The sequence below is a fragment of the Silene latifolia genome, chromosome 1 (assembly GCF_048544455.1).
Source record: "Silene latifolia isolate original U9 population chromosome 1, ASM4854445v1, whole genome shotgun sequence".
Lineage (NCBI taxonomy): Eukaryota > Viridiplantae > Streptophyta > Magnoliopsida > Caryophyllales > Caryophyllaceae > Silene > Silene latifolia.
This window is the reverse complement of record NC_133526.1, coordinates 41848819-41992997: the sequence shown is the minus strand read 5'-3', so window position 1 is coordinate 41992997 and position 144179 is coordinate 41848819. Positions and strand designations below refer to the sequence as shown.

General features: G+C 37.3%; 5 protein-coding genes and 2 long non-coding RNA genes across 7 annotated transcripts; 3 read left to right on the top strand and 4 right to left on the bottom strand.

The window, feature by feature from the left end:
- Positions 1-69147: 69147 nt before the first annotated feature.
- Positions 69148-70965, top strand: LOC141588020 (uncharacterized). Its single transcript, XR_012519778.1, has 3 exons — positions 69148-69237; positions 69498-70557; positions 70660-70965. It is a non-coding gene; the product is annotated as an uncharacterized LOC141588020 (long non-coding RNA).
- Positions 70966-78891: 7926 nt separating this feature from the next.
- Positions 78892-79398, bottom strand: LOC141644907 (protein FAR1-RELATED SEQUENCE 5-like). Its single transcript, XM_074453972.1, has one exon. It carries the CDS (start codon positions 79396-79398, stop codon positions 78892-78894), a length of 507 nt encoding a protein of 168 aa, XP_074310073.1.
- Positions 79399-89006: 9608 nt separating this feature from the next.
- LOC141587976 (uncharacterized) lies at positions 89007-102803 on the bottom strand. The gene is made up of 3 exons (XM_074409449.1): positions 102618-102803; positions 100382-100640; positions 89007-89392 (listed from the first exon to the last, which is right to left on the bottom strand). The coding sequence occupies exons 1-3, from the start codon at positions 102706-102708 to the stop codon at positions 89266-89268; spliced, it is 477 nt and encodes a 158-aa protein (XP_074265550.1). The 5' UTR covers positions 102709-102803; the 3' UTR covers positions 89007-89265.
- Positions 102804-105609: 2806 nt separating this feature from the next.
- On the top strand, positions 105610-113310 carry LOC141604637 (NADPH-dependent diflavin oxidoreductase 1-like). Its single transcript, XM_074423070.1, has 14 exons — positions 105610-105766; positions 106890-106995; positions 107111-107260; positions 108118-108195; positions 108294-108398; positions 108940-109031; positions 109244-109422; positions 109683-109780; positions 110834-110908; positions 111006-111116; positions 111656-111775; positions 111986-112105; positions 112197-112413; positions 112549-113310. The coding sequence occupies exons 3-14, from the start codon at positions 107123-107125 to the stop codon at positions 113076-113078; spliced, it is 1863 nt and encodes a 620-aa protein (XP_074279171.1). The 5' UTR covers positions 105610-105766; positions 106890-106995; positions 107111-107122; the 3' UTR covers positions 113079-113310.
- Positions 113311-118854: 5544 nt separating this feature from the next.
- LOC141587937 (uncharacterized) lies at positions 118855-119202 on the bottom strand. The gene is made up of 2 exons (XR_012519777.1): positions 119157-119202; positions 118855-119010 (listed from the first exon to the last, which is right to left on the bottom strand). It is a non-coding gene; the product is annotated as an uncharacterized LOC141587937 (long non-coding RNA).
- A 6610-nt stretch (positions 119203-125812) lies between these two features.
- Positions 125813-127485, top strand: LOC141604628 (small ribosomal subunit protein cS23-like). The gene is made up of 2 exons (XM_074423059.1): positions 125813-126157; positions 127024-127485. Exons 1-2 carry the CDS (start codon positions 125921-125923, stop codon positions 127306-127308), a joined length of 522 nt encoding a protein of 173 aa, XP_074279160.1. The 5' UTR covers positions 125813-125920; the 3' UTR covers positions 127309-127485.
- Positions 127486-127561: 76 nt separating this feature from the next.
- Positions 127562-128913, bottom strand: LOC141604619 (uncharacterized). Its single transcript, XM_074423050.1, has 5 exons — positions 128733-128913; positions 128538-128641; positions 128110-128281; positions 127909-128023; positions 127562-127824 (listed from the first exon to the last, which is right to left on the bottom strand). Exons 1-5 carry the CDS (start codon positions 128907-128909, stop codon positions 127748-127750), a joined length of 645 nt encoding a protein of 214 aa, XP_074279151.1. The 5' UTR covers positions 128910-128913; the 3' UTR covers positions 127562-127747.
- Between the last annotated feature and the right edge of the window lie 15266 nt (positions 128914-144179).

The following is a 144179-nucleotide window of genomic DNA, read 5'->3' as shown; positions in this document are numbered from 1 at the left end:
TGTTCTGAGAACTATTAGTTCAGGAAGTCGTGTAACAGTTTCGGCTAATGTGAGTGATTCTATCGAGCATGAAATACTTAAAATTTTTAGTCCACTTTGATATGAGATCAATTTTAGATGTTTTTTTTAGCATACTCATACTTTGAGATTGATTCAGGTTACAATTGAGTCAATATTAAATTAGTTAGTTCTATCGACTACAATATATTTGTATCTTCCCCTTCGTGTAAATGAAAGTTGTATGAGGTCATGGCTCAATTTGTATTTTTCGCTTTATGTGCCTTTACCGAGTAATATTTTACAAACTTATAGTAGTTTGTCAACTCTTTTTTATTTTTTGCAGTTTCAAATCTTTTGAGGTACATAAACTGACATTATCTCACATGTAACGGCAAAACTAAATGGAGACGGAACGATTACATTTATACGATAAAAGAATCATTTCTTGAGCAATGAGAGAGAGTTCAAGTTTTTCATATTATAGACGTTTGAGACTTCTTTTTAAGATGGAGTTTTGCTAATATTATTGGTTAATAAGACCCCTTAAATTTATTTATGTCCTAAATTCACATTAAGTCGATCAATATATATAGCCATATACAAATTCTCACTTTAGACGGACACTACCCGTTTAAAGCTGTAGACGGATAGTGTCCCTCTCACAAAATGAAAGTGGATAGTGCAAGTGGATGGGAAATGGATACCCCACTTGCCCTCTCAATTGCATTTTGCGAGAGGGCCACTATCCATCTAGACTTTTAAACGAATAATGTCCGTTTACAATGAGACGGATTGATAGCCATATGAGCCAACAAACACGCAACTTAGGCTCTGTTTGGTAGCGCATTTCAGGTACCTTTTTTCATCGAAGTAGCTTTTTTGACATAAATTTCAGGTAGCTTATTTTCTTGAAGGCGTTTGGCAAGTAGCATTTTATGGCAAAAAAGGTACCTGAAATGAAATGCTACCTAGGATAGCATTTGGGATTTCAGGTACCTGATTATATTTTGCTTACTTTTTTACCCTTCAACTTTTTATATTTTACTCCAATATTATTATTTTTTATATTATGATCCCAAATAAACCCAATTAAAGAGTTTCTACGGAAATGAAAAGCGTCCGTGATAATATCAATACTTTAATTCAGGGTGCAATTTAATTAATTATTTTTATGTATGGTTTAATAGAAAACTTACTTCGTATCCATAAAATACATTTTTTGATGATATACTATTTGATTTTTTGTTTTTACGTTATCATGATATTTTAATTATTGTTTCCGTCATTTTGAAACATGTTGAAGACTTGTGCAATTATAGTGAAAAAAATTACATTTTCTTCTAATTACTAACAATGCCAACGACAATAACACAACAATAATAATAAAAACATAAATGATAACAATAATAAGCCATGTCCTTTTACGTCATTTGACCAAATATCAGCTACCTTTTCAGCTAGTCTTCCAAACAGTTTTAATAAAAATCAGGTACCTTTTCAGGTCGTAATTTTCAGCTACCTTTCCAGTTACCTTTTCAGGTTTCAGGTAGCTTTTCAGCTAGTTTTACCAAACGGAGCCTTAATCATTGTGAATTAGTGGTTTTATTTGTGTTTTATTATTAGTTTCATTAGTTTGTACATGAAGAGGTTGTTAATAGACTATTTTATTTTGATATTGATGTTGATATTTGATGATATTTATCATCGTAAAAAAAAGTAACTTATTTATATTTTTTTATAAAAAGAAAATAATAGATAAATAATTATACTCCTACCATTCCTAAAGTTGCTAACACATACCAATATCTACCGGAATTTAAGATCTGCATGAGAAATAAGATAAGTAGACGTTAGGATTAGCAAATTTCAATGTGAGGCAACTTCTAAATGCACTGAACCATATAATTTCAATTTCAATAGGAGTCTACTTAAATAATTTATAAAGCTATATAAATAATGAGCACAGAATGATTTAAACCATCTCATTTTTCATCACTTTATATAGCCCAATTTTGATCACTACAAGAATAATAGCATCCGTTAATTAACGAACGACAACAAATTGATCGAATAAGAATAAAAATGAAAAATAAGTAATAAAATAGTAACTATCCATCATATATTCATATAAAAAGTCTCGCATTAGCATTACATCTCACATTAGCATTACTCTAAGTCTCCCATATAAAAATTAGGGTAATATCAAAACACTTTTTTTCCTAGTATCATATGCTTTCTTTAAACTCCACTTATATTCAAAGAGGCACTCCGTCCGATCCGTGACAAAGTGTTTTCTTCATTAAAATTTTATAAGATTTTTCCCAGATATCGGCCTTCTTTTGTTGGATTATTGAATTGTATACGAGTATACTTTTGTGATTAGAGAAACGACAGACATTAAATTATAGGGGCTTATGTTTCTTATTGTGATGTACGGAGTAAAATATTACAGGTGTATGTATGCATCATTCCGTCTCATTTATTTGTTTACCTTTTCTATTTTTTGTGAGGGCTATTTTAGTTAAAGGTATACAAACGGGGAATTATATATTATCAATATCTTTTAGCCATATTTTATAGAAGACATAACCTAATTTATATATGGTATGACAAATGTAAAAGAATTGGAATTCAACTCAATCTCTAGGCAAGTTAACTAAAGTATTGTTTTTGAAAGTACGGAGCACGTTGTTAGCTAAAATAATTTTGGGTAGAGTTTTGCTCATATGTTATCCTTCTACAATTATGATAATCTTAAGAATATGTTAGATTATCATTAACATAAGGCTAATACTTCTTAACTTTTATTTAATTAATTACTCCACTCCTTTTTTGAGTTAGAACACGTGGCGTTCGCCATGGTGATTGATAGATAGGTAAGATGAAATGTTCATAAAAATTAAGATACTTAGCTAATTTTATATAGTAGTTTTGTCAAATCCAAATTTGCCCTCCATTATTAGTAATTTTGTCAAGTCCAAATTTGCCCTCCATTGGTGAATTACTAGAAATAGAATTCTAGTGTTAAACAATAACTATCGTCTAAGTTTCATATATTTTGCTTTTATCTAATTTTATTATTAAAATATATTTTAATAATTTAAAATCATTATACATTTTAATAGTTATCTTCAGAGTAATTTAAAAATTAATTTAAATTTCAAGGGTTAGTGGGAATAATTAATTTGGGTTAGAAAAGGACAAGAGTGCAATAAAGATAGAACGCGGGGTGTAATAATGTTAGAAAAGACTAACTGAATTTATTAAATTAAATTTGTCACAAAAACAATTACATTTATTTTTAAAGCCACTATAAACATTTATAATACCCATTTTCACCTGATCAACTAAAAGTAGAAAACAATTTAATAACCCGTGCAACGCACGGGCATGAAATCTAGTAGACAATATAAAGGACATATAACCTCACTTAAATGGTGAAAAAAATTATCGGTAAAAAAATCTCAAATGAAGTCACTCATAATCTAGAGTACTAAACCACCACTTATAAGAGCAACTCCAATGGTTGCATTTAGGGACTTGCTTGCAATTATTAAAAATTGTCAAGCGGTATGCTCATCATTGGAGACGGAAAATATGATCCTACTTGTAAGCCAATGTAGCTCTACCAAGCTACATGGCTTGACATTTAAATGGAAAAAAAATTAATTAAAAAATAAGAAAATAATTTAAATATAATATTTATTGTCATGTGGGTCATTTTAAACTACATGCATTGTAGTTTATCATTGGAGGACGGTGTAGCTCAAAAACTATGTTGCTTAGAAATTTGATGTGGAAAGGCAAGTTACAAGTTCTTGTAGCTTGCCATTGGAGTTGCTCCAATGGTTTATGTATAGAGATTTGCTTGCAATATTTGCAAAATTATAAGCATGTAGCTTACCATTGGAGTTGGAAATTTAAGAGTGGCTTTCAAGCATTGTAGCTTTGTCAAGCTATATGGCTTGGTTTAAAAAAAATAAAAAATAAATTATCTCATTGGATGAAAATTATGAATGTGGACCCATACAAGCTACGAGAGGTTATAGTTTACCATTGAAGCGGTATGTAGCTGGAAAGTAGCGTAGCTTGAAAAGTTGATGTGGCAAATCAAACTACACCCTATTATATTTGTCCATTGGAGTTGCTATGTGTAGATACCCGTATCTGTCGATATTGGAATTTATAGAGAACCCGACAAACACCCGATGATGATAGGACACATGTATTCTTTAGTTGTCATTGTCATTATTTGGAGCTCGTTTTACGAGGTAGAATGGGCGTCGTCGATGAAGTATTTTATTAATTTAAATGATATTTAAATTAATGTTTTTTTTAGTGAGTTCATTTTATTAATTTAAATGATATTTAAATTAAAGTCTTTTTTAAGGTGATTTCAATTTAATTTATTTTATTTTGAATTTATTTTCCCAAGTTTATTTTATTGAAAATAAAATAAACATTTGATTTGAAAAATCATTTTATGAGTATATTTGATTTGAAAAGTCATTTATTTTAAGGTGTTAATTGATTTGAAAAATCGATTTGAAAATCGAAAAGAACTCGTTTCAACCATGTGTTTTTGAGCTCGATTTTAGTTCGGTTTTTGAGCCCGTTTCCTTTACGAATTGGCACGAATCTCGAGTACACTAACCAACCTAGACCAATACCCATCCACCCTTGTTCGAACCCCCCATACCACAGCCCAAATCCTCGTCCCAAACCCCTCACAAACAGCCCGCAACCAATGCAGCCCCCCTGTTTTTGCGAGCCAATTCCCGAGCCCAAACCCGCTCCAAACACTACCAAAACCCGTACCCATTAACCCTAACCCATATCCTAGTATCCTACCCATATTATCCTAGCTTAATCACCAAGAAAACCCCTCTCAAACCCTCACAAAAACCGATGGACAGCAGCCATCCGTGAGCAAGCCCGATTGCTCCTTCCTCTCTTTTAACCTACTTTAACTCCTTATAAATACCACCCCTTCACCATAAATTCATTCCTCTAAGTTCTACATACATCCAACCATCACCCACAAGCTTTAAACCTCAGAAACAAACCCTAAACATCCTTCAAAAACCCTAAACAAAACCGACACACAAACTGAACTGTTTGTGTGTCCTCTTCGAAAACCCTTTCGTTCCTCCATCAAACCTTCATCAAAACTCGAGTTTCTTGTTCCTAATTAACCACATAACATCCATCTACACATTAGATAAAGATTTACGAGCCAAATTGCCCTTGAGAGTACACGAAATCCCTCGAAAAACAGAGTGAAATAACACTGTTTTGCGGTTTATTCTTGTCTGTCAGATTCTGTTTGTGCTCGTTTTTCGTGCCCAATAACCCAAAACGAGCAGGGGTTGCTTTAAGATTCCTGTTCTCCTCTCTTTCTAGTTTTCAAAACATCTTTCAAATCGAATTTTCGTCGTGAAACGAGGGAGATATCATTGTTTGAAAATCGCTGTCCAGAAAGTTTCCAAAACGCGTGTTTGCTTTATTCTTCGTCGACGACGGCCTCTCGAGATAAGATCTACCATCGATTACGACCCAAGACGGTGTCAACGATACATGTAGGTTGAGGGTGCATCAAATCCTCCTCTTCTCCCTTTTATTTCGTTTGTTTTATGCTCGTTTTTTATTGTCTTTTTTTGTTTGTTTTTTCGTTTGTTTATCGTTTGTTTTAAATTAACTATGAAACTAGTTAGTCCGAGTATGAGTTAAAGTACCTGTAACACCCCCATACTCCGAGTGCCTTACCAGGACCACTCAGGTATGAAGACATCACCATCTCGGTTGCCCGAGGCATGATAATCAAATAGACAAAACAGAAACAACATTTATTATAAATACTTTAATGAATGAATACAATCCTCGAAACCAAACTGATAGATACGATACATTATTCAAACTAACTGTTCTCAACTGAAATAGAAATAAAAGCTAAACTACAGCGGAAGACTCTATCGTCATGTCGTGGCCATCCCAGCTATCCCCGTATCATCTCTATACCTGCTCAATATCTGCTCACCATCCCCGAATGGATCACCGCAGGTTTTACAAAACAACACCGGGGTCAGTACTAATCACACAATCAAAATAAATAACAACAATAAGACAAATAGACAGCTGAACTGTCACACACACACAACCACATCCAACCAACCGTCTCAATCACCGATCGTCCACTTTGGACCAGCCGCGATGGGGGACGCAGCCGTTCCCACCTAAGCCCCGCTCATCGTACGAGCGATAACCCTGCTCATTAATGTGCACATCCCTTCTGTGGCGGGTTCCACAGAAGGCGAAACTAGGGCGTGAGATCACTCCCGCAAGTGACCCCACTCAGCCGAGAACGCATCTCGAGAGCCATCAACGAACACAACCACAATCACAATCACAAATACAATTATCATATCAATCAACTAACTACAGCACATCACCAATATCCCATTATGGGACTAATATCGAGTAGGAAATCCTACCCGGAAAGCACAACACGCAGACGGTATCTACAAATTGTCTCAAAACGCCTCTTCTACGAATTCTCCTCCTAACATATAACACATAAAGACTACTATTCAAATACTACTCATAACAATCCCCAAATCCCAAATTAGGGTTTCATCAATCTTAACAAAACGGTATATAAATTATATTAAAAGCTTACCCTCGACGCAAGGAATCCAACGACACAAACTACGATGCAATCCGACCGTCTGAACTCCGGGGATTGTCAAGAACGCGATTAGGAAGAAGACAAGTTGCTTTCTCTCTTAAACAGGTTTTAGGTTTTGTAAAAAGTGATTTAGAACAAAGACGAATTGATTTAAATACCTTAATCGCGTAATTAACAAAACCCGAGAAAACTCCCCCGATAAACCGGACACTCGATCGAGTACCCAAGGTACTCGATCGAGTACCCCCCTACTCGATCGAGTGCCCCAGCTACTCGATCGAGTGCCCCAGCTACTCGATCGAGTGCCCAACAGGTCAGAAACTATTTTATTCTGCAACATACCCTTACTCGACAGAGTAAGGGCTACTCGATAGAGTACCCCCAAGACCATAAATACGGAGTATTACAGTCTTCCCTCCTTAAAAGGAACTTCGTCCCCGAAGTTCAAACCACTACCAAACAAAGGTACCCCCATAAGCTTCCCGACTCGAAGGTCCAAAAAAAAAAAAAAAAAATAAACACAACGTAAAACATGCTACTAACCCACTTATCCCGACAAACATACCGACACAACATAAACAAGAGGGTGTGAAAAACTCTTAAAAAAAACTCTCGCGATCACCTCCTACCCCCCTAAAAGAAACAAGGTTACGTCCTCGTAACCATACATACCTGATCAAAAAGGAAAGGGTAACGCTCTTTCATGATATCCTCCGCCTCCCATGTAGCTTCCTCAGTCTCATGGTTAGACCAAAGGATCTTAAGCAAAACTGTCTCACCACTCCTGGTCTTTCTAACTTTTCGGTCTAGGATCTGCTTAGGCACCTCAAGGTACGATAAAGACTCATCCAGCTCTAAGCTCTCTGCCTCCAACACATGCGACGGGTCACTCACATACTTCCGCAGCTGCGATACATGAAACACATTATGCACTCTCTCCAAAGCAGCCGGTAAAGCCAAACGATAAGCCACTTCCCCAACTCGCTCTAAGATCTCATAAGGCCCTATAAACTTCTGACTTAGCTTGCCTTTCTTCCCAAATCTCATAACTCCACGCATAGGGGACACTTTCAGAAGAACCTTGTCCCCAACCTGAAACTCTATGTCCCGACGATGTAGATCGCATAACTCTTCGTCGATCCCGAGCCGCTCTCATCCGTTCCCCGATCATCTTAACTGTTCCACCATCTCTGTACCATCTCTGGTCCTAAAACCATTGCCTCAAAGACTATCGTCCCAACAGATTGGACTCCTACATCTCCTCCCATACAAAGCCTCAAACGGTGCCATACCTATACTAGTGTGATAGCTGTTGTTGTAAGAAAACTCTATTAAATCCAACCTCTGCTCCCAGCTACCACCAAAATCCATCACACAAGCTCGCAACATATCCTCAAGAGTCTTGATTGTTCTCTCGATCTGCCCATCGTCGCGAGGATGAAATCTTTGTACTCATCTTCAAAGTCTGTTCCCAACGATTCTGCAACTCCTTCCAAAACCTTGAGATAAACCTCGCATCTCTGTCAGACACTATGTCCTTAGGGACTCCATGTAACTTAAGCACGTTCTTTCGATAGGCCATAGCCAGTTGTGCCTTAGTCCATGTATCTTTCATTGGAACAAAGTGAGCTGACTTGGTCAAGCGATCCACTATCACCCAAATCATATTGTTACCTTGTTGACTCTTAGGTAAACCCACAATAAAATCCATGGAAATGGATTCCCACTTCCATTCAGGCACCTCCAAGGACTGAACCTTACCTTGTGGTCTTCTCTGTTCCCCTTTAACTCTCGACATGTCAAACAACGGGACACAAACTCATTTGTCTCTTTCTTCATTCCAGGCCACCAAAACGTTTTCTTCAGATCTTTGTAAAGCTTGTCTCCACTGGATGAATGAATATGGTGTGCAATGCGCTTGTCATGATTGTCTTTTTCAACTCCTCATCATTAGGAACACACCACCTACCATCAAACCTCAAGCTACCATCTGTATGAATGGAAAACCGGGACACTGTCCCTTTCTCTACTCCAGCTCTCCACTCCACTATCTTAGGATCCAAAGCTTGCTTATCCCGAATGTCATCATAAAACTCAAGTCAGTCTTTGTCATATCACTCATGGTATCTCCTTTCTGCATCATATGAATCCCAAAGCTCGCTACCTCATCCCTCAACCTCATCAAAGATAGAGCTGTACACAAGGAATGTACACTCTTCCTACTCAAAGCATCAGCAACAACATTGGCCTTTCCTTCATGGTAGATGATTTCCATGTCGTAGTCGCCAATCAGCTCCATCCACCTCCTCTGTCTCATGTTCAACTCCTTCTGCGTGTAGATGTACTTGAGACTCTTGTGATCCGAAAATACCTTAAAGATTGCCCCATAAAGGTAGTGCCTCCAAATCTTGAGAGCAAACACCACTGCACCCAACTCCAGGTCATGAGTAGGGTAGTTCTCCTCATAAGGCTTCAACTGCCTAGAAGCATAGGCAATCACCTTACCATTCTGCATCAACACACATCCCAACCCATTCTTCGAAGCATCGGTATAAACCTCAAAATTCTCGCTCCCTTCAGGTAATGCCAAGACAGGAGCTGTGGTCAAACGCTCCTTTAAGGTTTGGAACGCCTTCTCACAACTCTCATCCCAACGAAACCTGTTCTCTTTCCTCATCAACGCTGTCATCGGTCTAGCTATCTTGGAGAAATCCTTCACAAACCGCCTGTAGTACCCAGCTAAACCCAAGAAACTCCTCACCTCAGCAACATTCTTCGGTGCTTCCCACTTCGTTACCGCCTCAATCTTCGCCGGATCCACAGCTACCCCATCTTTAGAGATTACATGCCCCAGAAAGGCCACTTTCTCCAACCAGAACTCACACTTGGACAGCTTAGCATACAACTCATGATCTCTCAACGTCTGCAACACGATCCTCAGATGCTCCTCATGCTCCTCCCTAGTCTTAGAGTAGACTAAGATATCATCGATAAACACCACCACGAACTGGTCCAAGAACTGTCTGAAGATCCTATTCATCAAATCCATAAACACTGCCGGCGCATTGGACAACCCAAATGGCATCACCACATACTCATAATGGCCATACCTCGACGTGAAAGCTGTCTTCGGTATGTCCACATCTCTAATCTTCACCTGATGGTATCCCGATCTCAAATCGATCTTAGAAAAGACCGTTGCACCACTCAACCGATCAAACAGGTCATCTATCCTTGGCAAAGGATACTTGTTCTTTATCGTCACACGGTTCGACCTCTCCGGTAATCTATGCACGACCTCAAACTCCCATCTTTCTTCTTCACGAAACGTAATCGGTGCTCCCCAAGGCGATACACTTGGCCTAATGTATCCCTTCTCTATCAAATCATCCAACCGCTTCCTAAGTTCCTCCATCTCCTTAGGACCCATACGGTACGGTGCCTTAGAGATTGGCCCCGTCCCCGGCTTCAACTCAACGGTGAAATCTATCTCCCTCTTCGGTGGCAACCCGGAATCTCTTCGGAAAGACATCGCATACTCTCCCACCACTGGTATCTCCTCAATCGTAGGGCTCTCTATCCGGTCATCTCTCACGTGGCACAAAATCAGAGGACATCCCTTCCTCAGATACGACTTCAAAGTGACAGCTGCAATCAACTTAACTTTGGGTTTGACTAGAAACCCACGATAAGACACACTTACACCCTTAGGACCTCTTAGGGACACTCTCTTTTGATGACAGTCTATCTTAGCCTTATACTTCCCTAACCAATCCATCCCAACTATCATCTCAAAACCATTAAAAGGAAATTCTAGCAAGTCTACAGGGAAATCGACTTGCCCCACTATCAAAGATACATCTCTAAACAACCTCCCACACGATACAGACTCACCTGAAGGTATGAAAACTTGCTCCCTAACAGACTCATATACTCTCAAACCCAACTGTTTTACATGACTCGAAGACACAAACGACTGAGAAGCCCCCGAATCAAACAAAACAAACGTAGGAATACCATTAACAAGGAATGTACCGGTGATAACGTGCGCATCCTCCTCAGCTGCCTTCTTGTCCATCATGAACAACTTGCCATCGGTCTTCGCCCACCTCCCGGACAAGATTAGCGATGCGGTCGGCTTAGCACCCGACCCTTGGTTGTTGTTGTTGTTGTTCATCGGTGTCTTCTGATAAGAATTACCGCCGTTGCGGTTGCCTCCACTCGATAGCTCGACCTCCCGGTTTGGCCATGATCCCCGGGTCCGTTGCTCGCAGCTCTGTGCGAGGTCTCGAAAAGATCTCGGTGCGCTCGTGCACTCATGTCTCTTGTGGCCTACGCCACCACAACCAAAGCAGTCACTCCCGGTGTTGCTCACACTCCCACGACCTCGCCCAAAGGAAGTTCCAAAGATCGAACCCGGAACCAGAAGAAAATCCCTTAGATTGATTGTGGTTGCCTTTCTTGTAATTAGATTGGCCACCACCCTCGCTCTCCGACTTCCTCTTCTCTCCACGGACCTCTCCCGAGCCATCTCCACTAGTCTCTCGGCTCTCCCACCCTCTCATATGCTTCCTTCACATCGGTGAGGACTCCCACGGGTAACTTATCCATAATCTTCGTGGTTAGACCACTCTCAAACCTCAAAGCCAAATTCTCATCACTCAAACCCATGTCCTCAAGATATCTGGATTTCTCATTGAACTGTCTCGTAGTACTCGGCCACGACATCTCAAAGCGATCATCTTAAACTTATCAAACTCCTCCCTTAACTTACTCCTCACATGTTCTGGTACGAACTCCTTCCTCACAGCCCTACGAAACTCCTCCCAAGGTATAGCAGGTAACCCCTGGTTGGTATATATCTCCTTGGCACTCACTTTCACTGAATCCCACCACTTGCCAGCTGCCTCCCTCAGATAGAATGCAGCCTGATCCACTCTCATCTCATCAGGACAGCGAACTAAATCCAGTATGTTCTCCATCTCCCTCAGCCAACTATCAAGGTGGTTAGGCTCCTCAACTCCCTTGTACTCCTTCGGGTTAAACCTCGCGATATAGAGGCTGACTTTAGCATGGTCAACCTCCTTCTCCTTACTCTTGTCCTTGTCCTCATTCACTCTCTTCGTGGTCTCGTAAGAGCGTCTTGGTGTTCCAACATTTTAACGATGTCATCCGTAGTCATAACCTCAGCTCTTGCGTACAAAGCGTTTCTCTTGGGCGGCATCTTGAAGCTATAGAAGAAAGGGATAAACATAAACACGCGTACTAAACCTCAAAACACGAACACGCGTTGCCCAGAACCCACTCGATCGAGTATCCAAACCCACTCGATCGAGTAACGGGCTACTCGATCGAGTGCCCCCATGTACTCGATCGAGTACCCAAACTCCAGAACCAAACAGACCTTCTGATCTCTAACCCACTCGATCGAGTATCTAGGCTACTCGATCGAGTGACCCCCTACTCGATCGAGTACCCCGAGTTACTCGATCGAGTGCCCCAAAACTCGATTCTGGTCCAAAATCGTCAAAAACCTATCCGATCGAGTTAGTCTCACTCGATCAAGTATCACTATTACGTAAAAGCTACCCGCATATTACGTCACATACTAACATGTTAAATTTTATATAAATCGCATGATACCATAATCAATATGCTACGCATCCATTCTACTTATCAATAAAATCAAATCATCATGCTATAAAAGCCACATCGTAAACACCTCAACATGCTATCATCTAATTAACATGTTCCACATATCATTTTCTTTCACATGCTCAACTTCTTATTTCAACACCAAACAACCCTCACACTTCATCACATTGTTGCATAAGTTAAACAATCACATAGACGACTCAACAAACACGTTCCCATGTGACCGGTTCAAAGTTGTAGGGCGACCCCTTGCGACTTTAGGACGTCTCCCAAGCCTTTGCACTAGCTCCTACAACATTTACCCCGGGTTCATTTTAATTGACTCCCTATGTTCATTAAGTTCATTGGTTACAGGTTTCAGGATCGTCGCTCTGATACCATTTGTAACACCCCCATACTCCGAGTGCCTTACCAGGACCACTCAGGTATGAAGACATCACCATCTCGGTTGCCCGAGGCATGATAATCAAATAGACAAAACAGAAACAACATTTATTATAAATACTTTAATGAATGAATACAATCCTCGAAACCAAACTGATAGATACGATACATTATTCAAACTAACTGTTCTCAACTGAAATAGAAATAAAAGCTAAACTACAGCGGAAGACTCTATCGTCATGTCGTGGCCATCCCAGCTATCCCCGTATCATCTCTATACTGCTCAATATCTCGCTCACCATCCCCGAATGGATCACCGCAGGTTTTACAAAACAACACCGGGTCGGTACTAATCACACAATCAATATAAATAACAACAATAAGACAAATAGACAATTTGAAATCACACACACACAACCACATCCAACCAACCGTCTCAATCACCGATCGTCCTTTGGACCCGACCCGCCGATGGGGGACCGCAGCCGTTCCCACCTAAGCCCCGCTCATCGTACGAGCGATAACCCTGCTCATTAATGTGCACATCCCTTCTGTGGCGGGTTCCACAGAAGGCGAAACTAGGGCGTGAGATCACTCCCGCAAGTGACCCCACTCAGCCGAGAACGCATCTCGAGAGCCATCAACGAACACAACCACAATCACAATCACAAATACAATTATCATATCAATCAACTAACTACAGCACATCACCAATATCCCATTATGGGACTAATACTGAGTAGGAAATCCTACCTGGAAAGCACAACACGCAGACGGTATCTACAGCTGTCTCAAAACGCCTCTTCTACGAATTCTCCTCCTAACATATAACACATAAAGACTACTATTCAAATACTACTCATAACAATCCCCAAATCCCAAATTAGGGTTTCATCAATCTTAACAAAACGGTATATAAATTATATTAAAAGCTTACCCTCGACGCAAGGAATCCAACGACACAAACTACGATGCAATCCGACCGTCTGAACTCCGGGGATTGTCAAGAACGCGATTAGGAAGAAGACAAGTTGCTTTCTCTCTTAAACAGGTTTTAGGTTTTGTAAAAAGTGATTTAGAACAAAGACGAATTGATTTAAATACCTTAATCGCGTAATTAACAAAACCCGAGAAAACTCCCCCGATAAACCGGACACTCGATCGAGTACCCAAGGTACTCGATCGAGTACCCCCTACTCGATCGAGTGCCCTGACTACTCGATCGAGTGCCCAACAGGTCAGAAACTATTTTATTCTGCAACATACCCTTACTCGACAGAGTAAGGGCTACTCGATAGAGTACCCCCAAGACCATAAATACGGAGTATTACAGTACCACCATGAACACCCGCGTTGACTTAAGATGGGAAAAGAAACCGCTACTTCTGTCGGTCGTACACCCCCGTCTCATTTACATATCCTCGTGTTCAAGGTAGGGCATAAATAAAACAAGTTTCTAACTTCGCTCTTCGCTTTCGACCCCCTTTTTGTTTCGGCCAAATCGACATACCCTAGGACCCGTTGTATGTTAGTTTAACCTCTGATTGTTAACCTATGACGTATTTAGATGACATTAAATTAATTTAATAACCTAATTAGACACACTAGGGTACATCGACATAGCTTTAAAAATCAACTAACAATTCTGTAAATAATTGAACGCATCTTTCCTATCACTTGATTTCTCGCTAGCATAGGAGTGCGTGATTAGCACCTTCCTATTAACACTCGACGAGTAAGCGTTAATCTTATGATATCTGACCTAATTGGACCCTTAGGCCGTGTAGAATAACACACTTTGCGCGACGATCAATCAACTTTGTTTCTAACTCGTTTTCTAACTTGTTTCCTATCCCTTTTCGCAAACATTCGATCTAACCAATGAACTTAACTTAGGAACTAGGTTGACCTTATCTTGGCCGTTGGTTTGGGCCATGGCTTTAGGCCGTGGGGTTGGCCACGTCTTTCTTTGTCTCGCTTGTTTTATACCTTTTGTTCTTTGTCGTTCGTTAGCTTGTAATTTATCGTTTGTTTATCGAGTTGTAATTTTCGAGTTTGTTTTACTTCTTTTTGAGTCAAAACCTCTTCAAAAACCTTGGTCTTGTTTGGTTAGACGGTTGTTCCCAATGCTTGTAGAAGCGTAGTAAACCGCATGTTGTCTAAAGCAACATGGCCCGGTTTATGCTAATGCATGCTTTGGTGCGTAGCCCTATGTCTAATTCGATGAGATTAAGCGCGAGCACGCATTACGAGGAGTGACCCAAGGCCGTGGGTCATGTGAGCCATGGGCCACCCCTCATGTGCACGGTTTTCTAGGCCAAACGGCCGTGTGTGTTGTCGCGTATCGTTTTGTATGTAACACTTGTATTTAGATCGAGTTGTATCTTTAATTTGTTGTTGTGTCGGCATGAAATGCCTGGTTTGTAATAGGTAGATCCCAACGGCTCCCCCATTCCCATCAAGCCTTGTTTGTTTCGTTTGAATGTTGTTAGATTAATCAACCCATATGCTAAATTACAACTTTGACAAAGTTAGTTTAGTTGCATCTAAAACGACATAGAAATTGTTGTCACATGTTAGGGTTAAAACGATGTTTGCATTTTATATATCGTAGTAGCTATGACCTTGTTTGAACTCCGACACTTGACTTAGTAGAGGCCGTTATCGACGGGCGGGGTTGGGTGTCCTTATGGGCTTCCCAACACGTACCCTCACCCCTTACTCAAGATCTATGGTTTGTGGATCCGTCTAAATACCATTGGATTACGAGAGTCATTCAAATCGAGTGATATAGGGTACAAGTCTTTATCTTTAATCACTCGTAGTCGATTGGCTTTATGCTTTTCGATGAAAGGTGTAAAGTTGACTTGAACGGTTCCAAGTTCCCATAAAACTTGGTGGCGACTCTAATATGACTTAATTCGATTCGAAAGAACCTCGAGTCGATTATGCCTGGTGTGGATCCCGCGGACGCAGTTCCCGAGGGCCTTGTCCACGATTTGGCGACTCATTTGGGAAAAGAGGACTAGTTACACTTTGTTTCTAGGGTCTTTTCCTCCGAGGTGAAACTTGAAAAGAAAGTGTTGGAAAGTAAAACATTACTCATAGTGCTACGATTCATGCATAAACCCTTAAGGACTTGCCGGGCCGTCCCAAAGCGTTTCTTCGTGATGCGTGGGGGCGACGTCCCACTATGCTAGGAAGCTGCACATTGCTCGCTTCCACTTCACCTCGCGTGGTTCTTGATGGTGGGGACGATCTTCTAGGTACTCTACCTTAAGACACCTTACTCTATAAGACCGCAAAAGGATGGAGGGCATAGACCTTCTTGTAGAAGACTTGCCGAGACTTAGAGATGTCTAGGAGCATACATCCTTGTAACATGAGAATGACAATGTGCAAATTGTTTTCCCGAGTCTTTTCGAAATTTCCCATGTCTTTTTCAAAACCGAACTTTTGAACAACTTACTTTCAAAATAGCATGGTTTTAAAAAACCCAGAATGCTGCCCAAATAGGACTAGAATTTTCGGCCCAAAATGAGCTTTTATAGCCGGCATGCTGCCCATTTCAAATCTCATTTTCGAATCAATCTTTCGTTTTTTTTCAAAACCAATCCAAAATGCCTCTCGAACCTCAACCAAGCATGAAATGCGTCAAGTCGTGTCCAGTTCATGGCCGTGTTAGGCCGGGTGTGTTTCGTTCTAAGAGTCTAGAACACGACCTTGTTGGGTCACCCAAGCTCACCTCTTGGGCCTTGAGTCATGTTGGTCGACCTTTTGGTCTAGGATAGTCCACAAAAACGCCCAAGCTAGGCCATTTAGGGCGTTTCACCCGAACCTATGGGCTATGTTAGTCCAATCACGGGTTTGGCCACACCGAGTCCGGTTTATAACCGATTTATGTGATTTGAGTCATGTCGTTTTGTCGAGTCTAAAATGAACCAAGGTCTAGATCCAACCGTGAGTCGAACCTTTTGGTTAGTCAGTCTCGAGTCGAGTCTTTGCTTGAGTCGAGTTGGTGTCGTGTCCTTAAGTGTGCAGGGGCTCTTACTTTAAATATTGACTCGGTTCGGGGTTTTCTTGTAGAAAGGCCGCCCAAAACCCGATGTCAAGCAATGGAAGATCTTTGTCAACAAGCTCACCGAGGCCGTGAACCTCATGATGACCCGAATGGATGCAATCGAATCTAAGCTGGGTGAAGATTCCCCTCTATCTACCCCACCTCGATCGATCCGGAGAAACGGTTCAAGTTCATTGAAGACCGTCGAAACTCTCCAGGGGAAGAACATCCACTATGAGAATGCTAGGGCCTATGCCCCGATTCGGGATAAGTTGCCCACGAACATGGTACTCACGATATCCCAAAGTTTAAGGGCACTGAAGATCCGGTCCACCATGTTAAGGCCTATAAGGGGTACTTAGCATTGAAGGGAGTACCTGCCGACATGCTCTCGAAATTTTCGCTCAATCTGCGGATGAACACCGAAGGCGTGGTTCTACAATCTAGACCTTAAGAACTTCCCTACTTTCGAAGATATCACGGTGGAGTTTTGTAAGCACTATGCTGATAATGTTGAGATTCAAACCAACATAAGAACATTGGAGGTGATGACACAGAAAGACAAAGAAGGCTTTACTGAATTCTTTGCATGATGGCGCGCTGAAAGCGTGAAATTAGCCAAGAAGCCTGATGAATTTGAAATGGTAGATAAGTTCGTAAAGAATCTACGACCTATTTACCGCAATGCTCTGAAATACCAGAATTTTGGCTCTTTCAAAGAATTGATAAGAATCGGGATAAAGGTAGAAGATGATGTCATAAGGGCAGAGGCTGAAAGGCCGAAAGGGTACCAAGGGGCCTCATCGTCTAAGGGTAAGACCCCAGCAACGTCCCATATTGATGAAGCCATCAATCTCTTAGAAGGGCAATCGAAGAAGTCGCAACGCCAAACACCTAGGGCATTCACCGATATCGGATGCACTTATACAAACGCTCTCCAATGGCTCATAGCCCAAGGAAAGCTGAAGCCTATTGTTCCAACTCCGAACCCTCCCGCTGATCAACAAGATAAATGGTATAAACCAAATGCCTACTGTGCCTTTCATCAAGGGAAAGGCCATGATACGGAAAGGTGCTATCGACTGAAGCACGAAATTCAAGACATGATTGAGAACGGAACGCTCCCGATCCCAGCTGTTAAACCCAATAACATCACCAATCCATTTGCCGATCACGCCAACTTTGTTTCTGTCGAAGACAATGTCGATTATTCCCATCTTATCCACCCATGTCACTTAAAAGGGGTGTTTATCGGGAAAATATTTGTGGATTGCTTTGAATTCTTGCCAAACCCGAAGAATGAAATTCAAGTCGGGAGTCTTGCTCTAGAATGTACTCCTCTCGTTAACGAAGTTAATAAAAGACAATTCGATTCACCAACCTTCATCACTGGCGTAGATCCTCAGAGGACTACCTCAGGATGGAGGCAGACCATCAAAGGGATCAAGGACTAGAACCGAGCATTTAAGTCGACAAATTTGAACAAGGGAAAGCTCATGACCAGATTTGAAATTATGAGTCGGGATCTGTTTTCTTATCTTAGTCGAGTCGAGTCTAGGACTTTCTTTTTTTGAAGTTGAGTCGTTTGTTCCGCGATGACCTAGGGTGTGTCCTAGGAATCGTTCCTTCGAGTCTGTTAAGCTTTTTTCATTCCAATAAAAAGTTGCAGTTTCGTTTCCAAATATGTCTTGTTTCCAATCCTCAATCATTCCGAAACATGATAAAATGCACAACACACTCAAAGGCATCCCTGGGGTAGAAATATGTCCCGTTTCAAAATGTAAGGTACAATAGGATTCCGTGTTTGATTCCTTTACCTATTCCATGTCTGGCGGTAGAAAACCTCCATCAGAACCAGTGCTTATGACAAGCCTTTAGATGATTCTAGGACGAACCCGGACTAGCTCCTTGTTTTCCATATTGATGATGGAAGGCAAGCCTTTTCCCCAACAAAATCATCCCATCTCGAAGAGAGAAGATATCAACCCGTTCTAACAAGGAATTGTTAGTTCCTATCCAAATTAGTTGGCGAAGCCCAGTTTTCAAGGTGTATCCATTTATGACTAAGAGAATGAATAGAAGATCATTTTCCAAGAAAGAAAAAAGATGAAAAAGAATGAAAAAAGGAGAAAAATTGGAAAAATGAAAAAAAAAAATAAAAAAATAAAAAAAAAGAAAATTGAAAAAAGTTGAAAGAAAAAGAAAAAAAGAAAAAAGATGTTGAAGTTGTTGCAGAACGCTTTTGGTTGAATGTCGAAGTTACAGAAGCCAGAAGTCAAGTCAAGCACCCATAGTTGAAGTTCAATGGGCGAAGCCCAAAAGCTTAAGTAGTAACCTCTTTACCCTCTAAGTCCTTCCGGAGACAGTTACAAAGAGATAGTCGGGAATTTTGAGAATCATTCCGCTTGTGTTGTTACACCCAGCCTTTAGGGTCCAGACATGGAAATTTGAACCCACATCATTTTTCAACCCATTTGCACTCGTGGTTCATCAAACCCGAGACACCCATTCCAACCACATCAGCAGCCATAGCCCTTGGCCTTAGCACCACAAAACGAACCTTCAGAATGATGGTTTACCTTGCGAACCTATTTTTACCAAGCTCCACATCCCAAAGAACCACAACCTTTTGTACCAACCCTAGACACGGGATTTAACGGTACTTTACAGGCTAGAATGGGATACGACATGATACCATAGGTGAAACCTTCGAGTGTGTACACACAATTAAAATGCCAAGTTTATGCACCTTGATCGAACTACGTCGGATTTGATTTCGCTCCACGCGAATACGTAGGCAGTCCTTCAGAATAAGGGATTCAATCCACTCATCAACAAAGTTGTCACCTTGTCGGTTTTTTACGGGTCCTAACCAAGTCCAAATGAAGCCACCTTTGTTTGAGTCGGTCTTAGCACTCGATGTAGGCTAGGATAAGGATATAGGTTCAAATGAATAGTATCAAGTCTCGGAATGAGCTTTATCTAATGGTTTAGGCAAAGATGCTGAGTCACATAGATGTGAGTTTGTGTTGGGAACAGAAAATATGAAAAAACCCGCTGAAAAGAAAGAAGGCGTGGAAGAAAAAATAGTAAAAGCCCGCTGAAAAGAAGGAAGGCGGTAGCAAGAAATGATGAAACTCGCTGAAAAGAAAGGAGGCGAGGAGAAGAGTGACAGAATGTTCCCAACAAAAGTCATGTGTGATGTCTAAGTGTTCTCATAAAATCAGTCTGTGTTTAGTGTCTGGGCGAAGCCAACATTGTTGCTCCGTGAGTTTAATCCACCTTGTCAATGCCAAGTGATCTTGATTCCCATGTGCCCTCGGGAGCACGCCCATGCCATACGATATCTCTGTCCCAAGTCCGACGACCTTGTGATTCCCATTTGCCATCTTTTGGCGCCGGAACGGCCAATTTACCTTTCTACCCCCAACAAGTCAATAATTGAATTAAAACCCGTGCACACTTACGGTTTTATTTTCCTTTTTTGTTTTACGGTAGCGGGCTACGCCCACGTTGTTTACGAGTCTTACAGAGTGTCTGTGTCATGTTTCATGCTCACCCGTCAAGGTTCGATTTCAAAATGCCAAATATTTCAGAATTCCGAAATTTCAAAAACTTTTTGCGAATTATGGATAGATGATCCAAGTAGTGGTACATTTCAAGTCAAGGTTCAAATCTCAAAGTTCAAAATCAACATGATTCGTTTCAAATTCAAATTTCGGGTCGATGGCCCAACATCCAAGGGATTCGTTTCAAATTCAAAATTCGGGTCGATGGCCCATTTATTCAAAATTTTCAACTTGTTCAAATTTGGGTCGATGATTGATCATTCAAAATTTAATTTTAGGTCGACGACCCAGCATTCCAACACTTCAACTTCAAACCTCGGGTCGATGGCCCAATATTCTAAGTGATTCAAAATTCGGGTCGATGGCCCATTTATTCAAAATTTTCAAATTCAATTTTCGGGTCGATGACCCAGTTTTTCAAATGATCCAATTTCAAGATCGATGATCCAAATGTGCTTATGTGATGATTATTGCTAGTACATTTTCTATGTTTCAAATATAGCAGGATATGCTTCAACTGGGGGCTCTAAAGTCTTCGACTTTAGAGCCATTACAAATCGGGGCTCGAAGCCGTTGGCTTCAGAGACCATTATCAAGATGAAAAGGATGACATCCACTCAGAATTCAATTCAATACAAGAGTATGAAATGGAAGAATTCCGTAGCTGAAAGCAAATGACGAAAGCGGCGGCAACCTCCCTGGAAAGTCCCGTCCCATTCGGACAAGCGCCAGCAGATGATAAATTTTGGGCAAATGTCAGCAGATGATGAATTTTGGACATACGCCAGCAGATGATAAACTTTGGGCATGTGTCAGCAGAGGCCGAACTACGACGCGGGTTTGATTCCCTCAGAAACGGATACGTAGGCGCCTAAGGATAAGGCTCAACTCACCATATATGCAATTTTAGGGGTCGACGACCAACGACGATAATTTGACACAACAGAAGCGAGAGTCAATCCCCAACGAAGTTTCAGGTATGGTCTCTTCTTATGGCTGGCGAGCTTATATACGCAAGTCTAATGGACTATAAACGACCGAAGAATCCTCGGTCGAGAGGGACTGGGGTATACTTTGACTTTCGCCTTGTCCAAGCCTCAGTCAAAGTGGGGGCTCTGTAGATACCCGTATCTGTCAATATTGGAATTTATAGAGAACCCGACAAACACCCGATGATGATAGGACACATGTATTCTTTAGTTGTCATTGTCATTATTTGGAGCTCGTTTTACGAGGTAGAATGGGCGTCGTCGATGAAGTATTTTATTAATTTAAATGATATTTAAATTAATGTTTTTTTTAGTGAGTTCATTTTATTAATTTAAATGATATTTAAATTAAGAGAAAATTGTTGATTACAACCTTTTAAAAATCACTTTTTGAAAATTACAGCCTTATATAATTTTTTTTGAAAATTACATCCAAAATATTACTTTTCTTCTAAAATTGCACCAACTTGAGGTTTTTGGTGATTTTTGATGATGTTTTTATGATGTATCCTTTATTATTTGAGAGCCTACTTACCCAGATTTCTTACCTCTCCTTGACACAAACCAATTAATCACCCCAAACATCATAAAAACATCATCAAAATTCACCGAAAACCTCAAGTTGGTGCAATTTTAGAAGAAAAGTAATATTTTGGATGTAATTTTCAAAAAAAATTATATAAGGCTGTAATTTTCAAAAAGTGATTTTTAAAAGGCTGTAATCAACAATTTTCTCATTTATTAAAGTCTTTTTTAAGGTGATTTCAATTTAATTTATTTTATTTTGAATTTATTTTCCCAAGTTTATTTTATTGAAAATAAAATAAACATTTGATTTGAAAAATCATTTTATGAGTATATTTGATTTGAAAAGTCATTTATTTTAAGGTGTTAATTGATTTGAAAAATCGATTTGAAAATCGAAAAGAACTCGTTTCAACCATGTGTTTTTGAGCTCGATTTTAGTTCGGTTTTTGAGCCCGTTTCCTTTACGAATTGGCACGAATCTCGAGTACACTAACCAACCTAGACCAATACCCATCCACCCTTGTTCGAACCCCCCATACCACAGCCCAAATCCTCGTCCCAAACCCCTCACAAAAACATGCAACCAATGCAGCCCCCCTGTTTTTGCGAGCCAATTCCCGAGCCCAAACCCGCTCCAAACACTACCAAAACCCGTACCCATTAACCCTAACCCATACCCTAGTATCCTACCCATATTATCCTAGCTTAATCACCAAGAAAACCCCTCTCAAACCCTCACAAAAACCGATGGACAGCAGCCATCCGTGAGCAAGCCCGATTGCTCCTTCCTCTCTTTTAACCTACTTTAACTCCTTATAAATACCACCCCTTCACCATACATTCATTCCTCTAAGTTCTACATACATCCAACCATCACCCACAAGCTTTAAACCTCAGAAACAAACCCTAAACATCCTTCAAAAACCCTAAACAAAACCGACACACAAACTGAACTGTTTGTGTGTCCTCTTCGAAAACCCTTTCGTTCCTCCATCAAACCTTCATCAAAACTCGAGTTTCTTGTTCCTAATTAACCACATAACATCCATCTACACATTAGACAAAGATTTACGAGCCAAATTGCCCTTGAGAGTACACGAAATCCCTCGAAAAAAAGAGTGAAATAACACTGTTTTTCGCATTTTTATTCTTGTCTGTCCAGTTCTGTTTGTGCTCGTTTTTCGTGCCCTTTAACCCAAAACGAGCAGGGGTTGCTTTAAGATTCCTGTTCTCCTCTCTTTCTAGTTTTCAAAACATCTTTCAAATCGAATTTTCGTCGTGAAACGAGGGAGATATCATTGTTTGAAAATCGCTGTCCAGAAAGTTTCCAAAACGCGTGTTTGCTTTATTCTTCGTCGACGACGGCCTCTCGAGATAAGATCTACCATCGATTACGACCCAAGACGGTGTCAACGATACATGTAGGTTGAGGGTGCATCAAATCCTCCTCTTCTCCCTTTTATTTCGTTTGTTTTATGCTCATTTTTTATTGTCTTTTTTTGTTTGTTTTTTCGTTTGTTTATCGTTTGTTTTAAATTAACTATGAAACTAGTTAGTCCGAGTATGAGTTAAAGTACCACCATGAACACCCGCGTTGACTTGAGATGGGAAAAGAAACCGCTACTTCTGTCGGTCGTACACCCCCGTCTCATTTACATATCCTCGTGTTCAAGGTAGGGCATAAATAAAACAAGTTTCTAACTTCGCTCTTCGCTTTCGACCCCCTTTTTGTTTCGGCCAAATCGACATACCCTAGGACCCGTTGTATGTTAGTTTAACCTCTGATTGTTAACCTATGACGTATTTAGATGACATTAAATTAATTTAATAACCTAATTAGACACACTAGGGTACATCGACATAGCTTTAAAAATCAACTAACAATTCTGTAAATAATTGAACGCATCTTTCCTATCACTTGATTTCTCGCTAGCATAGGAGTGCGTGATTAGCACCTTCCTATTAACACTCGACGAGTAAGCGTTAATCTTATGATATCTGACCTAATTGGACCCTTAGGCCGTGTAGAATAACACACTTTGCGCGACGATCAATCAACTTTGTTTCTAACTCGTTTTCTAACTTGTTTCCTATCCCTTTTCGCAAACATTCGATCTAACCAATGAACTTAACTTAGGAACTAGGTTGACCTTATCTTGGCCGTTGGTTTGGGCCATGGCTTTAGGCCGTGGGGTTGGCCACGTCTTTCTTTGTCTCGCTTGTTTTATACCTTTTGTTCTTTGTCGTTCATTAGCTTGTAATTTATCGTTTGTTTATCGAGTTGTAATTTTCGAGTTTGTTTTACTTCTTTTTGAGTCAAAACCTCTTCAAAAACCTTGGTCTTGTTTGGTTAGACGGTTGTTCCCAATGCTTGTAGAAGCGTAGTAAACCGCATGTTGTCTAAAGCAACATGGCCCGATTTATGCTAATGCATGCTTTGGTGCGTAGCCCTATGTCTAATTCGATGAGATTAAGCGCGAGCACGCATTACGAGGAGTGACCCAAGGCCGTGGGTCATGTGAGCCGTGGGCCACCCCTCATGTGCACGGTTTTCTAGGCCAAACGGCCGTGTGTGTTGTCGCGTATCGTTTTGTATGTAACACTTGTATTTAGATCGAGTTGTATCTTTAATTTGTTGTTGTGTCGGCATGAAATGCCTGGTTTGTAATAGGTAGATCCCAACGGCTCCCCCATTCCCATCAAGCCTTGTTTGTTTCGTTTGAATGTTGTTAGATTAATCAACCCATATGCTAAATTACAACTTTGACAAAGTTAGTTTAGTTGCATCTAAAACGACATAGAAATTGTTGTCACATGTTAGGGTTAAAACGATGTTTGCATTTTATATATCGTAGTAGCTATGACCTTGTTTGAACTCCGACACTTGACTTAGTAGAGGCCGTTATCGACGGGCGGGGTTGGGTGTCTTTATGGGCTTCCCAACACGTACCCTCACCCCTTACTCAAGATCTATGGTTTGTGGATCCGTCTAAATACCATTGGATTACGAGAGTCATTCAAATCGAGTGATATAGGGTACAAGTCTTTATCTTTAATCACTCGTAGTCGATTGGCTTTATGCTTTTCGATGAAAGGTGTAAAGTTGACTTGAACGGTTCCAAGTTCCCATAAAACTTGGTGGCGACTCTAATATGACTTAATTCGATTCGAAAGAACCTCGAGTCGATTATGCCTAGTGTGGATCCCGCGGACGCAGTTCCCGAGGGCCTTGTCCACACTATGGTACGGAGTGTAACATTCCGTTTGATGTTAGGGGTATTTTGATATTAGATTGGCTCTGGATGATGTATTACGGAGCTAGTTGGTAGTGTATGGAGTTAGTGTTGAGAGAGATATAATGGAGTCGATACGATATCGTGAGCCATGTTGTGGAGGTAGGAATAGTTAGTGGAGTTGGTGTTACGAGTTCATGTTTGGGTTGGAGTTTTGTTTTGAGTTCTTAGTCACGTTGTTGTGTCTTGATCGAGTTAGTATGTTTGTTTTTGAGTATGGGTTGAACTTCGGGGACGAAGTTCTTTTTAAGGAGGGAAGACTGTAATACTCCGTATTTATGAGTCTTTGGGTACTCTATCGAGTAGGCCTTACTCTGTCGAGTAAGGGTAAGTTGCGTTTTAAAATAGTTTCTGACCTGTTGGGTACTCGATCGAGTAACTAGGATACTCGATCGAGTAAGGGGGTACTCGATCGAGTACCTTAGATACTCGATCGAGTAGCCGGTTTACGGGGAGTTTTTCTCGGGTTTTGTTAATTATGCGATTAAGATATATAACCTTTTCCGTCATCATGCTAAACACCTTTGTGAAACCTAATTTACTGTCAAAGAGAGAAAACAAGTACGTTCATCACCTTAATCGCATTGTTAGCAAATCCCGGAGTTTGGAAGGTCGGTTTTCATCGTTTGTTATACCGTTGAGATCCTTGCGTCAAGGGTAAGATCTATGTACCCTTTTTGTTGTCTTTCCTTTAAGTTGATTAAACCCTAATCTAGGGATTTGGGGGTTTTTGAGTAGTTTGTGATTTGGTAGCATTTGTATGTTGTATGATAGGAGGAGGTTTCGTAGAAGAAGCTTTTTGATACGGTTTTGTAGAGACCGTCGATAGTTGTGCTTTCCGGTAGGATTTCCTACTCGAGTATTAGTCCCATAATGGGATGATTGTTGATGTGTTGAGATTGATTGTTTGATATAGTAATTGTATTGTGACAAACTTTGTGGTTGTGATTGTGATTGTTTGTCTATGGTTCTCGAGATGCGTTCTCGGCCGAGTGGAGTCACTTGCGGGAGTGGCTTCACGCCCTAGTTTCGCCCTTCGTGGAACCCGCCACGGAAGGGGATGTGCACATTAATGAGCGGGGTTATCGCTCGGTATGATGAGCGGGGCTTAGGTGGGAATGGCTGCGGCCCCCCATTTGGCGGGGGTCCAGTGGACGATCGGTGATTGAGATTGTTGGGATTGGTGTGATTGTGTGTGTGTGTGACGGTTAAGTTGTCTGTTTGTCTTATTGTTGATATATTGAGTTGTGTGATTATCTCGACCCGTTTAAATGTTTTAAAACGTGGTGATCCATTCGGGGTGGTGAGCGATTATTGAGCGGTATGATATGACGCGTATGGGATAGCGGGATGAGTCATCACGTGGCGATTAGAAGTCGACGATGTTTTATAGCTTTGATAGTTTTAGCGAGAGACCGTCGAGAATCTTGTATTTCTTTTTATCGAGTTTCGAATTGCTATGTAATCACTTTAAACTTTATTTACTTTTAAAGTTGTTTCATTATTGTCTTATGAATATCATGCCTCGGGTAACCGAGATGGTGGCATCCTTATACCCGAGTGGTCCTGGTAAGGCACTTGGAGTGTGGGGGTGTTACAAATGGTATCGAGCGACGATCTGAAACCTGTAACCAATGAATTTAATGAATATAGGGAGTCAATTAAAATGAACCCGGGGTAAAGGTTGTAGGAGCTAATGCAAAGGCTTGGGAGACGTCCTAAAGTCGCGAACTCGCCCTACAATTTTGAACCGGTCACCATGGGATATGAGTCGGGATCGCTATGTGTTTATCTTGTGAATTGTGTACCTATATGGTGATGTGTGGCATGAATCGGTGGATGTATGTATGTGGAGAATGGGGAATGTGTAGAAAAGATGGTGATGATGTGATTTCGTAAGCTATTGATTGAAAGCATGATAGTTGGTTTACAATGTTGTTTTGGAATTGTAGGAAAAGTATATGAGAATGATGAATGATGTGGTAGAAAAAGGAAGTAGTTCATATGTGATAATATGTGATGAATGATGATGTTGCAGGATGGATGATTCATAATGTGGCATAATAATAACATGTGCATAGGAATGTTGTGTCGTATACGTATATTTGGTTTGCATAAGGTTGCATGATAAGTTTATGTACTTGTCCACTATTGTTCATGTGTATATGTGGTAAGAAGTGTGTAGCTGTAATGAATGAATTGGTGTAGATACCTCATTTCTGTACCTCCCGCAAACCACCCGGTGATGATTGGGCCGCATGTTTGGTATGCGGAATGATTTGTGACAGTTCATAAGATTATCGTCAAGTGATTGCTCAAATATTAACGTCGACCTCTTAGTTGTCATCTACGTCCCGATACGGTCGTTTTGGCAGTAATTAGAGTACATTCGGAGTCCGGGCCTAAAACCGTCTCCATTTTCTGATAACTGTTAAATCCTGAGTCGGAATGTTCTGGAATGTTCCGGATATTTCTATTCCATATTTCACAAATTTTATCTTTTGGCAAATAATATCCCGTAATATTCGTATAAGATATTAAGATATTCGAATTATTTCCGTCCTACCATAACTCAAACGCGGAAATCTTTCTTCAGCAGGAGGAAACCTCCTGGGAATAGACGCAGCAGGTGCTGCGCCTCTTCCAAGAGACGCAGTGGCTGCTGCGCCTCTTCCCAGACCCTTTTCTGCGTATTTCTTCGTATCTTTTTCATATCTTTCCGAGATTCACTTCCTAAGAGTCTCCGAAACCCTAATTCCTTCACGTCATTAGTATAAATAGGAGCTTTCGTTCCTCATATTTCTCACGCGAGTGTCCGCCCTTCTCTTCTCCCTTTGCATTCTAGACTTTGTTCTTACTTATTGGCGCCTACGTGCTTGAACTTTCGACCACGTAAGCTCGGATCTTTCCGGGTACCAGCCTCTCCGTTGCATGACCGACCAATTTGACCAACTACACTTAATCAACTTAATTTAATCAATCGTTTTCCTCTTACGAGGGCATTCTCTTTGCATTCGCGTCGAGCATCACTAATCGATATCTTAGTTCTTCTCGTTTCGTCAACATGTAAGTCTGAGGGTGTATAATCCTTATTTATTTATTGTATTTTACTTTTCGTATCATCAATTGTAAGGTTTACGTCGAAAATACCGTTGAAACCGATTTCTAAAACCATGCTTTAAAACCTGTTTTTGCGAATTTCCAGTAGATAGCCGTCGACAAAGGACGCAGCAAGAATCGCCGCGCCTCTTGAAGGAGCGCAGATTCTCGCTGCTTTGTTCGTGAGGGCCGCGCAGATTTCTCGCTTCCTTTCTTCTTCGTTTGTCTTCTGTAATTCGTGTTCAAAATCTTTCTTTTGCTTACTTTGTCTGTTAATTCTTCGTCGTAATATCGTAATAGTTCCACATATGTTATAATCACCGTTATTCTCATGTTTAAATTGTCATAAATCCGACTTAAATCCCTTATAATCCAATATTTGCGGGTTTTCGTCATAAAATTCAATTCCGGGTTGTAGAGATTCAATTTGTTCGTATTGGGTTTCTGGAATTCGTCTTTGATATAGTTTTAATCTGTCTTTTGTCATGTTCATCGCATATTCGTCATTAATCCGTTATATCTAACGTAGTTAATTGAATTAATTCGTAGGACTCATTAATATTTTTCACTTCTATCATTATTTCATCATGTAATTAATCCGTTTGCATCCGTCTCATTCATATTTTACTGCTTTCATGACCCATTCATATGTTAAATAACCTATTAATCACTTTCATCCGAGTAAATAATTAAATTAATCATTAAAATCACCAATTAACATTAACGGCTTGAAAATACGGCTTCACAGCCAGAACTGAGCCAAGGAACAGACGCAGCGTCTGCTGCGCCTATTCAAAAAAAGACGAGCTCTCGCTGCGCTTTGTTCTGGCCGAGTTCGTCCCTGAACTCCGTTTCTGCCTTGACGTAGTTTAATTAGTTTACGTGTTAATCAACTATTAACCATATTATCACCTTCTGTTTTGTTCGTTAATTCTTTCTTTTGTTCTTTTTCTCAAATTATCCGTTTTAAAGGTATTTTCGACATAAATCGCCTATCCCAATGTAATTAATGTAATTTTCATTATTGTATTTCTTTTATTGTATTCCTTTCATTGCTTGTATGTTTCACATGTAAATGAGCATTAAATCCTACTTCGACCCAATTGCATGCTAACTACGTGTCAACCGACCTAGTTAAATTATCACATGTTAGGATTAAAACTTGGATGTTGCATTGCATGCATTATAGCCTACGATATATCAAGTATAGACAACTTTCCTAATCATTAGTAGAGGCCGCTATCGAGGCGGGCGGGATTAGGTGTTCGATCAAAAGAGCTTCCTAATACGTACCCTCACCCCTTACTCCAGATATCTGTGAACACCCGTGTTCATTGGCATCCACGAGAGTCATTCTAGACATAGAATGCTAAGGGTAACGATTGCTTAGTGTTCATGTCACTACTTTGTGTCTTGACATGACACGAGGTATTCGAACGGTTCCAATTTCCCATAAAAATTGGTGGCGACTCCATACAAAATGCGAACGCTTGTTTCGTTCTCACCAAGCGCCCCCGTGGGCGGCCCGCTGTCCACAGTTTGGCGACTTCGCAGGGGATAATACACTTACGTGTAGCCAAGGGTGAAACTTGAACAAGGTTAGGGAATAGTTTGTACAAGACAATTGTCGGTTTTCATAACTCGGTCTTCCTAGAGCGTTTAATTCGGCCTTCCTAGGCCCAACCCAACCCATTCGAACAATCGTCCCGTCTAAACAGTCCTAATTCTTATTTGGGCCTAAGGATGGATAGCGATTGACGTCATCCATACCATGATGCTTACTCTTGTTTGTATCAAGGGCCTTCACTACTTGAGGAAATGGACTAGGAATCGGCCTTACTCTTGTTTGGCACGAGCCTCTCCACAGACTTCGGGTTTGATGGTTCGGTATGGCAACCCACCCTTTAAACCAAAACCCTTCTAAATGCACTCAGCATCCCGTTATAATGCTTGTATAAATGTGTAAACCTTATGTGATCACCATTTCTAAACAAAACCATGACGAATTTTCAAAAATCAAAACCCTTTTTTCAAACAAGAATTTCGAAATAGGGCTTCTAATTAGCGCAAAATCCGGTCAAAACTCTGTCCGTTTGTCGTGTCAAAATTCGGGCCACAAACCCATTTCAAAACCTCACTTCAAGTCCACTCCTACAACTACACTACAGTTGACTAGGACACACATTTTCAAAGACCTTGTCTTTCTTCAAAACTCACTCAACACAAGTGGCACACACCCACTTCACGAGTCAAAACTTTTCCTCTTTTAGCAAGTGTGATAGAATGGTCGATCGTGTTTTGATTCGTTGCCGATCTCTTATCCAGTTTCCAAGATGCCCGGATCAAGTGATGAAACAAACTTCCACCAACTCCAGAATAGCAATGATCGAATCCTGGCCGCGCTAGCCCAAATGCAATCTACTCAAGAACAAACCTATGACCGCCTTGAACTCATCGAAGGCCGTATCTATGCTGTAGAGGGAAGGTTGCCTCCCATTGAAAGTGAAGTGCTACGTAATTCCGATGATGAATCTAGAGATGAAAATCCTCTCATGGGGATGACTGCAGCTGAGAAAAGACTCCAATACCTAGAGGAGCAATTGATGTACCTTAAGGGGGATGATATTTATAGGGAGAACAATCGCAAGTATGAAGCCGTCAATTCCAAATTGCCAACTAACTTTAACATGACGGATATCCCTAAGTTCAAGGAACACAAGAACCCTTTGAACCACATCCGTGCCTTCAAGGATTACATGTCTATCAAAGGCATTAAACCCGAGATGTTCTTAAGGATCTTTCCTTCATCTCTTGACACCATCCCGAAGCAATGGTTCTACACTTTAGATCACAAGAAGGTCGCTACTTGGGAGGACGCCGCAATCGAGTTCTCTAAACAATATGCGGATAATGCCGAGATCCAAGTCAACATGCGTACTCTAGAAGTTCTTACCCAAAATGACAAAGAAGGATTCACCGACTTCCTAAGTAGGTGGAGGAAGACTAGCACTCAACTAGTTGAGCGCCCGGATGAGGCTACTCTTGTGGAAAAGTTTGTGGATAATCTCAAACCCATCTATGCCAATCATTTGAGATATCAAAACATCAAGACTTTCAAGGACTTAACCGTATTAGGGACACGAATTGAAGATGACATCCATAAAGGACTCTTGTCCAAAACGGTAGGTCGAGGATATCAAGGGTCTACAAGTCGTTCATACGGCTCTACTAGCAAGACCGATGAGGTTAACCTTCTCGAGCCATCCAAGAAAACTACCCCACCAAGGAAATTCACAAACCTTGGGGATACTTACTCCAACGCTCTAAAAAGGTTAATGAAGCAAGGTAAACTCCAACCCATTGGACCTACTCCCGAACCCGAAAGGAAGTCCAAGTTTTGGGATGAAAATTCATCTTTGTGAATACCATAGGGGCAAAGGGCACGACACAGAAAAATGCTACAAGTTGAAACACGTGCTTCAAGATATGATTGAAGATGGTCGACTCCCAATACCACCAGGAGGTAAACCCAACAACACTCAGAATCCTCTTGGAGTTCTAGTGATTACAAGTGATGAATCTACCTTAGATTGCTCACACCTCATTTCTCCCACCGAAAATGAAATTCATGCAATTGAGAAAGAAAGGCTCTACTCTACTATCTCCCCCACCATTTCCGACTTCATCACATGGGCAAGGAGTGTAGATAGACAAGTTTGGGAACTAGAAAGCATGGTAACAACCTTACGCAATCCCAACGCAACACCCAAAGAACGTGTACCATTGATCTTCTCTCAAAATGCCACTATGCAAGAAGTAGTCACCGTAGTTGATAAACTAGTCGACCAAATCATACGACTAGAAAGTGATATCATGAGAATGAGGGAACTAGCTGCAATCAATGGGGTTTGGGCCGATGATGATGAGGACGAGTATCTCATTGAAAACTCCCTAGTCAAAGAAATAGTCCAAAATGGTGAAGACCAAGATGTGGACCACCTAACTCGTTCGGGTCGCTCATATCAAAGCACTACTCAAAACGGTCCAACCAACGTCGTCACACCAAATGACAATGAAGATGACCCCACTGATCATTTGCTCAAGCAATTACAGAAAACCAAGGCTGATCTTTCAGTCTGGCAACTAGTAGCAAGCTCATTCCCACATCGCCAAGCTTTACTGCAAGCTTTGGCCAAGCTAAACGTAGCACATAACTCCACTCCTGAAGATGTAGTTAACTTGGTCTTCCAAGAATCTCCTAAGCTAAGTAATCCTATTACTTTCTCAGACGAAGACTTGCCACCTTTTGGCGCTAGTCACAACCTTGCTCTATACATCACTGTCATTTGTCTAAAGAAGAATGTGCCAATGACCTTGGTAGATGATGGCTCCGCGGTCAACGTCATACCCCTCAAAACGGCATACAAGCTAGGCATGAAAGAGTCGGATTGGACTCCTACCAATCAAGGTGTACGTGCATATGACGGTACGCGACGAAAAGTAGTAGGACTTGCTAATTTAACCATAGCCACGGGACCAATCGAGCGAAAGGTTAACTTCCAAATAGTGGACATCGAAGCTTCATTCAACATACTTCTGGGAAGGCCTTGGATTCACGCTTCCAAAGCGGTAACATCCACCCTTCATCAAAAGATCAAGATCCCACTAAATGGCAAAGTAGTGACGATCACTTCGTCACCCATCAAGGTAATAATCGAGAAGCAATCAAACAATCAAGTCCTTGCGGATCCCGTATACGAACTTGGGGGCTTCCAAAGTGTAAGCGTTATAGAAAGTGAGTTGGCACCCTTGTACTATAATCCCTACTCCAACTTGGTGGTCAACCACATACTCAAATCCCAGGGATACTTCCCTGGAATGCCTTTAAACCCTATTCGGAAGAATACCTTCGCACCATACAAGGAAGGCAACTCAACGAGGATACCACTTGGACTAGGGTACAAACCCACAAAAGATGAAGTTCTCGAAATGCTCGCCCAAGTCCAAAACCGCAAGCACGTGGGAATCCAAATGAGGCCATATCTCCCCACTTTAAATGGGTACTTTGTTCAAGAAGGAAGTTCAGAGCTCTTTCATGGATTTCCCGAACCTTGGCATTATCTTGAGAGGAAGTTAGCCGGAATCGAGATCTTTCACGATTGCTACTTCATTCCTCCAGAAACGGTTCCTACCGTCAAAACCCGTCAAGCACCTTGCTTAGACGAACAAGCTGTTAGCCTATTGTTTGGAGAAGATCGATTCGTTAGGGCCGCGCAGGATGAGATCATTACTATGATACTTCAAGACGATCGCTTCAACCCCACCGCATTGATCACAGAAACCGACACAAAGCAGCAGAAAGGATGGAGAAAATCAATCAAATGGACCAACAATCAAGGAAGACTCTTCAAGCTCACCACTGGAGAAGGAGAGATGTTCAAAGGAGAACCAGAAGACGATGAGTTCGAGTCGGAGTCGGAGTCAGAGTCGGAGTCTAGAGAAGTCATTAGAGAGTCTATTCCTGTTGTCATGCCCACTCCCTAATATGAATAAATCAGGTTCTGCTTACTCTTTGTGTTATCTTGAGTGCAATTCTGTTTACGATGATACTGAGGATGACCAAGACCCAGACTCAATCGAAATACCTCCCTACGTAGCCAAAGAAATATTACAGGAAGGGGAAGGGGGACCAGTAATAGAGGACACCGAACCCATCAACGTAGGAACCGAACTAGAACCCAAAGAACTTAGGATAGGGACTACCTTGAGCTCTACCGAAAGGGCCGATTTCATAGACCTCCTAAATGAATTCAAAGACGTTTTCGCTTGGTCCTACAAAGACATGCCAGGAATCGACAGGGGATATTGCGAACATAGGATTCCGATTAAGCCGGGTTTCAAACCTGTGAAACAGAAGCTTCGACGAATGAGAACAGAGTGGGCTCTAAAGATTAAGGAAGAAGTTGACAAGCAATTCAAAGCCGGGTTCATCAAAGTTTCCGAGTATTCTGACTGGGTAGCTAACATAGTACCCGTACCCAAAAAGGATGGGAGAATCCGGGTTTGCGTCGACTTTAGGGACTTGAACAAAGCAAGTCCGAAAGATGACTTTCCTCTACCTCACATTGACATATTAGTGGACAATACTGCAGACCACGCATTACTATCCTTCATGGATGGATATGCGGTTTATAACCAAATCAAGATGGCCATGGAAGATATGCATAAGACCGCATTCGTCACCCAATGGGGAACCTATTGCTATACAGTAATGCCGTTCGGATTGATCAACGCCGGAGCTACATACCAACGCACCGCAACTATACTCCTACATGACATGATGCACAAAGAAGTTGAGGTATACGTAGATGGCATGATCGTCAAATCCAAGGAAAGAGAGAGACATATTGCGAACCTTCGCAAGTTCTTCGCAAGGCTACGAAAGTACAACATGAGACTCAATCCTCAGAAATGCACATTTGGGGTAACATCTGGCAAACTCCTAGGATACGTTGTTAGCCAACAGGGTATAGAAATAGATCCTTCCAAAATCAAGGCTCTGATTGAAATGCCACAACCTCAAACAGAAAAAGAAGTCAGAGGATTCCTGGGTAAAGTACAATACATAAGTCGATTCATATCGAAACTTACGATGATTTGTGAGCCTATCTTCAAGAAACTCAAGAAAAGAGACCACACCATGTGGGATGATGATTGTCAAAAGGCGTTTGACCGAATCAAAGAAATATTGGCTAAACCACCAGTGCTCATGCCGCCACAACGAGATCAACCTCTTGGTTTATATCTCACAGTAACTGAAACCGCAATGGGTGCTATGCTGGCTCAAACTGTAGGAAGTGAAGAAAGAGCTATTTACTATCTAAGTAAGAAGTTCTTGGAATATGAGTGCAAATACTCACAACTCGAAAAGACATGCCTCGCTCTTGTGTGGGCAACGAAGAAGCTACGTCACTACATGCTTAGCTACTCCGTCAAGATATACTCAAAAATGGATCCAGTCAAATACCTCTTCGAGAAACCCGTCCTCAACGGACGTCTAGCAAGATGGACTCTGATGCTCTCAGAATTCGACCTTAAATATGTGCCACTGAAAGTCATAAAAGGTCGCGCCGTCGCCGAATTCTTCGCAGAAAATCCTATCAATGACGCATAAACCATAGATACTTGGTCATTTCCCGACGAGGATATACTTCAAACTGATGTAGACTCCTGGGACCTATACTTTGATGGAGCATCAAACTTAAGAGGATTCGGAATAGGAGTGTTGCTCATTTCTCCTGAAGGTGAGCATACACCGATTGCTGTCAAACTCGACTTCGAGGTGACAAACAACGCTGCAGAATACGAAGATTGTCTCATTGGACTACAAGCGGCAGTAAGCTTAGGCATTAAAAACCTCCGAGTACATGGGGATTCATCACTGATCATCAACCAAGTTACAGGATCTTGGAAAATCCGAAGTGAAAGCCTCGCACCCTATCAGGCTAGGATAGACCAAGTCGCTCAATTCTTTGATCACGTAACATACCTACACCTACCTCGGGAGGAAAATCAATTTGCAGACGCTCTTGCGAAACTTGCATCTTTGATAAATATGCTGGATCACATGATGGAAATGCCTTTGTGCATCGAACGACGGTCAGAGCCGGCTTATGTCCACCAAATCACCGATGAAGAGGAAATCGCACAAGAGCCCTAGTTCCAAGCAATCCTGAATTTTAAGCTTAATGGTACCTATCCACCAGATATGGACAAGAGGGGACAACGTGCTATACGCCTATTAGCTTCCCAATACATTCTGATGCAAGGAGAATTATACAAAAGAACACCTCTTGGTGTAGTCCTACGTTGCCTTGATCATTCACAGGCACGAAAGGTGATGGAAGAAGTCCACGACGGAGAATGCGGTCCTCACATGAGTGGGCCTATGATGGCAAAGAAAATCACACGTCTGGGATATTATTGGACCACAATAGAATCCGATTGCATCAAATACGTAAGACATTGCCACAATTGTCAAACCTTCGGGAATGTACAACATGTCCCTCCTTCGTTGCTCTACACAATGACATCTCCTTGGCCATTTTCTGCATGGGGAATTGACATAATCGGAAAGATAACCCCAGCCGGAACAGGAGGTCACTGTTTCATTCTAGTGGCAATTGACTATTTTACCAAATGGGTAGAAGCGGCTTCCTACACTGGTCTTACGGCTAAAAATGTGGCAAAGTTCATACTAAACAACGTCATCTGTCGATATGGTTGCCCACATGAGATCATTAGCGATAATGGGTCACACTTCCAAGCTGAAACCGAGCAATTGCTAGCCAAATACAAGATTAAGCATCACCACTCTTCGCCCTATAGACCACAGACTAACGGCGCGGTAGAGGCGGCAAACAAGAATGTTGTCACGATTCTCAAGAAAATGATTGACAACTATAGAGATTGGCCAAGCAATATACCCTTTGCTTTATGGGGATATCGTACATCTGTCAGGACGCCCACTGGGGCTACTCCTTTCTATTTGACCTAAGGCATGGAAGCCGTACAACCAGTCGAGCTAGAAATACCATCCCTGCGTATTCTACTAGAAAGTCAAATCCCGGAGGCCGATTGGAAGAGGGATAGATATGAAGAACTCATCCTCCTGGATGAGCGTAGGCTACGTGCCTTACATAATGTCCAAACATATCAAGCACGTATCAAACGAGCTTTCAACAAAAGGGTTAGGCCAAGAAACATCAAAGAAGGAGACTTAGTACTCAAATCGGTTAGGGCTCTTTTACCTGTTGACCCAAGAGGAAAATTCAAACCTAATTGGGCCGGACCATTTCTAGTCATCTCCATACTCCCAGGGGGTGCGGTTAGAATTACAGACCTAGATGGGAATGAGTTTTCAAACCCCACAAACCTTGACCAACTGAAACGGTACTATGCCTAGAATAGGAACAAAAACGCGCCTCGCGTAAACCCACGTGTCGCTCTTGTGGCACTAAATAAACGGCCCCTGGCCCAGCTGAAATAAGCTAAATGTCACTATGCTCTTGCATTTTGACAAAATTGTCATCCTCGTATCATCAAATAAACTAAATTCGCACCTCCAGAGTAAGCAAAAGCTCATGCTTATTTTCTATGTTCATTACAAGCTCTTGCTTCGAACATTTATTCTTTTACATTTACTCGAACTACGCGCAAGGGTTTGATTTCGCTTTTCAAGTGAATACGTAGGCAATCCTTCACAGGATTCAACCCATTATATCTAAAATGTAAATAGAAGGACATTTGCATTGCATTTGAAATTAGACAAGAATAATAAGTAGAAAATCCCAACGGTTTCATAACCATTTAACCTTTTATTTCATTCGCTTCCTAAATAATAGTAGTACGTTACATAATAAAAATAGAATAGGCTAGGATTCTAAAAATCCCTCCTTTTTATTACAACAATAATAATAATAATAATCAAATAATAAATAAAGACTCGGGCTATTCCTCCATCTTCCCCTTGCCCTTGTCATTCCTGTCATATTTCTTGTCACGACCTCGAGCTGGGCGCTCTTGCACTACTTCAGACCTAATCACCAACGGTCTTTCTCGAGGTCTAGCTTTTCCATTCTTGCCAACCACCATTTCTGCAACAGGAGTAGTCTTTGATTTCTTTGAAGGATGAATGACCTGAAACCCGGCTTCTTCTTCTCCCTCTGTCAGATGCTTCTCCTTCTCCTTCTCTTTCTCTCCCTCGCGCACCTTATAGTCAACAGGCTCGCGTTTCCTCAGTCTCTCGCGCTCTTCCGGAGTAGTAGCCTTTCTCCACCTCAGATAAGAATCCGACACCCACAAAGCATTGGCGGAGAAGCTCAAGAACCACATGTTTCTTTGGGCCCATTTAATAGCCCACTCCCTTCGGCTCTCGGTAGTAAGCGCCATAGCGATCTGCGGGGACGGTGTCAAGCCTAGGGATCGTCTCGCGCTTCAACCCAACTTGCCTCATCGGTCTTTCGGAAAGATGCATACCATAAACTCCAATCCCGGAATGCGCACGGACCTAGTGGGATCCAAAGAAGACACTCCAAGGATGGACTTGAGGTGCCACCACGGTGACAACCCACCTAATCAACGGACCATCATCATTCTTCTTGACTTGTTCTTCCAATAATCACGGACCGAGTGAAGTCCACCATGTACAACCGCGTCCTCATCGCAATCGAACGGGAATGATAGGAAAGTGCATGAACTGGGGGCTCGATCAATCGGAGCCGTTCCATAAGCCAAACCTACCAAAAGCAGGTATTAGACATAAAAAAAAAAAAAAAAAAAAAAAAAAAAAAAAAAAAGAGATGTCTTTTACCTGCAAAATGACGGGACTCCCCAAGAACGGCAGATCGCGGTTGGATTTCCTATTATCCAAACCCAAAATAATCTCTCCTAAGCATAAGCAAGCTGGGCTCCTGCGCAGCTCCATTTGCTCAATAATGCCCAAAAGACGGGGATCACCTCTCAAGTCTTCATCAATGTGTCCTTGGAAGACATACACATGCAACAAACAAAAGCCAAATGCCCTCCTCCTAGCAACATGAGAAACAGTAGGGTCGGCCTTGTTGATGGATCGGTCTACAAAATCCAACATTCTCACGCCTTTCGGGGTAACTAGACGGTCCACCTCAAGTCTGGTCAGTCCAAGCAAGTCTCTGAATTTGCTCTTATACCCTTGCGAAGTGGAAGGAATGGCAGGTAAATGTTAGGGGTCCCACCCACCAATAGCAGCAATTTCTTCAGGAAATGGGCAAATGTCACCTCCTGGGAACGCGAAAAAATGATAATTCGGGTCCCAATAGTCAAGGCAAGCATCCAAGAACGGTTTTACAACCTTAATGAGTTTCAAACTCAATAAAGACCCAAGGTTATAAGCACCCATGTCATGCTTCTCCATATTTGAAAATTCATTGGTCCATTCCTTCAAGCGGATCTCCAAAGTATTCATAATGAAAAATTTTCTTTTGAAGATTTATTTTGGGAGTTTTATGTGAATAGACGAAGAAGAGACGGAAGATTTATGTGAATTAAACCTCCGTCGACGCTTCTATTTATACTAATTGCTGTTTCCAAAAATCCGCCAGAACGGACCGGCTTAGAACAGGCAAGACACTGCTGCGCCTCTTCAAAGGGACGCAGCTCATGCTGCGCCTCTTCCCCAGTCTCACTTCTGTGATTTCCGCGTTGGATCTTTCCTAATTCTATAACGCATGATTTCCTATTCCTGCGGGGTTTTATTTTGGTAAATACGAGAAGATTACCATATTTCAGGTTTCCTAAATTCGCGGGCACGCATTTCGAGACGACGTCGACACCTTCGCCATTTCATCACACTTAATTCCTTTCCTTTTTAGGAAATAATTCTCATTTTCTTTTTTTTAGGAAATAACTTTTATTTTCTTTTTGGGAAATAATTTTCTTTTGTTTTCATTTTTAACGAATTTCAAAGATTTCATTTCTACATTTTCTAACTTATAGATTTATCTTTTTCTTTTTTTTTAGGGGTAACCCTCCCTACCGTCCGGTCATTTCCGGCAAAATTTTTGCATTTTTGTGGTCTTTTGAGTCTCATTTTGCGCTAATTAAGGCCATATGTATATAAAAATGTATGTTTTGCGTGATTTCTATGAAAATTTCGGCAAATGATGACGGCGTAAACCGTTGTCTACCAAACTGTTTCGTAACTAACTGCAGATACCAAAGAACACAACCCAAAGCAAAGGCACTCAGGCCATCGTATATACACCAAATAGAGCAAATGTACAAGCAAACTGGGGGCTTGCGCCCCAAACAAGGTCCAAAAATGTTCAAAATCAGATGTCCAAATGTACAAGTCTACAAAACTACACAAAACTACTGTTGGGCGCCCTCCAACTCGGCAACTCTCGCCACAAGAGCAGCGATCTCGGCATCCCGAACCTCGAGCTCCCTCAACACGCGAGCTGTCTCCTCCCGAGACTGGGTCAACTCTCGCTCCAGCTCGTGGTCACCCTGTAAACAGCAATAAATCGGCTCATGTCAATCGATGCAAGCAAAATTGGAAATCAAAAATAAAAAAAAAATCAAATAAGGTTCATACCTGACGACCTCGACCACCGACGAGTGCCTCGATGGCAGTAGCTCGCAGCCGGTTGGCCACCCTCCATAGTGCCACGAACCGGGACGGCGCGACCTGCATTTTCAAAAGAAATTCTCAGCAAAATTGAACAAGCTCAATCAAATGTGTTCCTACACGAAAGTTATACAAGTTAGAGGCTCACCCTCCGAATCAGGTGCTGCCAGTCGTCTAGGCCAGCATCCGTCACAGCTATGTCAAAGTCACGCAGCTCGGAGATCATCGTCCTCCCGGCCGCGTCAGTGTACTCGAGGGTCTTGGGGTACACTGGGGGCTCGATGCCCGCTGCCTCGACCTCCTGCAAAGACAAATAGCTCTCATTAATCGATGATCTTTCGTCGTAATTCTCAAAATCAAATCAAAAAAAAAGTAAAAGATACTCACCACTACCGGCCAGTACGCCAACCTCCCGTAAAGGAACGCCGAGTAGTCCTCGCCAGGAAGAAGAAGGTCGTCGCCACTGGCAGCAGCCAAGTCCGCCTCCCTCTCAGCCTCAGAAGGCTCCCTAAACATCGTCCTGGGAGGATCGACGGGAACTGTCAACGTGTCCCGAGAGCACTAACGAGCCAAACGCTCGCCCAAGTACCACACAGGACCCATCGACGTCCACAACAGCAGTCGGCTCGGGCTCCTAGGTCGAAGGACCTTAGCGACGAAAGGAGGCGCTCCAGCGTACTCCGCCCAAGGTCTGGGCACCCACTATGACAAGATAAGGCAAAGATCATTCTTATGATCAATTAAAGGCAAAGTATAAGAAGTATAAATGAATACAAATGGGATACTCACGCTGCTCAGCTGAAGGGCGTTCACATCCCGCCGGTAGACGTTGTGAGAAGAACGCTTGCTCTTCGTCCGGCACATCACACAATCCCTCACCACATGATAGGCCCTCTCCAGCGGCTCCGTCCTCTTGGGCGCGAGACTCGGGAAGTAGGAGTACACCCACGCCTGTAAAGCAGAATAATAAATGACAATCTTTCATGATTTGATAAAGAAAGGAATTTACTTTGGTCTAAAGGAAGGTTCATACCTCCAGCAGTAGTCCAGGCCCGACAGCACCTGGAGAAGTCCCCTTCTCCATCAACTCCGGACGAACCATGGCCCTCATGAAGCGGATGAGGACCGCAAAACCAGTAGTGACCCAGTCCCAGCGCCCTAGGGAACTCAGGTCAGAAAGGAAGGGAAGAAGCTTCGTCGACAGCCTCTCGCCCTTGTCTCTGAGGTAAATCGAAGACGAAACCACCAAAGCCACAGACAGGCCCTCGCTCACCAGACGAGGGAGGAGGAGCCGTCTCCCTCCCATCAATCGTCACGGCGCGGGTCTTCCTCGCAAAGTAGTCTCGAACGTAAGAACGGGTACCAAACCCGAGATCAGAATGTGACCTTTGGCGACAAGTTCCAGCCGATCAACCTCCTCGCCTCGGCCGAGTCCGCCCTCATGGCAGTCTCCGGCCACACCATCTCCTCAGTCCCACACGGCAGACCAGAAATCATGCCGTAATCCTCCAAAGTGACTCCCACCTCACCAAAAGGCATGTGAAATGTGGAAGTCGTGTCCCAGGATCGGTCCAAGAAAGCGCGGACCAGGCTAAGGTTAGCCCGCAACTTCCTCTTCACGATATCCCTCCAGACCTGAACCAAAGGACCGAACGCTCCACGCTCGATCATGGCCCTCTCCTCCGCCGACAGCCGCTCGTAGTGCTCCATCGCCGTCGTGTACCCCGAGAACGACCTGATGTTCCCGGCCTCCTATTATGATTTGAAACAAAGCTATCTTTAGTTTTGAATGAAATTTGAAAGAAATTTGGACAAAAATAATGAAAGAGGATGAGTAGTGAGTAGTGAATTCCTATTTACCAGGCTCTTCACCGTCCTGTAGGACAGGTGACCCTCTGCAGCCCACATGAGGTGCCTACTCTCCCAGGTCTCAGCTCACGCGGAAGCTCCCCTCAGCTGACGACCTCCTCGCCCGACGTTGGCCCGTCTCGGAATCTCTTCCTCCTCGACGGCCTCCTCCTCGTGAAACTCAGCAGCCATCACCGCAGCGGTGAAGGCCTGCTCTAAAGCCTCCTCAATAATAGCGGCGTCTATCTCCATGGGAGCTCTCCCAGAAGTAGAAGCCTCATCACCTGCAACGTTAAAGCAAATTCAGGCCGCGTCACATGACGACAAGCCTTTGTTAAGGAGTTTTCGAGCCTTCAAGGCCCTGAAATTGCTCTTTCCTTGCCATCCTTGGCCATATTCCCATCAACCCAATCACTCATGTGATAAATTGGGTCAAGTCAAGTCCAATTCAAAGCCTAGTTCCGGGTTCAAGTCGAAAATTCGGCAGCATTTCGCTATAACGGCGATAATAGAAAGGTGTCCTAAAAAAGTTGTTACAAACCAAAATTCCGAGATGGTAGAAAGTTTACCCATCACCCAAGGATCCCAAATATCAAATTTCATCGCAAATGGGCAATCCTAAGGCTATTTTCGAAGCAATTTACGGTTTAGCTGTAAAACCGTCTCAAAATTTCACTCAAAGGCTTAAAACTTGATGAAAATTCGAAACAAACACATGGTTATGTTCCTAACATCACCTACTATCCATTTCTAACATCAATTTGACAAGGCAAATCCATTTGGGGGAAAAGCCCCAAATTTTCGATCAAAAGGGTCGAAAACCCTAAATTTCGCGGCTCAAAATTCAACAAATGTAGATGATTAATGCAAGATTAAGATACATACCTCAATTAGTCATGTTTAAAGCAAGCTTTTGAATCAAACCTTGGCGGAAATGGTGAAGATTTGAGAGAGAAATGAGTGATTTGTGTTTCGAAGGCAAATGAAACAATCCCTCTGATTTTCGCGTTTTTACGCAGGAAAGCCAAATTGGGGAATAGACGCGCGGCGGCGCTGCGCCTCTTCCAAGAGACGCAGCTCTTGCTGCGCCTCTTCCTTTAGTTCCCTCCATACGGATTTTCAAAAATTCGTTATAAGTTCGTTATTTGTGGGCCCATCTTTGGTGCGCCTCTTCCCCGATGCTATTTTACTCTTTTGGTCCGTTCGACGATTTTCTTTCGTTCCGGCTCTCATTTCTAAGCCAGCAGCAGACTGTTTACTCCTTCCAAGACCCGTTTTTGCTTGTCGCAACAAGCATTTACTTATTTACAAAAATTCGACGCACCTTCATTATGTCTCAAGCGAGAGTAAGCGGATATACTTTCCCTCTCATGACAAGAAGAATGATTCCCCATGATGTCTCCAGCGAGAGTAAGCGGACGTACTGTCTCTCTCAAGACGTGAGGATTAACATTTATCCAAACAGTTTTCCCTCCAGCGATTCGAGCCGTGTCCGCTACTTGCAATATTTTCCCAAAGATTATCCAAACAATTTCCTCTCAGCTAGGTTCCCACCGTGTCCTGCTACTCTCAATATTTCGTGTTTCCCCGCGGAGTCCGACGAGGGTGTCGTTCTCCAGAAGTTCCCAAACCCAAAGCCTTCTTTCTTAGGTTCGTAAACCCGAAATTAGGACTTTTTTAACTATAGGATCCCACTCCTTCTAGGTTCATAAGCCTTCAAGTTCCCCAAACCAATAGAGTTCCTATACCCAAACCTCCGATTTACCTCTTAAGTTGAACTTACTTTAGGCCTCCTTCCCGTCAATGCTTTCCTTTAGGGTCCCACACCCTAGCACAATCCTTATATATCCTTTAGGTCTTACCCTTAGCTCCCATGCTCAACCTTAGCTCCTACGCAACTCCGGAAGCATCTCGAGGAAGAAGTCTCAGGTATGGTCTATTCTTATGGCTGGCGAGCCTCCTTACGTAGTCTAATGGACTTTAAACGACCCTCCCCGATAGTCGACAGACTCTAAAATGTTCCCGACGACAGGTCCTTGGTTCAGACCCCTTGAGCCGCCTCGCGTCGCCATAGTCGTCAGGTTGTAATCTTCGATTGACCTGATGGCTATACTTTGACTTTTGCCTTGTCCAAGCCTCGGTCAAAGTGGGGGCTCAGAGATACCTCATTTTCGCACCTCCCGCAAACCACCCGGTGATGATTGGGCCGCATGTTTGGTATGCGGAACGATTTGTGACAGTTCGTAAGATTATCGTCAAGTGATTGCTCAAATATTAACGTCGACCTCTTAGTTGTCATCTACGTCCCGATACGGTCGTTTTGGCAGTAATTAGAGTACATTCGGAGTCCGGGCCTAAAACCGTCTCCATTTTTCGATAATTTGTTAAATCCCGAGTCGGAATGTTTCGGAATGTTAGGATATTTCTATTCCATATTTCACAAATTTTATCTTTTGGCAAATAATATCCCGTAATATTCGTATAAGATATTAAGATATTCGAATTATTTCCGTCCTACCATAACTCAAACGCGGAAATCTTTCTTCAGCAGGAGGAAACCTCCTGGGAATAGACGCAGCAGGTGCTGCGCCTCTTCCAAGAGACGCAGTGGCTGCTGCGCCTCTTCCCAAACCCTTTTCTGCGTATTTCTTCGTATCTTTTTCATATCTTTCCGAGATTCACTTCCAAAGAGTCTCCGAAACCCTAATTCCTTCACGTGATTAGTATAAATAGGAGCTTTTGTTCCTCATATTTCTCACGCGAGTGTCCGCCCTTCTCTTCTCCCTTTGCATTCTAGACTTTGTTCTTACTTATTGGCGCCTACGTGCTTGAACTTTCGACCACGTAAGCTCGGATCTTTCCAGGTACCAGCCTCTCCGTTGCATGACCGACCAATTTGACCAACTACACTTAATCAACTTAATTTAATCAATCGTTTTCCTCTTACGAGGGCAATCGTTTTCCTCTTACGAGGGCATTCTCTTTGCATTCGCGTCGAGCATCACTAATCGATATCTTAGTTCTTCTCGTTTCGTCAACATGTAAGTCTGAGGGTGTATAATCCTTATTTATTTATTGTATTTTACTTTTCGTATCATCAATTGTAAGGTTTACGTCGAAAATACCGTTGAAACCGATTTCTAAAACCATGCTTTAAAACCTGTTTTTGCGAATTTCCAGTAGATAGCCGTCGAGAAAGGACGCAGCAACTTCTGCGCCTCTTCGAAGGAGCGCAGTTCCTGCTGCGCCTCTTCCTGAGGCTGCCGCAGTTCCTGCTTCCTTTCTTCTTCGTTTGTCCTCTGTAATTCGTGTTCAAAATCTTTCTTTTGCTTACTTCGTCTGTTAATTCTTCGTCGTAATATCGTAATAGTTCCACATATGTTATAATCACCGTTATTCTCATGTTTAAATTGTCATAAATCCGACTTAAATCCCTTATAATCCAATATTTGCGGGTTTTCGTCATAAAATTCAATTCCGGGTTGTAGAGATTCAATTTGTTCGTATTGGGTTTCTGGAATTCGTCTTTGATATAGTTTTAATCTGTCTTTTGTCATGTTCATCGCATATTCGTCATTAATCCGTTATATCTAACGTAGTTAATTGAATTAATTCGTAGGACTCATTAATATTTTTCACTTCTATCATTATTTCATCATGTAATTAATCCGTTTGCATCCGTCTCATTCATATTTTACTGCTTTCATGACCCATTCATATGTTAAATAACCTATTAATCACTTTCATCCGAGTAAATAATTAAATTAATCATTAAAATCACCAATTAACATTAACGGCTTGCAAATACGGCTTCATGCCAGAATCGAGCCAAAGGAGACGCAGCGCTGCCGCGCTATTCCAAAAGACGCAGCTCTGCTGCGCCTGTTCCTGGCTGAGTTCTGTCCCTGAACTCCGTTTCTGCCTTGACGTAGTTTAATTAGTTTACGTGTTAATCAACTATTAACCATATTATCACCTTCTGTTTTGTTCGTTAATTCTTTCTTTTGTTCTTTTTCTCAAATTATCCGTTTTAAAGGTATTTTCGACATAAATTGCCTATCCCAATGTAATTAATGTAATTTTCATTATTGTATTTCTTTTATTGTATTCCTTTCTTTGCTTGTATGTTTCACATGTAAATGAGTATTAAATCCTACTTCGACCCAATTGCATGCTAACTACGTGTCAACCGGCCTAGTTAAATTCTCACATGTTAGGATTAAAACTTGGATGTTGCATTGCATGCATTATAGCCGACGATATATCAAGTATATATAACTTCCCTAATCATTAGTAGAGGCCGCTATCGAGGCGGGCGGGATTAGGTGTTCGATCAAAAGAGCTTCCTAATACGTACCCTCACCCCTTACTCCAGATACTTGTGAACACCCGTGTTCATTGGCATCCACGAGAGTCATTCTAGACATAGAATGCTAAGGGTAACGATTGCTTAGTGTTCATGTCACTACTTTGTGTCTTAACATGACACGAGGTATTCGAACGGTTCCAATTTCCCATAAAAATTGGTGGCGACTCCATACAAAATGCGAACGCTTGTTTCGTTCTCACCAAGCGCCCCCGTGGGCGGCCCGCTGTCCACAATTGGTTGGAAGAGATTAAGTAAGTAATTGCATAAAAATATGAAATTCATGTGTGGAACATGTTTATGTGGGTAATGGATTTTAATAATATGGCAATGTTTGTAACATGTGAATAGGGGATTTTATGTTGTATATTATGTTATTGTGTACGTAAAGTTATAAAATAAAAGCATGTGGTAAATCGTGATTGACAAGTTAAATAATCTATGTGCATGATTAATTTTGTTGCTTGGCTTTTGAAAATAGTAACATATGATTATGAATACTGGTTTTATGAGTTTTGGACTGGTTTTGTTTGCTTGGTTGTTGTTTAAGTTGTTTGGAAGTAAAATCAAGTAGTTGTGTTTTTCGATTATAAAGAGGTTGTCTTTAAACTGTTATAACTTGAGATGCATAAATGATTTTGATGTGATTCCAATTGGAGGTGATAGCTTGTCCTTTTACGATTCTAACGATAGGTCACACGCCCAAAACGACCAAGTAATGAGTGAGTTATGACTGTTTTACGAAAACTGGTCAGTGCTGAGAATTGGGGTACTCGATCGAGTAGCCTTGGTACTCGATCGAGTAAGGGGGAACTCGATCGAGTACGTTAGTTACTCGATCGAGTAGCCCTGGTGACTTGTTTTACATGCTTCTGATCTTCACCTACTCGATCGAGTAAGTCCCTTACTCGATCGAGTGGTGGACTCGATCTAGTGACCCTGTTTTGGGTCATATGCTTATCTTTTGACATTCGTTGCATATTATGTTTAATTCAAAGTTGTTATTTTACTTCTTTATGCATTGTTTTACATGTAAGTTGGTCTTGATACGTAAGTTACCCAATCTTATGGGGTGGTGAGTGACACCTTATGGTGAGTATGAGTTTGGTGGGAGGAGATGAGCTAGATGTGGTTGTGCTGAAAAGTGGAAAAAGAAAAAGAATATTGATGAGCTGATTGAGGCATGGTGCAAGTTTTGGTGAGACGTGGTGAGTGATTTATTCGCGAAATTGAGTGATGTAAAAGTAAGTGAAAGTGGGTAAGGGATGATGTGGGTCTAAGGAACGTGAGAATGAAAAGATTGAAAGGAAGGTTTGGATAGTGGCAACTTGAGATGTATAAAGAATTATGGAGTGAGATGGTTAGGAGTCGTGTGGGTCAAGAATATATGTAGTGAAAGTTCGTTTTAAAGGGGTTGAGAAGAGTGGTATATAGTGAACTTTATGGAGACATGTTGCGAGGTGGATTTGTAGACAGTGAGTGAGTTTGGGAGATTTGGTTTATTAAGAGGTGAAACTACGTGTGATTTCTTTGGGCATTTAACGGCATGAAATGGAGTTGTTTAAACAAATGAACGTTGATTTTATGGATAGGTTAGTGACAAGTGTGAGCGATAGCATAATAAGAGAAGATCCATGGTAAGAAAGAGTGAGATGATATCGACATGAAATAATGGGATTTGAGCTTTGGCGGAATGAGAAGGTAACCGGAGCACTAAAGAATTAGATAGAAGTAATAAGGAGTTGAGCTATTAAATGGTATTGTTGAATGTGAAGAGAAAAGAAGAGTAAAAAGTAAGCTAAGGAAAATTTTCACCGGAGTTATGTGATATAAAGGTAAGGAATCATCGAAATGTGTGATATTATCATGAGGATGTTAGTTAATGGTTATATGGGAGCTTCAGGACAACGTGATTAATAATGAGTTTCGAGGAATTAAGGGAGTAAGAGTTGGTGGAGTATTTACACGATATGAGATTTTTGGTGGAAAGTTAGATGACGATACAATTAAGATAGTATTGGGAATAATGTTGAGGTAATTTTGTTGATGGGTTTGATGTTCTTTATTTGGGGATGTTAACCAAAGATAGGAGAAAAACCGTGTTGTTTTGATATGAGTGTAAGAGGTTTGATATACGAGCAGTGGTGGTATTGTGGTGTTGTCACTAGTGGTTAAGGGTGATGATAGATAAGAAAGACAGCAGTCCTAGAGAGGTTGATTTTACAAAGGCCGGATTGATATGTATGGTTGTAAGGGAGTATAAGATGTGGTTATATGAGGCGAGCGCTAGTGGTTGAATATTAATGGTATGGCATGAGGTGATGGTTATGCGAATGGGAAAATATGTTATGAGGGGCATATGAGTTAAGCTCGGGCGACAGGTAACCTTTATCGAGTGGTAACTTACGTGATCAGGATTGACTAGTTGGATGTGATTATGGGTCTATGATGTGTATAAATGTTTGTGTGAGGTTCTGACCTCACGAGAAGCGGTATGGTGTGATAGTTATAAAGATGTTATATGAATGTTTGTGATATATGTAGGGTACGACAATCTGATGGAATGAGGCTAAAAAGGTAATAATTTGATTGATTTGGCATGGCTAGTTATAATTTTATGTGTATTGATAACACATGCGTATTCTGTGAAATGGTAGAGATGATGTTCATGAGGTGCTTATCTGTTTATCCATATAATATGTTGCGTTGTGATTTAATAAAGTGGATTTGAGTAAGTTTTTCTTGTCTGAGAAGTTATGCTGAGTCAGTGTTTATGGGTTTGAGTAAGTTGTGATGTCTATCGGTGCGGTTGTGGTGCCTCGGGTGGTGATCCGGGCACGGTACTTCGTATTGTGATGCGGGTAATTTCGCACTGCGGTGCGGTTGTTGGTGACGGTGTTGTGATGCCGTCACCGGTTGTGGTGGAGTAGGCGGGATGATTATGATATGAGTTTTCGAAAGTGCATACCAGTTATACATAGATTGTTGTTTTATTTGCTGTTGTTCTTTGTGAGTTTTGGTTGAACATGTAGACTGTTGTTTTGTTTGTTGATGTTTCTTACCAGTTTCAACTTGGGTGTGAGGGTAGAGTATGATATGGGAGAAAGTTGTGTATGTTTTGTTGTTGTGATGGTATAGTGATTTTCTGTTGATAGGGCACAGTTGTAAGAGGTTGTACAGAACATTTGACCTTATTGTAGATGAGACATCGGTGCACATAGTCATGGCAAGTGATTCGTAGAACATGTGTGGTAATGATCTGAAAGCTGCAGGTGGTTTTAATCTTTCGTTGGGCCAGTGAGGGAAGAGTGTTTGGATTTAGTGTCTTGTTAAGTCATGTATGAGTTTTGCAGTGAGGAAAGAAAAGAACTTGAGGATCTTGTGTGAGTGTACGTAACACGTGTGGATCGTGAGTTATGCTTTTGGCGATAGAAGTTTTATATAGTCTATATAGAGAGGTATGTCATGTTGCAGTAATGTGGAAGAGTTGGAGTATTGGTTATGCTAAGGGTTTTGTGGTATTAGTTAGATGGAGTGCAGAGTGAATTGAAGTATGAGAACTGTTTAAGTAAGAAAGCCTTGGAAATAGGAACGGTTATAGAAATGAGGTTATAGGCGGTTATCTTTGACATGTGGTGGTGATGAGGATGATGAGATGATTTAACTAAGGATTTAGTATTAGTGAGTTACGAGGACGTAACATTTGTCTTAAGAGGAGTAGGATGCGATAAAAGTGAGTTTCATGGTTGTGCATGTTGTAAAATAATTGGAAGTAGAGTATTAGCATAGCGTAAAGGAGGGATTTTTTTTGTGGTTGATGTTGTTAAAAGGCCATGGTCGTGCTTGTAGTAGTGTGATGTTTAGGAGTTCGAGAGTTTTGATAGTGGCATGATGATGTTTATGAGTGTAAGTAAACTTCGAGGACGAAGTTCCTTTTAAGGGTGGTAGAATGTAACATTCCGTTTGATGTTAGGGGTATTTTGATATTGGATTGGCTCTGGATGATGTATTACGGAGCTAGTTGGTAGTGTATGGAGTTAGTGTTGAGAGAGATATAATGGAGTCGATACGATATCGTGAGCCATGTTGTGGAGGTAGGAATAGTTAGTGGAGTTGGTGTTACGAGTTCATGTTTGGGTTGGAGTTTTGTTTTGAGTTCTTAGTCACGTTGTTGTGTCTTGATCGAGTTAGTATGTTTGTTTTTGAGTATGGGTTGAACTTCGGGGACGAAGTTCTTTTTAAGGAGGGAAGACTGTAATACTCCGTATTTATGAGTCTTTGGGTACTCTATCGAGTAGGCCTTACTCTGTCGAGTAAGGGTAAGTTGCGTTTTAAAATAGTTTCTGACCTGTTGGGTACTCGATCGAGTAACTAGGATACTCGATCGAGTAAGGGGGTACTCGATCGAGTACCTTAGATACTCGATCGAGTAGCCGGTTTACGGGGAGTTTTTCTCGGGTTTTGTTAATTATGCGATTAAGATATATAACCTTTTCCGTCATCATGCTAAACACTTTTGCAAAACCTAATTTACTGTCAAAGAGAGAAAGCAAGTACGTTCATCACCTTAATCGCATTGTTAGCAAATCCCGGAGTTTGGAAGGTCGGTTTTCATCGTTTGTTATACCGTTGAGATCTTTGCGTCAAGGGTAAGATCTATGTACCCTTTTTGTTGTCTTTCCTTTAAGTTGGTTAAACCCTAATCTAGGGATTTGGGGGTTTTTGAGTAGTTTGTGATTTGGTAGCATTTGTATGTTGTATGATAGGAGGAGGTTTCGTAGAAGAAGCTTTTTGATCTGGTTGTGAGAGACCGTCTGATAGTTGTGCTTTCCAGGTAGGATTTCCTACTCAATATTAGTCCCATAATGGGATGATTGTTGATGTGTTGAGATTGATTGTTTGATATAGTAATTGTATTGTGACGGTTGTGGTTGTGATTGTGATTGTTTGTCTATGGTTCTCGAGATGCGTTCTCGGCTGAGTGGAGTCACTTGCGGGAGTGGCTTCACGCCCTAGTTTCGCCCTTCGTGGAACCCGCCACGGAAGGGGATGTGCACATTAATGAGCAGGGTTATCGCTCGGTATGATGAGCGGGGCTTAGGTGGGAATGGCTGCGGTCCCCCACTGGCAGGGCTGGTCCAGTGGACAGTCGGTGATTGAGATTGTTGGGATTGGTGTGATTGTGTGTGTGTGTGACGGTTAAGCTGTCTGTTTATCTTATTGTTGATATATTGAGTTGTGTGATTAGTACTGACCCCGTTTAAATGTTTTAAAAATTGTGGTAATCCATTCGGGGGTGGTGAGTATTTATTGAGCAGGTATGATATGACGCGTATGGGATAGCTGGGATGAGTCATCACGTGGCAGTTAGAAGTCTTCCGCTGTGTCAGACGATGTTTTATAGCTTTGATAGTTTTAGGAGTAGACCGTCTGAGAATCTTGTATTTCTTTTTATCAGTTTGGAATTGCTATGTAATCACTTTAAACTTTATTTACTTTTAAAGTTGTTTCGTTACTGTCTTATGAATATCTTGCCTCGGGTAACCGCGATGGTGGCATCCTTATACCTGAGTGGTCCTGGTAAGGCACTTGGAGTGTGGGGGTGTTACACGGAGCCCATCCTCTTGCCTACGTGCACCCATTAAAAGTTCATCAGAAAAAAATAGTGAAGCATGTAAAATAATTATTCGAAACTTATAGAGTAAGATAATCTCAACTATGAAACTGTTCATTTTTGTTTAAAAAAAACATTCAATTTTATAATAAATAAATCGTCTTTTATTTATATACTGAGAATGTCTCATACAATCCAAATTATAGAATAAGAGGGTCTCACACTGTATAACTGTCCATTTTTATAAAAAAAAAAAAGAAAAAGAAAATAAAAAGTCATTCATATAATGCTAATAAATAAGCTCTCCTTTCACATTATGGAACTGTATTACATTGTGAGATCGTCTAATTTAATACAAGTAATTACTCACAACCACAATAGCTGTATTTTTAATATTTTTTTCCTTTGAATTTTTAAAAAATACGGATTGATGATTGGTACTCTACATCATACTTTGTAATTGTAGCCAGAAAAGAAGTCTTACGACCTTAATTTTGCGTCATATAATATTTCCCTGTCACTCATACTTTGTAATTTTACTAATCGATATAACAATTTAAAAAATATACTTCATGATTTAGCTTGTATTTTAATATTTTGTTTCCTTTATTTGTCTATCATATTAGCGTAAATTAACAATTTAAAAAAATATACTTCTGGAAGAGTCAGATAAAAGAGCTTAGTGAGGCTTTTTTAAGGGTTTTTCTCTCCACGGTTAGCATTCGCGCATTCGTGGGAAGGGTAAACTCCGGAGTCTATTACATTTTTTGTTGAAGTGGGGGTTCATCGGGTTCAACAGCTGGAAATGCCCCATAAACAAGCTTGTATTTTAATATTTTGTTTCCTTTCTTTGTAGATTATATTAGCGTAAATTACATAATCATTAAAAGTACAAAAGGAAGGGATCTTTTGTACATGATATTCACAACAATGATTTATCAGTTATGGAATTTAAAAAATGATTTTTTTGTGAATATGATAATCATAGGCATATCCAATGAATTCTCATCTTATATATAACTTTAATCTAACTGGCATTTGTTTTTAGTTAAGTTCTATAAACATGACATGGCATCTATAGTGTTCTAATATCATGTCATGTCAGCGGTGATATTAGAGGATTAATATATAAATCTATACAATAATATAAAAAGGCTATTTGAGCATTTGTTTAAAAGACACGTGGCACTATATTTTGCTTATCTATATGCCACTTTACAGCTATTGAAAGTTACCCATTTACATTGGTCCTTGGATTCCGCAGGATAGGGTAAAATAAATATGAAACTCCAAAAAAACGCTTCATCTCTACCAGCAAAAAAAGGATATCATCAATGCATGATCATCCAAATTCATTTCTATGTTGAAATCCTTGCGGAATTTGCATTGAATCTAATTAGATGAGATAATTAATATGGAGTAAAACGAAAGGTCTATATCCTTCAAAATTATAATGGTACACTCATTTCTTTTTAATTACCATCCCTTATCTCTCTATCTTAAACATTCACTCTCAGACTTAAGCCTTAAATTTTTGTCGGATTTTCTCACTATTTATGGATCGTCAGAAAAATGAGCAAGGCGGCAATAACAACAAAAACAAAGGGGTAGGGGAATAATTTCAGAGATTGGAGTGGCTGCTCACGACATAAGACAACAAGGATGGCAGGATTCGATAATGAAAAATAGAAGTGGAAATATTTCAAGGGGTCTGATCTTTCATTGAGCCAATTCTTTCATCTACACGTTACACTCTTAATCGTTAAAGTCCGTCTTCTCTTTATTAACCGACTTCTTATCTCCAGCGGCTACTAAAACATTATTCGGGGATACCGGTATATTAATTCATAAACCTTGTACTCTATAATGTGCAATTTTTAAGTCTTTAGTTTTCGTTCCTTCAATCTCATTGAAATTTTAGTACTCCTGTTTGAGTTTTGTTCTATTATTTTTCAATATTAGCTTCTTCAGTCAGGTATTTTGATCACTCATAGTCTCAAAGATTAATTCCATTTGCACAATTGTTCCTGTTTGTATAAATTATTTTTCTATCTTTCATGTGTGCTTATGTAAGGTACAAATGGAAGGACAAATGCGAAGCGGTACGAGAAGAACGAAAGAACACGAGATGAACACGAAAAGGAAATGAAATAACAAGTCATTGGGCTAGATCCTAACGTCACTAAATCTTCGACAACGAAGTAGGCAGAGCTTTCCAAGTTCAACATACCGCCATCAAAATATGAAACGATCATTAATGTATAGTTGTAGATTTGTTTAGTCTTAAATAAATTCAATTGATACAGCTAATTATGTGTTGTGAGAATTTGTTTGGCTTTGGTAGTACTCCATGATACAGAGCCACCCTCTAAGGTAAAGTCAAAACCGTTCCACATTCATCTACAGGGAAAAAACTATGACTTTTCATCTTATTTTATTTTAAAAATTAATGATTAAACTTAGATACTTAGTGTGTACATTTTGCTTACATCAATGACTCAATGTTCAGGTAGAGACATTCTATCAACTTGATCATTAATTACCCCAAATTTTGGTGCTTTCTGTTGTATTTTCGTCAGAAAAACAGAATATTAATTCTGATAGTTTGTGGACTTAGAAATATGACGCCTCATCACGACTTGGTGACTCTATTAAACCTTTTAGAACGTAAAAGTTATACCCTCGTAGGTTAGTAACACGATAGACATATATACCGTGTTTTCTAGAATAAAGTAATGCTCGAGCTGAGAGATAAACGGAGGAAGTCTTATACCCGATAAGCCCTTTTTTGGTGCTATATATGACTACTGCTTAAGTTCGTTGAGGATATGGAAGACGGAAAAACTATCTAAAACTTACATAACTTTGAGTCTTTGAGGCCAAACTGATAGGTATCGATGGGCCATGCATAACGTTAGTCGTCAACTCAAAAAGTCTTTACTTTTTCATTTTTTTGTCATTTGCCAATAGTTACTCTAAATGCAAAGAAATCTCAATTTTCGGTGAGAGGATGGCATGTGTGTGCGAAAGTTGGTTAACATGATCATTGCTATGATTGTTGGATGATTTGGTTGGGACAGTATTATGCGGATAGAAATCGATCCGGTCTCGTCTGACAAGGGTAATAATCAATTTACACATATATGTACTAAGTAAAGCCCAAAAACATACCTACTGTAAATAAAACACATTTGAGTGTCTTTCCGTCAAGAGGATACGTATATTAGGATGAATAAGAATAAATACATAACCATCGTGTGAAAAATCTCTTAAGGAGTTTCCTAACATCGCTGAACATATCGTAAAATAGAAACATCCCGTGAATTTCACGGGTAAAAGAACTAGTAGATAGATTAAAAGGCTAGACATAAGAGTAGTAGTTGAATACATAAAAGTTGACTTGGCATCGTCTAAAGGCATAAGAACAAACCAACGTGAGCATTTCCTTTTCCTTTTTTTCTTGGCGGAAGAAAGTAAGTCATAATCTATAAATATAATCCTGGTAAACTAAAACTCTAAAAGCACCATATTAATTAACAGATTTTTATCTCAGAAAATAACGCATGTGTACTCTTCCTCTTCATGCATAATAACTCTTTCTCATCCACTCTTAAAAACATATTAATAATATTAGCTTTAATTGCTCACTATTTGCCTATTAGAAAGTCTCTTTATTACCCCCACCTCCTATGGTATAAAATAACACATGCAAAAAAGAATTTTATTTGTTACTAAAATTGTGTTGAAAACCAAAGAAATTATCAAAATGGATTGGGTTTCAAAGTAATTACTCAAAATGGGTCCACGCCAGCACCGAAACTAGCTTCAGATTCAAGTCGCCCTCCCCCTAAACGACTACATCCCGGGTAACAAGTTAATATTAGTGATTTTAAGGCTTGGAGGTTTTGACCCAAATCGCCATGCGGGTAGGCGACTTGGGATAAAGTCGCTCACCCATTGAGCGACTACAATATTTTTGGGGAAAAAAGAAGACAAAAAGAAGACAATAACTTATGCATGGAGACTTGATCCTACGTCTACTAAAATAACTGCCTAATATCTTAACCACTACAGAAAGTGTGTTATAATGTTCATTAACTCGCTTAAAGATTTATAAAACACATGAAATGCACTTATTATATATATATATATATATATATATATATATATATATATATATATATATATATATATATATATATATATATATATATATATATATAGATAGATAGATAGATAGATAGATAGAGAGAGAGAGAGAGAGAGAGAGAGAGAAGAGATCAACTAAGGTCCTTAGATATATTAAGTCCATAAGTTCTATTATGAGCCATTGGATGGAGGGTGATGGAGGGATGAGATCAACCCCAAAAAAGTGTGTTTATAAGCTAATCTCACCATCTCTCTCCTCCTTCACTAATACACTCTAATTAATCACTAATTTACTATATATTTGTTTTTCACTCATCCATTTCTCTTTCATCTTACACATTTCATTTCTCTCTTCTCTCAAACTCTAAAAAAAAAACCAAATAAATAAAAAAAACCCAAAAATCCAAATAAATAAAAAACCCAAAAAATCCAAATAAATCAAAAAACTCAAATAAATCATTCATTCATCTCTTCCTCATTCACCACCACCCACCACCACCCCACCCGACACCAAATAACCACCCACCACCGCCGCCGCCGCCACCCCACCGCCGCTGTTTTTTTTTTTTTTTTTTTTTTTTTCGGTTTTTTTTTTTTTTTTTTTTTTTTTGTGTTAATTTGTATGTTTTGAGTTGTTTTTTTCATTCATTATTTTTTTTGTCTTTTATTTTATTTTAGTTGTCTTTTATTTTATTAGTTCTCATTTTTTATTCATTTTCTTAAATCTCTTCTTGTTATACGTTTTTTTTAAGATTTCGTGTTTTAAATCTCGTTTTTTTTTTGTGAGATACTTTTTTTTCATCTAAGACAAAAATGGACTAAAGTTATACAAAAATGAACCAAAGTTATACAAAAATAGACCAAAGTTATACAAAAAAAGACTAAAGTTATACAAAGATTGGACTAAAGTTATACAAAAAATTGGACTAAAGTTATACAAAAATGAATCAAAGTTATACAAAAATGAACCAAAGTTATACAAAAATGAACCAAAGTTATACAAAAATGGACTAAAGTTATACAAATATGGATTAAAGTTATACAAATAAGGACTAAAGATATACAAATAAGGACTAAAGTTATACAAAAATGAACCAAAGTTATACAAAAATGAACCAAAGTTATACAAAAATGAACCAATGTTATACAGAAATGGACAACAGTTATACAAATATGGATTAAAGTTATTCAAATATGGGCTAAAGTTATACAAATAAGGACGAAAGTTATACAAAAATGGACCAAAGTTATACAAAAATGAACCAAAGTTATACAAAAATGGACTAAAGTTATACAAACATGAACCAAAGTTATACAAAAATAGACCAAAGTTATACAAAAAAAGACTAAAGTTATACAAAAATCGGACTAAAGTTATACAAAAAATTGGACTAAAGTTATACAAAAATGAACCAAAGTTATACAAAAATGAACCAAAGTTATACAAAAGAATTGGACTAAAGTTATACAAAAATTGGACTAAAGTTATAACTTTGGTGCATTTTTGTAAAACTCTGGTCTATTTTTGTATAACTTTGGTTCATTTTTGTATAACTTTGGTTCATTTTTGTATAACTTTAGTCCAATTTTTTGTATAACTTTAGTCCATTTTTGTATAACTTTGGTTCATTTTTGTATAACTTTGGTTCATTTTTGTATAACTTTAGTCCATTGTTGTATGACTTTAGTCCAATCTTTGTATAACTTTAGTCTTTTTTTGTACAACTTTGGTCTATTTTTGTATAACTTTGGTTCATTTTTGTATAACTTTAGTCCAATTTTTTGTATAACTTTAGTCCATTTTTGTATAACTTTGGTTCATTTTTGTATAACTTTGGTTCATTTTTGTATAACTTTAGTCCATTGTTGTATGACTTTAGTCCAATCTTTGTATAACTTTAGTCTTTTTTGTACAACGTTGGTCTATTTTTGTATAACTTCATCCTTTTTGTATAACTTTAGTCCATTTTTGTATAACTTTAGTCCTTATTTGAATAACTTTTGTCCTTATTTGTATAACTTCAATCATTTTTTGTATAATTGTAGTCCAAATTTGTATAACTTTAGTCATAAAATGTATAACTTTAGTCATAAAATGTATAACTTTAGTCATAAAATGTATAACTTTAGTAACAAAAAAATTATGTAACAATAACAATGAAAAAACAAAAAAAATATGTAACAATAACAAAACCAAATTAGACCAAAAAAATACAAAATGTTATCTATTAAGAAAAATTCACCCATAAATGAAATAACAATACAAATAAAAAAAATTAACAATGAAATAACAATACAAATAATAAATTAAAAATTAAAAACAACCCATCAATAACCAACAAAAATAAAAAAACCAAATAACAATAACAAAATATGTATAACTTTAGTCATAAAAATTGTAACTTTAATGTTTCAAGGGTATAACTTTAGTCATAAAATGTATAATTTTAGTCATAAAATGTATAACTTTAATGTTTAAAGGGTATAACTTTAGTCGTAAATTGTATAACTTTTATCATCAACAACCAACAAATATAAAAAAATAAAGCAAAAAAAAATAAACCAAAGTAAATCAAAAACCCATACAAAAAACAAAAACGTCCAAAGTAAATCAAAAACCCATACAAAAAAACAAAAATAAACCAAAGTAAATCTGAAAAATAAAAAAAAATGGACAATAAAAATCAAAAAAAAAAAAACAAAAAAAAAACAAAAAAAAACCCAAAAAAAAACAAAAAACAAAATCGTAAAACCAAAACACAACAAACAGAGAAAACAAAACAAACAGAGAAAACACAACAAACATATCGACTGAAAAAAAGGAGAAAGGAAGAGGAAAAGGGGAGAACGGCAGGCGGCAGAGGGAGGGAGAGTGGCGTGGGTGAGGCGGCAGCAGGGACTATTGAAAACACAACAAACAGAGAAAAAAAAAAGAAAAAAAAGGAGGTGCTGAGGAGAGGCGGAGGGAGACGAAAAAGGGAGGTGATGAGGAGACGCGGAGGGAGACGGAGGGAGACGAAAAGGGAAAGCAGGGCAGTGAGGGATCTGGCGGCGGTGGTTGTTGTTGTTGTCGGCTGAAAAAAAGGGGGCGAGTGAGGAGGTGAGGGTGGTTGTGTTGGTGTTGTTGTCGTGGAGTTGTTGCGGTGGAGGGAGGAGGGAAGGACGGCGGGTGGAGGTCGAAGGGTAGAGGGGCGGCGGGTGGAGGTCGAAGGGTAGAGGGGCGGCTGAAATGGTGGAGGTCGAAGGGTAGATCTGAGACGAGGAGGGTGGTTTTTTTTTTTCAGTTTGGTTTTTTTTTTCAGTTTGTTTTTTTTTTTTCAGTTTGGGTTTTTTTTTTTTTTAGAGAGGGTGGAAGAAAATGAGAGAGAAAGAGTGAATGTGAGAAATGAGAGAGGATGAGTGAATGAGGAAGTGAGTTGGGAGATTAGAATGTTGGAAGAGTTGTACAAAATTAGGTAGAGTTATACACAATTAGGGAAAAGATTAGGGAGGGAGAATTGTGACCCTTCAATGAGATGTAATCTCATCCCTCCATCCCTTCCATCCAAAGGCCCTTATAAGGACTTAGGGACTCAATGGATGTAAGGACCTTAGAAGAACCCCTCTCTCTCTCTCTCTCTCTCTCTCTCTCTCTCTCTCTCTCTCTCTCTCTCTCTCTCTCTCTATATATATATATATATAGAAGGGTTCTCATAAGGCCCTTACATCTTATGAGTCCCTAAGTCCTTATAAGGACCTTAGGATGGAAGGGATGGAGGGATGAGATTACATCTCATTCAAGGGTCACAAATGAACCTCCCTAATCTCTCTCCCTAATTCTGTACAACTCCACCTAATTTTGTACAACTCTTCCACCATTCTAATCTCTCAACTCATTTCCTCATTCACTCATCCTCTCTCATTTCTCACATTCACTCTTTCTCTCTCATTTTCTTCCCACCCTCTCTAAACAAAAAAAAAAAACCAAACTGATAAAAAAAAACCAAACTAAAATAAAACAAAAAAAAACCAAAAAAATCACTCCACCACACCCGACCCACCACCACCCCACCACCACCACCACCCTATCACTGCCACCCCAGCCGACACACCGACCAGACCCCACCACCATCTTGTCCTTTCCTCCCTCCTCCTCGCCACACACCGACACCCTCCTTCCTCATCCCGACACCACACCCAACACGCCACACCACCAACCGACACCACACCCACCATACGACGTCAACACCTCTAGAACCGCCACCATTTCGACCTCCACCATTTCAGCCGACAACAGCCCTCGCCCGCCTCTTCTCCTTCCTCTCCTTTTTTCTTTTTTTCAGCCGACAACCGCCAGATCCTCTCCACTGCGAACCACCGCCAGCTCCCTTTTTCGTCTCCCTCCGCCTCTCCTCATCAGCCGTCACCACCCGCACCTCCCTCTCGGCACCACCCGCTCCCTTTTTCGTCTCTCTTTTTTGGTTTTTTTCTCTGTTTGTTGGGTTCAATCAGTGTGTTTATTTGAGTTTTTATTGTTTTTGTTTTGTTTATTGTTTTTTATTATTGTTATTTGGTATTTGGTTATTTGGTTTTAATATTGTTATTTGGTTTTTTGTTATTGTTATTGTTATTGTTATTTGGTTTTTTTATTATTGTTATTTAGTTTTTGTCATTGTTATTTGGTTTTTTATGGTAGATCTAGTTTTGGTTAGTTTTACGGTTTTTCTTCTTTTTAATTTTTAGATCTATATAGGAAATTAATTTTGATTGTTATTATTTGGTTTTTTGTTTTGTGATTGTTATTTGGTTTTTTGTTTTGTTATTGTTATTATTGTTATTTGGTTTTTATTATTGGTATTTGGAATTTGGAATTTGGTATTTGGTTATTTGGTTATTTTTTATTTTTCAATTTTTTTTTGTGCTAAAGTTATACAATAATTAAAATAAAATTATACTATTAACCTCTAAAGTTATACTATTTACGACTAAAGTTATACCCTTGGCATATTAAAGTTATACTATTTACGACTAAAGTCGTGGTTGTTATTTAATTTTTTCAGATTTATTATTTGTTGATTAATTACGATTTTTCATATTTATTTGGTTTTTATAAAATTTATACTATTTACGACTAAAGTTATACACTTAAAACATTAAAGTTATACTATTTACGACTAAAGTTATACATTTTATGACTAAAGTTATACCCTTGAAACATTAAAGTTACACTATTTACGACTAAAGTTTTACCCTTGAAACATTAAAGTTACAATTTTTATGCCTAAAGTTATACATATTGGTTTTTGAGAGTTTGGTTACACTAATATTTTTTTTTGAGAATTTGGTTTGTGGGATGTCTTTCGTTTTTTTTTTCATTATTTTTTTTTTGGCCTTTTTTCAGTGTTTACATATTATGGTTTGTTTTAGATAAGGATTTTTGTTTTTCTAGTATTGTTGGTTTGGATTTTGGTTTTTTCTTTTATTGAAGTTTGATATTTTTTTGTTATTATGGGTTTTTTTGGTTTTTGTTATTATAGGTTTTTTTTTTGTTATTGTTATATATTGGACCAAAGTTATACGATTTTGGACTAAAGTTATGCGATTTTGTAGTAAAGTTACACAATTTTGGATTAAAGTTATACAAATATGGACTAAAGTTATACATATGAAGGACTAAAGTTATACAAAAATGGACTAAAGTTATACAAAAATGGACTAAAGTTATACAAATAAGGACTAGAGTTATACACAAATGGACTATAGTTATACAAAAATGGACTAAAGTTATACTATTGTGGACTAAAGTTATACAATTTTTGACTAGAGTTATACAAATTTGGACTAAAGTTATACAAAAAATGACTGAAGTTATTCTATTATGGACTAAAGTTATACAAATATGGAGTAAAGTTATACAAATTTGAACTAAAGTTATACAAAAATGGGCTAAAGTTATACAAAAATGGGTTAAAGTTATACAAATTTGAACTAAAGTTCTACAAAAAATGACTGAAGTTATACTATTATGCACTAAAGTTATACAATTTTTGACTAAAGTTACACAAATTTAGACTAAAGTTATACTATTATGGACTAAAGTTATACAATTTTTGACTAAAGTTATTCAAATTTGGACTAAAGTTATACAAAAAATGACAGAAGTTATACTACTATGGACTAAAGTTATACAAATATGGAGTAAAGTTATACAAATATGGAGTAAAGTTATACAAAACTGGACTAAAGTTATACAAAAATTGACTAAAGTTATACTAAATATGTATAACTTTAGTCCTTATATGTATAACTTTAGTCCATTTTTGTATAATTTTAGTCCATTTTTGTATAACTTTAGTCCTTATTTGTATAACTTTAGTCCTTGTATAACTTTAGGCCATTTTTGTATAACTTTAGTCAATTTTTGTATAACTTTAGTCCTTATTTGTATAACTTTAGTCCATATTTGTATAACTTTAGTCCAAATTTGTATAACTTTAGTCAATTTTTGTATAACTTTAGTCCTTATTTGTATAACTTTAGTCCATATTTGTATAACTTTAGTCAATTTTTGTATAACTTTGGTCCTTATTTGTATAACTTTAGTCAATTTATATCATTTTTATATAAAAATTTTAACAACAAATTTTATGAAAAATATTTTAGTAGATCTTAGATGAAATAAAGTATATCTAAAAAAAAAAAAAAAAAGTGACGAAAAAAACCGAGACACAAAATCTGGAAAAAAAAAACGAGTTTATAGAATTTACCGACGGTGGTGGTGGGCGTTGGGTGGTGTCGGGTGGGATAGTGGTGGGTGGTGGTGAATGAGGAAGAGAGGAATGAATGATTTATTTGGGTTTTTTTATTTATTTGGATTTTTTGGGTTTTTTGATTTATTTGGATTTTTTGGGTTTTATTTATTTATTTGGGTTTTGGGGGTTTTTTTATTTATTTGGATTTTTTGGGTTTTTATTTTTTGGGGTTTGAGAGAGGAGATGAAATGTGTGATATGTGAGAGAAGTGGATGAAAGGAAAAGAAGTTATAGTGAATTAGTGATTAATTAGAAAGATTAGTGAAGGAGGAGAGAAGGAGTGATATTAGTCCATAAACACACTTTTTGGAGGTTGATCTTGTCCATCCATTTTCACCATCCAAGGGCTCTTAATAGAACTTATGGACTCAAATACATATGTTGGATTTAGTTGATCTCTTCTCTCTCTCTCTCTCTCTCTCTCTCTCTCTCTCTCTATATATATATATATATATATATATATATATATATATATATATATATATATATATATATATATATATATATATATATATATATATATATATATATATTTGAGTGCAAATATTAAACATAATTATTTTGTTGGGTAGTGGAGTAGAGGCGCAATGGATGGTGATTGTGTGATGTGATCTGGGTTCAATTTCACTTTTCGCATCAGTTCGTTTTTTTTTTCTTTTTCTATTTTTTTAATAAAATATTACTAATACGCATGAAGTCACTGGCTGTTAAAAGCAACTTTATTTTCATGTCGTCCCGAATGTAGCCGCTTAGGGGAGAGCGATTTGAATATGAGACTAGCTTCGGGCTGACGTGGACCCATTTTGGGTAATTATTTTGAAACTCAACCCATTTTAATAATTTCTTTGGTTATCAACCCTATTTTAGAAAACAAATCTGCAAAAAAGAAATATGTCACATGTTGAGTGTTGAGACATTAGGTTTCTGAAAAGTGTGTGCTAAAACAATGCTTAACACTTACCTTAACAAAGGCTACTCTTTATTTGTCAACAATTAGTCTTCCTTAAGACCATATATATCCTTCTTATTTATAAGATGGGTGGGTTTGATACTGATTTGCTAATATGGGCTGGGGAATGGATAGGCGGTAGGTTTGCGGGCATTTAATGCATGAATAGTGAAAATCCAAAAAAATCTTTCATTTTTCAAAACTTTTTAACACACCTCGTTTCTCCCTCCCATCTTTTTACCTCGTTTCTCCCTCCATATTTTCATTTCTCCCACTTTCAATTCTTCACCATTTTTATTTCTCCCATAATTTCTCTCTCCGTCTTCACTCTTCATGCACCATATTTAATTAATCCAAAAAAATGGGGAAGAAAAAAATGGCAACGAGAACCCCTCCAAGAAAGGCATCAACTACCACTGTCGAAGATGTTCCTGTGAGGTCAAGAGCCACCGGTAGGAGGAAGGTTGTTATTCAAGAAGAACCTGACATGGGTAAATGATTGAGAACTGTTACCATTAATTTGGATATTTGTTTCCATATTTTTTTGTTTTTGTTATATTTTTTAATTTGGTAATTTTTTGGACCGATTTGTACATGAATTAGGAGCAAAACTCTGATCTAATTGAATATTTCAATCTCTCTATTTATGTTTGGTAATTTTGGTTTTGTCTTGTAGAAGATGTTGTTGTGAAGAACAAGCAAAAACCCTGTGTGCGGAGAAGAGGGCGGCCGAAATCTGTTCTCGGCAAGAGGAAGGGTGTGGTCATTGAAGAGGAAGTCGGTGAATCCGACATTGAAGATTTTAAAAGTGAAGAATTGGAGCCACCACCAAAAGTGGTGCAGAAAAAGGCAAAGGGAAAGGAAGGTAAAATGTCAACCCTTTTTAACTTTTTAACCATTATGAAGTTGATAATTAAATTGCTTTAATTCCACGTATATGGCCAATTTATTTGATAATGTGATGCATTGTTTAAAAACACAAGTAAATGAAATGGTACTACAAATTTGTGAGATAAATTTTTCTGTATTATGTCCTTTAGTTGTTTAGTTTTTGTTGGATTATGTGACCATGCAACCTTTTTTAAATTTATAGCATCTCTTCAATGTGTAATATGTTTTGAGGGTTTTTTATTATGTTAGCAGTTAAATGAAGTAGTTTGAGAGATGATAATTTGGTGACAAACAATGGAAATGCTAGTACATATATCTGATGTTCGATCTATGTAATATATGGTTCAGATGTTTACCTGTTTTTCGTTATCATCCGTCCATTACTGAAATCATGATAAAATGCATGACTTCCATTCCTGTATACATCTTTGATGATGATGTGACCTATTCTTTGAATGATATGTTAATTCAAAAATGGAAATTTGATGTTGGTGTAACATTTTACCATTAACAACATATATTATGCCATTCCACATTTGTTAAAAAGTACTGTGTAGAACGGATGTTACCAGATATCCTTATTATGTTATTAGATATCCTTGATATGTTTACATTTGGGTAAAATATGTTACCAAGTTTTCATTATGGAATCGAGTTTGTAACATAGATACAAATTGGTGAAATCTGACAACATAATTGCAAAATTGTTGTTGGTGTAATATGTGGCCACTAATAACATATATAACTGAGATCTTAATTAAATGAAGGGCAATAATGTTTACTAAGATCTTAATTATTTTACCAATTAACATGATTGTGAGATAATTGATAATGTGGTGACAAATAATGGAATTTGTACTACATATAACAAAGATTTAGGTCATGTAATATGTGCTTGAAATGTTTTCTTTGTGGTCCAATATGTTACCATTTCTCCATTATTAAATGGATATTGTAAGATGGTTACAATTTGTTGAAATAATAATACATATTGAGAAAACGTTTTTGGTGTAATATGTATCCATTAAGACCATGTATAATGTCTTTTCTTTGAATATAAACCTTTTGATTTAACTCTATATGTGATTTGGTTACAAAGTGTTGATATGTTAATACAATAATGAAAATTTGATGTGATTGTAAAATGTGTCCATTAACAACGTATATAATGCCATTCCCCTCATTTGTTCAAAAGAAATAATGTGTAGAATATATTTACAATGGCGAATATGTTATCAGAGGTCCTTATTATGTTACCAGTTTAATAGATTCTCCGATATATGATAATTTGGTAAACAACTAATAGAAATCGTACTACATATATCTTAGATACAATCTATCTAATAAGTGTTTAAGATATTTACTTTTGGGTGAAATATGTAACCATTATTCCATTATTGAATTGAATTTGTAACATGGTTACAAATGGGTGAAGTCTAACTACATAAGTGCTTGAATGTTTATTTTTTGGTACAATATGTTACCATTCGTCCATAATTGAATTGATTTTGCTAATTTGGTGACAAATTATGGAAATGCTACTACATACTTCCTCCATTCAACTCCACTCTACCACTTTGCTTTTTCACTTTTGCCAACGCGTGTTTTACGCGGTAAATATCGTTAGCTAAGTATTTGCAAAAATTATAAAAATTAGATATTCTTAATGTACTCGTAAAGATGAATCAAACAAGATCCTGCTTGAATATATTTTCACTTATATATTGAGAGAAAATTACAAGTGAAGGTTTATTTGTGAATAGTGTACAAAAACTAATATGGTAGAGTGGAGTTGAATGGAGGAAGTATAACAAAAGTGCTTGAATGTTTATTTTTTGGTACAATATGTTACCATTCCTCCATAGTTGAATTGATATTGCTAATGTGGTGACAAATTATGGAAATGCTACTACATATAACAAAGTGCTAGAATGTTTATTTTTGGTACAATATGTTACCATGCCTCCATAATTGAATTGATATTGCTAATATGGTGACAAATTATGGAAATGCTACTACATATAAAAAACTGCTTGAATGTTTATTTTTTGGTACAATATGTTACCATTCGTCCATAATTGAATTGATTTTGCTAATTTGGTGACAAATTATGGAAATGCTACTACATATAACAAAAGTGCTTGAATGTTTATTTTTTGGTACAATATGTTACCATTCCTCTATAGTTGAATTGATATTGCTAATGTGGCGACAAATTATGGAAATGCTACTACATATAACAAAGTGCCAGAATGTTTATTTTTTGGTACAATATGTTACCATGCTCCATAATTGAATTGATATTGATAATATGGTGACAAATTATGGAAATAGGAGTACATATAAAAAAGTACTTGAATGTTTATTTTTTGGTACAATATGTTACCATTCGTCCATAATTGAATTGATTTTGCTAATTTGGTGACAAATTATGGAAATGCTACTACATATAACAAATGTGCTTGAATGTTTATTTTTTGGTACAATATGTTACCATTCCTCCATAGTTGAATTGATATTGCTAATGTGGTGACAAATTATGAAAATGGTAGTACATATAGCAAAGTGCTTGAATGTTTTTATTTTGGTACAATATGTTACCATTCGTCCATAATTGAATTGATTTTGCTAATTTGGTGACAAATTATGGAAATAGTAGTACATATAACAAAGTGCTTGAATGTTTATTTTTTGGTACAATATGTTACCATTCCTCCATAATTGAATTGATTTTGCTAATTTGGTGACAAATTATGGAAATAGTAGTACATATAACAAAGTGCTTGAATGTTTATTTTTTGGTACAATATGTTACCATTCCTCCGTAACTGAATTGATATTGCTAATTTGGTGAGAAATTATGGAAATAGTAGGACATATAACAAAGTGCTTGAATGTTTATTTTTGGTACAATATGTTACCATTCGTCCATAATTGAATTGATATTGCTAATTTGGTGACAAATTATGGAAATAGTAGGACATATAATAAAGTGCTTGAATGTTTATTTTTTGGTACAATATGTTACCATTCCTCCATAGTTGAATTGATATTGCTAATGTGGTGACAAATTATGGAAATGGTAGTACATATAGCAAAGATTCAGTTTTGGAGAACTTGTTTACCATGTTTCATATACTCCCTCATATTCTATATTTTCTTCCTTATTTCCTAAAACGGATTATTTAGATTTTCTTCCCTTTCTTATTTTCAAAAGTTTTATTATTATTTTATTCATCCCTCTCTCCTATCGCCAAACCCACCCAACCCTTTTACTCATATTTTATTAATTTCCTTAATGTTTTGGCCCCACAATTCTTTATTTAACTCCTAATTATTCATCCCTCTCTCCTATCACCAAACCCCACCCAACTCTTTTATTCGTATTTTATGTCTCTCCTTAATATCCGTGCCCACTAACAAAGGGAGGAAAATATGGAATTGGAGGGAGTATATGTTACCATTCCTCCACTATTGAAAACAGATTGTAATGTGGTTACAAATAGTTGAAATTACTCGACAATTTCAAAGATTGTAATATTTTAATATGTATAGTACCCATCTATAAATATTATTAAATTAAAAGCCACGTAGACAATGCCACCTCGCATTACTAAATGCCACCTTGCATAACCAAAATTCCACGTCACCAATTATAGAAAGCCACGTTATTATCTATAAAATCTTATTAAAAGGCTAGCCTCAAAAGGCCACGCAGACAATGCCACGTAGGATAAAGAAAAGCCACGAATACATTTGCAATGCCACATCTTAATCCGCGTGTCACTCTAAACTATAAAATATATACAATACTATAAAAAATGGTAATTTGAATAGTGTTATATTGCCACATGTCAGCGTCCAAAGTCTCTATCAAGTAACAACCTTTTGGTTTCCCCTTATTGAATACTCAATTTTCCCAATTGAAGACTCGCTTTAATTTTACAGAAAAAACCGTCACTACCATTAATCGAATACTTATCATCTTCACCTTTAAAAAACGCCACCACCATTAATTAGCATTCAATCGTGTCACATCATTACTCTCAGTACAATTTATCTTCCAATAATCAATATAATCGACGGTTTTTGCTCTTAACATCACTCTTCTCCTAAAATCAGCAATCAGTGTCTATAATAATTTGACAAAATCGGTCTCATGTTCTGATATTATTTTATTGTCAAGGTTAACAAACAGGTATGCCTCTATTCATTTGATTTGATTCATCTCATGTTCATGCATCATTGAATAATTATTGTTTGATTGATTGTATGTACCAACAACGATAATCTTCTTACGAAACATTTTTTTTTTTTTTTGTGATTTCTGATTTTTTCAATTTATTGTTTTTCCAGCGGCTGCAATTTCAGATCTTGAGTTTAGTAAACTAGGCTCATGTAAGGTTTATGTGGGTATTGTTGGATAGCTCTGATTTTTTGCTTAATTGTTTCTGACAGTCATCTCAACACTCAACATGGGGCAAGTCGTCTAATTCTACATGATGAAATACGCACCTACAGGATGAAAATGATTGGCGCATAATTTTGTTCAAAAGTATGAATCTTTCTTTATTCTTTATTATTAGACATTCTTAGCTCTAAATTAGTCATATTAGTTTTAAAATTGCCAAAACTTTATGTGGTCTGAAGTCTAATTATACAAGATAATTCTTTCGATTACGTTCGTTAATTGTTTAATAATGGTGATGAACTGTAGTTATTTACGTGATTGTGATTCATTATACACTTGAAGGGGTAATTGAGCACAATGGGTTATTGGTTTCACTAATTGTAGGGCTGAGATTGACTTTTAGTGGAACCAAGTTTGGAAATTCTGGTGGAAGGCAATTTTAGCTTTGTTTTTTTACTCAAAATTTCTATTTTATTTTGCTTCATAATTGTTGTTGGTTAAGCATAAACAATGTTTAAATATTAATCATAATTATGATTAAGGTCACTAAACCATCTTCTCATGGAATGTTATTCCAATTGCATATTTACCCTAATTGTGTACTATTAGTCATTCATTATACCTGTGAAAATGTTATATGGTGGAGTTATTAATTTGTTACTATATTTTTAATTTGTTTATGGGTGTTCATTTGGCTTTATTGCAGACTTGGTTAGACGTGGAACGAGGTACATCTTAGACCTTGCAATTATTTTACTCGTACAATTTTGTCAAATAGTTACTTTCTCCGTTCCGGTCATTTGTTTACCTTTGATTTTGACACAAAGACCAAAGAAAAAGAAAAGGGCTAATTGGACTAAATTGAGTGTAGAGGATCAAATTGCTCATCAAAGCGATTTCCAAAATAGAAAGGTAAACAATTGACTGAGACAAACAAAAATGGAATAGATAAACAAATGATCGGATGAAGAGAGTGGTATTTATTTTCACACATTTGATGAGCTATGTTTTTGTTTTCATGTTTGCATATAAGCAATTGAGATTGGAGAATAGGAGGATGTTTATGGTCAATTTGAACTCGAGCTTTTAAAAGTCAACAAATTGGAGGTTAATTTCATTTCTCCACCATATTTTATCCTTTTACATGCATGCACCTTGCTTGATTTTCTTTTTAGTAAGGATCCTAAAAGGCTAATATTGCTATTGCAGGACGTATTCTACTCTTATATTGTTTCTACTATGAACAAACCAAATGTGAATCAAATAATTAACGAGACGGGACATGAGAGAAACATAACAAACCATGAAGTACTTGAAGTACTTTTGAGAAGTGTAGCAGATTGAATCTATTTTTAGTTAGTCTTACTTGTGACGGTCACAAGCTTGTGAGTTGTGACCTCATACAATCCTCTTCTACTTGTTCTCCCACTATTTTAATGTCTTAAGTCAATAAAGTCATCATATTTCAGTTTAGATATTACTATTTTTACTTTTATATATTTAATTTTTTAATTTATGCTTATTTCAAGTGAATTTTTGTCCTTCATGTATATGGAATAAGAAAACTCGATTACTCTTTAGAAACAGACAATTTCAACTTCTATATAATTTTATCTTATGGTAACTTCAATTTAGGATTTCACTCACATTCATTCTTCCTAAGCTATTGCAATTTTTGAGAAAAAAAAGGGTTTTTCTAACGTGTAAGATCCTAAATAAAGAAAGGATGAGAGGAATATTTTACTAAATATGGAAAAAATGAATTGATATTTACAATTCTCTTGTTATATTCCTTTGTTTCTTTCTTTATTTATACTCTTAATGTGTGTGTGGGAAATAAGTCTGTATACTTCCCTTAAACTAGAAGGATTATAACGATTTAAAACAGATGATCAATGGTCATAAAATAAAATACATAAACAAAAGTAAAGGATTCAGAAATAACCTTTGGTCCTAGCAAATATGGCCTAAGAACAATATCAAAATTGATATTCGCCTATTAGTTGCACCCAAGACGATCTGAGATATACCCTTTGATTATGCTAGAAATCAATCTAAAATTTTCTGTAAAATTTTATTGTCTTTGTGTTTTGTGATGAGAAAGAGGAGGCTCGGTCAAGAAAAAGCATTAGGTTAGAAATAATTCTCTACCTTTCTCTTATATAGACCGAATAACCAAATTAATTAAGAAAGATATTACTCTCCTAATATTCGGCCAATGTTGACCGAAATAAGGAATAAAATTTCCTTATTTTTGGTCTTTCCAAAAATATATAAAGTGTGTTAAATTATCATCTAGTGAGGATCGAACCCATGACCTCTTGGCTTGTGTACCCTCACTATTACCACTATGACACATTCAACTTGTTGATATTAAATACAACTGATTATATTTAATTACGAATTAACAGATTAATTCGTCCAAACTAACCTTATATATATTTAATTAAATATAACTTATTATATTTAATTTACTTAATTGATGATTAATTGTCTCAACTTAATATTATTTAATTTTCATTAAATAATTATCTCATCAACACATTGACTAACTTTTTAGTCATTTTGGGCATCAATGTAATTATATTTCTATAACCACATTTCTCAAATACGTCCTATAGGTGTGACCTTTAGGGACCAGTTGATCACCGCCATCTGTATGATAATAACGTCAAACTTTCTAGCAAGTCAACCGTTATTAGGTAAACGTTAATCAACTGATTAAATATACGAAGTATACCCTTGTGAACCTTTAAGAGATTTACAAATGTTATCACACTAATTTGTGGAGGACACAAGCTCCAACAGTGTGCCCAAAGGACACACGTTAGAAAACCATTTCTTTTAACATGGTGTATTCATGTCTCATTTGGGAACATAATTATGGTATATATTGTGTCTTAAGAGTTAAGATAGCACTATTACGTACTACTTTGCCTGCTCTCCCATTGTAATCGATCTTCTGGATAAATGATGAATGACGCCTATCTTTATGCCACTATCCTTAAATAGTTTAGAACTTTTGATCGAAATAGCAAATCTTCCAATCTTCGCATAGTTAGTTGAATCTAAAGCGCATGTTTTGTTTGTTTCATCTTTTTGTTTTCTGTTATTCAAGAACGGTGAAAGAAGAAAAGATGTGTGAGGGTGTTTAAGATGTAGATATATATGTTTGCACCAATTTTTAAAAATCAAATCGTATGAACTTTTCATTTTTCCTCATAATGGTCTGGTGTTGATGGAAAACTTATTGTTACTGAGTAACTTAGTGAAAGTATAATTAGTTTGATAGACCACACCCGCGAGTTTCGCGGGTCACAAAACATGTTTCTTATTTAAAAAGAAAAAAAATTTGAACCATTAAATGCAAATAGCATAATAACAAACATTAACTTTGGCTTTTTAAATTTTTAGATAAATTAAACAACCCTTAAAGATAATTTCATACTAAATTTAAAATTTTTACGTTTATTGTTAGAATATTTTAAGCAACAAATAAATATCACATAATTATAATTTTACACCATTTATAAAATAATAAATAATTTGTAAATATTAAGAGCAAATAATAACATACTTAACATTAAACATTAATATTTTAATTTTTAAAACTAGAATAGATTAAACGAAAAATTAAAAATTTACATCACTCTAATTTTAAACTGTTTATATGTGCAACTCCCTCTTAAATCTTATTGAAATAAACTTGCTCAATTTTGGTAAATTTGATAAATAAATAAATCTATAAATATAATTTATAAATAAAAGGCAAGGCAAAATATCCACCTCTTTTAGTTTCATAAGATAAATCCCTAAACAATTCTCATGTAATGTGAATTTTGTTAAAAAAAAAAAAAGAAAGAAAGAAAGAAAAAACCTTTTACATTTCTTTCTATTTACTCTATATTTATGTCTATAATAAATATGCTAATAATGAAAACGAATACTCAAAAGTCATGAAACCTTTCTACGTATTTATGTATATATTAACTTTGATAATAATAATTATAAAAAAAAGTCTAAAAGTCATAAAATGCATCCTCATTTGGCTATATAAATGTTTTATGGAAGGCAACATTTGTGAGCCAAAATTCAAGCCAATTTTTTTTTACCCCTATTGCCAAAAGAATTGTATGTATGTGATCAACATCAAGGTAAGTGTATTAAGGTTTTAAAATTAATAATTTATTTATTTATTTTTAAGTTCGATTGGTTTGAAGTAATCTTCACATTTTTAACCTTAATATATATGTAATTTTGTTTTCATTTAGAGACTATCAAGATTTGTGGAGTTGAACTATTCAAAGGTAAATATACCTATATCTTTATAATTCAATGCCTATTTCTTACCTTATTTAAGAGAAAACTTAAATTAATAACGATAAAGTTAATATTACATAAATCAAATACCACCTTTTATTTGTTATTAATCACTCAGTGGATTTTTTTTGTATGGATAGTTAATTGGAGAAACAAGACTATATGAAGAAGAGTGGTAAGAGAAAACTTAATATAATAACGATAAGGTTAATATTACATAAATCAAATTCCACCATTTTATTTGTTATTAATCACTTAGTGGATTTTTTTTTTGTATGGGTAGTTAACTGGAGAAAGAAGACTATATGAAGAAGAGAAATACTATAATTGCTTAAACAAATACTCTCCCATTACACTCAATACTATGTTATAAACTAACTACAAGATTGACAACATGAATGTGAATGAGTAATTGTTTTAAGGTTCATATTTTTTTTTTATTATTTCAGAAACTTTCAACTATATGTTTTATTTGGGTAAGTGTTATTTTTTTATTCATCATTTTTTCTTTGAAAAATAGCTCTCATAGAATGAAATTGGAGTTACGAGGATCTCAATCTTATTAACAAGTTGGACAAAAAAATCTCTTTTGATATTGATAATAGCTAAATGTAAATTATTGTCTAATACTTATGCGTACATGTCATATTATCTTGTGTGTATGTCTTATAACACAAATGAGATTGCAATGAGATTTGTAGTAGGCTACAATTTAACTCATTTTATCTTTTATGCAAAATTTTAAAATTTAGGATTTTTGATAAATTGATATAAACGATATATTAAGATTATCATTTATTAAACTTCATAATTATGCTACTATTAGAAAATATGATTTATGAGAATTAAAATATTGAGAAGATAAAAAGTCCTATAATTCTATATCTTCTTAAATCCTTACATTTCGAGATTTATTATTCTCAAAAAAAAAGGATCAATAATTTAATATTATGGATTAATTCACTCTTTCGTATTCACGTACTAACTTTATTGGCCTAAATGACAAAGGGACATTCAAGCTTTCACATAGAAAATTTAGTACATAATCCATACAATCTAATTAAAAGGTAATCTTAAGCATTTATCATGAATTACTGGACTTACTAAAGGTAATTATTTATTTTAAAACCACATGTTATTAGTATATTAATAAAATAAACAACTAAAGTACAATATATAGTTTTGAAAATAAACCAAAGTTGTCAAAGAAATAGGACACTAACCGACTAACTTTTATGTATTATATTTTTTAAAATGGATCAACTAATTGCTTAGACAAGTATAAATAAAAAGATAAAAATAACAAAATTAAAACAGATAAACCCGTGAATTTCACGGGTCACAAACCTAGTTGTTGATGAAAAGGTCGCCATTTTTATGTGACGATTAAGAAACTGTATGTTCAATGTTTATAGGTAAACATATCGAACCAAAACCACTCCAAAGTGTGAAGCCAAGGTTTGAAGTTGGGGAGGCTTCAACGAGAGTGAAAGGGAATATGATTGTCCGCTTGGAGAGGCCAGTGGAAGAACAAATCGAGGAGGAAAATGCTGATGTGAACAGGGTGGTAGCGAAGGAGAAGGAAGTTGAAGGTCACGGTAACCCGAGAGCGTTGTATGAGCTGATTGAGATGTTGACACCGGCTCAGAAAAAAAGCGTAGAGGATATAGGGTTTGGGGGCCTTTTGGAGTTGAAAGCAAATGCTTTCTATCATCTAATGGTGGACTGGTTGATGGAGTGTTATGATGACGTCTCCCAAATGTTTATGTTCAGTGAGAAGACAAACTTTGTCATCACGAAGCATGATGTGTACGACGTATTCATGCTTCCATGTACAGAGAGGGCTGTCCAGTTGACATCTCCAAAGACAAAGGACAACCCGGATCGAGGGTTAGTAATGTCATGGAAGGCGAGATATAATGTGGCTCCAGCTCTTGAGATTTCACTAGACAAGGTGAAGACGAAAATGATGGGGTTGGTAGATGGTGGCAGTATGTTTAAGAAGTTATTTGTGTTGTTCTCGATGGGGTCCTTCTTAGCGCCCACGGTGCACAAACGTGTTGATCTAAGGCTGCTCCGAGCGGTGGAAAATATAGATGACATAGTGAAGCAAGACTGGTGTTCCTATGTTATCTTTAAGTTGAGCGAGGCCGTGAAATCATACAAGAAGAATGACACCACACATGTTCGTGGCTGCCTACTGTTTTTACAGTTGGTTTACTTCCACCGCTTGAGCTGGAGAGGGAATCCCGCACCCCGTGAACTGCCCTTACTGAAGCATTGAACATACGACAAAATCAAGGAAAGGGTGAAGGAGGAGAAGGTTGCATACAGTAGGAATGGCGGCCACTTTGGTATAAGCGAATGGCAGAATGAGTTCTACCCCATATCACATAATCAGCTTAAAGTCTTGTACTGCCAGCCTGTTGAGGACCGCAACACGTTACAAGAGAATACGCCAAGGACCATAACCCTCCCTCTCCCCGCTGGACTGATGAATAATGAGGAACTTCAGCAAAAGTATCCAGATGTAAGTATCTTTGCTGAATGTGTGTTAATAAGTATCCATTTATTTTCCTGATTCTTTCCTAATTCTCCTATTTTCATGTTTGCAGGTGCGTAAACTTAAATGAATGACCTCAAAACGCAACCCGGAGCTGGTTTCACGACTCCATAATGACATGATCAAGGAGTTGGAAGCTTTCTTCTCCGTCGATGTCATTGCTGATGAGGTGCTTCAATCCGAGGAGGCAGAAGATAGCAAGGAGCCGACCCAACAACATTCTCAATTTTCATGGACCCAAGCTTTGGAGAACAATCAAAGCTTCCTTGCTGATTTTCATAAGATGGGACAAATGGTGGACCATCCCTTGGCAGCGACTCTTGTGGAACCCCCGTCATTTGATCTAGGGTTGAATGACATAGGTTTTCAAGAGAGGGAGGAAAGGGATGAAGCTGTGGAAAACCCCCTACCTGAGGGTGCTAACGAGGCGCTGAGGAACAGCCCATAGTTGAGACTGGGAAAGTTCTGACGGCAACGTACAGGAGGGGGGTCAACCGAGGAGGGAGAAAACGTGGTGGGAAGGCGTAAGTGAAGGTATTTTGTGATGACAACATTTTGTTAATATCGCCAACAATGTTATTAGTCGTGGATGGCATTTGATTGTAGGTAGTTGTTATCAGTAAAAAACAAGGCTCTCATATTTTAGAACATGTTTAGTATGTTGTTATTGACATGAATGATGCTTCATTTTGTTGTCATGTCATTGCAGACGTCTGTAACATACACTAGTTGGTGGTTGTTAACTTGTGAATATATTAAGTATGGTTTGCTTGTTGTTCAGCTGACAATGTAGATAATGTTGCCATATAAACTTGCAATGTTGCCAAAATTCCATTGATATTGTATTTGTCTATGTGGTGACAATGAGTCTAAATGTGATGACATTTGGTTTGAAGTCAAATATGTCGCCATAAAAGTGCAAACTGTTGCCTAACAAGTACCTAAAAAACTTTGATGGAAAAAAAGTGTCATGAACTACTACTTTGGTTACATATATTAAAAAATTGAGTACATGAATGGATATTTCATGTTTGTTTAATATGTGACCACTAACAACTTATATGAGGCTATTTTGAAGTTGTGAGATGATAATGTTCACAAAGAGGCATATAATGTTGCCATTTATGTAGTAAGTTGTCACAAGGATAATATGCTTACAAATTGTTCAAATGACACAACATAAAACAAAAAATCATGTTGGTGTAATATGTGACCATTAACAACTCATGTGAGACAACTTTGAATTTGAGAAATGATAATGTTGACACATAAGCATATAATGTTGCCATTTATGTAATAAGTTAGATAAAATGATAATATGGTTACAAATAAAATAAATGACACAACATAAAACAAAATATGGTGTTGGTGTAATATGTGACCATTAGAAACTTAAATGAGATTATTTTGAAGTAAGTTGTATAAAGGATAATATGGTTACAAAAATTAACAAATGACACGACATAAATGAAAATATCATGTTGGTGTAGTATGTCACCAGTAAGGACATATGTGAGACTAATTTTTTTTTATTAAATTATAATGTTGACACATGAGCATATAATGTTGCCATTCATGTAATAAATTGGATAAACGATGATATGGTTACAAATAGTTGAAATGTCACAACATAAAACAAAATATGATGTAGGTGTAATATGTGTCCATTATGAACTTATATGAGACTATTTGTCAAGTTGTGAATTTGTCAAGGATTCATGCAAGTTATATTGGACTGATAAACACCAAGTACACATAATGGACTGATAAACACCAAGTACATATTTTCAGATTATTTGAACTGACATTTGTGAAAGATGTCACCACATTATATTACAATGTTACCAACTTCACATATGTGATCACATGAATATTAGATGGTCAGAATAGTCCAGAGATTTTCACAAAAATGTGATCACATGAATATTAGATGGTCACAATAGTTCAGACATTTGCACAAGATGTAACCACATTATATGATAATGTGGTGACATCTTCTCCAACTTATTTGTAGACCCAAAATATTACATAAAATGTCCAAAATAAGGTCGGCAAGTTCACCGACTTATAAAAGTCGTGGAACCGGAGTGTACAACTCGCATTCGAAGCCACATTGTCACTTCCCTTTTTGACCGCTTCTTTTTGCCCATTTTGCTTGGTTTACGCTTACTCCTTCCCTTGGTAATCGATCTAAAGGGGTCGAGTACGGCGGTAACATTTAGAGCAGGATCTCGCAGAGCTTCTTCAGTGCTCATTTTATCCTTAAATAGTTGTTGAACCTCATCATTAATTGTGGAGTAGAGCTTGTCAACAATTGCTCTTGCATCAGGCTCATTTTGGCACTTAGCAATTAGATTATACAGCTTTGTCATCATAGATCGCCGCCAATTTAAAGCTCCGTTGGCAATGGCTCTACGCATATCATTAGGAAGAATACGACTCCAGACTTCCCTTTTGGCAAATTTAGTCCACCTCCTTAAGATGTACCTGGTAGGGATTTCAGTTACGGAGTGCATATGGAACACGCGGAGAATGTGGAAGCAAAGCATACCCATTTCCTAAAATTTCTGACAAGAGCACTTAACCAGATTGTTTACGCAATCAAATGTCACATGATGAGTACTTCCAGAAACACCAGGTGGATCAACACCATATAGTAGAACTCCATTTTCAGTTGAAAGTATTACGGCCATTGTACCCATAGCCACAACAAACTCTTTCTCAAATAAGCGAAACAACTCAATTGTGTACACTAGAGAGGCATGTTGTAATAAGTCGACTAGAGGATACACGAAAGTAGGAGTCGACCTAATACAATTGAATTCTTTACGCTCCTCTTCATCTCTCCACCGCTTAACTGTGCCTTCGTAAATATGATAGAATTCAGTCAGCGAAGTTGTCTTAGTCGCCTGAAAACCCATAGCATGATTGGTACTCTCGCTCCTCTGGGAAGATAATATACCTGCAGAGAAGTACTCTTTGTTTGATGCGGTTGACCATTTCTCTTTTAATCCATACAATATTTTAAACCACTCATTATTTTGAAGGTCATAATCTGATATCATTTTCCTCCAAGTTGTTTCAAATTCGATCGCACTATAGCAGCCGTTAAAACATTTGTTGAATGCATTCTGAAATGCTCGATCATGTTTTAACGAGCTAAAGTGCGAGATCGCATTCTGTTGTATGTGCCACTGGCATAACCTATGTCTTGATGATTTGTAAACCTGCAAGCAACCAATAATGTCATGGCCTGGTAAGACGTAAGCATTGTTGGAGTAAGTGTCCCCGACAATAATGCGATCACAATTGTCGATCACGATGATCACATATTTAAATCTCATGTCTAAGAATACAAGAGGGAAAGTAATATTTTACAGTCAACTGGTCCACACATATCGGTAATGATTGGCTGACTAGAGTTTGACATTACTGTTGTGCGACGGTGGTGATCAGTTGATACCCTGCGGTCATACCTATAGGGTAATACTCTTAATTGATCCTTTAATTAATCGTATGTCGATACGAGTTAATTAAATTGCTTAAAATTGACGGATGATTTTGTGAGTAAAATAAACGTGACTCATTGTAATTCGATTAAATGAGATACGGTCTAAGTAATCGAATTGTTTTATTACTTAGATTAAATTATTGTTTACGAAACAATTGAAACGGATTGAATAATTTATTATAAATTCAAGTTGTTGTAAATTTATAATTTGATAAACCATCTTGGTACAAGTAATTAAGAATTACTAGTTAATTTTGTATGTGACATATTTTTATTAATATGTTGATTTTTAATATGTTAAAAATACATTACATTGTGACATGTCATGTAACATGTAACATGTGACAAAATTGACAAATGACAAAATAAAATGGACTACCCATTTTATCCTAGTGTACCGAAATTATGGAGGGGTTTAGGGTTAATATTGTGTTTTATTTTTAAATGGAAACATAATGATTAAGCCTAATATCTAGCCTTGCATGTCTAGTCTCATCTTGAGAAGAACAAGACCATGCATTGGCTCCCCTTTAGCCCACCTCCACCGGTTTTTCCACTAAGAGGAACCCAATGGATTCCTCTATTATTCATTCACTACTTTACTATTTTTCTAGTGTAAGAAAAATTCTCTCTTCTCTACCTTTTGTGAAAAAACCTTAGAGAAATAAAACCTCACACAATACTCCTCTCTTGACCGAAATACAAGAGAACAAAATCTCCATTTTGTGTTATTTTTAAGCTTGGTTTAATTAATACTAGTCTAATATTAATTAAAATATTAAGGGTATTCCTTGGGTATAATTCTTTAGGAGAGATTCTAAACTTGAATCATATTCTTTCATTTTGGAAAGCTCAAGATCTAGTAAGAAGGTAAACTTACTAGTGCCCATTTATCCGAAATCATCAATGTAAGAATTGATTTTTCTTCTTATACTTTGTAATAGTTTTGCATGCATAAGATCCATTTTTAATTTTATGACTAAATTAAATCATCATAGAGGGTGTTTGGTTGGGGGTGTTGGAATGGAATGGAATGAATTTCATTAATTCTAGTGTTTGGTTGGGGCATTTTGGAATGGAGTTAGAATCCTGATGGATTCTAATTTCACCCCAACCCCTTGGAATCTCATACCCACTTTTCTACTCAGGTTTCTAACTGCATACCCTTCCATATAATTTTAGATTGAACCAAACAATAAATAATAGGTATGGGGTTCTAAATTCATCCCCTCCTGGTATCTCATTCCAATCCAATCCATTCCGACCTTTTGAACCAAACGGCCCCTGAATATGTAAACATATGAGATTAATGTATCCCTACAAGTGGTATCAGAGCACACGGTTGTTGCATGCAAAATCGGTTTTGTTTTCCCGAGTTAATTAGTTAACATATAAAACTTGTTATTTAGGATTTATGAAGATAAATCATGAAATAATTTTGCATGTTAAAAGTTTCTGGTCCTAAATGGATTTTAGGTCATATGGGACGATTTATGGATTTTATTGTTCATTTTATATATTATTGGCATTAAAATGTGATTTTTATGAGAAAAATGTCATTTTTGGACGAAAAATAGCTAAACTTCGAATTTTTTAGTGGTTTTTGGATATGTTTTCACATATATTATCTACTAGTGGCATGTTAAATCTCATGAAAAACTAAGTTATTTTGCATGAAATATGGATTTTATAAGCTTAAATCGAATTTAAAGGGTTTATTAAGTTAATATGAGTTATATTTCGAATATGGTCATGGAAATTTAATATGTTGTCACATGCATTTTTACTCAGTGTGTGTAAAAATATTAGACGGATTGAACTCATTTTGCATGATTTATGAATTTTTGAGTAAAATTTTAATAAATAGTGACTTAATTTAGTATATAATGCTAAAACATATTTCATGACTAAAGAAAAATGTCATATATTGCATTTTATCCCACATTTCAGATCTAAAAGTGAAAAGTTGATAAAAATTAATTTGCTTATATTTTAATGGTCATAATTGATAAAACCGGTAAACCGCAACGATGTTTTTCTTGAAAAATTTTCGAAATTTTTAACCTAAGTTTTGAACATTATGAGTGTCATGGTATTTTTCCAGAATGTTCATGAGTTTAAATTTCAAATTTTGAAATTATGTGGAATTTTTACAATTTAATTTGAAGTTTATAGTATAATATTGTATTTTTTGTCCAATAATGAACAATATTAAGAAATCAAGTTTAATTATTGTCAAAATGTTAGTGAAGACTAAGTTTTGAGTCCTAAGATGGTTAGGGTAATTAACTTGTACATAAATATGAATTTATGTAATTATTGTGATTTTAACAAGTTATAATCACGCAAATCCATAAAAACCAATAAATTATACGATATTGGCTCTTATAAGGCGATTTAGCATAACATTAAGCATGTTCATACATATTATAATGCTGCATTTTATTTATGATTGTCATATTTTTATTTTATATAATTTTTGAATTATGTAATTTTACTTAGTATGGCCTTAGTTTTAATTGGTATTACCCGAAATGCATGGGAATATCGATTCGATTGTAATTATTGTGATCTCATATCACCTTTTTGTAATTTAATAGATTTATTTTTATTACAAATGTATAATAGAAAATTATGTAATTTTTATTTATTACTTTGTAATTTCCCGAAGTTTCCATGAAGACGGTGTTACCTCGAGATGCGTGCGAAGACCGAAGTGCAAGGGACCAAAAGAGTTGGTTTCCGAATTTGTAATAGTTTATTAGATTTACTATTTTAGGAAAGCCATACTAGGACTTTATATTTATGCTTTGCATTTTATTTATATGTTTGCATGCATCGCTAAATCGCCGTAACTAAACATGCATTTTATTTAATCGAGTCATCGACCGTGTCAATTATAATTATCGTAGTTCACCGCTTTAGTTCACTTAAAACGTGATAGATAATAAATTGACATGACCTCTCGCTAAATTAATAATTGAGAAATAGCCTTACCAAATAGTAGAACCCATGAAGTACCAATTTCATAAGGGAGTTGAGCCGGCTTCACCGTAATACAAACCTTGTTACGTTGGCGAAGTGGGGTAGTAAAATGTTATTACATCGAAATTTGGATTGAGCTCAACGGAAGTATTCGTGATCGTAGTCGCATGTGTTCCGGGCTAAAGATAAATATTAGAGTAATTTTATCGACCGAGAGTTCTAAAAGTAGAATCGATTAAAGAGTTAATCCACCGAGTTATATTGATAAGGGATGAATCGGCTACACCGTGCCCAAATTAATATGAATTTGTATCTCGGGATCATTTATTATAGTTGGGTAGAGGTCACTATATAAATGTTTAAAATTTGTTTAAAAATATTTGCAAATTTTATTAAAATGACAAATGTTAATATTTCCTTTACCTCCAAATTTGTAGTTGATTTATATCACAATGGATCCATCACAAGCAACAACACCAATTACCATTGAGTCATGTCACAAGTTATTTGACGAAATTTGCTCCAACCAGCAACTCGATACTACTAGAGAACTTCATTTTGGGATCGGTTCTGATGGAAACCTCAATTTCATCACTTCCTCCTTACCTCCTACTATAACTAGGCCTTGTGTGAATGCGTCTCTGGTAGACCATGTCACTAAGTCTATGAAATCCCTATCTTTGGAAGAAAGGGATGCCGAAATGAGTGGGAGTTCTAGCAAGCAAGTTCTTGATACAAAAGGGAAATGGTTCAAGAGGAAGGGAATGAAAGGGAGAAAATTCAACGATGGTAACAAAAGGACTAGTGGGACTAGTAGAGGAGCCAAAATTGATGATGAATGCCATTATTGTCATGGCATAGGACATTAGATGAGAAATTGCCCCATATATTTGGGAAATATAAGGGATGGACTTGTCATTCCACTTGTTAAATTTTCTTCTGAGATTTATGTTATAGATGTAAATTTCACTTCCACCACAACATGGGTACTAGATACTGGTTGTGGTTCTCATCTTTGTAATCATTTACAGGGGCTAAGAAATGTGGAAAGGTTGAGCAAAGGCGATGTTGATCTCCGACTTGGGAATGGAGCTAGGGTAGCGGCCGCGTCCAAGGGTACTTATTTACTTGTTCTACCGAATGGATTTGAATTGTATTTTCATAATTGTTTTTATGTACCTACTCTATCTAAGAACATTATTTCAATTGCTATGTTAGACATAGAAGGTTCTAATTTTGCCATTAAAAACAATTGTTGTACTATTTCTAGAAATGACTTGGTCATAGGCCGAGGTTCATCTATTAATGGCATTTATGTTCTAGAGACATCAAAACCAAGTAAAGACATCTATAATATACAATCAAATAAACTCAAATCAAGTGATCCAAATGAATCGTACATTTGGCATTGTCGATTGGGTCATATCAATGAGAATCGCATTAAAAGATTAGTTTCCACTAATGTTATTAAACCATTTGATTTTCAATCATATGGTATATGTGAATCTTGCCTCCTAGGAAAAATGACTCGTAATCCTTTTAGTGGTAAAGGGACTCGAGCTAGTGAATTATTGGGACTTATACACACCGATGTAAGTGGACCAATGACCATCACCGCTAGGGGCAACTATGACTAATTCATAACCTTCACCGATGATTTAAGTAGATATGGGTATATCTACTTAATGAAATATAAGAGTGAAGCTTTTGAGAAATTTAAGAAATTTCAAAATGAAGTAGAAAACCAATTGAACAAAAGGATAAAAGCACTACGATCCGATCATGGTGGAGAATATCTTAGTAATGAATTTGATTCACACTTGAAAGGTTGTGGCATTGTGTCACAACTTACTCCACCCGGTACACCACAACTCAATGGTGTTGCCGAAAGGAGAAATCGAACCCTACTAGATATGGTTCGATCCATGATGAGTCAAACCGAGTTACCCGACTCGTTTTGGAGATTTGCAATCCAAACCGCAATCAAATCTTTGAATAATAGTCCAACAAAGACAACCGAAAAGACTCCATATGAGATGTGGACATGAAGGATTCCTAATATATCCTATATGAAGATTTGGGGATGTAATGCTTACGTCAAGGCAAAAACCGACAACAAGCTTGCCCCACGATCCGAAAAATGCATCTTTGTAGGTTACCCCATTACCTCTCGAGGATACTACTTCTACAAACCTCAAGAAAACAAAGTGTTTGTGTCTAGTAAGGTTGTCTTCTTAGAAAGAGAGTTTATTTCTAAGAGACAGAGTGGGAGAAATTTTGAACTTGATGAAGTTCAAGAGCCACAAACCGAAGTAGAGACGCAAGAAGACGTTCCTTCGTCATCTAATCCTGTTGTTATTCCTCAACCGAGAAGGTCGGGTCGAGTTCCTCGCCATCTTGATAGATATGTTGGATTTATCGAAGAGGATGGGACCCTCGATGTGTTACTTTTAGAAAGTGACGAACCCGCCACCTACAAAGCTGCAATCTCTAGTCCCAATTCAACTTTATGGCTTGAGGCCATGAAATCCGAAATAAGTTCTATGCATGAAAATCAAGTCTGGAACTTGGTGAACTTGCCTGAAGGGGCAAGACCTCTTCAGTGCAAATGGATCTTCAAAATAAAGAATGGCATAGAAGGACATGATGATGTCTACAAAGCTAGGCTAGTGGCAAAGGGTTTTACTCAAGTTCATGGTCTTCACTATGACGAAACCTTTGCCCCCGTGGCTATGCTAAGATCAATTCGGATATTGTTAGCGATTGCCGCATTTCATGATTATGAAATATGGCAAATGGATGTCAAGATCGTTTTTCTAAATGGGCATTTAGAAGAAGAAGTGTACATGATACAACCCGAAGGTTTTGTGGATCCTAAAAATCCTAACAAAGTATGCAAGCTTAAGAGATCCATTTATGGTCTTAAGCAAGCATCGAGAAGTTGGAACCATCGATTTAATCATGTCATAAAAGAAAATGGTTTTACTCGAAGTATTGAGGAACCATGCTTATACATGAAGTTCAGTGAGAGCAATGTTGCGTTCCTAATATTGTATATGGATGACATACTACTCATTGGAAATGACATTCCAATGATGTTTTCCGTTAAGGAGTGGTTGGGTAACCACTTCCAAATGAAGGATTTAGGAGAAGCACAACGCATATTAGTATCCGGATCTATAGAGATAGACCCAAAAGGATATTGGCATTAAGTCAGGAATCTTATGTCGATCAGATTCTTCGACGCTTCAGCATGGACCAATCCAAAAGAGGCTTGGTTCCTATAGTTAGTGGGACCATATTGAGCAAGTCTCAATCACCCACAGAACCCCAAGATGTTGAACGCATGAAGTTGATCCCTTATGCTTCCGCCATTGGATCAATCATGTATGCCATGATATGCACTCGTCCATATGTCTCGTATGCTTTGAGCATGACGAGTAGATATCAAGGAAATCCTAGTGAGAGTCACTGGATTGCCGTTAAAAACATCCTTAAATACTTGCGAAGGACTAAGGATTTTGTCCTAATGTTTGGAGGTGACTCCGAGCTCTGTGTTAAGGGTTACACGGACTCCAGTTTTCAAACAGACAGAGATGACATGAAATCACAAGCTGGTTTTGTTTTCATGCTCAATGGTGGTGCCGTTAGTTGGAGAAGCTTCAAGGAAGCTGTGACTGCGGATTCTACAACGGAGGCTGAGTACATAGCAGCATCAGAAGCTGCCAAGGAAGCTGTATGGATCAAGAAATTTTTGAAAGGGCTAAAAGTAGTACCTACCGCCAATGATCCCATTACTCTCTATTGTGACAACAATGGGACTATCTTCCAAGCTAAAGAGTCCAAGTCTAGTAATAAATCTAGACATGTACTTAGAAAATTCCATGTAATTAGAGATTTCATTGAAAGAAAGGAAATTGCGATTGTTAAGGTTGGGACGGATGATAACATTGCAGATCCGCTCACCATGCCTTTATCGCAGGCTAAGCATGATGGACATGTTGCGTCCATGGGACTTAAACGCATGCCAGTTTTATGTTAGATTTTGATATGAAATAAAAGAGTTATTTTATTTGCTCATATGCATAATCACATTTGTCTTTTATTTTTCATTACTTTGACATATTTAAATGGGTTGTGGAGACAAGATTGAACCCCATTAAACTGAACTAAATTGACATAGTAATCGCCCATAGTCACTTGTATGAGGTGACGTCTCGAAGTGACTAGAGTGTGATGCGATTGATGGCAAGTTCAAGTGCCATAGAGTCATATGAGATGACTAGTCGATCACATAGGCAGACTGTTAGGAACACTTTATCGGGCCTAATGACCGCTTATAGAGTTCTGGCAAATTTATATAGCCTGGTCGTGGCAAGAGCTGCTATAATATTCTAATGAGTCGATTCTTTTGACTAAAGACTGTTCGCCCAAGGTGGCACAATTTCAGAGTAACTTTGATTTATGATCCTACGACCTTCGTAAATGGGGTTAAAGGGCTTATTTTGGGTTATGATGAGCTGTGGCTAGTCGAAGGGAATAGTGCGATAGGAATTATCCACCCCTTTGTCAGGGTTAAAACAATATCTCAGGGCCAATCGAGGAGTAATGAACTGGAAATGCGTGGCCACGCTCGAAAGGTATCTATGGTAGATAATTCCGGTCAATCAGTTATTCTCCAGATCAAGGAAACCACTCTCGATATGATCACTTGCAAGTATGACCTGAAAGACACCTTGCATTGAGTGAGAGATAGTAATAGGACAAGAGAATTGGTGACGTACACTTGTCGAGGACAGTGGGAGATTGTTGGAGTAAGTGTCCAAGACAATAATGCGATCACAATTGTCGATCACGATGATCACATATTTAAATCTCATATCTAAGAATACAAGAGGGAAAGTAATATTTTACAGTCAACTGGTCCACACATATCGGTAATGATTGGCTGACTAGAGTTTGACATTACTGTCGTGCGACGGTGGTGATCAATTGATACCATGAGGTCATACCTATAGGGTAATACTCTTAATTGATCATTTAATTAATCGTATGTCGATACGAGTTAATTAAATTGCAGACGTCTGTAACATACACTAGTTGGTGGTTGTTAACTTGTGAATATATTAAGTATGGTTTGCTTGTTGTTCAGCTGACAATGTAGATAATGTTGCCATATAAACTTGCAATGTTGCCAAAATTCCATTGATATTGTATTTGTCTATGTGGTGACAATGAGTCTAAATGTGATGACATTTGGTTTGAAGTCAAATATGTCGCCATAAAAGTGCAAACTGTTGCCTAACAAGTACCTAAAAAACTTTGATGGAAAAAAAGTGTCATGAACTACTACTTTGGTTACATATATTAAAAAATTGAGTACATGAATGGATATTTCATGTTTGTTTAATATGTGACCACTAACAACTTATATGAGGCTATTTTGAAGTTGTGAGATGATAATGTTCACAAAGAGGCATATAATGTTGCCATTTATGTAGTAAGTTGTCACAAGGATAATATGCTTACAAATTGTTCAAATGACACAACATAAAACAAAAAATCATGTTGGTGTAATATGTGACCATTAACAACTCATGTGAGACAACTTTGAATTTGAGAAATGATAATGTTGACACATAAGCATATAATGTTGCCATTTATGTAATAAGTTAGATAAAATGATAATATGGTTACAAATAAAATAAATGACACAACATAAAACAAAATATGGTGTTGGTGTAATATGTGACCATTAGAAACTTATATGAGATTATTTTGAAGTAAGTTGTATAAAGGATAATATGGTTACAAAAATTAACAAATGACACGACATAAATGAAAATATCATGTTGGTGTAGTATGTCACCAGTAAGGACATATGTGAGACTAATTTTTTTTATTAAATTATAATGTTGACACATGAGCATATAATGTTGCCATTCATGTAATAAATTGGATAAACGATGATATGGTTACAAATAGTTGAAATGTCACAACATAAAACAAAATATGATGTAGGTGTAATATGTGTCCATTATGAACTTATATGAGACTATTTGTCAAGTTGTGAATTTGTCAAGGATTCATGCAAGTTATATTGGACTGATAAACACCAAGTACACATAATGGACTGATAAACACCAAGTACATATTTTCAGATTATTTGAACTGACATTTGTGAAAGATGTCACCACATTATATTACAATGTTACCAACTTCACATATGTGATCACATGAATATTAGATGGTCAGAATAGTCCAGAGATTTTCACAAAAATGTGATCACATGAATATTAGATGGTCACAATAGTTCAGACATTTGCACAAGATGTAACCACATTATATGATAATGTGGTGACATCTTCTCCAAAACGCTGTAGACCCAAAATATTACATAAAATGTCCAAAATAAGGTCAGGCAAGTTCAGCCGACTTATAAAAGTCGTGGAACTGGAGTGTACAACTCTGCATTCGAAGCCACATTGTCACTTCCCTTTTTTGACCGCTTCTTTTTGCCCACGCTGCTTGGTTTACGCTTACTCCTTCCCTTGGTAACTGATCTAAAGGGGTCGAGTACGGCGGTAACATTTAGAGCAGGATCTGGCAGAGCTTCTTCAGTGCTCATTTTATCCTTAAATAGTTGTTGAACCTCATCATTAATTGTGGAGTAGAGCTTGTCAACAATTGCTCTTGCATCAGGCTCATTTTGGCACTTAGCAATTAGATTATACAGCTTTGTCATCATAGATCGCCGCCAATTTAAAGCTCCGTTGGCAATGGCTCTACGCATATCATTAGGAAGAATACGACTCCAGACTTCCCTTTTGGCAAATTTAGTCCACCTCCTTAAGATGTACCTGGTAGGGATTTCAGTTACGGAGTGCATATGGAACACGCGGAGAATGTGGAAGCAAAGCATACCCATTTCCTAAAATTTCTGACAAGAGCACTTAACCAGATTGTTTACGCAATCAAATGTCACATGATGAGTACTTCCAGAAACACCAGGTGGATCAACACCATATAGTAGAACTCCATTTTCAGTTGAAAGTATTACGGCCATTGTACCCATAGCCACAACAAACTCTTTCTCAAATAAGCGAAACAACTCAATTGTGTACACTAGAGAGGCATGTTGTAATAAGTCGACTAGAGGATACACGAAAGTAGGAGTCGACCTAATACAATTGAATTCTTTACGCTCCTCTTCATCTCTCCACCGCTTAACTGTGCCTTCGTAAATATGATAGAATTCAGTCAGCGAAGTTGTCTTAGTCGCCTGAAAACCCATAGCATGATTGGTACTCTCGCTCCTCTGGGAAGATAATATACCTGCAGAGAAGTACTCTTTGTTTGATGCGGTTGACCATTTCTCTTTTAATCCATACAATATTTTAAACCACTCATTATTTTGAAGGTCATAATCTGATATCATTTTCCTCCAAGTTGTTTCAAATTCGATCGCACTATAGCAGCCGTTAAAACATTTGTTGAATGCATTCTGAAATGCTCGATCATGTTTTAACGAGCTAAAGTGCGAGATCGCATTCTGTTGTATGTGCCACTGGCATAACCTATGTCTTGATGATTTGTAAACCTGCAAGCAACCAATAATGTCATGGCCTGGTAAGACGTAAGCATTGTTGGAGTAAGTGTCCCCGACAATAATGCGATCACAATTGTCGATCACGATGATCACATATTTAAATCTCATGTCTAAGAATACAAGAGGGAAAGTAATATTTTACAGTCAACTGGTCCACACATATCGGTAATGATTGGCTGACTAGAGTTTGACATTACTGTTGTGCGACGGTGGTGATCAGTTGATACCCTGCGGTCATACCTATAGGGTAATACTCTTAATTGATCCTTTAATTAATCGTATGTCGATACGAGTTAATTAAATTGCTTAAAATTGACGGATGATTTTGTGAGTAAAATAAACGTGACTCATTGTAATTCGATTAAATGAGATATGGTCTAAGTAATCGAATTGTTTTATTACTTAGATTAAATTATTGTTTACGAAACAATTGAAACGGATTGAATAATTTATTATAAATTCAAGTTGTTGTAAATTTATAATTTGATAAACCATCTAGGTACAAGTAATTAAGAATTACTAGTTAATTTTGTATGTGACATATTTTATTAATATGTTGATTTTTAATATGTTAAAAATACATTACATTGTGACATGTCATGTAACATGTAACATGTGACAAAATTGACAAATGACAAAATAAAATGGACTACCCATTTTATCCTAGTGTACCGAAATTATGGAGGGGTTTAGGGTTAATATTGTGTTTTATTTTTAAATGGAAACATAATGATTAAGCCTAATATCTAGCCTTGCATGCCTAGTCTCATCTTGAGAAGAGCAAGACCATTCATTGGCTCCCCTTTAGCCCACCCCCACCGGTTTTTCCACTAAGAGGAACCCAATGGATTCCTCTATTATTCATTCACTACTTTACTATTTTTCTAGTGTAAGAAAAATTCTCTCTTCTCTACCTTTTGTGAAAAAACCTTAGAGAAATAAAACCTCACACAATACTCCTCTCTTGACCGAAATACAAGAGAACAAAATCTCCATTTTGTGTTATTTTTAAGCTTGGTTTAATTAATACTAGTCTAATATTAATTAAAATATTAAGGGTATACCTTGGGTATAATTCCTTAGGAGAGTTTCTAAACTTGAATCATATTCTTTCATTTTGGAAAGCTCAAGATCTAGTAAGAAGGTAAACTTACTAGTGCCCATTTATCCGAAATCATTAATGTAAGAATTGATTTTTCTTCTTATACTTTGTAATAGTTTTGCATGCATAAGATCCATTTTTAATTTTATGACTAAATTAAATCATCATACTATGAATATGTAAACATATGAGATTAATGTATCCCTACAAGCATAATTGTAACACCCCCATATCCAGAGGAGCCTTAACTAGGCCTTCCTTAGCATATAAGGGCATTACCATCTCGGTTGCCCGATGACAGTAATAATCAAATGTTGATAAAAGAACTATTATGTTATATTACAAGTGACTTAAAACCAACTGATGATATAAAAGATACAACTCAAAGTCTACTCGCTATAACTATCAAATCTCGTGAAGACTCATCCCTGCCCGGACTCCAGCTACCAACGATATCAACACCTGCTAAGACAGACTGCTCACCATAAGGGATCACGGCAGACACATAAACAAGAAGACAACCACACACGGTCAGTACTGAGATAGAACAAAACAAAGCCAACAACAACTAACAACTCAATGTAACACAACCAGCCACACACAAGCACACCCACACCGATCAATCTCCGTCACCGACTGTCCACTGGACCAGCCCTGCCAGTGGGGGACCGCAGCCGTACCCACCAAATCCCCGCTCATCATACCGAGCGATAACCCTGTCCCATTAATGTGCACATCCCCTTCCGTGGCGGGTTCCACGAAGGGCGAAACTAGGGCGTGAAGCCACTCCCGCAAGTGACTTCACTCAGCCGAGAACGCATCTCGAGAACCATAGACAAACAATCACAATCACAATATCAACAACCGTCTGAATCTATCAACAATGTATAATCACAACCGTCAATACGAATACGACGACACACAACAACCACAATACAACCACAACAACCAACACACTAGACCATCTACAGAAACTGAGTAGGCGAACCTACCTTTAAGTAACTGCAACCAATCCACGCCAACATATGACATATCCAGCAATCAAGCAAAGCCTATAAAGAGAAATCCGGCAAAAGACCGCTACCCGACTCAAACTATGCTTTCCTAAGGCACAAGAACCTTCAAAAGGCTTCCATAGAGATTTTATGGTGAAGGGAATGGAAAGAGGCGACTGAAGGATAGGAGGAATGAGGCGGAAATGATTTGCGGATTTAACAAAACGCGATTAAAAACCCTCGCTGAAAACCCGATACTCGATCGAGTACCCAACATACTCGATCGAGTGGCCCCCTACTCGATCGAGTAACCTAGCTACTCGATCGAGTAGCCTCCACTCTATCGAGTACCACCCATAACTCGTAACCCAAAATGGCTTTGGCACGCACTTCTAAGACTATTCCCGCTCCCAAGGTCAGTCAACGCTGGTCAAAGGGTCTCTAGAAGGGCGGGTATTACAGTCTTCCCCCCTTAAAAAGAACTTCGTCCCCGAAGTTCAACTCACCTAACTCAACGCACAAGACACGGAAAGGTACGACATCACTATTCTTCCGACACAAACCACCTACTTCCCTGAAACGCCACCCCCATGTCATCATCATCATTGTCTAACGCTCTATTCATATCGACTCTTACAGCTATCATATAAACATCATCATTGTCAATTGTCACTCTATATGTATACATCTACCCTTACAAACTATCATATATAAAACATCAACCTCGCAATACGAACCAGCACAAACGACGATCACCCATCATATGGTAACAACTATCGATCCGAAACATATCTCATAACAACTTCATATTGTACAACTAATACCACCATGTTACTCAACAACACGATTCTATTACGACACATTGCACCACAACTAACTCTTTATGACATACTATCACATTCACTTCAATGAACTAAAGTAACCACTTACACTTCATATAAGCAATGTGATCAAAGCACTAGAAAATTTTGTAATTAAACAACAAAACATTATAAACGAATAACAACATAACGTGAAAATCAGCCTTTTTATTTTGCGACATTACTCTTCCCCTCTAAAAGGAACTTCGTCCCCGAAGTTCACCACCAAAATTACCACACCTATTACCTATTACTTGTATCACAACATAATTTAGAACCATATTATTCATTACGGACATTACCCACTAAGCCTATGCTCGTTAAATTAGAAATCATACACAAACCACCGGAATAACTAGCCGTCGTCGATAAAGCACGGTAATATTGTATGCACAAGCGTATGAAAGATGTAACTCCGATGAATAGATCATAATATGGCGGATTTAATATTAAAGCGACAAGAAACCATTATCACTTCACCATTTGTGACGAAAATGTATAAGAAACTCAAGCACGACTTCTAACATATGAAATTAACGGTTCAAAGATGTTACTACGCACTAATAACTACGTTAAACATCAAACTTGTAATTATAGAACAGTTGAACATTTTTACTTTTCGAAAAGTTCCTGTAACAATGCTACTCGATCGAGTATGTAAGGGTACTCGATCGAGTGCCATGCTACTCGATCGAGTGTCTTGGCTACTCGATCGAGTAGCCCCAAGATCAGAATGCATCAATTCTGTCATACCTGTAGCTACTCGACCGAGTATGGGGGTACTCTGTCGAGTACCTACAGGTCAAATGCCTTATAAAACCTATCATAAACCAACACACATATATATATATAACCGTCACGTAACTTGAGTCGGGATGACTCCCCGACTCCCAACATCCTGCAACAAGGTCAACTATCAAATCCGGCCTTATGGCCAACAATACAAGTCCATAACCAAAGTTTCAACGAAAACAACTACTAATATCTAACAACACTACCGACATCTAATACCAACAACCATAAACAAAGATAGAAACGAGGAGTATCACTCCTCCTGCTGCTGCTCAACCATCACCTCATCATCACCACCACCACCTCCAGACGTACCCGCTCCCGATGTCCCAATGTCCGCATCAACCCCCGCTCCAACTCCCGGGCCGACATGCCATGGGGTCAAACCACCGTAGGGAAAGGACTGAGGTGTCCCCCACGTCGACTGATCCACCCCGTAGGAGTGGAAAACCCCACTATAATCCCCAACACCACTCCACCAAACCGGATGCGGTCCCTCGGTCCCAATCCCCTGAGTGTACGCCATCTCGTGCATATTCCTGAGTGTCAAAGTAGATGACACTATCTCTGCCAAGTAGCTGGATCGCGTCTCTGGGGTGTCGAGGTAAGGGTATCACGGAAAAGGGTGCTGCTGCTGCTGTGGTGCTACCGGCCGTGGCCTAGTCTCCGAGGTCCTCTCTCTCACTCTGCGGGGTCCTCTCCCCAACCCGGGTCTCTCCTCCCTGACCGCCGCATTCTCCCCCTTCTTTGGCTCGGGCATCACCTCGAGGATCGCGTCATCGATGAGGTAGGTCTCTAACTGACGGGGCACGTCATCATCCTCCTCCCCCTCGTCGGAGTCAATAGCTGTCACCACCGGCTCTAACGGCTCGGTCGGTGGAAGGTGCTCAGGAGCCGGAATCCCCATCCAACTCACGCCCCATACCCTCCAAGCTAGGCTACCGTCAGCCAAAGTTCTCAACCACTTTGTCGAGATAGTAGTCACGGTCCATAGTAGGCCTGGGGCAGCGAGGAGGCACATACTGCGGAGAAGCCTCAAAGGAGGTTAGCTTTTTTCAGCTAACCGAGTGGCGATAGCGCCACAACTCAAGTACGGGAAGAGGCGGTGGCCATCAAGTCAAGGGCGCAGAGACGATGGAAAGAGCATTAAAGACCACTTTCCTGGCCTGCTCGGGTTCAAGTAAGACATCAGAAGTAACACCTCATGGTTGTTCAGTTTACTGATATCCGGTCGATCATAAAGAATGTTCGAGAGGGAACGAAGAAAGATCCTCAATGTGACATGCTGAACATCATTAATCAGCATGTTACTTGAGGTGGGAGCTGGTTTTCCGGTCAGACAAGGCATTAGGCGGCAGACACCGCACTCAGCAGGGATATCAGTGATGGAGTCCTTGGAAGGCTTGGCCAACCCAAGGTGAGAAGCAAATTGGTCCATAGAAAGCAAGAAACTGGTGTTCATCAACCGAAACTCAACGGTCTGGGCAGCTGGGTTATAGATAAAGGAGATCATAAACTCCAAGGTGAGAAAAGGGTAGGAATGTTTCCTCAGCCTATACAACCCCGTAAAACCCAAAGTCTCGAATATGTGACGGACATCCGTCTCTATTCCCAACTCCTCCAAAAGTGTAGTATCTATACACCTCGTCGGCCTCATTTTGCGTTTTTGTAAAACTACAAAACGCTCTCTCTGTTTGAAGTCTACAAACACAACAGAAGGGTACTCCGGAACTGCGGGTACCACGGGTCCACTCCCTTCCCCCATCTCAGGTTGTGTAACCCTCCCCCGTTTACTCTGACGGGTCCCTACGTTCGGTCTCGGCATCTGTTTCAGCACATAATTTTAAACAAACTTGCATAAACATGTAAAGCATATACTTCACGTAATTTGGATTTTATATACCCAGCTAAGTACACCAACTCGTCAACAAGTTCGACATGTGAAGCACATAATTCATGCCATTAACTTTGAATACTCAGCTAGATACACATATTCACCAACGGTTTCCCCAATTTGATATGCACATTCAGTTTATAGCTACTCATGTTTACTAGTTGTGAAAAGTTTATCATAATGAGTACACATGCTCAACAAATTCCAACTTCCTAGCATGATTCTAAGGTCACTCCATATACACTCCTAATAACATGTGAGGCATTGTACAAGCTCATGGAAAAGTAACTTAGGACATATTATCATCACCTTCAATATTAGAAACAAATAACTCAGTTAAACTTGTCAGACGGTCTCTACAGCTGTAATTATTTTGACATATTCTTCATGAATTAACACCACTACCATCACATTGAAGTTCAACCTTTACTTAAACAGTCATATACAACACCAAATTCCACATATAAATCACGAATTTCCATTTGAGACACTTTTAAGACGGAGTTTTAAGGCAACTTTTTAAGGTGATAATCATCAAAATCCATCCTTCAACATGATATAAACAATGTATAATACTCAATTCCATCATCTAATCAATGTAAAACAATCAAAAATCAATTTCGATTTTGTAACCCTAGAAATTTCGGCTTCAATATTGGCAATTTCTAGGCTATTTTACAGTAATTAATCACCAACAATCAAACAAAGAGGGCATGTCAATCATATTTCAACAATTTAAAGCAATAAATCGATCATAAGAATCGAAAATTTCAGATTGTATCATTATTCTAACACATTCAAATCAATAAATCATGTAAATTAGGAAGAAAAGCATACCTTGATTAAGTAGTAAAGTAAAGAAACGAAATTAAGCAAAGGAAATAACCCCAAATCAACCACTACCACACAAGAATTTGAGAGATTTTGAGAGGAATTAAGGCTTAGGGTTTCGAATTATAGAAAAAGAATGAGAGGGATTAGAAAGGATAGGGGTTTTAAGAAACCCGTAAGACTCACTGTACAGTAACCTACTCGATCGAGTGCCTTGGGTACTCGATCGAGTACCACCCTACTCGATCGAGTAGGTGCTATTTCGTCGAGTATCTGCAGAAATTTTCCACATCTCGACGTCACAGCTTCCTAACTAGATCGAGTGAGGTCTACTCGGTCTAGTACGTACTCGCACTCGGTCAAGTATAGTTAAGTACTTGGTCAGAAATACGAGATAAATAGAAGATTCCTGCAAAAACAATACTACGTGTCGATTCCAAACTGAGTTCGGAATTCGCCACTAGTCATCACACTTACTCACGCATTACCATCATTACTCAAGCTTACCATATTGTCTCAACCATTAAGGCTCATGCCATACTATGCTACCACAAATTACTCAACTCGGTTTACCTGCTACCGAGTCATTCATAAGCATAATCACGTTATCATTCATTACTTAAACTTATCTTACCGCATTACTACCAAACTCGTGTTCACATCCACACGAAACATATAATTAACATTAGTTCGTTCTTTCACATGTCATAAAAGTATAATGTATACTCTACATAGCAAATTAATCTATCATATTCCAAATCCAATTGTAAGCAAATCATCTTACATAAATCGTTTGTCACGCAGCGGAAAAATTTCAACCAATAAACAAGGCATATATGCATTACTATATGCCATATTTCATAATATAACTCAACAATTCTTATAACTATTACACTATGGCTAGCGTAGGACTTATAAACTCGCATAGTATTACCATTACCAACCACTTGAAGCAAACTCCAACATAATCACTTTCATATTACGGCATACACTTTCACATTTCACGCATTTCTATCACATAGACTTTTGTCACATATCCCGGAATCATCATACAAGCTCGTTAATCAAGCCAAAACTTCACTAAGCATTATCCAAACGCAACCATTATACCCATCTCTATGTTAGCAAAGACTCGACCTCAGATAACTCCGACACAATGAACATACACATCATACATATACACACGGACTCCACGTTCCCATACCATGTGACTGGCTTAAGTATCATGGGGCCAAGATTTTGAAATGAGGGCGCCTACTCACCCAAAATCTAGCATCAGCGGGGCTCCCATCATACATACACCAGTTTCATTTTATTAGACTCACTACGTTCATTATTTTTATTGGTTACAGGTTCCAAAATCGTCGCTCTGATACCACTTTGTAACACCCCCATATCCAGAGGAGCCCTAACTAGGCCTTCCTTAGCATATAAGGGCATTACCATCTCGGTTGCCCGAGGACAGTAATAATCAAATGTCGATAAAAGAACTATTATGTTATATTACAAGTGACTTAAAACCAACTGATGATATAAAAGATACAACTCAAAGTCTACTCGCTATAACTATCAAATCTCGTGAAGACTCATCCCTGCCCGGACTCCAGCTACCAACGATATCAACACCTGCTAAGACAGACTGCTCACCATAAGGGATCACGGGAGACACATAAACAAGAAGACAACCACACACGGTCAGTACTGAGATAGAACACAACAAAGCCAACAACAACTAACAACTCAATGTAACACAACCAGCCACACACAAGCACACCCACACCGATCAATCTTCGTCACCAACTGTCCACTGGACCAGCCCTGCCAGTGGGGGACCGCAGTCGTACCCACCAAATCCCCGCTCATCATACCGAGCGATAACCCTGTCCCATTAATGTGCACATCCCCTTCCGTGGCGGGTTCCACGAAGGGCGAAACTAGGGCGTGAAGCCACTCCCACAAGTGACTCCACTCAGCCGAGAACGCATCTCGAGAACCATAGACAAACAATCACAATCACAATATCAACAACCGTCTGAATCTATCAACAATGTATAATCACAACCGTCAATACGAATACGACGACACACAACAACCACAATACAACCACAACAACCAACACACTAGACCATCTACAGAAACTGAGTAGGCGAACCTACCTTTAAGTAACTGCAACCAATCCACGCCAACATATGACATATCCAGCAATCAAGCAAAGCCTATAAAGAGAAATCCGACAAAAGACCGCTACCCGACTCAAACTATGCTTTCCTAAGGCACAAGAACCTTCAAAAGGCTTCCATGGAGATTTTATGGTGAAGGGAAGGGAAAGAGGCGACTGAAGGATAGGAGGAATGAGGCGGAAATGATTTGCAGATTTAACAAAACGCGATTAAAAATCCTCGCTGAAAACCCGATACTCGATCGAGTACCCAACATACTCGATCGAGTGGCCCCCTACTCGATCGAGTAACCTAGCTACTCGATCGAGTAGCCTCCACTCTATCGAGTACCACCCATAACTCGTAACCCAAAATGGCTTTGGCACGCACTTCTAAGACTATTCCCGCTCCCAAGGTCAGTCAACGCTGGTCAAAGGGTCTCTAGAAGGGCGTGTATTACAATAATGCTAATCTGTTGACATTTAAACACAAACATCACTTTTGTTTTTAATTGATAGTGACAATTAGTAGATATTTGCTGACACATGAATTTATAGCAATGTATGTAAACAATGAAGTATCATATGTTGCCATTTGTGCTCAGAAAGGTACCTCATCAATTGCATTCTTCATTGCTAGGTCTTGATCGGTGAAGATAGTGACCGGGACAGTGTCCGTGCCCATAGACTCATTGAAGACGTTGAACAACCACTTAAATGATTCTTGTTTCTCATTAGCCAATAAAGCAAACCCGAACATAACGTTTGACCAATGATTGTTTATACCAACAAATGCACCACAAATGAGGTTGTACCTATTTGTTCGGTACGTGGTGTCAAAAATCAGAACATGATGATATAACAAGTAATCCTCTTTCATCATAGAATCCCGCCAAAACATGTTACATAACCTTCCATCTTCACCAAACTGGACTCGGAAAAAAAACCTAGGATCCTCTGCTTGTCTACTCGCCAGCAAAGTCATTAGTGTTGAAGCATCACCACCCTCAATAGCTTTCATCTTCAGTCTATGCACAAAGTTAATATGATCTCTTTTTGAGTGGCCCACTAAATCTTCACCCCCCGCCGTTTTGGCTGCGATCCTATATTGCACGGTTGCGGCCACCATGGCTTCGGTCATGACCTCTATAAAGTCACCTCCGGCATCCGTAATTGTCCTCTCGGAACGATGGTGGTGCTGCCACTGTGGGGGAGGGGGGGTTTAGTGGATGATTGTGTTCAAGAATGTGGCTCAACACTTCTCATACGCCCTTCTCCTTATTCACTTGGACCCTTACGTTTGCTTTGCACTCGCATCGTGTCTTAACATTTTTCTTCCCGTGCCCATTTATGTCGGCACTTGCCTCTGCCTTCTTCCCATTTTCATTACGACCTTCACACGAGCAAATAAAGTATCTCTCACGTTCAGGAGCTCCAGGCGTATCAGCCCTACGAAGACCACTTTTCCTAATGCTAAATCCAATAGCTTGAGAGTGCTTTTTGTATAATTCGTATAAATCCTCCCACTTATCAGCCACAGCGCCTACTAAAGATCCTGCACTATCAATCTCTGGGTACATAAAAAAGTGGTAACATAATTAGGCCCTGTTCTTTTGGACTTAAAGTCACTTAATTTAAGTTCACTTCAGATCCTATAAGTTCGATTCGATTCGAGATCGATCCTATAAGTTCGATTCGAGATCCTATAAGTTGATTCGATTCGAGATCCTATAAGTTCAGTTCAGATCTTATAAGTTCAGTTCAGATCTTATAAGTTCAATTCAGTTCAGATTCTATAAGTTCAGTTCAGTTCAGATCCTATAAGTTCAGTTCAGATCCTATAAATTCAGATCCTATAAATTTAGTTTAGAAAAGTTATATACAGAGTATTATTTTTAAAAACCGTCGCAAAAATATTTGACATTATTAATTATTCGATACATATATACATTATTATTTCTAAAACAAAATTATCACTCTTCTCATTATTTTTTATCGTAATGTAACCGTAGTATAATACTATAATGTATGAACAAACCAATGTATATAAAGCGGAAAAATGTTATTATATTACCTTGTGTTTTAGACTATATTTTCTTATCAATGTTCTCTCTTGGCTGCCCACTAATTTCTTGTAAAATTTTTGTTTAATCTCAATAAAATTTTGCGTTTTTTTATAATAATAATAATAATAGTAATAGTAATAGTAATAGTAATAGTAATAGTAATAGTAATAGTAATAGTAATAGTAGTAATAATAATAATAATAATAATAATAATAATAATAATAATAATAATAATAATAATAATAATAATAATAATAATAATAATAATAATAATAATAATAATAATAATAATAATATTCAAGTTAAATTAATTTAAGTTAATTTAAATTCGGATCGTGTAACTTAAGTTCAGATCCTATAAGTTTAGTTCAGATCCTATAAGTTGATTCGATTCGAGATCCTATAAGTTCGATTCGATTCGAGATCCTATAAGTTGATTCGAGATCCAATAAGCTTAGTTCAGTTCAGATCCTATAAGTTCAGTTCAGTTCAGATCCTAGAAGTTCAGTTCAGTTCAGATCAGATCCGTTTCAGTCCAAAAGAACGGGGTCTTAGTCAAAATGTATACAGTCAGTATTGAACTATTACACCAAACAAATTAAACATAAGTGCTGAGATATGTTTCAGAAAATGAAATAAATGCAACAAATCAATGCAAAACAGAATATTACTGTCCAATCATTTGATCCATAAAAAAGTGGTAACATAATTAGTCAAAATGTATACAGCCAGTATTGAACTATTACACCAAACAAATTAACCATAAGTGCTGACATATGTTTCAGAAAACGAATTAAATGCAAAAAAAAAGAATATTACTGTCCAATCATTAGATCATCATAGTACAATCACTAAATTCATTAAATGCAATGATTGGATAAAATGGTAACATAATTAAACAAGTTCCATAATAAACAGTATTGCTTCAAAAATTTCCCCAGACATGTGAGCAAGAAATGGTGACATATGTTTCAAAACATGGAAAAATAATTAAATCATAAAATAATGTCGTCATCACATTAAATATTATCATCAGAACATAATAGAATAGTATCGTCATCACATTAAATGCAATGATTAGCTGCACACAAAAAGTGTGAATAAAAAAAATCAAAAGATTAGTTGCACACAAAACATAAGTGGCAACATTGTTTAAGAATTCCTCATTAAACCAACGTCATTGTATGATTAACTGTACACAAAAAACTCATAAGTGGCAACAAGTTTGGAAAAAATCAAATTAATTGTTTTAGAAGTACTAATAAAACACACGTAATTCTAGATCATTCTAACTACTTTCATCGTCTTCATTCTAGCTCATTCAAGCTACTTTAAAGGTTCATTGACAATACTAAGGGGTCATTCAAAGTTGATCATTTTATTGAGGATGTTGCTTGTATAACTCGTCGCATAATGAAAATCGTATGAAAACCGTATGAAAATTACATGCATATTAACCATATGAAAACCGTATAACTCACCATCATTGCTAACCACAAGAGAGTCCCCTTGAACGACATCATCAACTTCATCCTCTACTGGGACAATCACGCATAGATTATTGGCTTCCATGTGTAACTTTTTTTTTTGGGGATAAATAAAAGTTATGGAGTACTAAACAAGAAATGGGACGTTGAGACCAAGATCGTCACATTTTGTTTGGTGATAAATAAAATGAGGGATTGAGCTTTATAATTGTAGATGAAAACTGATTTTTTGATCTATGAAAATGGAGAATTTGATTGTTGTAGAGCAGGGGCGGCCCATTGGGTGAGCAGTTCGGTTCCTCGAACCGGGGCCCAACAGAGACAAGGGCCTCATTTTTAAGGGTTTAATTTAAATATGAGAACAGAAATCGTAATGTATCAGATGTTACAGTGGTTGAATTCTTATCTACCATGGCGAGCGTCGCGTGCTCGATTCTTCTAAACGACATATTTTTTGGCCACTTTTGTTTGTGGGCCTCACCTTATCTTGTCTAAGTGGGCCATTGGCTAATATAGTGACGCTGTCAGCTCTCCTAACTTATGTTTTCACCCATAGAAAAGGATTATTTTGCTCAATCCATCTAATATAATAAATATTTTTTTTTCTTATTCTCCTTTTTCTCCAAATATAACGTCAATGACAATTCATTCCTTCCTTCCTCAATTTTCTCAAGTAAAAGGGTAAAATTTGTTATTTTTTCGCTTTTCGTAAATTATTCAGGGAAAAAACAATAAATATGGCTTGTCGTAGTTAATAGTTTGTGTGTATTCTATTTTGTGAGGTGAAAATAAAGCAAACGAAAACTATTCATCTGGACGGAGGGAGTGTTCAATATGGCTAAAACACAGCGCAAATAATTTGTTTTCAAAAAAAATCACAAATATGATTCTTAGGGCCTCAAAATGAAATTTCGAACAGGGCCTCCAATTTTTATTGGCCGCCCCTGTTGTAGAGGAAGAAGTGCAGTAGGTTTAGGTTAGAAAGAGTAAAATAATGATTGTACTTTTGCTATTATTATATTAAACCTCAAATCATCACATCTTACACAAATCAACTTTTAGGCGGCTCATTAATTACTTGTCCCCCCAATTGGCAAATTCCGGACGGTTTGTTTTATGTAATATGGGTGGGTTTGACCCGTCTTATTATTTCAGACGGATCGGACGGTCTGAAATAAGAATTTGTGATTTGTCAAAGAAATAAAGCAACCTTAAAGAACATCCTCTTTAGTGCTTTATTTCTTCTATAAATAAGGACTTCTTGTCTCATTTATTTCTCAAAACTTTTTTGAGCATTTATTGAGAAAACACTTTGCAAAATTTAATCTTTCGTTCTTCAACGTATTTGCAAAACTGTTTTTATTTTAAAGGTTTTCAATCGTTTTTCAAAAGAGCTGTAAAGTCTGCGTATATCAGTTTGTTGTACTTTGACATCTGAGTTTGATGATCTCGTGTTTAAGCCTTAAGTGTGGTCTCCATGTTCATTAAGTTAAAGATTGAAATTCAAATACTCTATAAACCTGTGAGATAGAACTTAAATATTGAAGCGGAGTAACTTTGAGTAAGTGAAAGTCTTGAAGCGGAGTAGTTTCAAGCAAGTGCAACCGGAGTAGGTTGACGAGTATTTTTATTGTAATGGGTTTAGAAAGTTAGAGTAAATTTCTAAACAAACGATAAAATAACGGTTGGACGTAGGCCTCAGAGTAGGCTGAACCAATTTTTTAAACATCGTCTTGTTTGTTCATTCATTTTTACGTTTGCTCTCCTTATTTATATCTTGTTTATCTCGCAATTTGTCCGTGTCACAGTGTTCATAACTATGACTCAAATCTGATTATTGATTCAATCTTGTGAACATAAAACGATTAAGTATCTCAAGTATTCAACTTAAAAAGGATTCACTTAAGATCTTCATAGCCACGAGTATTCAACTTAAAAAATATTTACTTCATATCTTCATTGATAAGTTGAAGAAAAAAATTATTTCAATCATAATTTTTTGGTATTTGCAACAGTCGACTTTATTTTGTGACATATACTGGACTAAAACCGTGTGTATATACTTCTAACTCAAATAGTTCTAAGTATAAACACCTCTATCACTCAAAGTATTGTCCATATCAGTTTAGTATATTGTCCTAATTTTTGAGAAAAACAACGAAGGGGCATAGTTTATATTGTCCTAATTTTAAGAGTAAATTATCAATTACAGTCACGCTTAATCCACTTTTTTACATTACTCCCACGTCATTTTTTTTAAATTACCCCAAATGAATAGCTCAGGTTATATTTTGCACCCAAAATCGGTTTTATGCCATATTTCTATCAAAATTCAATGGTTAAAACAGTAAATTTATGACGATTTTGCCCTTCCTCCTTTTATTAAGCATATTGTTTAGATTGTTCTTTCTCCTCATCCATCCTCTTCTTTATCCTTCTCTCCCATCTTCCCCAATTTGATTTCATTCATTGTGTTCATCATCCTAACTTTATCTTCATTGTTTTGTTTTCGTTCATTGTGTTCAATTGAAGGTTTTCGTTTAATTTTGGTAAGGTTCTTGCTAATTAGGTTGCCTTTATGATTTGTATCTTTTGAATATAAACTACAAACAAATACGAAAAAAGAGAAAGAAGGGGAACTTACATAAATTTGGGGATGAACAATCTTTCAAATATAGGAGCTCAATAATTAAAGTTACGATTATGACGGAGATTTGGGGGAATTTTTAGGGGGAAATGTTTTGAGGAAAATATTTAGGGAAAATTAGGTTGAAGAGATGAAATGGGGGAACTGAAAGTTGCAAAAACTCAGAGTAATAGACGCGGAGGCAAAATTGTCATTTTATAATTTTTTCTGCCTGAAAATGATATTGGGTGCAAAATATAACCTGAGCTATTAATTTGGGCGTAATTTAAAAAAAAAAAAAAACTGAAAATCTGCCAAAAAAAAAAAAAAAAAAAAAAAAAGGCGCGCTATAGAATACCACGTAAAGATATTCTATTCTATTCTATACAAAATAAAACAAAACCAATATCCAAAATACGACCACCTTACCGCCGCCCACCTCCGGCCTTCCACCTTACCGTCGGCTTACTCCTCACCTCCGGCCTTAATCCTGCCGTAGTGCCGCCCTGGGTAGTGGGTAAGTAATTTTTTTTCGCCCAAATTCGATTCTTGAGCATTTGATTGATTGAATATTTGGTTCATTAATTTGTTAATTGTTCTTATTAGTTTGTTAATCTATTTCTCTATTTGTGTAATTGTAGATTTGGGTTAGTTTAGATTGAATGATTGGTTAATTATCTCATTTTTCTCAAACCCTAAATCAATCACTCACTTAGCAATTAATTTCGATTCGTAGGATACTTGTTTGAGTTCAATTTATGTATATTGGGTAATTATAGAGGCGTTTGGCCCCGCCTTCTTTAGTGCCATCAGGTAGGTTTTGTAGTAATTGATTCTCTTCATATCATGCCTTCCTTGTGAAAGTCGCACATTTCCTGCATCACTCATGCCTGCATTTTGGTTTCACATACATCAATGTTCAAGTATTTCCATCTTTTGGGTAAAATGAACCAAGGGTGTTGAGTCCTCCGGACAGCAGAGGTAGGGTAGGGGAGGGCTAACAGAGGCGCTTGGCCCCGCTGAATAATAGACTGTGGGATTTCCGTAAAGCTCTTTTACATAAGTAATAGCCTTGTATAAACCCCATAGTACCTCATTTAGCCAATAAGAGTTTGCCTGCCAATTCAACAAGAAACGAATACAGAAGAAAACCAAGGATAAGCATGTAATTTTAGTACTGTGGGTTATTGATTGATGTATAATTACAAGTAATGAGATGGAAGTGTGAGTATCATAGAGGCGAATCCAGCATTCCAGTCATTTCGGTAGCCGGGCGTCTTAGACTTGCTTCCCAAAGGTGGATTGAAGATATAGTAAGATGTGGGTTGGTGTTTCGCCTCTTAATTGCATTAGTTTTGCTTGGTGTTTCGCCTCTTAGTTGCATTTATTTCGTTGTCGTTTATTTATTATCTAAGATTAATGTGAATGATATGGCTATGTTCAAGTTTTGACCGTTCTTGTCCGCTACAACTTTACAATTCTACGCTCATGTGAGGTACATTCTATCGCCGAAAATGGATATGCCCTCTAGAATAATGGACTTAGGTTTGTTGGTATTTGGTTTAGAGTTTTTGGTATATATGTATTGACAATGTTAGAATTTTAATGTATAAATGTTGTCCGCATTTTTTTTTTCTTAGTGTGCCACCCCTTTAGTCAAATCCTGGATCCGCCCCTGCTTGACGGTACAGTCCTTATCGTTGCCTCGTCCACCGGTGTCCTCCTCCACCACTTTGTTTCATACAGGTAAATCCCCCTTGTTCAATCTTTCAATTTCAATTCTCAGCTCTCAAACCCTAATTCCCTATTTCAATTTTTCGAATTTTATCATCTTAATATAGTAATATGCATCTGATTACAGCAAGTTACAAACATGGAGGAAACCCAGAAACTTGTGATTCTATACGCTTCTCAAACAGGCAATGCAATGGATGCTGCTGAACGCATTGCTCGTGAAGCTGACCGCAGAGCTTGCCCTGTTTCGCTTCTCCCCGTCAATGAATTTGATCCCGTATGAGAAGCTTCTATTTTATTTTCATTTCTTGATTCATGGGTTATACTTGTAATTCCAGTTTATTTTAGTATTCAAATACTGTTGCTGGAAATTTTTGTTCTTTCTTGCTGGGTGTAGTTGGTTGAATGATTGAGTTATGTTCAGAAAAAATTGCAAACTTTGTGTAATATCGTTAAGAGAGTTTCGGGGTTTACGACAATAGCTCTTACTCAAATCTTATAAAATTAACTTACTGTTAAAGTTGTAGAAACGGTTTCTTCTTGCTCTATTTTTGTGGGTGTTTGATGTCAATTTGCTTAAAGTTAGAAGTACATGAGATGAGATTGCTGGCATAGGTATTATGGTGTTTCATTATATGGCAACGGACTTTTCACTTCTTGCTCTATTTTGTGGGTGTTTGATGTCAATTTGCTTAAAGTTAGAAGTACATGAGATGAGATTGCTGGCATAGGTATTATGGTGTTTCATTATATGGCAACGGACTTTTCACTGTTCTGACTTTTGTCTGTAAACTTATGCATCAACCAAATTCAGAACTTGAGGAATACTATCGACCTGCTCTTTTCTACCTTCTCCTCTCACAATCGGTTAAAATACTGTATATTTTGCCTCATCAACTTGCCATCCAATCCCACACGATATATATTTGTTTAACCGATTGTGAGAGGGTAAAAGGAGAAGGTTGGAGGGAGAAGCTAGATAGCAATCCTCTTAGAACTTTGTTTCATTATCATCTTACTTTCTTGTTTTCATAACCAGCATCGTGGAAGTGGTTAGTTAGGCATATAGATTGGTTGGTAATTGTATATTTTGAACTGTATCACTTTAAAGCCGTCACATTTTTTTCTTGTCAGAGTTTGCTACCCAAAGAGAAAACTGTGATCTTCGTTGTTTCCACTACAGGCCAGGGTGACACACCTGATTCAATGAAGGTTATTTAGTCATACCAGCTATTCAGTGAACTTCTTCAACTTGGACATTTATGGTCTTTTTTCCTTTTCTTCAAGTGAATCACTTTAATAAACTGTAGGTGTTTTGGAGGTTCCTCTTGCAAGCAAGGCTTCCTGAACGGTGGCTGGTTGGAGTGCACTACGGAGTTTTTGGATTAGGAGACTCAGGATACCAGAAATACAATGTAATGCTTCTACGATCCTGTCTATCGTTGGGGAACTACGGTACCTCTTTCTCTCTTTGTTAGCTCTCCAGAATTTGGTTTCTGCATTTGTGTTGCTAATCAGCTATGTTACATTGTAGATTGTATTGGTTAGTGCATAACCACACTTCTTTGACCCTTCATCTTATCTCAATTTTATTGAGAAAAAAACTGCACTGTGGGCAATAGAATCAATGCAGTACATTTTAAGTGGTTGAACCTTGTAATTCCAAGTTCCAGATGAGAGTCTGGCGTTTGATTCATGTTGCACAAATTCACGAGCCTCATGGTTGGATGTTGAAGTTAGTGTTCTTCTGGGGTTTGGCCCTCTACATTTATAGAGGCTCTCATACCCCTCCCCCACCACCCTCTTCAAGGAAAAAAACATGAAACTTTTGTGTAGGCTAGAAGCCTGGAAGCCTGGAAATTAACTACAGCTATAATGTTTGGTAGCTGAACTATACTTGGGAATATAGCACATAACCCCACATTGTGTTGAGTCAATATGTCCCTGTTACTGCAGTTTGTTGCAAAGAAGCTGGATGCAAGGCTCTCAAAACTTGGTGGAACTCCACTTATTGAAAGAGGCCTTGGAGATGATCAGCATCCTTCAGGGTATGATCTTGTTCCTGATGGATCTCAATTTCTTTCTTAATTTTTCTACCTGTCTAAGCAAAGCATATATTTACCACACTCATGTTTTGTCTTAACAACTTGCTTCTATGCAAGAGCTTTTATATTATTTTAGTTTTCATTAATCTGTAGTGCTTTGGGATAAAGACTTTTTACACCGTTGATAGGAAGCTTTTCTCATTGGTCTATGATAGGTATGAAGGTTCGTTAGATCCGTGGATGTCGTCATTATGGGGTTGCTTGTATGAAAGATATCCAAAACTCTTCCCAAAGGGGGAGCACTTTATTGTTCCGGAAATGATGGATAAGCCTAAAGTAGTTGTAACTTATCATCCCAAAGACAAGACAAGTTCATCATTATCAGCCATATCAGGTATTTGTTGTCTGCATGCTGGAACTTGGTGAGGTTGCGCTCAAGTGATCTCTCTTTTTCTAGCTCCCATTTTAGCTCTAATCTCTTTTGTACATTTTGGATATTTCACCTGCCTCTTTTGTTCTCTCGGCAACTTTGCATATTCTCGCTCATCGTGTCAAAATAATATTTTTTTCTATTATCTCGTAAGCCTTTAGCGCCTTTATAGATATTGGCATATTACATTTGTATCGACATGTGATTGTTTGTTCTTAATACAGATTTGGAGTCTAGAGCTTTTTCAATTCAATGTTCTCGCTTGATGTCTCCTGCGAGGGTTCCTGCAGACAAGAGCAGACCTCACTGCTGGCTAAAAATGGTATTCCTTTGGGTCTGCGTCATTTTCTATCTTCGTGTTTGCAATGGTGATGACGTAGCTGCAGTGAGCCTTTCTTTTTTATCCTATATGGGTTTCAGCTGTATGATAGTTTATGGACCTTTCTTGCTTGGTGTCTCTTGAATCGATGTCAAAGCTGATCTATGCTCGTTTTCTATTGGTGCAATTTGGTCACCAGTATTACTGCTGCTACAGTATATTGTAGCCAGTTGTATTGTGATAATATTGTTCTCTTCATGTTGCCGCTAATTGATCGAAGATTGAAATTATTATACGGTCCTACATCCATCCTACATTTTGTGTTTTCCATTTTACATTGGTGGCCAGTTACCATTTTTCTCTCCAAATGTAGTAGGGATACAATGTAAATTTTTTCATGTTTGATTTATCAAAATAACTATTACCTATTATCATTAAAAAAATTGTACACTACTGTATATTATGAGAAAATACTGGTCAATGTCGACATTGTTTGACCACCAAATCAAATGAGGACAAAATAAATGGGATGGAAGGAGTAATACTCAGCAATTTCTACATCTAGGATACAAATACTTGTCAAGGCAAAAAAATCGGTAAGAGAATCCTATGGTAAGACCTCGGTGATAATTTAACTTTTGTGGTGAGCTTGTAAGATTCCAAGATAAAAACGCGTCTCAGCCTAAAGCCCTAAAATCTCAAGAACTCATCCTACTCCACCCTAGGACCGTCTTACCCTATTCATGTTAATGACTCAAACACCTTCCTAACTTATTGATTTTTCAAGATAAGATCAGCTGTTTGAACTCATATTCTAGAGCATACATCCATGTGGACCATCCAGTTGTATACTTGTATCTGCTTATGTAGTCTATGAATGGAAGGTTTTACTTATGGGTAAAAGAAAACAAACTGTGATGTCCTACACTTGTGTAACATAAGCATGTTTTCATTTTATGACATACATAATGCATGCAGTTGTCTTTACTTGCAGCTTATTGTCCGTCAACAGGTTTCATGTTCATTTATGAATGTAAATCCCTTTTTTACTTTCAGGTGGGTAACTGTTCATTAACAAGAGCAGGGTGTGAGAGAGATGTCCGCCATCTTGAATTTGAATTTCATTCTACCGTGAGTTGCAGACTGTATATCTTGGTTTTAGAACTATATAAGCTAATTAGAGCTTTGTTGAGACTTTTTTTCTATCTATATATCTCATTTCTTTCAGGAAGTTGAGTATGAAGTTGGTGATGTGCTCGAGATACTTCCATCTCAAAATCCTGATGCTGTTGATGCTTTTTTACATCGTTGTAATTTGGATCCTGAAGCACTCATAACGGTTTGTAGTTTTATAACCCTAATGTTTGCTATGTAAATGTTCGGCTTTTTGAATTTTAAACATTGAGGGCGAACTGATTGACATTTTAGACCTACTGATATCACCATATCATTCTATGGAAAGAGATTCTTCTTTTGCTGGATTTTTTTGTCGCTTAACCTATCTATAATTTTGCCACAGAGCTATTCTTGCTACCTTGTTATATATGTATAGTGTTTTAGGTGTTTGGAGGTGTAGTTTTTGTTTACTACAGTAACAACATTACCCCAGTGCCTCAAGGGCTCTCGCAAAAGACCGGCTAGGAAGGGGGGTGGAATCAGATGTCATAGACTTACCCCTGCTTAATAACACAGAGTGTTTTTGGATGGCCACAAAATGAAAATTATGTTGGTAATTGCATCGAATGGCTGGTAATTCACAAAAAGGAACCACAATGAGCTTGGTGAACCATTTTGCTTTATTTCGTCGTAAGCTAAAACCAAGGACATTAATAATTTAAATTTTTTGCTTGAAATTAAAAAATGCAATGTTTGGTGCAGGTTCAGTCGAGAGATATAATACATGAGTTGGACATATCTGAGGTGCCAATCAGGCTAAAGTCATTTGTGGAATTGACCATGGATATTGCTTCAGCTTCTCCTCGACGCTATTTGTTTGAGGTACTGTTAATACTGTGAGATGTCTGCGTAAAGCTATCACTTCTATATGGATTATCAGCTGATCATGCTTATGTTCAAAATAGTTGAAATATTTAATTGACATTAACAAATTCCTCAAACGATGACTATCAAAAGTAAGTAATTCGTTGTATGGAGATAATCGAATTTTGTGTCATTTTAAATGGAGTATTATCCTTAATATTTCTGCAGGTGATGAGTCACTTTGCGACTGCTGAGCACGAGAAGGAAAGACTACAGTATTTTGCGTCACCTGAAGGGCGTGATGATTTGTACGAATATAACCAGAAGGAAAGAAGAACTGTCCTCGAGGTGACTTATTTGGATTTTTTATAGCTAAGCAATTACAGTAATATTCAACATTTATTCTCATATATGCGGTTTCATTTCAAATGAATTTTAGGTTTTAGAGGATTTCCCTTCTGTCCAAATGCCATTTGAATGGTTAGTCCAGCTGGTCCCCCCTTTGAAAACTAGGGCTTTCTCCATTTCCTCCTCTCCGATTGCTCATCCCAAAGAAGTCCATTTGACCGTGAGTGTGGTGTCATGGACAACGCCTTTTAAGAGGAAGCGGTCTGGTCTTTGCTCAAATTGGCTGGCCGGAGTTGATCCTGAACAAGGTGTTTCCCTAATCACTATTACAGAATTTCAGGTTCAATTTATCAAAGCACAAATTCTTATACAACTTGTATGTGTGAGAATGCTTATTATCCCTCTACAAAAACTGTGTTAACGTATCTCTTCTGAATAAACAGGGGTTTTAGTTCCAGTATGGTTTCAAAAAGGCTTACTTCCGGTCCCATCGCCATCACTCCCTCTTATTCTAGTTGGACCGGGGACAGGATGTGCTCCTTTTCGCGGATTTGTGGCACAGAGAGCCATTGAGAGTAAAACCAGCCCCACTGCACCAATTTTGTTCTTTTTTGGCTGTCGGAAGAAAGAAGACGATTTTTTGTACCAAGATTTCTGGCAGCTCCATTCCGAGAATGGGAGGGTTCTTTCAGAAGACAATGGTGGCGGGTTTTATGCGGCTTTCTCCAGAGACCAGCCGAAGAAAGTGTATGTACAACATAAGATGAGGGAGGTTAGCAAGAAAATCTGGAACCTTCTATGCGAAGGGGCTTCTATTTATGTCGCCGGTTCTTCGAGTAAAATGCCTTCTGATGTTATGATGGCTTTTGAAGAAATCATCAGCATGGAGAGTGGAGCTTCCAAGCAAGACGCTGCTAGGTGGCTCATAGCATTGGAGAAGGCTGGTAGGTACCATGTCGAAGCGTGGTCCTAAGACAATACATCATACATGTAATTTTTGTTGTATAAACGGTCTTGCAATAAGTTTATTTAATGCATAAATGGATGTTTTGTTATTGTTTTTGGTTACAAGTTTGATTTCTGTGGTACAAATGCAAAATTTAGATGTATTACCACCGTTTGTTGGTCGTTAAATTACGGAATACCAATTCAACTTGTTACAGGCAAATCTTTTAGAAATGATGTGTGGACAATTTTTATCAGAACAACATTTGTGACATTTCAAAGAGTATTAAAAATAAATGCTACCTACTCCTATTATAACTATTTTTCTTCCCACTTGCTAAAATTCCTACATATGCTGATATACCGAATGTTCCTATGTGAAAAAAAGTACATTTCCTAACAAATTTCAGTCCCCAACTATTCTTTATTTTTATGAAAACCGACTTTTGGCGAGATGGGACGGTAGGTGTTGTTTGGCCAAGTTTATGTGAAAGAGTTTTTACTTCTAAGAATGAGTTTTTTAAGAAACTACTTTTCGAAAAAGTTGAAGTTGTTTGGCCTAACATTTGAAAAAGTAGTTTCTTAAAAAATTGATATGTTTGGCCTACTTACTTTTATCCTATTTTTTCACTTTGTTTTTGTTAACTATATATTACTTATATGCATATATAAGACATTAAGACGGTCTCACAATGTAAGACTTTTATAAGTTAAAACTCATTTATTTACATATAAGACAGTCTTACAATGTAAGACTTTTATAAGGGAAAAATTCATCTTTTTACATATACTAGTTGTCTCTCCGCGCGCGGTGCGCGCGGAGATCCAAGACGCGTTTCCATTTGTGTTGCAGCAAATCTGTTTATGGCGTAGACTTTGCGAGAATTTCTAAAATGTAGTTGTCCTAATTTGACGTTTTATTTTCTTATTCTATTGATCCGTCTTCAAATATTTAGTGATACAATTGTCATTTGTGCCCCTTATCAAATCATTCGGTGCACGAAGAAACAATAGAGTTGTTTCTCCGCGCGCAGCGCGGAGATCCAAGACGCGTTTTGTTTTGTTGTCCAAGCTATTACGTTAGCGTATAATGATAATTGCAGTTTTCTTAATGTACCATATAGTTGATTAATTTGCATCATATTTAGACACGTGCAATTTATTAGTCGTTACATATTTCCCGAAACATATATTTACCAGTCACCCAAAGCAAAGCGTTTGTAATAAGGTATAAAGGCAGTGGTTGAAGGGTAACGGAGGTCGAATTGTTATCATATCTCCCACGGTACTAACAAGAAGCTACACAAATGAAATATTTATCAATGATCCACAAAGAAATGCACCATAATCACCACTTACAAACCGAAGCAAACATCATAATGGAAGAGTTGTCATGTACATTGTCAAAAGGCAAGCAAAAAATCAAAGTACCATACGAAATATAACACGAAAACTTAAAAGATGGTTTGTCATGTAAGACACATTAAGTCATTAACCATATAATTATATAAGTAATGATTATACGATATTACGAAGTATATCTAGGTTGCCGAGGAGTTCCCTATAGTTGGTTTCAAAGAAGACAATCGGATCCCCCGATAACTAATGTCGTATGTCACATTTCGGGTGTCTCCAAGTATCTGATTTTTGATCACACAAGAAGCCGAACACGGGGTTGATGCCATGATAACATCTAAACGGGCAAATAGTTTTGGCGCCTCTTCCACTATGCAGAGGAAAATCATCAACATTTCACTAAAAGCGTATGGTCGGGCTTGCTTCAATGGATGCAACTCCACAAGCAAGATCAAGCTCATAGAGGAGTTAAAGTGGATCTTCACTAATGTGTGAGTAAAAGAAGTTGGAGAGGAGTAAGGTAGACCCTATTATATGATTCATCTCACGTATAGGTTGTCTGTTGCTCTTTGTCAATTAGATGAGGCAAGGGCATGCTTCATGAGTCGGTGGACCATGGTGCAAGTCATATCGTAACACACCAAAGAAAAGCAAAGATGATGGGTTATAAAAAAAGCATCAAACCCTAATTAAGGATGTCAACAAGGTAACAACGAAGCAATCAAACCGCCCAAATCTCTCGTCTACTATTTCAAGTTTTTGAACGTTAAAATTTACGAAGTTCAACATGTAGAAGTGTTGAAGACTAAAGTGTTGTACGACATAGGACGCAACATATCATAGAAACACGCAGATGCGACATCTATACCAATAACAATACATCCGAATGTTGCTAATAAAACCACATTGAATTATGGCATCAAATATGTGCTTTTGCGTCCACCAACATTACCTTAATATTACGCTTTCTTATCTCTTAACCTCTGAAAATTTCAAATATTGTGTAGAGACTAAATAAAAAAGAAAGATATGTAGAGCCTTTAGGTCATATTAAGAAAACAAAGTACAAAATATTGCAATAGCAAATGCACAGCTTCAATCTAGGGAGAGGATACTTTTGAAAACAAGAACCCAATCGACATGTTTTGAGAAACTTTTGAGGATACTTTTGAACAAAATGATTATAACATATCTCATGTTTTGAGAAACAGTAATAAACTTAATGCGTAGCTTAAACACCGATTGTATTGAACTACGGACAAAGACTCAATATTTCATCATAAAACTTACCATTAACAAAGACATCTAGTATGAAAAAACCACCCTCGATCTTGATTGTCCAACTCCATGTCACCACCATCACTCTTATCTTCAAGATAAAATGACATCCAGAAGTGACTAATCAACAACAAATAAGATGAATCAATTTTTGTCTTTAACAAAACTAATAAGATAAATCAATTAGAAGTGGGTAATAAAAGTTATAGATCAAAATGATAACCAGTGTATACGCTCTCCTTCTCTCCCCCACCCTCTTACCATCTCATGCTCCTTCTCCCTCCATCTCTCTCAATCTGGACACAACCAAGCACAACATCTCTCTCCCTCCCTCCCTCCCTCTCCCCATCTCCCTCTCTTTCTCCTTCCATCTCTTTCAATTTGAACAAAACCAAACACAAAATCTCCCTCACGCCCTCCCCCCTCTAAGCGAAACAGACCACAAGCTTTTCAAATACGTAGTACAAAAAATGTCATTTTATCGTTTCGATTTTTTCCCAAACAGAATAGAGCACTCGTTATGGTAGCTGTTAGGTCTTTATTTCACCTATCAAGATCAGTTAAACTCAATTATTCTACCCATTTCTCAACTTTAGAACATTGTTAAACCAAAAACATTACTCCTAATCCATCCCTTAATTACCCATATATTGAACATATTGAGCTGCTCTTAATTACCAACAATAAATTCAAACAAACTCAAGAACAAGACGGTCTGAACAACCAATGAAAATGCGCAAATGCTAAGCCAAAAATTGTTTGATTCTTGAATTACCACATGTCATACTTTCTTTTATGACAAAAACAAGACTATATGACATGTGGAAAAAAACTGCGAATTACCAACTCTTTTACATTTACTTCTATCAATGTTTTTTTATATTTTGGGTTTAATGATCAATCACTTCTCTAATAGTCAGTTTGCTTTCCATTACCTCTCCCTTCTTGTCTTCCCTGCCCCAATCCCTTTATCTGTCTCCCCCACCGCTGACCATCTACCCCTCCTTCCTCATTCTTCTCAATACGGGGAAAAAAAACCAATCACAAACGCCCTCTCTCCCTTCCTCTCACCCTCCGCCCCTCTGCCTCCACACCAAAATCATTGATTGTTAATAGTCTGTCTTCATTAAGATAATTAATTGCCTTTTAATTACTCTATACCTCCCGTGCAATTTTTCACGACATGGCTCCCATTCTACATCGACATTTAATGTTTATCAGTTAGTTCGCTTCCTTATTGTTTTATTTCATTTCCAAGAACAAATACCAAGAAAATTACTAAAATATAATATCAAACTGATGTTATTTCTCCTAAAGACAACAAACTATCCATAATACATCTCTCCTCTCTTTCCTTCTAATTAAACCTCAACACTAAAAAACAACCTCCTCTTCCGTCTTTCAATCCCCCCTCCCGCCATCTCTCTCATCCTGAATAAGAATAAATCGGGATGACCCATCTCTCCCTCTCTCTATCCCATCCCTCCTCTCTCGGATCTAAATCTATATTTTAGTGTTTTGAGATCAAACTACATTTTTGAGAATAAGAAGCTAAAAGCAATAAAATTACTCCCTCTGTCCCAATCATTTGTTTGTCTTTGATAAAAATACCCCTCACAGAGAATAAAAAACGCAAACAAATGAATGGGACAAAGGGTATAAAAAATTTGTGCATGCCTCACTCACAAAGATTACAGAAGCTCTACTATTAAGTGTATTTATTTATTTTGTGTGTAAAGGCTGACGGGTTTTGAATCTTGGTCATGAACACTCAATGATTTTGTATACTAAGCTAGATGACATCTGAAGATAAAAGCATAACGCCACGAACCATATACACCTAAAACAACCACTACAAATATCATAATATGTGGTCGTACTTTTTGCTGGAGTCATGTTTTGGTTTACGGAGAGCCCAGAAATAGTGGATCAAGGCCCAATGCATAAACAAAAGCAAGGGAAGGTAACCGTAGTGGAACAATCTTCACAGATACATAAAAAAAGTTGTTTCTTGCTTCCCGAGAGTGGGCAACGCAACGCAAATGCATTGGCTGACCCCTATCTAAACCAATCTTACATACTATAACTACCATATGCGTTCCCAACCGTATTGATATGCATTACTCATACTACTATTCATTCGATTGGACCATCAAAATATAAAATCTTTGTCATCCTCTGACATCTTATTCATCCTAGAAGAGTCACTATACAATATACAGGCTTCAGTGCCACAGATCTGCTTCGCAAACGTTGGGTATTGTCTTCTTGTTGCAAGTTATATTGAGTGGACGGTCCATTTCCACGTCACAAAACATATATTCGTCCATTCAATATTTCTCACAACAGTTAGGGTCCGTTTGGATTGAAGGAATTGGAGAGAAGGGGAGGGGAGGGAAAGGGAGGGATTTAATTTCCTTTGTTTGGATAAAAAATATGGGAGAAAGGAAATGGAAGGGGAGAGAAATGAGAGGACTTATTTTTCCCCCTATAGAACAAATTATAATCTTTCCAAGGGTGGCAAGATTTGGAAAGAAAACATTATTTGGACTCTAATTATACCACCACCATCCTTCAATCCTCCATCCATTCTTCATCTCCCTCCTTCCTCCCTTCCATTTCCCTTCATAATTTTTGTTATCCAAACACCCACATTCCATTTGCCCTCCCCTTCTCTCCCCTCCCTTCACCTCCCCTCACTCCCCCTCCCCTCCCTTTCCCTCCTAAAATTGTATCCAAACGGACCCTTACAGACAAGAGGAAAGAAACCAAAGAATTTCCGGTCATCTGGATGGCATTTTCTGAACATTGTGACTCAAACTAATATGCCAACCATTTAACCACTCCACCAGAAGAAATTCTCAGCATAACTTTCAAGAAATGATAAATGATAATGTTTTTAATGGTACAAGACACTGTATGTGTAATTCTAGGGTTTAAACTTTCTTTCACAGTTCTTTCACGAATACACAACAAAATTTCAAAAACCCATACAAAAGCATTAAAGTTTATATGGTATGATCATAAGCATTGGTAAGACACTCATTTTTGTGGTTTCAAAATGCAAATTGAAAGACAAAGGATCTGCATTCCAAATGCAATTAAAGAAGTTGGGCAGCTTGCCTCAAAGCCTCAAATGATGTGATTCAGAGAGATTTCAGAAGCCAAACCTTCAAAGAACAAAATGAACTGCATAAATTATCAAGCCTTCCAGAGAATACAAACTCCTTCAGCGCACCGGCTATTATGCTGGGTTGGGTATCACATGCTTGCAACTCAAAATCACAAATATCGCCAGGTTCACAACCAGCATCTTCTGCAAGCAGCTGGTTGAATAAGATTACCAATAAGAAGGTGAGAACACAGAGGAAGCAATGGACACTCTAATTGCATATGAATGTGTTTGGACTTTGGACTAACAATGGTTGAAACAAAAGTACACCTAATATCATATAGAAGTGAATATCCAAACCTTCAGCAAAAGGGAATGGTGTTTCTGGTCCTTTGGCTTTGGCTTTGACTTTTCAGTCGAATTTTCATGTTCAGCTACATCCTTTTCACTGACAACCTTGTTGAGCTCATCCTGAAACATACTAACAAAGTCATCAACACTATTAAAACAAACATGCTTTGCAAAAGAACGCCATAATGTCGTCGTCAGAAGGAGAAATGGTATGAAGGTATCTACATAATACTAAAAGAAGGCTAAAGAGCTAGATATCCTCTCTTAAGATAACAGACATGTTTTGCAAAAGAACGCCATAATGTTGTTGTCAGAAGGATAAATGGTATAAAAGGTATCTACATAATACTAAAAGAAGGCTAAAGAGCTAAATATCCTCTCTTTAGATAGGGTTGCAGAGTCAAGTTTTAATTAGATAAATAATTGTGGCTATATTCAATTAACATATAAGGTCTCAGTTTGCATTCAAGTAACCTTACAAACAGCTTTGCACGCCAATTCTTACAAATTACGTACAAATTAAAGAGGGACTAAGACGATTGAAGGTAAGGTACTTTACATTATAAATTACTGGATATACGAAAAGCTAAAAGTAGCGATTCATCTAAAGAGGAGATGACAAAAAAACATCGCCAAAAGAGTGGATACATTAGCGAGGAGTCTAACCATTAATGCAAAGTCTTGATAAAGTGGAAATGCTATTGTTTAGCCCTCTTAAGAGTCCTAGGTAAGATTTCCTAGAAATATAACTAATTCCAAGTCTTTGCATTCCAGAGACCATACCAACTTTTGAGTTTTAATCACTTGCACAGTTGTACTTAGTTTTACACAATTCAGTTATATATTTATCCATTAGGCCATTACCAGTTAAGTAATAGTATGATTACCTGAATTTAATAAATGATCATGGTAATGACTTGCTTAGTTGACCCATCACAAGTGACGCCCTCGTGGATTATGACGCCTTGAGATGATACAACCTACAAATGAGTATCAAAAGTAAGAAAAATTTCAAACAATACATAATCCAGTCCTAGGATAACCTCTTTTAAGATTCACATTTTCTACTATTGATCACCAATTTGGAAAACCCTATTAATGAATGTCCGTTAGTATAACAAAATAAGCATAAACGGACCGAAATTAGAAGCCAATCAAATTGACCGACTCAAAAAAAGTTCAAGCTAGCTTTCAACAGAACTATTCACTATCTATGTAATCCCAAATTAATCGTCATAAAAAGCTAGAATCAACCTAGAACAGATCACTAAACTTTTGATTTTAAGGCCAGGGTGAGTAACTTAATTAAATAAATAAGGATACGTTTAATTTCAATCTACAAAAGGCATAATTAGCTATAAGTAACCTTTACAAAATGACCATTTAGTATCCCCTAATTTACTTATTCAAAGCCTATTATAATTAAGCCTAAACAGATCAATAAGATGTGGGTTTTAAACACAAATAGATCTGAACGAAAAGACAAAGCAATGTACTCACATAGTAACACCGCAGTCGGTATCCCCGAGTAATGATCTGCAACCCTAAAGCAGATTTGGCTGGAGGATGAATCCTGACCTGCAACCCAGTAAAGCGACGACGACAAGATCAGAACGGGGAAAAAAGAAGTGTGAGTGTAAACTAAAAAGCGAAAGTGTGATACAACCGACAACGCTCCACCGTCACTTGTCACTTTCAGTCACCATTGATGCCATCATTTTCTGCTCCAATGTTCTATACACAGACAAATCAATTATGAATACAACATAAGACCAAATCAAAGCAACCCGTATAAATGACGATTGCATTTTCTCAACTCGTATTAAAACAACCCGTATCAAAACAACCAACAATCAAATGATGGAGGCAAAACATGTCTGTTTATACCATTTCTCCTTCTGACAACAACATTATGGCGTTGAAACCGAAACTACATCGCCGCCACCGTGCATCTCCGCATACCTTTGTTGAGACCGAAGCCCGACCCGCCATGGCAACTCAGCCTCGACATGTTCAAGCTTCCTGCTGATCGAGATTTAGGCAAATCCAACGTGTTGGGATTAAGTAAGATTTCCGCTTTCATGCAAACCATACTTTTTCCATTGTGCAAGGGAAGCCATATGGCAGCTTTTTATACTAATGAGTTTCCGACTTCATAGTTCATACCATACAAATTTTATCAATAGCACTCTTAAAAATCGCTAAAGAATCTGATCTTACCTTAACTTTCAACCCTTGTTCAGGAAAAAGATGGAAGATTGAAGCGTACTATAAGAGACAAGAGGAGATTATCCAAGGATTAAATGAACTGCAGCCATCAGATGAGCCTGGCTCTTCCTCAGCAAGTTCTATTCAGGAAATTGAAACCATTTCAGCAAATGAACAAGGCAACACATGAATGCAACTGAAATCAACCCGAACTGGACAACGTCACACATAAAAAAAATCACAAATGAACAAATGACATTCACCAGTTCTGAAAAGTGCACGAAAAGTAAAACAAGAAATAAATTCGAATAAATCAGCACTCAAAATAATCAGAGAGATCAGAAAGAAGATAAATTCCTAAGATTTTACCAAAAATTACAGGCCAACCACCTCTTTTAAGATTGTGGCCAGATTTTTTGAGAGACAATACAAAGAAGAAAGAAGAGTAAACAAATGGAATACCATTAATTAAACATACTCGAGTCCTCACTCTTTAAAAATTTGACACTAAGCACAACCCAAAACAGTTTATCATGAAAACATCTATTATAGTAGTGCCCCTCATTTTATGAATGTCAACCCTAATTCACCCTAACAAAATGTAAAATTAGTAAAAGACTTCAACTTTATTTGGTAATGAAAAAAAAGGTAAATTCAAGAAAAGAAAGAGTAAACAAAGCGATCATTGAAATAAGAAAAAAACCGAAGAAAAAAACAGTAGAGTAAACGATGAAAATGAAAGGGAAAATCGATTGAAATGGGAGTAAAAAAACCAACATAAGACTATGTCAGTAACATAAGTTATCTTGCAAGACCTTTCTACTAAGTGGGAAAACTAAGGATTTGTGTTCATGGTTGTAATAACTCTGGACTCTTAGTACTACCTCTTGTATCCTTGTCTGATACTTGGGCCATAGTCCTGTGTCTAATTACTCCTAAATGAGTATATCAGCAACATAAGTTGAAAAGAAATATCTTTAATTTCTTGCCAACCCTTGTTTAACCAGATTTAGAAGAAGAGGACCAACTTGGTGATGATGAAACTCCGAAAGTGGATATAAATGACCCTTCATTATATCTAAGTCGTTCTCAAATTTCGAGATGCTTACTTCAATCAGCTTTAAAAACGCCCAAACATGATAAGAAAAGACACCCAAGTCGGTAACAGTCATAGAATAAAGCTAACAGCCCCTCATTGATCGAAGAATCTAATCAAGGAAGTAACATATTACTGTTTTGGTGATAGTCTTGCCAAATAGAACTTCAAATCGATTACAAAAGTGCACAAGTTATGTAATTTGTCAATATGAATATTAGTTCCATCGTTTTTTTATACTAAATTGAATTGAAACATGAGAGCAACTTATATTTAACATGTGAGTCCCGGCGATATTGAATGCGAGAAGGATGAAATGTGAATGAACCCAAGAAACAAAATGATACAAACAAAGAATGAACAAACAAGTACACAATCTGTATTTAAACCGAATCAAATCATACCCCTAAAAATTATAACTACACAAACCATACCCAAATCTGCAAAGGAACTACAATAACTCTCAACCAATAGCTCGGATGAATAGAGTCAAGATGGCTAGTCTTTGTAGAAAATACGGTCAAATACAAGTAAAGGCGGTGAAAATCCCGAAGTTATTACAAGTGTTCATACCCGAATTGCCCAACAAAGAAGAACGTTGAGAAATAGTCGAAGGACAAGTGACTAAGATTGTTTACAAGGGAAGTCAAAACCATCCAAAGCCTCAACCTGGTAGAAATCAATGGCTTAAAGCGTCGGAAAACGGTTTTGAATCGTCCGAAACTTCTCAATACACAGATCAAACAAAAAACCTTAAAATTCAATAAGGAATTTGATTATTGACTGATAATCAAGATAAAGCAAAACCCTAATTGAATTATTAGGTCCGAGAAAGTGTAAAGCACGAAAAGTGATGAATTACCAGAGCTACAATCATCACCACAAATAATCATGGTGGTCTCCATCGCCGTCGCCGTCAACACCAGCATCGGAGCAGGAGAAAGCTATCAAAATCGGTGAAATCAAAAACAAAATAAGGAAATAAATCAACCTGATAAGTACACAAAGCAAGCAAATGAAAAAAAAGAAGAAATTAGCAGATGAAAGACATGATTAGAGATGCAGAAAAGGAGAATGAAAGAGCTCAAAATAACCAGGTGAAGAACAATGAGAGACGAAGAAGAATGAGAGAAGAATGAGATAGACAATACAGAAGCAACAATCAACAAAAAAAGAAGTTTAAAGAGCAGCAACAGTAGAAAGGCTGTTCATCACGTGAGACGCACGAAGAGCACTGCTCTACTGTTCATAACCAACGTTTTAGAGAAACTTTGGACATTTATAAGGGCTTTAGAAAAGGACATTGTCTTACACTACGAGATATTACTTAACTTAACCATTAATCATCTTTACAATAAAAGGATCGTCTCACGCTTTAAGACAATAAGACGGTCTTACACTACGGTACGGGATATTACCTTTATTAGTTGAACATTCATCTTTTTTACATATTAAAGGATCTCTCACGCTGTAAGACGGTCTTATGTAATAATTATTAAATTAATAACCTTTTTTTCATACTCAACTCATAAGACTGAAAGAAATTGCAATTAACAAAAATATCATAGGATCAAAACCATAACAATCAATTTGTGAAAGACCGTCAATAATGGAGACGATTAGCAAAGCATCCATTAAGTCAAGGGTAATTCCACTACAATCATAATTAATTTCTAGGAGCAATTAGTAAAAGAAATAATCCGTAGGCATTAATAGAGTTAAAGAAGATTATGATTATTATAGAGTATAAATTATACAAAAATGCAAAAAATAAAAAATATGAAATTTATAGGGAATTTGGTGAATAATAATGTGAGAAGTAGAAGTAGAAGTAGAAGTAGAAATTTGGTGCTTCTCCTTTTAGTGGCTTATTTTTAGATTTTGACTTTTCAAAAGTTATTTTATACACACCAAAATTATAGTGTTTGGCCTAACTTCTACTTATTCAGTTAGAAAAGCACTTGTAAAGCTTGGCCAAACAGTTAGAAAGTCATTTTCTCAACTTATTAAAGTGCTGTTTGGCCTTGCTTATGGAAAATGACCTTTCCTTTTCAAAAGGAGTTTATTCACAAGTTACTTTTCGGAAAAGTTTTAGTTGTTTGGCCATACTTTTGTAAAAGCGGTTTCTCACAAAATTTATATGTTTGGCCTAACTACCTTTAACACAACTTTTGTTTGCTTATTTGGTTTTTATGTAAAAAGTAGAAGTAGAAGTAGTAAATATCTACTTCTCCTTTTGGGGGTGAATAATCACTTTTTGACTTCTCAAAAGCACTTTTAAAACTCTCTAATTTACCATGTTTGGCCAAGCTACTACTTTTTTAATTACAAAAGCACTTTTTAAGCTTGGCCAAACAGCACCTAAGTTTTCCCATATAAATTTTACTTTAGGTCAGTCATTAATTTTGTTCCGCGACAAATTAACTAGTGCTTGTTAAGTTTTTTTTTAGTGTAAATCGAGGTGTCCACCGTCGACAACCGTATATAATCTCTTCGCTACGTGTGCTATCACGAACAGATAATCGGTTGACTAAGAGTTTACTCTATTCTCATGGGCAGGATCAAGCCCTTGACCAGTTGACCTCATGGACTAGTGCTTGATAAGTGCGGGAATGTAGCAAATTACCCTCATAACTTATGAACTACGAGTACGTGCAAATAAGCCCCTTAAGTTTCACTTGTAGAAAATTAGCCCCACAACTTTCCAAAAATGTGCAATTAAACACAAATCAAGTTTTTTTTACCATTTTTTTTTAAATAAAACCTATTTTTTTTATATTATAAAAACTATTATAAGTATATTTCTTAAATAATTAAATATAATATTTACATATTCAACGAAAAATGCGAACCAATTTTAGTATAAACAAAAATTCGGTCAGGTAACTTTTCATTGTAACATCATTAATAATTCTCAATGTAGGAACATTTTTCGCCAAAATAAATAAAAGAAATATTTGAACATGTTTTTTAATAAACAAGAATTTTAAGATTAAAATCTATTCAATAATTTTGATTTTCAATAATAGTAAAATAATTAATTAACAAATTTTATTCTTAAAAATAAAATATGTAGTTAATTGCACATTAAGAGAAATTTATGGGGTAGATTTGCTACATTTATAAATTAAGGAGTTTGATTGCATATAGTATCAAGTTTACACAAAAACTTCAGAGAGACGGTCTCTCAATAGCGTTATTGAGATACCTCTCACATAATGGAGTGAGTGACCCACTGAATTTCTTTTTTCCCTATTATGTCTCCCAGAAAATTAGTGAGAGACAGTCTCTCATGAGACCTACTGGTTTATGGGGTTAATTTGCTATATTTTCCGCTTGATAGTGATTATAAGTTTATAACCCAACTAGACGGGCTCAACAGAAATTTCCTTATCTTGAACTTGAAACAACTCTCCATAAATCTCACCAGAATTTCCTCAGTCCCCTCCTTGAATTGAAGCTTGAAAAAATGCTATCAATGGCGGTCCAACCCAATATTAACGCCATTGTCAACACCTCAGCATTCCCATCTCCCAAATTCTCTCTTAAACCACCTTTCAAACTTACCACCTTTCCAACCAACCCAAAACCCTTATCTTCACCATCATTCTCCCACTTTATCAACAAAAATCCAACATTTTGTACCAATGTCTCATCTTCTCAACCCATTTCCGACGATGATTTTGATGTTCCTGCCAATAAAGAGGTAATCTTTTGCCCTCTCTTTTTCATTTCAATTCCCCCTTTTTTTTTTTGCTATATTTCATTTAAATTTAAATTATTAAAACACGGAAACCTGGCCGTGTTACCATCTACTCGACACGAATAGGCGAGGAATTTCTTGTGGTTATTGTGGTTGTGTGTTTTTTTGTTTGAATTTTGTTTTATGAGGTTAATGGATTGATTGATACATTTGGTTTTGATGGAATATAGTGATTGCTGTTTTAAGGTCTGCTTTTTTCATAAGTTACTTAATAAAATTGCCTCTTTGGAGGCTAACTAACACGGATAAGGTTGCGTACATTCGAACCCCCTACCCTGCAATTTGCACGAGCTATTGAGGCACTGAGCTAATGTTGTTGTTGTTGTACTTAATAAAGGCTGTTTTCTTAGGCAACCTGTGAATGACCTTATGAGACCACTAATTTTGACTTCTAATACGCTTTAATCCTCGATTTCTCGACAAACCAATGGCTGATAATGTTCTTGGATAAGTTAACTCTGAATTTCGTTTCTGCATCCTCTGCTATGTAAAGGGCATGATGGGTTGAACCTAAACATGGCAGGGCTAACATGGACTGTGTTAAACCAAACAGAAGTACAGAACAACCCAAATATGAAAATATGACCATATAATAACGCACTCGAACAAACTGCAGCTCAAAAATGATCCAACCTCCAGTGTATGATATACTCGAATTGACCTAATCCTTGCATGAATGACCCATTTGTCAAATCTAACAGAACCCAATAGTTCATTATATGGTATGTTGTGACTTGTGAGTTGTGATTGATTTGATCATCTTGTTGCTATGAGCTATGATTGATTTGGTCGTTGTATTATTAATGTAGAAGCTGAAAGTGGTTGTAAAGTCAACGGATAAGCCGAGGTTAGTATTGAAATTCATCTGGATGGAGAAGAACATTGGCCTAGCCCTCGACCAAAGTGTCCCTGGACATGGGACCATACCTTTAAGTCCATACTACTTTTGGCCAAGGAAAGATGCTTGGGAAGAGCTCAAGGTGTTGCTGGAGAGCAAACCCTGGATTTCTCAGAAACAAATGATTATTCTTCTTAATCAAGCCACTGATATCATCAATTTATGGCAACAAAGTGGCGGTAATCTTGCTTCTTGAGCAGAGGTTTTTTCTCCACGTACACCTCTGTTGTATTCTACTGTGTTCATACAAGGTTCGTTTCTTTTTACTGCTAGGACCTGTTTTTATTCGTGTAATGTTACTTCTGAATTTATGAATTAACTTTCTAAGGTCCAATTTGCTTGGAAATGAATTGTTAATGGCGTTTCACGGCTCTTTTCATGGTTTCCTTTCATAGTAAACTCTGTTGCAACAAAGCTGTGTACTCGTAACTGTTTTCCCTTTCTGATTAACATCTAAAACAACGCTCTTTTTCTTTGATTCAAAATTCATATCAAACCGTGAACCTCTCAAATGTGGTACTTACATACATGTAATTACATAAATGAATGAACGAACAATTGAATAAAATGAATAAATGAAAAATTGAATGAATGAATGAATATCCTAAAACATCATAACTCTTGTCATCTTTGTCCTAACCACTGCTTGTAAGGACTTGATTTATCGTCAATGTGTTTCGGCTTAGCTTAGTTGGCTTTCCCTTTTCTGTTTCTAAACCACAGAAGAGAAAATTGAGCTTATAAACAAAATTATCATCTCTATATGACTACGTATTTGGTGGTTTAAATTTGTTACCTTGTCGCGAATCTACATCGAGGTGTAGAGTTATCCCATTTTCTGATGCTATCTCCCTTAGATAGCTCACTCGTGTTTCCAAGCTCGGTTTACGTGTGGAAAGGTTCTGCACAAGCTGAAAGAAACCCAAAACTTCTAATTAGCCTTGCTTAAAAATCACCGAGAAATACAAGAATTGCAGGACAAGATTTCGAGAATTACTTTAGCATTCACATCAGAATACAGAGGAAATTCTGTGATTTGTGACACAAAATCCTTTCCAAACCTGGAGGCGAAATAGTCTCGAATGTGTACAAGTTCTGGGAATTCTCCGATCCTGGAAGACGCATATATCAAGCTTGATATAGCTTCCTTGAATTCTTCTGGACAATCCCTGAAACAAGTTATGCATGAAAGATATGAGAAAATCTTCCAACGCTATATAATGAGATTTCGACTTGAAACTTTTTAAGCTCGCCTAGTTCTGACATAAACCCCTACCCAAAACTTCCGTCGTACAGAATGAACAGAAATGAACTGTTCTTATTGCTTTTTTTTTTTTTTTTTTTTTGGTTAAACTGCGAACTAGTTGCGTTGCGTTGATGATTTCTTTTTTGTCGATAAAAAAACATGAATGAAGATAAACTTACTTGTTTCTTTCTATCTGAGATGCTCCTTTCACAAGGAGATGACAATAAAATTCTACCGTAGAAATCGTCTCTACCATGTTCCTGCTCTTGATCACATGCTCAACCTGTTAATTGAATCCTTGTTAATTAGCAAACCCAAATCGAAAAACCACAGGATTAGCTGAAAATATAATTAGCAACATGAGAATGGATTACACGCAGAAGAGCTTGTTTGTTTTGAGCAAGTTTGAGCAGCTCGACGACATCAGAAGTAGAAAACAAGAGAAGAGAATGGTGTCTGTTCCTTAAGAAGGTTGTTCGCGTGATTGAATCGCGTAATAAAGATGTCAACTTTGATGTCATTCCAAAGAGTGTAGCCAATGTTTTCCCCATTGTTGTTTGTGTCTACAAGTTAAGGGGGGGTTCATGTATTTATAGGGTATGATCGATCATACGTATAGAGAGCATTAGATTTGGTCAAACTGTCAAATGTATGGATAAGGAAACTGGAGTCAAAGCCAGGGATTTGGATTGTTTGTCAAGCAAGGTGGCGCAATCGGTAGAGCCTTTGTTATGAACTATAAGTTGTCAAACATTATATTTTGTACCATCTAGTCATCTACATTTGTCACCTTCGGGTTTTCGGGTTGCCAGTATGACTCTTAGGCTTCTAAGAGCATGTACAATAAAGTACATTATCATCCTCTTATTTTTTAACACATTATTTTCTCTATGATCCACATTCATTTTCACTATGGTCATCCTCTTGTTATATATTTCTGTACAATAGAGAGGATCATTTTATCCATCATCTACCATTTTAATTATATTTTAACTTCTATTAAAAAGAAAAAATAAAATGTAAATATTAAAAATGGAAAAATGTAATTGGATAGATGGCACAAGGGCCAAAGTTCTTCTTCCTCTAATTTTAGAGGAAATGGAGTACTTCCTCTATCTAAGAGGATGATCCATTTTGTTCCACAACAATGGAGAGGACCTCCTCTTAGATGAGAGAGGGTGCTAAAAGAAGGATAAATCCTCTCTATTGTACATGCTTTAAAAGAAAGGTAATTTGGAGGGTAATCAATTGAGGACTCGTGGTTTTGGAGTTTAGAGCGGGATGGTGAATATACTGTAAGATCTGCATACAAGATGCTGGTGGGGGAGGATGTTGAGGTGATGGAGACGTCGAGTTGGGAGAAGAGCAAATGGCTGTGGAACAACTTGTGGAAGGTTCAAGTGTGGCCTCGGATCAAGCTTTTCTTTTGGCAATTGTGCAACGACGCTTTAGCTACAAAGGTAAATTTATATAATAGAGTCGGTCAAGATGATGTTTTGTGTCCGTTGTGTCAATGTCATGTCGAGTCGAGTCTGCATTTGTTTCGGGATTGTGGGATTGCAAGGGGTGTGTGGGAGGAGGTGGAGCTGCTAGGGGATGAGGGAGAGGAGGTTACCTCGGTGCGAGATTGGGTGGAGGAGTGTTGGCGTGGGCTGGGGAAGAGGGAGTACGGGTTGATGATGGTGGTGTGTTGGGCGGTTTGGGAGGCGCGAAATCGTGTCACGTTTGAGGGAGGACGGGCTGAGGTGGCGGAGGTGGTAAAGAGGGTGCAGCGTGTTATGGAGGAGGTTGAAGGGGAGATGATGGGGCGACCTAAAGAGAGGGGTGGGCAGCAGCTGGCAGACGGGGTCCGAGTGGAGGGCTGGCAGGCTCCAGAGACGGGATGGGTGAAGCTTAATGTTGATGCGGGGGTGAAAGAGGGTGTGGGTGTGGGTATTGGTGCAGTATGTCGGGACAGCGAGGGTAAGGTGCTTTGGGGCATGGCGCAAAGTCGGAGAGCGGTTTGGGAGGTTCATGTGGCGGAAGCGGTGGCCATCCTTGAAGGACTCGAAGTAGCGGTGGACAAAGGCCATGATCGTGTCATAGTGGAAAGTGATTGCTCGCAAGTGATTGAAGCTTTGAGACAACGCAAGAAGGGACGTAGTTTGTTTGCTTTCATTATAAACGATATTTTACGGTTTTGTACTTCCTTTTCTTCGGTTTCTTGGTCTTTTACGAGTAGGCGAAACAATTCGGTGGCTCACGCGTTAGCACATGTGGCGCCGGTAGGCTCTGGTAGAATTGTTTGGGTCGATAATCTTCCTGAGGTTGTTGATCGTCTTATTATATCTAGTTAATGAATATACCCAGTTGGGTTTCAAAAAAATTGAGGACATAATTCCGTGACTCTTACCGTACATTGAGATCAAATCGGTTGTCATATCATAATGTGGGTACGAGCTACTCATAAAAAATTCAGTCTTAACGAGTTTTATAAAAGAAGTTTTAAATTGTTGAGTAACTTTACAATTTATGCATATAATAATATAATCCGTCTCATTTATTTACAACTTTAGATCGATAGTGTTCGTGTAAGGTGAGAATTTGTGATAATAATACTATCACCTTAACCGGAGTTTCTCTGAAATTAAAGAAACAAAATTAAGTACGGAACTCACCACATCGGAAACTTGTAACATGTATCTCAACTAAAAATGAATGTCAAACCTCGTACAGTTTAGTTGAATTAGTCGTAAGAGTATATCGTTATTGTCTGATATTACAGTTTGAGATTTTCTAATTGATGGAGTAATTAGTAACAAGTCAAAGCATAATTTTTTTTGAAGAGGTGGATTTTCATTAATCCTCAACAGCAGCTACGAAATTTAAAGATAAAAGATTAACGACCTTCTCGAGTCTGTTGTGTGTTGTCCACCCAAACGCATAATCATAATCATACATTATATTAAAGCAGAAACCATCTGCCACGTGTCAGCAACAGATGGCTTCTTCCAAGCGTCATTCCCACAATAAAATACTACATTATTTTCATATATTTTTTTAGCAAAAAAAATGGCATTATTATTTATTCTTCATAATCATCAATGTGATTATGATTTGTTAAAAAAAGATTCCGTTAATAAACTTATAAAAAGGAAGATAGCATGATTACAAGAAGAATTAGCATGATTATAGGAGGAAATTTCGGGATGATTGGTTGTTTACCATATACCCATATTATTTATATTCAACTAATCTTGCCATTAATAAAATACACATTAAGAGCAAAAAATATCACGTCTACTTTTTTAAAACTAAAATCTTGATGGAATCAAAAACACAACTTAACTAAACTAATTAAAAACAAAAATAACTATATATACTCCGCAAATCAGTCCTACAATATTTCACTAAATAAAAAAATTCCCTAAAACAACAAAAACTTAACTAAAATCACTATGTGAGGTAGGAGATAATACTGATTTATCCATGGCATAAAGCTTTCACGAAATTTCGGCAAAATTCAAAGCTTATCATATAATGGAATATTATCATAGTATAATGGAAAGATTCCTTCTATTAATTCAATTGAACAAAGTGTCAAAGTCATAGACATCTTCCTAAAACAAAATATTTCCTAGATAGAACAAAATTTGATAAAATAAAAAACAGTCCATTTAATGTGCCTTCCTCAAATCACGCATATGATAAGCTTATTTTTATATATATTTGAAATTTAAATATCACCAGAATAATCTTTCCATTAGCTTTAAAAGAACATTTTGCAATATATTTTCCATTTTATAGGCATTGATCTATCGAATCAAATCTTTTTATGTTCACATAATCATATATATACTAGTATTGGTGCCCGGCTTCGCCCGGGCTACCTCTACCTACCATTAATTTTTTTTTTCCATTAAATTAAAGTGCTTAAAGTTGAATAACCCATAAATTTATCATTAATATATTTTTCTATGACATATCCTAAAATTACAATGAAATAAAATTTGAGACAAATTCACTACTTTCGCTATTAATATTTCACTCTTATTAATGACACATAGTAATAACATTTTACTACTTGGCCGTAATCATTGGTTACTTTCACTACTCCCGCCGTAATTATTGTTACTGTCACTACTGTTGCATTAACATTGATAATTTCACTACTCCCGCCGTAATTATTGTTACTTTCACTATTGCCGCATTAATATTGATTATTTCACTACTACTGTTGTTGTTTCTACCCCTCTCACTAATCTCCTTGATAATATTGTTAATTTTACTATTCAAATGAGTGATTACTATTATATAACTATATCCAATAATGTTACTACAATTCTTTTATTTACTGACGAAATTACTTTTATTACTTAGGCATGCAATTTTAAGAGGGTTATATATTTATATAAATATATTGCATATAAGCATTAAATCAAATTGAAAGAGTTATGCAATATTATATATTATGGAATCTAACTTGAATTATTTATAACCTACTTATTATATTTTTGTATGTTAAATAATTTAAATATATATAAATCTAATAAACTATAAAGTTTAATAAAATTTCATAGATTTTAAATTTAATATATAATTTTATGATGATAATAATTAATACCATAAATGTGCATGTTCATGCTAATTAATTATTTTATTTTAAGGAAATTGACCATCTTTTAGTCTTCTATAAATATTTAGGAAAATTACCAAACATCTTCTTTCCTTTAGTCTCCTTGAAATTGACCATCTTAATTAATTATTTTATTTTAAGGAAATTGACCATCTTAATTAATTATTTTATTTTATGGAAAATTAACCATGTTTAGGAAAATTATCAAGCTTTTATATAATTTAATTTTAACCCAAACTATATAATATTTGCATTGAGATCCCTCAATCGGGTCCATCACACGGTGCTAGTGATTTAAAACTATATAATATAATTAATTTGTATAAATTTCTTTAATTACATTGAAGTCCCTTGGTTTCTGGAATTAATATATAGTATTGATATATATGTGTATATATATATATGTATATATATATATATGTATATATATATATAGAGAGATTGAATCATGTGAGGCACCCTTCTTAGGGTGAGGCGGTTGGACACCTTCTAAACCATTGGATCTAACTATTATCGATTCATCAGATTATGACACTTGTCCCCTTTATTATTCCTAACTAACGACACATTCTATACATCACCTTCATTTAGTCTTTTTCGTTTTCTCTCTCTTCAAACCATATTCATCTTGCTTAAGCTCGAATTTCGCCATTAAAGATGAGCTTTCGATCGATCGCCATTACTAGTGAGCTTCCCATCCGCCAATTATTTCTTCCTTATAGGAGTGTAACAAGACCAGATTTGGAATCCCTGAGAGTTCACCTTCATGGTGTCATGCTCCATTTGATCCGGAAGGAATTTTGGGGTAATCTGAGTTTCCTTTTTTTTTTTTTTTATTAATATTTTGGATTCAATATACTGTATTTATGGTATAAATTCTCTACTACGATTAATTAAATTTGTAGAAATACTGCTGAGTGCTCTCTGGCAATTGCTTTTAGGTTAATTTTTTTTTTTGTTGCGAATGTGCTCTGAGTTCTGACATTGATACATCTTTGACTACAGCTCTCTGACAGCCGCTGTGACTTGCATTATTGGACTTCAATTTGGTCATATTCTTGTACAAATGCAGGTCAGGACTCTTTACTAAGCAGTAGTCACCTTCTTCGCTATGTTTGATTTTGTGGTATACCTTGGTATCCATGGTTTACCCTCTAGCCGTTTTCATTTGTGCTTTTGGAGAGTCCTGAGTTCACAATCCTTTATGTTCAATCTTTTAGTTTATGTTTGTCGACCCAAACATTTTCCTTGTTGTGGATTGTTGATATAGAGTGTCAATTAGCTTATGAATTGCATATTGCATATACTTACCCCGAAGATCTTCGGGATCACAAGGAGAGGCTGCACCGTGGTCCGTGCTTTCGATTATCTTGTTCTATGCTTGGACTCCTCCTTGCTACTATAGGTATGCCACTCTCTTTATCTCTTAATTATGCTTGATATCGACTGCTCTATGCCTGGTGTGTTGCTAGCTATCTTAGTTAACCGAAATTTACTTGTTGCTCTCAATTATCAAGCAACTGTTTTAGTTTAAACTCGGTGAATTCTCTTTTCTTAATAAGACTTAATTGGACATTGGTTTTCAGCTTATATAACCACCTTAGCATATGTTCACATTGGGTTAGGAAAAGTTAGGGATTCAGCTCTTTATCCACCTCCCACAGTAGAGTTACTGAATGGGATCTAAAACATAGCTCTCATGTCGCTAAGCTTGTGATATTTTTTTTGGTTTTTCAGGTGTCCCTTTGAATAAATCGCTGTACACAGTCAGCTATACACTTGTTACTACAGCTTGTGCAGGATTTACATTTAACGCCTTCTATTTACTGGTAAGTTCACTCCGGAGTTTTCACAGGTTTAATTCATATGGCGTAAATTATGTGCACAGTTTGTTACATATTTTACACTCAGATTTTTAGACTCGAAACAGCCCGTATTATCACCTCCAGTAATGCAATTAATTGTCACTGGTGTCATTTACAGGCTCGTGATGGAAGCAATGCTTTAAATTGGGCACTACGTGAAGGTCAAACTGACACGGTGGAAATATTAAAGAAACACATGAAAGGTAGTTCAACAAGCTCAGTGGAGGAACAGAAATTGGTCGAGAAGTACATGTCATTCATCAATCCTGAAATTATTACCTTATAACTCGCTTTTTCAAACAACCACCTAATATTTGTTTTCCAACTATTAAGGCATGTTGGCTACCAATTTGGTACTAGCTCACTAATTCCAGCCATCTAATGAACATACTATATGTACTCGTATATCTTTGTTAGCTATTAGCTTAAGGTTTCCCTTATTTAATCTTTGTTATGTACTCGTATATCTTAACGGCTATTAGCTCAAATGGGAGAGCAATGTGCAAATCTTGCACAAAGGTATGAGTTCGAATCTCATATAGCCTAGTTAATTTAAGAATTTAGTGTATTAAACTTAAATACAATAATATTGAGGATGAGTTAGCCAAATCCGTACTCAGATGTGCAAAATTGAGGATGAGTAGAAGAAGCTCAAACTTAGATGTCCACAAACGGCGTGCATAAGCCAAAACGTCGTGCAGAGCCACTAAAGGAGCAAAGGATTACAATTTTGAGTCCTTTGTAAAGTCAATGTTAGAAATTATCTAAATTGGGTGCAATTGGACATGACAGAAAAGGCCAAAACCCAAAAGTCCACTAGAGAAATACCAATTAGGCTTTGAAGTAACAGTAGCAGTCAATAACCAACATGGGAGTCGAACCCACACCTTGTGCATTGCACAACGCTCTGCCATTTGAGCTAATTGGTTTTAAAATAATTAAATCATTCAACTAGTTTTTATCATGTGAGTTGTTCCCTTATCTCTGCTCTCCCTGCCATTAGAGGAACGACTGAAGAAATTGATTCTCGAGGTGTGCTCTAGTCCTTACCTTGGAACTTTCCATTTTTTGGTTAACTGCTACGCTGAAAAGAAATAGTTGTCGCTTTGTTATTTTGCTTTCTAATAGTATAGTTGTGTATATAGCTTCTGATCTTTTCCCACCTTCATGTTGAGGAACAAAACAAAGTCTAAGATTCACCGAATAAAGAAAAGAGCAAAATAGGTGATTATAACCACTTATAATGATCAAGTTTCACAAAACAAGCCCTAAGATTCACTGAATAAGGTATGAGATTCACAAAATAAGGTCTGAGATTCACCAAATAAGGAAAAGAGCAAAAAAGGTGATTTTAACCACTTATGATGATCAAGTTTCACAAAACAAGTCCTAAGATTCACTGAATAAGGTACGAGATTCACAAAATAAGGTCTGAGATTCACCAAATAAGGAAAAGAGCAAAAAAGGTGATTTTATGACCAAGTTTCACAAAACAAGCTCTAAGATTCACTGAACAAGGTCTGAGATTCACAAAACAAAGTTTGAGATTCACCTAATAAAGAAAAGAGCAAAATAGGTGATTTTAACCACTTATGATGATCAAGTTTCACAAAACAAGCCTTAAGATTCACTGAATAAGGTATGAGATTCACAAAATAAGGTTTGAGATTCACTAAATAAGGAAAAGAGCAAGAAACGTGATTTTAACCACTTATGATGACCAAGTTTCACAAAACAAGCTCTAAGATTCATGAACAAGGTCCGAGATTCACAAAACAAAGTCCGAGATTCACCTAATAAAGAAAAGAGCAAAATAGGTTATTTAAACCACTTATGATGATCAAGTTTCACAAAACAAGCCTTAAGATTCACTGAATAAGGTATGAGATTCACAAAATAAGGTTTGAGATTCACCAAACAAGGAAAAGAGCAAAAAACGTGATTTTAACCACTTATGATGACCAAGTTTCACAAAACAAGTTCTAAGATTCACTGATCAAGGTCTGAGATTCACAAAACAAAGTCTGAGATTCACCTAATAAAGAAAAGAGCAAAATAGGTTATTTTAACCACTTATGATGATCAAGTTTCACAAAACAAGTCTTAAAATTCACTGAATAAGGTATGAGATTCACAAAATAAGGTATGAGATTCACCAAACAAGGAAAAGAGCAAAAAACGTGATTTTAACCACTTATGATGACCAAGTTTCACAAAACAACCTCTAAGATTCACTAAACAAGGTCTGAGATTCACAAAACAAAGTCTGAGATTCACCTAATAAAGAAAAGAGCAAAATAGGTGATTTTAACCACTTATGATGATCAAGTTTCACAAAACAAGTCTTAAGATTCACTGAATAAGGTATGAGATTCACAAAATAAGGACTGAGATTCACAAAATAAGGCAAAGAACAAAATAGGGTGTGTCCAGCCGCCTCACCCTAAGAAAATCTCATCTGGAAATAAATAGACTCGAACTCCCAAAATTTGGCTCTCTAGAACCCTTCATCTTCTCCAAAATCCCCCAATTTCAATCTCCTCTTTACCGAAACCCTAATTTTTCGCCAGGTTTATCCGTCGTTGTCTCATTATTAAGTTGAATGTTATTGCTTTTGTTATACTTTCCGTCCATGAAAATTCTTTTCTTTTGTTGCATACCAAATATTCCAAATTATACTTCGTATCAGTATATAGTGACATGAAACAAGCCCGCATTGTGACACTTTGTAATGCCACTATCAAAAGTAACAACAACTGATTTCCGTGTTAACTGTGAGACCGACTCATACAAAACTTCGCAATACTACGTCACACACCTCTAATTAGAAACAATATGAAAATAATTGTCATTTTAATTTCTTAATCTTTAGTGTTGACATTTCTAATCCCTAATTAAAAAAAAAAAAAAGTAACTAATCGAAATCAATGAGAAATTATATATCAATGATGACTCCAATTACGACAAGATTAACGGAAATGAAATTGAAATTACAGTAAAACTAAACGATATAATCGAATAAAAGCGGCAAAAAAAAGAAAAATAAGAAACCTGAAGAATGATTGATACGAAGAATGAAGTTTAAATTAGGATGGAGTCAAACTGATTGGGAAATCGCTACAATTGATCGGAAAATCGCTGCAATCTACGAACAATTGCTTCAATTGATTAGGTTATGGAGATTGATTTGGGAAAGATGGCTGAGAGGAGTTTTGATGATGAAGAAAGAACGTTGTTTGTAATAATGTAATTGGGTCAATTTTGATCTAAGCCCAATAGAACGCAATATATCACAGTCCACTCAACATGTATCATTTTGGTGAGACCGGCCGCCTCGCCATAATGAGGTGCCTCACCGGATCCGGCCTCTATATATATATATATATATATAGAGGCCGGATCCGTGAGGCACCTCATTATGGCGAGGCGGCCGGTCTCTCACCAAATTCCTTGTAAACTTGGGGTGGACTAATTCTTCCTGGGAAATTCAAATACAATCAACAGCCCAATACTTACCCCCCTCCTCTCTCTCTATCAAAATATGACAACGAACACAACATCACATATCTCGTTTTCCTAGAAAATTGTTCAAAGATTTCTTCGATTTCCTGGAAAATTCGAATCAACAACAACAATTGCAACGATTTCCTGGAAAATTATTCATACATTTTATCAAAACAACATACAACAACGCCATTCAAACAATTTCAGAAGAAGATTTTGATTAATTTCGAGGTAATTTTATAATTTTGATCTAAATTAAGCATATTCATATAATTAAGCATATTCATATAATTTTGTTCCTGTAAATCTATTTGTATTCGTCGATTGATGATGAATTGGTGATAGCTTGCGAAGCACAAAAGGGAAATCCAGGAATAATGGATAATGAAAACCATCTCAAACAGAAGAATGCCCACCAAGTGTTTGCTCAAATGCCGCTAAGAGGTTAGTATGTCAGTTTTTATAGCATTTTTTTTGTGAATCTTATACCTTATTTTGTGAATCCTAGACCTTATTTTGTGAATCCTAGAACTTGTTTTGTGAAACTAAAAGGTAATATTGTGAAATTGGGTCATAAAATGGTCGAAATCACCTATTTTGCTCTTTTTTTTTTTGTGAATTCTAGACTTTGTTTTGTGAATCCTAGTGCTTGTTTTGTAAAGCTAGAAGACAATATTGTGAAAAATTTGATCATTTTTTATTGTGTGAATCCTAAACCTTATTTTGTGAATCTTAGAGCTTATATTGTGAATGTTAGAAGACAATGTTGTGAAACTTGATCATAAATGGTCGAAATCACCTATTTTCTTCCTTTTCTTATTTTGTGAATCTTATGCCCTATTTTGTGAATCCTAAAGTTTGTTTTGTGAAATTAGAAGACAATATTTTGAATCATAAAGTTTGTTTTTGCTCTTTTTCTTATTTGGTGAATCTCAGACCTTATTTTGTGAATCTCATACCTCATTCAGTGAATCTTAAGGCTTGTTTTGTGAAACTTGATCATCATAAGTGGTTAAAATCACCTATTTTGCTCTTTTCTTTGTTAGGTGAATCTCAGACTTTGTTTTGTGAATCTCGGACCTTGTTCGATGAATCTTAGAGCTTGTTTTGTGAAACTTGGTCATCATGAGTGGTTAAAATCACGTTTTTTGCTCTTTTCCTTATTTGGTGAATCTCAGACCTTATTTTGTGAATCTCATACCTTATTCGGTGAATCTTAAGGCTTGTTTTGTGAAACTTGATCATCATAAGTGGTTAAAATCACCTATTTTGCTTTTTTCTTTATTAGGTGAATCTCAGACTTTGTTTTGTGAATCTCGGACCTTGTTCGATGAATCTTAGAGCTTATTTTGTGAAACTTGGTCATCATAAGTGGTTAAAATCCGTTTTTGCTCTTTTCCTTATTTGGTGAATCTCAAACCTTATTTTGTGAATCTCATACCTTATTCAATGAATCTTAAGACTTGTTTTGTGAAACTTGGTCATCATAAGTGGTTAAAATCCCGTTTTTTGCTCTTTTCCTTATTTGGTGAATCTCAAACCTTATTTTGTGAATCTCATACCTTATTAAGTGAATCTTAAGGCTTGTTTTGTGAAACTTGATCATCATAAGTGGTTAAAATCACCTATTTTGCTCTTTTCTTTATTAGGTGAATCTCAAACTTTGTTTTGTGAATCTCAAACCTTGTTCGATGAATCTTAGAGCTTATTTTTTGAAACTTGGTCATCATAAGTGGTTAAAATCACGTTTTTTTGCTCTTTTCCTTATTTGGTGAATCTCAAACCTTATTTTGTGAAACTTGGTCATCATAAGTGGTTAAAATAAATGGGGGTATGATTTTCTTTCACATTCTTTCAAGATGGAATGAACTAAAGCAGCACATATTCAAAAAAACCGCAATTAATTTTGTTCCTCAACATGAACGTGGAAAAAGATCAGAAGCTATATACACAACTATACTAGTACATAGCAAAATACCAAAGTGACAACTATTTCTTTTCAAACAGTGTGAGTAGCGATTAACCAAAAAATGGAAAGTTCCAAGGTAAGGACTAGAGCACACCTCGAGAATCAATTTCTTCAGTCGTTCCTCTAATGGCAGGGGGAGCAGAGATAAGAGAACAACTCACATGATGAAAACTAGTTTAATGATTTAATTATTTTAAAACCAATTAGCTCAAATGGCAGAGCGTTGTGCAATGCACAAGGTGTGGGTTCGACTCCCATGTTGGTTATTGATCACATCTTTGTTACTTCAAAGCCTAATCCGTACTCTCATTATTATGCCAATAAGTTAGAAGAATATGATCTAACATCTTATTAAAGGAGATGCATAACTCCAACACTCACCATATTGTATCAAAAAAAAAAATTAAAACTTTGCCAAAGTGATATTCATCTGATTCATTCTAATCCACATATACCATATTCTAGCCACATACATTTTGCGACCCGAGTGACTCAATGACTCTCGCAAATTGTAGGGTATGGGGAGTCCGATATACTCAAACAATAAACTCAAACAAATTAACAAATCCAAAATCAGGAAAACATTAACATTAAAAAAGTCGATTATTACCAAGTGGGGTCCATCTTAGCAGTAAGAGATTTGAGGGAAAAGAGCAAACCAAACATAAGTTTATGATCTTGTTGAGGATCTAAAGTATGAAGATGACGATTCCATTCCCTGTAAAGCAAACAAACACCATTTCTATTGAAGATATAAATCATATGTGCATTGTTTTCGATGATCTTTTATCGATGGTGGTGATGGGTTTATCTCTGTTCCCCCAAAAAACTGCATCTTTCAACCTTCCTTCTAATCTAATCATCAAAACTAAAACACAAAATTAATATGGTATATGTGCACATCTAAGTTTGAGCTTCTTCTACTCATCCTCAATTTTGCACATCTGAGTACGGATTTGGCTCACTCATCCTCAATGTTATTGTATTTAAGTTTAATACACTAGATTCTTAAATTAACTAGGCTATATGAGATTTGAACTCATACCTTTGTGCAAGATTTGCACATTGCTCTCCCATTTGAGCTAATAGCCGTTAAGATATACGGGTACATAACAAAGATTAAGTAAGGGGAACCTTAAGCTAATAGCCTTTAGATATGGAGTATTTAACTAACCTGTAACAAACTGAATCACCTTGCCAAAATAACAGAAACACGAACCTGAGATTGCTTTTTGTCAGATCCCAATGGACGAAACGAACCATTAAGCCCTTCCCACTTAAAAGCTCCTGGTGAACCTAGCAAACTCAGTGACTGGGACATAACTTGTGCTGGAAGAACTAATTCAATTTAGTGGATTACTACCTCAAGCAATTGTTGCATTACATCTCGAGCACTTGAAACCTTTAGCTCTGTGAGGCTTTCCACATAAATGCCTTTCTTTAAATCTTCTCTAATCTGCAGAATAAGATTGATAAGGTCTACAAGTTAGAGTGGATGACGCTGAATCCATATGTTCCAAGATGGTGATCAACATTGATTACTTGGGATTGTCCGCCTTTCATTGCCTCATCGGTCTCCTCAAAGTAATCTTCTCTAGCATTGTCTGTCAACATTAGGCATATCAACCAGAAGAGGCACGAGTCGAGTGATACAAAGGCACCCCCTCCAATCAGCCCTGTTTTAGCAGTCGGGCAGCTGTAATTCATGTCATAATGCACTGTTCTACTCAAATGGAATTGCTCTGTGATTGTTGGCCATAGAAGCAATGCCGCTGCTAGTCCTGCAGTTAATCTGTCTCCATGCAAAACCAATAATATCATCATATATCAATGTTCGGCAAGCAAATCTGAAACGCCCAACAACAATGCAGTATAAAGAAGATGCATACCAAGCAATGTTGAAGAACACCAACATGGTTTTACTGCGGAACAGTGCGCCATATGGAATTGCCCTTTTGTTGTAGGGGTAAAATACTGACATGTACCCTATAACAGTTGATATAATTAAACCCGCAACAGAAATGTACCCCAGAACCACAGTTGGATCAGAAGGATACTTGCAGATAACAACACCCTTCCCAGGAATCGGCGTACCAGCAGCAGGCTGTCAACAACAAGATTAACAGTGAAGTTTACAAGGATTAAGACTGTAAACAGACGTGGGAATTTACTGGTGTTACACTTCCATGTACTACACTTGACCGTGAGTCTTACACTCATGGTTCCAAACCCTTGTTAAAGCGGAGCAATCAGCCTGAGTGGTATGTATTCGTGAATGGTCTACAGTCTGTAGACGCTATAAAGTAGGCCAGCAAGATTTTAATTGGTGCAGGCCAATGTAGGAGCTGTGGGTTCTTACTGTTGTCTTAAAAAAAGAAATTATTCATATGTTTTCAGCCCATTATTCAGCGTCATCCACCTGAATGACAAAAGTTCTACCAAAACATGCATAAGATTCATATGTAGGAGCATAAATGCCTTTCTTTAAATCTTCTTTAAACAGTCATCTAAAACATAGAATATATGTTCTCTTGATTCAGTCTTGCCAGTATTCGATTATGCTCAGAAACCGATCAAAACATGCATAAGAACAACGATAAATTAACGAATTAAATAAGTCGATTGAAAATTAGGGTGAAAAATAAGGAATGATAACGGAGGTCGAAAATCTACGCAAATTGAAAATTAAAATGAGGTGATCGAAATTACCTAACTTATGGATGATAACGGAGGTCAGAAAGCTCAGTGTTAATGGCGGAACGGAAGCTTAGTAGTAATGGCGTCGAAATCTGAGTGAATGGCGATGAAGGAGCTCATTGTCTTAGACGGCTTGAAGAGAGAGAGTGAAGGGAGTAAATGTGACGGAATAAATGTATGAAGTGAGGGAAATTTGGAGTTTGTTAGGGGTTATATTAGGGGACACATGTCAACATCTGATGCATTTGTAGTTGTTTGATCTAATGGTTTAGAAGGTGTCACCGCCTCACCCTAGCAAGAAGGGTCACACGTGATTCAATCTCTCTATATATATATATATATATATATATATATATATATATATATATATATATATATATATATATATATATATATAGGTAAGATCTAATGAGTCCAACATGGGCCATTGAGTCCATAAGTCCCTCTAAGGGCCATTGGATGGACTCAATGGATGGTTGAGATGAATTTGATTAAAAGCCATTAAAAGAAAAGGAAAAAAATGTGGATGGTTGGATTGAGATGGGTGGTTGAGATTGAAAATTACCAAAAAAATTACCACTAATCAAATTTCTATACACTAATTAATTTTTCTTTCTCTCTCTAGCCCCTAATTAATCATTTTTGAGTTTTAGATTTCAGAAGTGTAAATGTCATGTTGTATGAGTTTTACAAGTGTAAATGTGATGTTTTACGAGTGTATGAGTTTTACAAGTGTAAATGTGATGTTTTACGAGTGTAAATGTAACATTTTAAGAGTGTAAATTTGATTTTTTGTGACGGAAATTTTGAATTTATATAATTTTAACATTTTACAAGTGTAAATGTGAAGTTTTACGAGTGTAAATGTAACATTTTTAAGAGTGTAAATTTGATTTTTTGTGACGAAAATTTTGAATTTATATAATTTTAACATTTTACAAGTGTAAATGTGAAGTTTTACGAGTGTAAAAGTAACATTTTTAAGAGTGTAAATTTGATTTTTTGTGACGGAAATTTTGAATTTATATAATTTTAACATTTTACAAGTGTAAATGTGAAGTTTTACGAGTGTAAATGTAACATTTTTAAGAGTGTAAATTTGATTTTTTGTGACGGAAATTTTGAATTTATATAATTTTAACATTTTACAAGTGTAAATGTGAAGTTTTAC

Excerpts from the sequence above, each read along its gene's own strand:
- LOC141644907 (XM_074453972.1), bottom strand. The coding sequence starts at position 79,398 with ATGATATCAGATTATGACCTTCAAAATAATGAGTGGTTTAAAATATTG.
- LOC141587976 (XM_074409449.1), bottom strand. The coding sequence starts at position 102,708 with ATGGAAGCCAATAATCTATGCGTGATTGTCCCAGTAGAGGATGAAGTT. Across the intron at positions 100,641-102,617 it reads TCTTGTGGTTAGCAATGATG|AGATTGATAGTGCAGGATCT; the intron begins GTGAGTTATACG and ends TTATGTACCCAG. Across the intron at positions 89,393-100,381 it reads AATGTTAAGACACGATGCGA|ATCAGTTACCAAGGGAAGGA; the intron begins GTGCAAAGCAAA and ends CGACCCCTTTAG.
- LOC141604637 (XM_074423070.1), top strand. The coding sequence starts at position 107,123 with ATGGAGGAAACCCAGAAACTTGTGATTCTATACGCTTCTCAAACAGGC. Across the intron at positions 108,196-108,293 it reads ACACACCTGATTCAATGAAG|GTGTTTTGGAGGTTCCTCTT; the intron begins GTTATTTAGTCA and ends AATAAACTGTAG. Across the intron at positions 110,909-111,005 it reads AATTTGAATTTCATTCTACC|GAAGTTGAGTATGAAGTTGG; the intron begins GTGAGTTGCAGA and ends CATTTCTTTCAG.
- LOC141604628 (XM_074423059.1), top strand. The coding sequence starts at position 125,921 with ATGCTATCAATGGCGGTCCAACCCAATATTAACGCCATTGTCAACACC. Across the intron at positions 126,158-127,023 it reads ATGTTCCTGCCAATAAAGAG|AAGCTGAAAGTGGTTGTAAA; the intron begins GTAATCTTTTGC and ends TTATTAATGTAG.
- LOC141604619 (XM_074423050.1), bottom strand. The coding sequence starts at position 128,909 with ATGGGGAAAACATTGGCTACACTCTTTGGAATGACATCAAAGTTGACA. Across the intron at positions 128,642-128,732 it reads ACAAACAAGCTCTTCTGCGT|GTTGAGCATGTGATCAAGAG; the intron begins GTAATCCATTCT and ends TTCAATTAACAG. Across the intron at positions 127,825-127,908 it reads CGATGTAGATTCGCGACAAG|AAACAGAAAAGGGAAAGCCA; the intron begins GTAACAAATTTA and ends TCTGTGGTTTAG.